Below are 137,895 nucleotides of genomic sequence, written 5' to 3'. Positions count from 1 at the left end.
GAGCTCTCTGACAGCGCCTTGTACCTCTGTGCTGTGAGTGACACCCTGGTGCAGGGAGCTGCCCTGGCTGAGCAACAACCCCGGATGGGGAGGGGATGTGTCTGTGCAAGGAAGAGCTCTGGGATGGGGCCCTCAGCTCTCCCCTGGCTGCACTGCTTCCCCTGTTCACTCCAAGATCTGACAGCCAGATCCTCTTTCCCAAAGGGGCTGGTGTCTGTGGCTGTGCAGAGAGGGCTGACCCCAACTGACTGACCTGGACCACAGGGCTCTACTTTCCTCCCTTCGCGGGCTGTCAGAATAGGGCAGAGCCTGCTGGGAAATAAGACTCCCCTGGGGGATTGCTCTCAGCCCCTCAGCCCCAGCGTGAGTAAATTCCTGCCAGCCCATGATAAAGCAGCTTGCTTTGAGCCCTGGTCAGCCCAGCGCAGAGACCCCTAGAAGTAGTCCTGACAGAGATTTGCAGGGTTCTTCTCTCTCTTCAATGAGTCAGTCAATAAACTGGATTTGTATCCCAGCCACCAGGTTTTCTCCAGACCTTCAGCCAGTTCATGTCCAAAGCCTGTGCCTAAGGGACAGAACAAATAGAGCAGCCCTTAGTGCCAAAGGCCCAAGAGCTCTCCATGTTCATCACCGTAAGCAATCAGAGCAAGAGATAAATGAAGACCTACAGCCCACTGAGTTCGTTGACGTCTCCTCAGGGGAGCTGGAGGCATGTGTGATCATCCTCAGCCCCTGCACAGGGAGCAGTGTCATAATGACCAGCTCCTGCGGCAGTGGGGCATTGCATGTCTGGGACAAGCTGGGTGTCCTGCAGGCTGCAAATGCCAAGACCTCGCAGGAGAAACGAGACTGTGCTGATGAAGCTTCCTCCATCTCACAAAGCATGCTCAATGTGGTGTTTTGATGTCCTCAGACTTGAGGAAACTCTTTTGTCTGCTTGCAAGAGCAAGAAGCAAAGCAACCCGGAGAAAGAAAAGCTTGGCCCAGGCAGCTCCCAGCAGGGGGCAGCCATGGGCCCTCTTTCCTCTGTGCTCTCGGGGAAGGCAGCACCAGGCTCAGCCTTGTCTCAGCAGGGGTCTGATCTACCCCCGGGATCATTGCCCCAAGGATTCTCTGGACACATTGAACACCTCTGCAGGAACAATGCCTTCCCTCCTGTTCTTGCCTGGGAACATGGCTGGAGCTGATCTAACAGCTGTTAAATTCCAGGTTGAGAATCGGAATGATGCAATTAATATTGGAATAAAAATGTTCCATCAAGGAAAACATTTAAAACTTCTTTCTCATCATCTCCTTCTGAGCTTTCCGTGAACCTGTTCAGAAAAAGCTGAACTGGGAAATGTAGAGAATAAAAATACTTCTTAAATTTCATTTATTTTTTGTTTCTTTTGCAACATTCTGAAGCTTAATTTCTCTTCACTTTGATTGAAAAACAATCACTGGGTTGATACTGATGATAGTGTATAGCAGTGTTTCTGTTGTCTGGCTGGAATTTTTATGGGTTGGGAGCTTCTTTTACGCAGAAAATTATTTTCCGTAATACAGCACTGTGGGAAACAAAGAAATCTTTCACTAGCAATGAAAAAAAATAATATTTCTTTTCAAAGATGAAATAAAAAATAAAAATAAAACGCTAATATTTCTAATGAAAGACCGTAATTTGTAGCTCACTTCCAGGAGGGTCATGAAGTGAAGAGTGGGTGGATGGATGCCTGGAGAAGGATGGACAGCTGTTTGTATGGCTGTCTCTATGGAAGTAGAGTGTGAGAGAGAGAGGGCAGATGGAGGGAAAATGAGAGATCGAGAGAGGCCATGAGAGGCAAGGATGAGGCTTTTTGTTGACGTTTACTGCTGCTCTTATTGCAACATGAAACCTCAGTCTGACATCATCCCCTTCTGAAACCTTAGAGCCATGGCAAAGGAGAACAGGACCTTTGGGACTGAATTCATTCTTCTGAGCTTAACAGACCATCCCGGCTGGCACATCATCCTCTTTGTCATTACCTTCTCCTCATCTCTCTGAAGGCTATGGGGAATGGCCCCCCTTTGTCACTGTGGGGAGCGACCAGCCCCCGAGTAGCCCAATGCACTTTTTCCTCAGCCCGCTCACCTTCTTGGAGAACTTGTACTCCACCACCATTGCTCCCCAAACACTGGAGACTTTCCATGTCATCAGGTGAACCATTTGTGTTTCCAGCTGCCTGGCATAGACATTTTTTCCCCTTCTCCAGGGTATCACTGAGTTTCTCATCTTCACAATGTTGCTCTCCGATTGCCACGCACGAGGCATTGCATTACACCTCAGTCATGAGAAAGAAACTCTGCTTCCTGCTCTCCTTCGGAGCACGGGGGTACCAGGAACACCATTGTCCGTTTCTGCTCTGGTGCTGGGCCTCTTCTGAGCTTGGACTGTGGGGCTATAATGCTGAGCAAGATCCTTGACTGTATCCAAACACTTTCCCTGTTCCTTTGTCTTTCACTCACCTGGATATCTGCACCCACAGAATGTCTTTTCTGGAGCATGGTGGGGCTGTGCCACCTACGGGGCCTCTGAGTTCCAGGGCCTGATGAAAGCTGATCCATGCTTGGGGAAAAGAAAGCAAGACCGAGCAGCCATGAGTGTCTAGGCATCAGTCCCTGTCCTGGGCCTGCCTTCATAAAAAAGGAGTTAGGTTCACAGGGACTGGGGGCTCCAGTGTGTGGCCTGATGTGACTGGTAGCAGTACGAACTTGGGGATCCCCTCAGCCCTACGCATCTTGGCAACAGCTGGGCCATGCCAGATGCTGTACTAAAGGGTGATAGGGATGCACAGGGAAGCTCTACCTGCTCTCCATGCCCAGACATGATGCCCATGTTCAGATGGTGGAAGAAAGGTGAAAGTGGAGTAGAGACAATTAACCATTCTCAGTTTCTGCAATCCTTTGGGATCATCTTTGTCTGAGCCTCCATCCCCAGCACAGCTCCACCCAAAGAAAGAGGAACACTCTTCCCCAAGAGCTGGGCCTCCAATGTCAACAGCACTTGTCTAGGCAGAGACGTCACAAGTCAAGGACTGGTATCCATTGGCTGTGGAAGAACTAGGCATGTCTTCCTCAGCTTCAACAGATAGTGCCTGAAAGATGAATTGCTGCAGTATGTACCACCCTCCAGTGCCTAGGGGAATGGAGCAGTGCCCCCAGCCTGTTCCCACTAAGGAATGGTTTTCTCTCTTGGCCATCTGTATGCAGAGGAAAAGACCACACAGGGACACACTCAGGGTTGCTGCAAATGTTTATCAAGTGTCAGGAGGGAAATGAGGTGACTCCAAGAGGAGGCCCCGAGATCGTAGCACAGCAGGCATAGACAAAAAAAAATCTGTTCAGCTTTTCCAATGGCAGACTTGCAACAGGGCATCAATTGACCTGGCCCACAGGTGGAGAGGGGTAGCAGGTCACTCCAGGCTGGTTTCTGGGGGCCTCACGGAAAGCAGAGGGCAACAAAGAAAAGAAAGAAAAAGAGTGTGTGGAAAACAGGATAGGTATACATCGGCCATGTAGTCATAGAATCCAGGCTGGCCCCTTCCTGCCTGTCTTTACAGGACAAGCCAGAGATGGTCAGGTCCTCTTAAAACAACAGCACGAGGTCTGTTCTTCTGTCCATTTTTGTCCAGCAGCATGTTCTGAGTTCCTGGGGTCCTGGTCTGGGGCACTGTCTGGCATCTTTAGCAGGGGCGGCACCTGCTGCCACAGTAGCGGCTGGTAATACAGGAGAGGTCACAGCACCCGGAGTTGATGGGGACTCCGTCACAGCTGAGGATGCTGCCAACGGCGGCGGAGGTGGAGGATCCCACAACGGTGTTCTGCGGGAAGGAGCTGAGGATGGGGCCGGGCAGGGTCACCACCACGGGAGAGGGCTCAATGACAATGGTGGAGTTCTGGCACTGCCTGACGCAGGGCTCATTGCAGCTGCTGGCCAGCGGGGTCGGGCCGCAGGGCTGGCATGGAAGGCATGGCCGGCACTGGTCGTAGCAGGACATGTCTGGGGGCAGGACGTGCACCTGGGAGAGAGGGCAGGGAGGAAGCAGAACATGGGCATGCATGAGGAACAGCCTGTCACCACACCCCGAGGGAACCAAGGCACAGGCAGTGCTGTGAGCTGGAGGCTGTGCAGGGATGTGCCAGGGCTTCTTGGCCTCTTCCTGCCAGAGCTCAAAAAGAACCACCAGAGCCTGGCTACACTCTAGGCTCCAGCCCAGGAGCCATCATACTAAAGGCCCAGCCTTCCTCCATGACAAACCTACCCCTTGACTCTCCCACAACCAGCAGCCCCAAGATTTGGCACGGAACACAGCTGATAGCAGCTGAAAGGTCCATGGAACTGAGTCCCGCTTTTGGAGAATGAGGGGGACAAGGAGGGGCTTCACACTCACCTTGTTCCCAAGGAGAAGAAGGCCAGAGAAGTGGATGAGAGAGCACGGAGCTCGGCTGGCTTTTATAGTGGGACTTAGCTGCCCCATGTCCAGAGGCATCCCTTGAAGCAGGGACTACTTTCTGACAAGCTACTCGTGCATGCAAAACATCCCACCTAATGATATGGGATGTGTGTTGCCTTCCTGTGATGCTGCTTTTCATTTCCTGCTTTATGCCCTTTCCCCAAAGAAGGCAACTTCTGAGTGGCAGGTAGGGAGGCCCAAGTATTTCCAGGCAACACCAGTCATTTTGGGCAGAAGACTCAGCTCACGTGCTGGAAGAGTCCAGGAAAGGCAAATGAGGTCAGCTTGGGTGACTCCCTAGGGGCTCTCTGGGGCCCTTTTGGCTACAGGTGACCCAGCTCCTGCCTGTGACCCTACCCCTCCTGACACTGCCCTCAGGGAAAATCTGCTGGCCTGTTTTGCCTCCTCCTGCTCTGACCCAGGGATGTCTGTATTGGGGGAGAGGTTGTGCAGGGCCCTTTCTGGATCACAAAAGAAAGGCCCAACAGGACGTTGTCTGTTTTAGTTAGAAGGAATAAGAAGATGAATGCAGACAGAAAGTAAACCTTTCATGGGCAGGTGACCCTGCCTTCTACCAGCATCGGACAGAGCCGGGTGGGTTTTCCCAAGACACACAGTGCAGATCCTGTCCATGGAGAATTCCTTCTTCACTCCCATAACTTCATGCCTTTCAGTTATTGTTTTAAAAAATAAATAAAATCGTACACCTCCCCCTTACATGATGCAAGCTTCTTTCTGTCATGACACCCACCAGTGATCAGTAGGGGCACTCCAGCACTTTCCCTTACCACTGCTACTCAGGCTAACAAATGGGATTCTCAAGCCTCAAGTGCAAGGCCCAAGAAAGCTGACGTCGTCTTGTCAAGAGCCCTGGCTCCAGTGCCTTCTGCAAGGCTCCCAGTCCACCTCCCCTCTCTACCACGTCAAACCATGTACTTTGACCAAATGCTGTCCAGAATCTTTGCTGCACACTGTGTCACCTTCATGCACATGTTCCTCTCTTGTGGGCACTTGCCTGTACTGGGGCTGCCTGGGACACAGTTAACATTCCCCACAGCGGCCCCTAGATTGATGTGCTCTGCGCTTGGAGCTAGAACAGCATTGCCATCACACCAACGTTGGGGCTATAGTGGAGCAGTGCTGGCACAGCATCAGGACTCTCTCCAAGCCCCCCAAAGCCAGGAGGTAGGGGGTGGGCAAGAGGTGGGGAGGGGACATCACCAGGGCAGCTGACCTAAACCAACCAAAGGGATATTCCGTACTCGAACACTCAGCAGTAAAGATGTGAAAGGGGAAGGAAAACCAGGGGTGGGCATATTGAGTCTGTGCTTCCAAACACATGGACAAACATTACTTGCTGATGGGAAGTGGAGAATAACTATTTCTCAATTTGTTTCCAAAAGGCCTTTCCTCATTGTTTTTTTTTTTCTTCTTTATTTTTTATTTTTTTTTTCCTTTAATTATGTTATCCCTATGTCAACTTTTAAGCCCTTTAGCTTAAATCACATTCTCTCCCCACAGCTTCCTTTCAGCAGGGGGTGTGAGAGAGCTGTGTGGTGGACTTTAGTTGGCCATCAGTGTGAAACTACGACAGCCTGTGTGTTGCACTGGTGCAAGTGTCTGTGGGTGCAGTCTTGCATGATTCCACACAGGTGTGCATGAGCAGGTGTGTGTCTGTGAGAACTGTGTGGCCCCCCTCACAAGAAAATGGGCTGGTCACCACAGGGCATTCTCCACTGCTCTGTCCATGAGCTCCAGAGAGCAGCCAGGGCAAGAAGGAACCTGAGAACAGCTGAACAATCACAGAACAAACCCAGCCCAGAAGTGCCCACAGCACACATGCTGAAATGCGGCCTTCTGTATCTGTAGCCCACTGCCTCCCGACCCTAGGAAGTTCACTGCCAATTTCAGTCCCCAACAAGGATGGGCCCACAACAGTTTGGATCCTTACTTCAATTCTGTAACACAAGATTCAGAGTGTAAGAGCATGGTGGCGGTCACCCCTCCCCGCCTGTCCAGACCAGCACACAGCTGTACTCCCCATGGCTAGAGAGTTCAAAAGGATGGTGTTAGCTTTATGTACAGGGAGACAGGCTGAGAAATCCTGCCCTCTTCGAGCAGGCCCAGCCCTGCGTAGATCTGCTGCCGGTGCGCTCTCAGTGGTGTCTGGGGTGGGACAGAGGTCCCCATGGGAAAACCAATGCCACGCATACTTCTGTGACTCATGGGCCTGGAGCTGAGTCATGCAGGGGCTGAAACCTTGGGCAGAAGTGGCATTGAACCAGAGGAACATGGGTCCTATTTACCCTGAAGGCGGTCAAGTCCTGGAGCAGATTGCCAAAGAGATGCTATGGGAGCTCCATCCTTGGAATACTTTGCCTGGACTTGATCCTGAGCAACCTGATCTGATGAGACCTGCTCTGGAAACAGGGTTGGACTATGTGCGTGCTGGAGGTGCAGCCTGTGATCCTCTGGAGGGTTTCTCAGATGACCTCTCATTCGGACTGCTCAGGAAGCATGGGGCAACATGCACAGTCACCACATCTCAGCCTTGGAGGGATGCTGTTGACAGATCACTGTTTCTGTTAATTCCCACTGTGACCCTTGATCACATACCGATATCATTCATGACATCAAAAGCTGATGGAGGGAACAGCACTCATGCACACTGCTGCTCATGTAGAAAGATGCATGAACTCATGGGTGCACTCACAGACACTCCTGGATGCATACTGAAGTATATTTGGGCACACACGGACAGGTACGTGTGCACACAGCAAACAAACAAATACTGCTCTCCTGAACTCCAGGGTTCTGATCTGACTTTCTCCTGTCTCTGAAGGAACATCCTGGCTTGCTGAGGCCCTGCTGTGTTTTTCCTCCAGAAGATATCGAGTGGTGGAAGACCATGAATCCTGAGCAGCAACTCCATCTCCTCCTTCCTCCTGCCCCTGGTATCTTCCCACAGGGGTGAGGGGAAGGTCTGCAGAGTGGTTTCTTTTGTTGCTGCTGGGTTTGTCTGAGAGCTGAGAGCTACTGCTCTTCATTCTGGACTCAGCCATCTACCTCTTGATCCGGACTGGGAATACACTTGTGATGGTGGAGCCCAACCAGCCCTTGCATCCTTCCGCGTAGTTTATCTTTGGAAACCTCCCATTCACTGACATGTGCCACGTCTTGGTCAGGATGCCTCTTATGCTTTTAGATGCCTTCTCTGCAGATAGGACAATTTACTTTTCCAGCTGTGTGCTCTGGCTCCTCTTCCTCCACTAGTGGGCCTAAACTGGGATGTCTTCCTCGCACTCATGGCCTATGACCAAGCTGTGTGCATCTACCACCCACTGCAGTACTCCAGTCTGGTGGGAGGCCTGTGGGCTGAGCTCCTGCTCCCCTCCTTGGCACAAGTGGCGCTCACCCTTCGTTTGCCCTGCTCTGGCCCTACACAATCACAGCTTCTTCTGGGATTCGCTATCTGTCATGCAGCTGGCTTCTGCAGAGAGCTTCTGGATTGGTGTGCTCCTTGACTCCAACAGCACCACCAGTTTTCCTGTCCTCCTTGAGCTCCTGCAGGGTGCTCCTGGTCTCCCTCTGAATGTAGACATGTGAGGAGACACAAGACACTGTCTGCTAACTCTCACTTGGCTGCACTTGTATCATGCCAGGGGCTATGTTCCCTCCTCTAAACAAAACCCATTCCCAATGTCTCCCTCAACAAAGTGGTGTCCATCTTCTCCAGGGCTGTGATGCCCCTGCTCCATGCACCAATCGACAGCCTAAGGACCGAAAAGGTAAAGGAAGCCATGGGAAACCTGAGAAACAGAGGGAGGTTGGTTGTTTGTTTCCTCTGCTGTGTTCTCTGCCTCTCTCTGTCTGTGTTCTCTCTGTTTCTCACAGCTGGAAAATGGAGGTCTTGGGGAAGCTGACATCACTGCTTCCACACCAGCCCTTATTTTCTTTCTTACCTTTCAACTACTCCCTCCTTGTTTCCTACCCTAGAAGCAGCCCTTCAGCACTTGCGAGGGGGGCAGAGAGAAAGAACAGCAGGAAGCTGGAAACAACACACAGGGATACAAACCTGACTGACAGATGACGAGGGAGGCAGTGAGGAGACCAAATGTGGGCAGTCACACCACTTGGGGGGCGTACACGGGGCTGTGGATATGTTTATGCCACTGAGGTTCTAAGATCGGGGACCTTGTCAATTGGGATGCTAAGAAAAGAGGAGGCATTCAACAAGCATACAGAGACCGAGACCAGAGAAGAAACACAGAGGCAATGACAAGAGACAAACCTCACCATTCACACCAGTTGTTGGCCTATCAAGAAGCCACAGGTGCCACTGCCAGGAAGATCAGCCTGGGCCTTGCACCTCCTACAGCTGTGGGCCAGGACACAGGCTGGGATGGGTGCAGGACAGACCTATACAACCCCATGAGGGGACGTGCAGGGAAACAGGAGCCAGGAGGAGCACACGAGGGCAGACAGAGCAGGCTGTAAAAGGGGCTGCTCCATGCACTTGTGTGGCTGGGCCCTGCATCTGAGCACTGTTGTCTGTCCTGTCCTCTTCTGGAATCTTTCCTTACCTCTGCGTAATCTCGCTCTGTCCCATGTGCATGTGTGCTGCAAGGAGAAAGTGCCAGCTGCTGGTGGAGCAGCAGGAGTGGATGTGGCACCAGGTGCTGGAGTCAGACTGGGGGTGAGGTCGCCCCTGGCCTGTGCTGTCAGCTGCTGGAGCCAGGGGGTCTCTGTGCAGCTCCTGGAGCAGGGAAAGGGGGTCTCTGCCTCCAGGCAACTGCGGCAGGAGTGGTTTGGGTCTCCAAAAGCAGCTACTGGGCGTACTGGCCTAGTCCTCAAACGGGGTGTGCAGGACCTTGTCTGTGTGTCTCCCAGATATGTGCTCAGCTTCGATACCATTCGAGCTGCTGGCAGTGCCAGCCACAGCTGGGGAACCAGTGCTTCTCATCAACACACGACCAGGCCTAGTCCACCCAGGCCTGCTGCCCTTCACCTGCCCCTCTTGCTGGGGACGCTGCAGACGGGCAGCTGCTTTCTCCACTCCCTCTCCCTCTCCCACTCCTTTCCCCTCCCCTCTCCTTGTCCGTGCCAAAGGAGCTGCCTCAGCCTTTCCCCACACGCCTCCCCGTCCCGGGCTGGGCTGCAGGACGGGCAGAGCCCCGCTGGCAGCAGCCCAAGCCCTGCCCGCCCACAGGCGCCCAGCACTCGCAGCCCGGGCCAGCCCCCGAGCGGCCCCGGGGCGGAGCTGGCGGCGCCGGGCGGCGGCGGCGGGGAGGAGGCGGCGCGGGCGGAGCAGAGCCGGGGCTGGCGGGGGCAGCGCGGCGCGGGCGGCGGAGCGGCGGGATGCGGCAGGGCCGGGCCGCAGGGCTGGCGGGGCTGGCCGCGGTGCTCCTGGGTGCGCGGGGCTGCCGGCGGCGGGGACGGGACGTGGGCTGCGGGGGGCAGGGGCCGGGGCCGCCCTCGCTGCTGGCCCGCCGGCTTCTTACGGACCTCGCTCCCCTCTGTCCTCCCTCTGCAGCCATCCCGTCTGCCTCCAGCGAGCTCAGCCGGCCATTCCCTCCCACCTTGCCTTGCTCCCTGCCTTCCTCCTCTCCTTTCGGCACACCCCCACTCATTCCTGCCTGCTTCCCTTCTCCTCCTGGCTCGGCTCGGACCCTCCTTCCAAACAGCCCTGCTCCGACCTGGTCCCCAAATAACCATTCCCAGAGAAATGCCTTTGTGTGCTTTCGTCTGAGAAAATGCTCCCATCAGCTGTCAACCGTTTTCGACTCCCCTCTCCCCCCCTCATGACATTTTCAGTAGCAGAAAAGCCCTTTTCTGAGTTTTCTCCTTCTTGTCTTCTTGGCAGTGGCTGCAGGGAGAGCCCAGGTGCAGCAGGAGCCGTGGGCAGAGACCAGGGATGGCACCGGCATCAACATCACCTGCTCACACCCCAACATCCAGACTGGTGACTCCATCCACTGATACCGTCAGCTCCCAGGCCGAGGACCCACATTCCTCGTGAGGGCTTATAGTGGGTCCCAAGATGTGACGGACCTAGCAGGGCGGCTATCGGTGGCAGCAGACCGCCGGTCCAGCGCCCTGTGGCTCGCCCAGCCCCGGCTTCGGGACGCGGCGGTGTATTACTGCGCCCTGAGAGCCACGGGGAGAGGAGCCGGGGCTGCGGCCGGGCAGGAACCGTGGCGGGCGGGGCCGGGCGTGTGTGGCGGGGGCGAGGCAGGGGCACAGCACCCAGGGGGCGCTGCCGCTCCGCCCGCCGGGACACCTCGCCCCGCAGCCCCGGGGGGCCCCGCCAGCCCGGCCCCTCCAAGGCACTTCAGTTCTGCTGGAAGGGTCTGGAGCCTGGGTACAGCTGAACGGAGATGGCACCAGCCTGGCAGAGACGTGTCCAGGGAAGAGGCACTGAAACACAGCTCCTTGCTCCTGAGCCCTCCTTTTCCTCACGCTGCAACAATCGCCCTCTGGTACTGCCAACTTCAGGCCCCAACAAGGACCGTATCAGGACAGTTTGGGTCCTTGGTTTAATTCAGGGTAACAGTGTTAGGAGTGCCTCAGCGTGGCTGTCCATTGACCACCTTGGGATGTATAGGAGAAGCAGACTGCTGTGAGGCTCCTGCTAGTGCCTGTCAGTGAGGGATTTCTACCCCTGGACACTGCCAGGTCCTCCTGGGAGTCAGTGCCGGAGCCAGGCCCATCTCCTCACACCTGTCTATAAAGGCCTGCCAGCATTGTCTCAGAAATGCATCGCAGAGGGGACAGATTCCCATCCAGCCCATGTCAGGCTGGTTCTCCTGAAGGCAAAGGGGCAGCTGTCGCTCCTCCACGTGTGGGATTTCACAGCAAAGGGATCACACAGTGCCAAGAGTAAACTGATCCCCCCCCCCTTGCGCCAGAGGAATGCTCAGCATCTGGAGTGCTTCAGCATGGCTGACCATCACACACTACGTTCATAGTTCCTGGGAGCCCTTCCCAGAGGCCCTGACCAACAGCTTTGGCATGGACGGCACGTTCTGCCTGAGTAGCAGCTGGCAATGCCAGAGTCATCCAGTCCTGCTGAATGCTTCATTAAGGCCACGAGCAGTCAGGAAGGAGGGCACCCTTGGCCAGTTTGTGCATGGTCCCCAACCGGGGCACACAGGTGGTGACAGCGTAGGTGACAAGGGGGCTTCGGAGAATGCAGGAAGGCTGGAGAAGGGGGCTGACCAGAGCCTCAGGATGGTGCAAAGGAGCAAAGAAAAGGATTTTCCTCTTGGGCAGGAAGCACCCCCAGAGTAATGCGGGGTGGGGGCTGGCTGCCGAGGAAGCAGAGCCTCAGGAAAGGGTTTTGGGTGCAGGAGGCACCCAGCCACACACGAGCCAGCAGCGCGCCCTTGCAGCAGAGGCAGCCAAGGGCCTGCGGAGCTGGGGGGGTCTGGGGGTGCCCCGCTGTGGGTGGGGCCGGGCTGGTGGGGGGGGGGCGAGGCGGGGGCACAGCCACAGCCGGAGCCACGTGGGGGCGCTGCCGGTGCTTGGAAGTCCCCTTGCAGGGCCTGGAGTTAAACAGCACGGGCCCGAGGGAGCATCGGAACAGCCACGATGGGTTTCCTCCGTTTTCTGCAGAGGTCACGTTTCAGGAGCTTGTTGTACAGGCTTTGTCCCAAGCCCAAATGCAGCACCTCTGGCGCTGAGATGACGTCCTGGCAATGCAACAAATGTCTGTGCTGGACACTGCCTCTAGTGACACCTTTTGGAACCTTGGATCTTGCCCAGGGACTGAGTCGTTGAGGAGTTTGCTGCACTAGTCAGCGCTGTTGAAGGTCTGCCCTTGGAGCAGGATTCACTCCTGTGTGTGTGTGCAGAGGTGCTGACTGCTGAGCAGAGGGCTGTGGTGGGGCGTCCTTCCCTGCCAGAGGGAGAGTGTGGCTCTACTTGGGGGTTGGGTGGAGGGGGGGAGGCAATCCCATCTCCACTGACAGCAGAGCTGGGTGCAGGCCTCTGTGTCTGGCCGGGTTCAGGATGGCAGGGGGAGGCCACTGGGGACACTTGCCCCTTGCTGGGGCTGCCCACCTGCCAGAAGGGGCAAAAAGAGGGAAGCACGCAGTGGCCATGTTGGTGTCCTTTTGCCTTACCGCTGACCAAGTGAAATGTCCCAGCCTTCACAGGCCTGCAGCTGTGAGCTAACGGCACAAGTGTGAAGCTCACGGTGCTGGAAAACCTGTGACTGGCAATGGGGAACCTGGGGCACAGCAAAGATTGGCTGGATTCCTTTCTGACTGCTTTAACCACTGGTCCATCCCTCTCTTGAGAGCCTTGCTGTGGCAGAGGTGTGCCCCAAGGAGCAGCAGGGGGAGAGCTTTGCTCCACCCTCTGTGCTGAGGTTCAGAGACTGCTTTGAGCTGGCAGAGGCAGAAGTGAACTCGCAAGCTTGAGCTCGCTTTTTCCAGGCACTCCGTGGGCACCCTGTGAAGGCGAGAGCGTGACATGGTCCTGCTTTTTCTGGCAGCCTTGATGGCACTGTCAGACTTTGGTGAGATGTGACATTCAGGAGGGCAAGCCAGGGGCAAGATGGCATCCCCTCATTTCTGGAGGGGGGAAACTGGAGTCCTGCCTCCCTGGAAGAACTGCAAGTGCTTTCTGTAGGGAGAGCAGGGGCTGAAGACCAGTACAGGAGACGGTCTGAAAGATGTCAGGGGCAACGAGTGTACAGGGATGAATGGGCATCTGCACGTTTCCTTTGCAGATGCCTAGCATTCTTACATGCATTGTTGATAGGTATGTATGGACTCAAAGCCTGGTGAGGTACTGCTAAGAAGTCGGTAAGCTGACAGACTTGGGTATGGGAATTAAACAGCATCTGCAGAAAGAAGAGTGCATGTGTACTTAGCTCAGCATTTTACAGCCCGTGAAAAGGGAGATGGAGAGAGGAGACAATGAGCAAGTTGGTGAAATGAGAGACACAGGAGAGAGAAGGGGAGAACAGATAGACCTTCAAGCAGTGCTGAAATGCAGTTCTGTCTTTGCAGGTCATGCACAGGACTCTGTGCTGCAGTTTGCACAAGAAACTGCCATCCAGGTGGGACACAACGCTACTCTGCACTGCAATTTCTCCACCAGCAGCTCTGCTTTCCCTACATCTTCTGGTATCAGCAGCGCCTGACCCAATCCCCTCAGTTCTTGCTGCAGGTGAGCAAGTCCAAGCCTCATGTGCATTCCGGGAGGATCTCCTCTGTGCTCTCCATGGAGAACTCCCAGGTGCTTCTCCACGTGCAAGATGCCAAGCTCCAGGACAGCGCTGTCTACCTGTGTGCACTGAGCCCACGCTGGTGCCTGCAGCATGCAGCTTTATACAGGAAGGTGCAGGTGCTGTGAGGAGCAGCTCCCTCTCATCACAGTTTGCATGGAGCTCTGAGCTGAGCCTGCCCAGCAAGGACACATGGGGCTTGTGGTGAGCCAGGTGTGAGTGGCAGCCCCTGCTCCTGATGCCTGGCAGTGTGGTTAGCATAACCAACAGTAAGGCAAATATCCATAATGTGGAAGGGGGCTGTTAATGTGCACCCCTGCCCCCTTGTCTCTCCCTCTCACTGGCCCCAGCATGTGCAGACACCCACCATTGTGGTGAGAAAGGGCATTAGTGTTATCCATCTAGTAATTCAACTAGTAATTTATTTGTAGTAATCTTCAGGATTTTGTAGTAATTTTTAGTATTTCTAGTAATTTCTTATGTAATAATAAATCTCTAGTTATAACCCCAACCTGTGGCCAGTTCTCCTTCTGCCAAGGATCCCTAAAGAACCTGCCAGTGCTCTGTAGTGTTGGGAGACAGACCTGGGTGTAGTCAGCAGGATCCTTCTGTTAGAATAATGAATGGTTCCCTTGATAAATGGGCCACACTGGGGAAGGGTTTTCTTGGAAATGGATGGCAAGATGCAAAGCAGGAATGGCTAAGGCCAATACACCACAATCCAAATGCCTCAGGGAATGAATTTAATAAATGCAAAGATGCGTGTATGGTAAGGAAAGACAAAAGGAAGGAAGGAGTGTGCTGGTTGTTAGCTGCAACGTGGAAAATTGAGAAGGAATGGGCTGGAAGTTTAGAGGAAGAAAACAGAAGGTTGAAAAGGGAATTATCAGCCAAAGATACAGATGTTTTGGCTGTTGCAGAACAGTGCTTAGACGAAGTCGAGGACTTTTCAGCTTCTCACACTACGCTCCACCAAGGAGGCTGGAGGTGCAGGTGAAGGTGGGAGGAGACACAACCGGGTAAAAAGTCCAGATTTGTTACCCGGTGTACTATGAGCCAATCCACACACAAGGTCAAGAGATTGTTTATTTCAGAATAGTGCAAGTCTGGGTACCTGGTGGTTTCCCACAAACCTGGCAGCCCTTAAGACTTTCCGTTCAGCTTTCATAAAACCCCTTCTCGATACATTTGCATGTTTGTACATTCCCCACCCCTCCAAATGGTTACATGATTAGCACAGTGCTGCCATGACAGAATCATTCTGCGCATCCTCAGAGAGGAAGGGTCCCTTGTTGGGCCGGGGTCTCCCAGCACAGGGGCGTGATTTTTCCTCTTGTACTTAGGATAGTACACAGTGAATTCACACTAGAATACTCGTAATCTTTGTTTTTCAGCTGTCTATTCATATTGCGTTGCTAGGTGATATATTCAAGAGCCAAATGGAGCCGAACTCTTCTTGAACAAGTAAAAGAACACAGGGCAATGTACACAGTCTGGAACATGAAAAATTTGAACTAGAAATTGTGACTTTTGTTGCTTTTCTTGAGGGTGGATTGTGAATGTAGATGGATGCCAGCAAGAGTGGCCTTCCAGTACTGATTAAAATACCATTAGTTGGAGGTAACACAAGAAAGAAAAAGGGAATAGCATAGGCAAAGTTTTTTTCTGATGCTGGGAACCCTGAGTTATGGAGCTGTACTGGGACTGCCTGGGACAGAATTAACGTTCCCCACAGCAGCCCCTAGAGTGCTGTGCTCTGCACTTGGAGCTAGAACTCCACTGCCATCACACCAATGTTTGGGCAATTATGGAGCAGTGCTGGCACAGCATCAAGACACTTTCTCCAACCCCTTCAAAGCCAGGAAGTGGAGGGTGGGCAAGAGGAGGGAGGAGACATCGCCAGGGCAGCTGACCTAAACCAACCAAGGGGATATTCCATACCATGTGATGTCACACTCAGCAATTAAAGTTGGGAAAGGGGAAGGAAAGCAGGGAGCTCTCATTATGAAGACATCTGTCCTCCCAAATGACCGCTATGAGTATTGAGGCCCTGCTTCCCAGGAGATGGCCAAACATCACTTTTTGAGGGGAAGTAGAGAATAATTTTCTTTTCTCTCTGTGCTTCCATGCGGCCCTTGCTTATTTTTCTCTCTCAGTGACATTTCTCGTCACTGAATCTCCCCTTGTTCCCCCAGCAGAGTCATTTCCGGCAGCTCTGTTCTTTCGGGGCTGGGAGGTGCTTTTCTGACTCTCTCTCCCGCAGCAAACAGGAGGGTCGGTCTCAGCATGCACCACGGGTATCTCGTCCTCACTGCCTTCCTGGGGCAACTGCTGGGTAAGTGCTGGCTTTTAATCAAGACATAAATCTTCTTTCCCCAGGAAGCCCTCATCAGCCTTACCAGGTTTATGTGGGGACCAACTCTTGAATCACAGGGAAAATGTTGGTAAATGTTGGCTCCCATTTCTGGTTCTTGGACTGGTTCCTTCAAGATGCTGTTATTCTTCAAAATGAGAAGAAAACACAGAGAGGAGAGACCTGAAGCGCGTCTCCTGCTTCTCTCGTCCTTTCATTCCATCTCTTTTCTGCCTCTCTCTTCTGGTCCACCTACTGTCAACAGAGAAGATTTCATTGGTCTCTGCAGTCCCTCATTTCTCCCTTTCCTATAGAAACAGCCAGATTGTGTCCAGGTGGATACAGGGACATTAAAGCTCTCCTCCCATGGACATTACCAGGGTGTCCAGTCTGTCTTCTGCCTGATGTGTTCCTGCCATGGCCTCCAATGTCCTCCTGCTTGTCTGCACAGCCAGGGCTCCCTCCTGCCACCACTCACCTCAGCCTTGTTTATATTGGTGGGACTTAGAGGCCCCTGAGATGACAGGGATGAGGAAGCAGGTTGAACCTTTTCCCAGTAGCTGCATGGGCGCCTCAACCTCCTGGGGGATGCTGGACCCAGCACACAAAGCCAGGCATGACAGGCTGTGCCCTGATCCTCTGGGCAGAAGGAGAGCAGGCAGGAGGAGCAGGCACACAGCACAGCTCTCACAGGGTCAGCTCTGGCCAGGGAGCTCTGAGCTCTGCCCCCAAACCACCTTGCTGTGGCCAGGCCTCAGGACCTTTCAGCCCAGTAAAGGACAGGGAGACTTATCTCCCACAGGTCTGAATTCACTCCTCTTTGGCTGCCTGGAGATTTCCCCACAGAGCTGCTGACCTTCTCTTTCTTCCAGAAACCATGGGACAGGTGTCCGTCACCCAGCAAGAAGGACAAGTCACCGTGGAGCAGGGAAACACCTTCCAGACCAATTGCACATACAAGACCTCCAACTTCTTTAGTGCGTTGTTCTGGTACCAGCAGAAGAAGGGACAAGCCCCTCAGCTGATTTCTTCTCAAGCAGGAAAGGGCACCAAGCAGAAGGACCGTTTCACCACGGAGCTGAACACTGACGAGAAACACAGTGTTCTGCGGCTGAAGGAAGTTGAGCTCTCTGACAGCGCCTTGTACCTCTGTGCTGTGAGTGACACCCTGGTGCAGGGAGCTGCCCTGGCTGAGCAACAACCCCGGATGGGGAGGGGATGTGTCTGTGCAAGGCAGAGCTCTGGGATGGGGCCCTCAGCTCTCCCCTGGCTGCACTGCTTCCCCTGTGCACTCCAAGATCTGACAGCCAGATCCTCTTTCCCAAAGGGGCTGGTGTCTGTGGCTGTGCAGAGAGGGCTGACCCCAACTGACTGACCTGGACCACAGGGCTCTACTTTCCTCCCTTCGCGGGCTGTCAGAATAGGGCAGAGCCTGCTGGGAAATAAGACTCCCCTGGGGGATTGCTCTCAGCCCCTCAGCCCCAGCGTGAGTAAATTCCTGCCAGCCCATGATAAAGCAGCTTGCTTTGAGCCCTGGTCAGCCCAGCGCAGAGACCCCTAGAAGTAGTCCTGACAGAGATTTGCAGGGTTCTTCTCTCTCTTCAATGAGTCAGTCAATAAACTGGATTTGTATCCCAGCCACCAGGTTTTCTCCAGACCTTCAGCCAGTTCATGTCCAAAGCCTGTGCCTAAGGGACAGAACAAATAGAGCAGCCCTTAGTGCCAAAGGCCCAAGAGCTCTCCATGTTCATCACCGTAAGCAATCAGAGCAAGAGATAAATGAAGACCTACAGCCCACTGAGTTCGTTGACGTCTCCTCAGGGGAGCTGGAGGCATGTGTGATCATCCTCAGCCCCTGCACAGGGAGCAGTGTCATAATGACCAGCTCCTGCGGCAGTGGGGCATTGCATGTCTGGGACAAGCTGGGTGTCCTGCAGGCTGCAAATGCCAAGACCTCGCAGGAGAAACGAGACTGTGCTGATGAAGCTTCCTCCATCTCACAAAGCATGCTCAATGTGGTGTTTTGATGTCCTCAGACTTGAGGAAACTCTTTTGTCTGCTTGCAAGAGCAAGAAGCAAAGCAACCCGGAGAAAGAAAAGCTTGGCCCAGGCAGCTCCCAGCAGGGGGCAGCCATGGGCCCTCTTTCCTCTGTGCTCTCGGGGAAGGCAGCACCAGGCTCAGCCTTGTCTCAGCAGGGGTCTGATCTACCCCCGGGATCATTGCCCCAAGGATTCTCTGGACACATTGAACACCTCTGCAGGAACAATGCCTTCCCTCCTGTTCTTGCCTGGGAACATGGCTGGAGCTGATCTAACAGCTGTTAAATTCCAGGTTGAGAATCGGAATGATGCAATTAATATTGGAATAAAAATGTTCCATCAAGGAAAACATTTAAAACTTCTTTCTCATCATCTCCTTCTGAGCTTTCCGTGAACCTGTTCAGAAAAAGCTGAACTGGGAAATGTAGAGAATAAAAATACTTCTAAAATTTCATTTATTTTTTGTTTCTTTTGCAACATTCTGAAGCTTAATTTCTCTTCACTTTGATTGAAAAAACAATCACTGGGTTGATACTGATGATAGTGTATAGCAGTGTTTCTGTTGTCTGGCTGGTATTTTTATGGGTTGGGAGCTTCTTTTACGCAGAAAATTATTTTCCGTAATACAGCACTGTGGGAAACAAAGAAATCTTTCACTAGCAATGAAAAAAAATAATATTTCTTTTCAAAGATGAAATAAAAAATAAAAATAAAACGCTAATATTTCTAATGAAAGACCGTAATTTGTAGCTCACTTCCAGGAGGGTCATGAAGTGAAGAGTGGGTGGATGGATGCCTGGAGAAGGATGGACAGCTGTTTGTATGGCTGTCTCTATGGAAGTAGAGTGTGAGAGAGAGAGGGCAGATGGAGGGAAAATGAGAGATCGAGAGAGGCCATGAGAGGCAAGGATGAGGCTTTTTGTTGACGTTTACTGCTGCTCTTATTGCAACATGAAACCTCAGTCTGACATCATCCCCTTCTGAAACCTTAGAGCCATGGCAAAGGAGAACAGGACCTTTGGGACTGAATTCATTCTTCTGAGCTTAACAGACCATCCCGGCTGGCACATCATCCTCTTTGTCATTACCTTCTCCTCATCTCTCTGAAGGCTATGGGGAATGGCCCCCCTTTGTCACTGTGGGGAGCGACCAGCCCCCGAGTAGCCCAATGCACTTTTTCCTCAGCCCGCTCACCTTCTTGGAGAACTTGTACTCCACCACCATTGCTCCCCAAACACTGGAGACTTTCCATGTCATCAGGTGAACCATTTGTGTTTCCAGCTGCCTGGCATAGACATTTTTTCCCCTTCTCCAGGGTATCACTGAGTTTCTCATCTTCACAATGTTGCTCTCCGATTGCCACGCACGAGGCATTGCATTACACCTCAGTCATGAGAAAGAAACTCTGCTTCCTGCTCTCCTTCGGAGCACGGGGGTACCAGGAACACCATTGTCCGTTTCTGCTCTGGTGCTGGGCCTCTTCTGAGCTTGGACTGTGGGGCTATAATGCTGAGCAAGATCCTTGACTGTATCCAAACACTTTCCCTGTTCCTTTGTCTTTCACTCACCTGGATATCTGCACCCACAGAATGTCTTTTCTGGAGCATGGTGGGGCTGTGCCACCTACGGGGCCTCTGAGTTCCAGGGCCTGATGAAAGCTGATCCATGCTTGGGGAAAAGAAAGCAAGACCGAGCAGCCATGAGTGTCTAGGCATCAGTCCCTGTCCTGGGCCTGCCTTCATAAAAAAGGAGTTAGGTTCACAGGGACTGGGGGCTCCAGTGTGTGGCCTGATGTGACTGGTAGCAGTACGAACTTGGGGATCCCCTCAGCCCTACACATCTTGGCAACAGCTGGGCCATGCCAGATGCTGTACTAAAGGGTGATAGGGATGCACAGGGAAGCTCTACCTGCTCTCCATGCCCAGACATGATGCCCATGTTCAGATGGTGGAAGAAAGGTGAAAGTGGAGTAGAGACAATTAACCATTCTCAGTTTCTGCAATCCTTTGGGATCATCTTTGTCTGAGCCTCCATCCCCAGCACAGCTCCACCCAAAGCAAGAGGAACACTCTTCCCCAAGAGCTGGGCCTCCAATGTCAACAGCACTTGTCTAGGCAGAGACGTCACAAGTCAAGGACTGGTATCCATTGGCTGTGGAAGAACTAGGCATGTCTTCCTCAGCTTCAACAGATAGTGCCTGAAAGATGAATTGCTGCAGTATGTACCACCCTCCAGTGCCTAGGGGAATGGAGCAGTGCCCCCAGCCTGTTCCCACTAAGGAATGGTTTTCTCTCTTGGCCATCTGTATGCAGAGGAAAAGACCACACAGGGACACACTCAGGGTTGCTGCAAATGTTTATCAAGTGTCAGGAGGGAAATGAGTTGACTCCAAGAGGAGGCCCCGAGATCGTAGCACAGCAGGCATAGACAAAAAAAAATCTGTTCAGCTTTTCCAATGGCAGACTTGCAACAGGGCATCAATTGACCTGGCCCACAGGTGGAGAGGGGTAGCAGGTCACTCCAGGCTGGTTTCTGGGGGCCTCACGGAAAGCAGAGGGCAACAAAGAAAAGAAAGAAAAAGAGTGTGTGGAAAACAGGATAGGTATACATCGGCCATGTAGTCATAGAATCCAGGCTGGCCCCTTCCTGCCTGTCTTTACAGGACAAGCCAGAGATGGTCAGGTCCTCTTAAAACAACAGCACGAGGTCTGTTCTTCTGTCCATTTTTGTCCAGCAGCATGTTCTGAGTTCCTGGGGTCCTGGTCTGGGGCACTGTCTGGCATCTTTAGCAGGGGCGGCACCTGCTGCCACAGTAGCGGCTGGTAATACAGGAGAGGTCACAGCACCCGGAGTTGATGGGGACTCCGTCACAGCTGAGGATGCTGCCAACGGCGGCGGAGGTGGAGGATCCCACAACGGTGTTCTGCGGGAAGGAGCTGAGGATGGGGCCGGGCAGGGTCACCACCACGGGAGAGGGCTCAATGACAATGGTGGAGTTCTGGCACTGCCTGACGCAGGGCTCATTGCAGCTGCTGGCCAGCGGGGTCGGGCCGCAGGGCTGGCATGGAAGGCATGGCCGGCACTGGTCGTAGCAGGACATGTCTGGGGGCAGGACGTGCACCTGGGAGAGAGGGCAGGGAGGAAGCAGAACATGGGCATGCATGAGGAACAGCCTGTCACCACACCCCGAGGGAACCAAGGCACAGGCAGTGCTGTGAGCTGGAGGCTGTGCAGGGATGTGCCAGGGCTTCTTGGCCTCTTCCTGCCAGAGCTCAAAAAGAACCACCAGAGCCTGGCTACACTCTAGGCTCCAGCCCAGGAGCCATCATACTAAAGGCCCAGCCTTCCTCCATGACAAACCTACCCCTTGACTCTCCCACAACCAGCAGCCCCAAGATTTGGCACGGAACACAGCTGATAGCAGCTGAAAGGTCCATGGAACTGAGTCCTGCTTTTGGAGAATGAGGGGGACAAGGAGGGGCTTCACACTCACCTTGTTCCCAAGGAGAAGAAGGCCAGAGAAGTGGATGAGAGAGCACGGAGCTCGGCTGGCTTTTATAGTGGGACTTAGCTGCCCCATGTCCAGAGGCATCCCTTGAAGCAGGGACTACTTTCTGACAAGCTACTCGTGCATGCAAAACATCCCACCTAATGATATGGGATGTGCGTTGCCTTCCTGTGATGCTGCTTTTCATTTCCTGCTTTATGCCCTTTCCCCAAAGAAGGCAACTTCTGAGTGGCAGGTAGGGAGGCCCAAGTATTTCCAGGCAACACCAGTCATTTTGGGCAGAAGACTCAGCTCACGTGCTGGAAGAGTCCAGGAAAGGCAAATGAGGTCAGCTTGGGTGACTCCCTAGGGGCTCTCTGGGGCCCTTTTGGCTACAGGTGACCCAGCTCCTGCCTGTGACCCTACCCCTCCTGACACTGCCCTCAGGGAAAATCTGCTGGCCTGTTTTGCCTCCTCCTGCTCTGACCCAGGGATGTCTGTATTGGGGGAGAGGTTGTGCAGGGCCCTTTCTGGATCACAAAAGAAAGGCCCAACAGGACGTTGTCTGTTTTAGTTAGAAGGAATAAGAAGATGAATGTAGACAGAAAGTAAACCTTTCATGGGCAGGTGACCCTGCCTTCTACCAGCATCGGACAGAGCCGGGTGGGTTTTCCCAAGACACACAGTGCAGATCCTGTCCATGGAGAATTCCTTCTTCACTCCCATAACTTCATGCCTTTCAGTTATTGTTTTAAAAAATAAATAAAATCGTACACCTCCCCCTTACATGATGCAAGCTTCTTTCTGTCATGACACCCACCAGTGATCAGTAGGGGCACTCCAGCACTTTCCCTTACCACTGCTACTCAGGCTAACAAATGGGATTCTCAGGCCTCAAGTGCAAGGCCCAAGAAAGCTGACGTCGTCTTGTCAAGAGCCCTGGCTCCAGTGCCTTCTGCAAGGCTCCCAGTCCACCTCCCCTCTCTACCACGTCAAACCATGTACTTTGACCAAATGCTGTCCAGAATCTTTGCTGCACACTGTGTCACGTTCATGCACATGTTCCTCTCTTGTGGGCACTTGCCTGTACTGGGGCTGCCTGGGACACAGTTAACATTCCCCACAGCGGCCCCTAGATTGATGTGCTCTGCGCTTGGAGCTAGAACAGCATTGCCATCACACCAACGTTGGGGCTATAGTGGAGCAGTGCTGGCACAGCATCAGGACTCTCTCCAAGCCCCCCAAAGCCAGGAGGTAGGGGGTGGGCAAGAGGTGGGGAGGGGACATCACCAGGGCAGCTGACCTAAACCAACCAAAGGGATATTCCGTACTCGAACACTCAGCAGTAAAGATGTGAAAGGGGAAGGAAAACCAGGGGTGGGCATATTGAGTCTGTGCTTCCAAACACATGGACAAACATTACTTGCTGATGGGAAGTGGAGAATAAATTTTTCTCAATTTGTTTCAAAATGGCCTTCACTCATTGTTTTTTTTTCTTCTTCTTCTTTTATCTTCTTCTTCATTTTTCCTTTAATTATGTTATCCCTATGTCAACTTTTAAGCCCTTTAGCTTAAATCACATTCTCTCCCCACAGCTTCCTTTCAGCAGGGGGTGTGAGAGAGCTGTGTGGTGGACTTTAGTTGGCCATCAGTGTGAAACTACGACAGCCTGTGTGCTGGATTTGTGCAAGTGTCTGTGGGTGCAGTCTTGCATGATTCCACACAGGTGTGCATGAGCAGGTGTGTGTCTGTGAGAACTGTGTGGCCCCCCTCACAAGAAAATGGGCTGGTCACCACAGGGCATTCTCCACTGCTCTGTCCATGAGCTCCAGAGAGCAGCCAGGGCAAGAAGGAACCTGAGAACAGCTGAACAATCACAGAACAAACCCAGCCCAGAAGTGCCCACAGCACACATGCTGAAATGCGGCCTTCTGTATCTGTAGCCCACTGCCTCCCGACCCTAGGAAGTTCACTGCCAATTTCAGTCCCCAACAAGGATGGGCCCACAACAGTTTGGATCCTTACTTCAATTCTGTAACACAAGATTCAGAGTGTAAGAGCATGGTGGCGGTCACCCCTCCCCGCCTGTCCAGACCAGCACACAGCTGTACTCCCCATGGCTAGAGAGTTCAAAAGGATGGTGTTAGCTTTATGTACAGGGAGACAGGCTGAGAAATCCTGCCCTCTTCGAGCAGGCCCAGCCCTGCGTAGATCTGCTGCCGGTGCGCTCTCAGTGGTGTCTGGGGTGGGACAGAGGTCCCCATGGGAAAACCAATGCCACGCATACTTCTGTGACTCATGGGCCTGGAGCTGAGTCATGCAGGGGCTGAAACCTTGGGCAGAAGTGGCATTGAACCAGAGGAACATGGGTCCTATTTACCCTGAAGGCGGTCAAGTCCTGGAGCAGATTGCCAAAGAGATGCTATGGGAGCTCCATCCTTGGAATACTTTGCCTGGACTTGATCCTGAGCAACCTGATCTGATGAGACCTGCTCTGGAAACAGCGTTGGACTACGTGCGTGCTGGAGGTGCAGCCTGTGATCCTCTGGAGGGTTTCTCAGATGACCTCTCATTAGGACTGCTCAGGAAGCATGGGGCAACATGCACAGTCACCACATCTCAGCCTTGGAGGGATGCTGTTGACAGATCACTGTTTCTGTTAATTCCCACTGTGACCCTTGATCACATACCGATATCATTCATGACATCAAAAGCTGATGGAGGGAACAGCACTCATGCACACTGCTGCTCATGTAGAAAGATGCATGAACTCATGGGTGCACTCACAGACACTCCTGGATGCATACTGAAGTATATTTGGGCACACACGGACAGGTACGTGTGCACACAGCAAACAAACAAATACTGCTCTCCTGAACTCCAGGGTTCTGATCTGACTTTCTCCTGTCTCTGAAGGAACATCCTGGCTTGCTGAGGCCCTGCTGTGTTTTTCCTCCAGAAGATATCGAGTGGTGGAAGACCATGAATCCTGAGCAGCAACTCCATCTCCTCCTTCCTCCTGCCCCTGGTATCTTCCCACAGGGGTGAGGGGAAGGTCTGCAGAGTGGTTTCTTTTGTTGCTGCTGGGTTTGTCTGAGAGCTGAGAGCTACTGCTCTTCATTCTGGACTCAGCCATCTACCTCTTGATCCGGACTGGGAATACACTTGTGATGGTGGAGCCCAACCAGCCCTTGCATCCTTCCGCGTAGTTTATCTTTGGAAACCTCCCATTCACTGACATGTGCCACATCTTGGTCAGGATGCCTCTTATGCTTTTAGATGCCTTCTCTGCAGATAGGACAATTTACTTTTCCAGCTGTGTGCTCTGGCTCCTCTTCCTCCACTAGTGGGCCTAAACTGGGATGTCTTCCTCGCACTCATGGCCTATGACCAAGCTGTGTGCATCTACCACCCACTGCAGTACTCCAGTCTGGTGGGAGGCCTGTGGGCTGAGCTCCTGCTCCCCTCCTTGGCACAAGTGGCGCTCACCCTTCGTTTGCCCTGCTCTGGCCCTACACAATCACAGCTTCTTCTGGGATTCGCTATCTGTCATGCAGCTGGCTTCTGCAGAGAGCTTCTGGATTGGTGTGCTCCTTGACTCCAACAGCACCACCAGTTTTCCTGTCCTCCTTGAGCTCCTGCAGGGTGCTCCTGGTCTCCCTCTGAATGTAGACATGTGAGGAGACACAAGACACTGTCTGCTAACTCTCACTTGGCTGCACTTGTATCATGCCAGGGGCTATGTTCCCTCCTCTAAACAAAACCCATTCCCAATGTCTCCCTCAACAAAGTGGTGTCCATCTTCTCCAGGGCTGTGATGCCCCTGCTCCATGCACCAATCGACAGCCTAAGGACCGAAAAGGTAAAGGAAGCCATGGGAAACCTGAGAAACAGAGGGAGGTTGGTTGTTTGTTTCCTTTGCTGTGTTCTCTGCCTCTCTCTGTCTCTGTGTTCTCTCTGTTTCTCACAGCTGGAAAATGGAGGTCTTGGGGAAGCTGACATCACTGCTTCCACACCAGCCCTTATTTTCTTTCTTACCTTTCAGCTACTCCCTCCTTGTTTCCTACCCTAGAAGCAGCCCTTCAGCACTTGTGAGGGCGGCAGAGAGAAAGAACAGCAGGAAGCTGGAAACAACACACAGGGATACAAACCTGACTGACAGATGACGAGGGAGGCAGTGAGGAGACCAAATGTGGGCAGTCACACCACTTGGGGGGCGTACACGGGGCTGTGGATATGTTTATGCCACTGAGGTTCTAAGATCGGGGACCTTGTCAATCAGGATGCTAAGAAAAGAGGAGGCATTCAACAAGCATACAGAGACTGAGACCAGAGAAGAAACACAGAGGCAATGACAAGAGACAAACCTCACCATTCACACCAGTTGTTGGCCTATCAAGAAGCCACAGGTGCCACTGCCAGGAAGATCAGCCTGGGCCTTGCACCTCCTACAGCTGTGGGCCAGGACACAGGCTGGGATGGGTGCAGGACAGACCTATACAACCCCATGAGGGGACGTGCAGGGAAACAGGAGCCAGGAGGAGCACACGAGGGCAGACAGAGCAGGCTGTAAAAGGGGCTGCTCCATGCACTTGTGTGGCTGGGCCCTGCATCTGAGCACTGTTGTCTGTCCTGTCCTCTTCTGGAATCTTTCCTTACCTCTGCGTAATCTCGCTCTGTCCCATGTGCATGTGTGCTGCAAGGAGAAAGTGCCAGCTGCTGGTGGAGCAGCAGGAGTGGATGTGGCACCAGGTGCTGGAGTCAGACTCGGGGTGAGGTCACCCCTGGCCTGTGCTGTCAGCTGCTGGAGCCAGGGGGTCTCTGTGCAGCTCCTGGAGCAGGGAAAGGGGGTCTCTGCCTCCAGGCAACTGCGGCAGGAGTGGTTTGGGTCTCCAAAAGCAGCTACTGGGCGTACTGGCCTGGGTGTATAGTCCTCAAACGGGGTGTGCAGGACCTTGTCTGTGTGTCTCCCAGATATGTGCTCAGCTTCGATACCATTCGAGCTGCAGGCAGTGCCAGCCACAGCTGGGGAACCAGTGCTTCTCATCAACACACGACCAGACCTAGTCCACCCAGGCCTGCTGCCCTTCACCTGCCCCTCTTGCTGGGGACGCTGCAGACGGGCAGCTGCTTTCTCCACTCCCTCTCCCCCTCCCACTCCTTTCCCCTCCCCTCTCCTTGTCCGTGCCAAAGGAGCTGCCTCAGCCTTTCCCCACACGCCTCCCCGTCCCGGGCTGGGCTGCAGGACGGGCAGAGCCCCGCTGGCAGCAGCCCAAGCCCTGCCCGCCCACAGGCGCCCAGCACTCGCAGCCCGGGCCAGCCCCCGAGCGGCCCCGGGGCGGAGCTGGCGGCGCCGGGCGGCGGCGGCGGGGAGGAGGCGGCGCGGGCGGAGCAGAGCCGGGGCTGGCGGGGGCAGCGCGGCGCGGGCGGCGGAGCGGCGGGATGCGGCAGGGCCGGGCCGCAGGGCTGGCGGGGCTGGCCGCGGTGCTCCTGGGTGCGCGGGGCTGCCGGCGGCGGGGACGGGACGTGGGCTGCGGGGGGCAGGGGCCGGGGCCGCCCTCGCTGCTGGCCCGCCGGCTTCTTACGGACCTCGCTCCCCTCTGTCCTCCCTCTGCAGCCATCCCGTCTGCCTCCCGCGAGCTCAGCCGGCCGTTCCCTCCCACCTTGCCTTGCTCCCTGCCTTCCTCCTCTCCTTTCGGCACACCCCCACTCATTCCTGCCTGCTTCCCTTCTCCTCCTGGCTCGGCTCGGACCCTCCTTCCAAACAGCCCTGCTCCGACCTGGTCCCCAAATAACCATTCCCAGAGAAATGCCTTTGTGTGCTTTCGTCTGAGAAAATGCTCCCATCAGCTGTCAACCGTTTTCGACTCCCCTCTCCCCCCCTCATGACATTTTCAGTAGCAGAAAAGCCCTTTTCTGAGTTTTCTCCTTCTTGTCTTCTTGGCAGTGGCTGCAGGGAGAGCCCAGGTGCAGCAGGAGCCGTGGGCAGAGACCAGGGATGGCACCGGCATCAACATCACCTGCTCACACCCCAACATCCAGACTGGTGACTCCATCCACTGGTACCGTCAGCTCCCAGGCCGAGGACCCACATTCCTCGTGAGGGCTTATAGTGGGTCCCAAGATGTGACGGACCTAGCAGGGCGGCTATCGGTGGCAGCAGACCGCCGGTCCAGCGCCCTGTGGCTCGCCCAGCCCCGGCTTCGGGACGCGGCGGTGTATTACTGCGCCCTGAGAGCCACGGGGAGAGGAGCCGGGACTGCGGCCGGGCAGGAACCGTGGCGGGCGGGGCCGGGCGTGTGTGGCGGGGGCGAGGCAGGGGCACAGCCCCCAGGGGGCGCTGCCGCTCCGCCCGCCGGGACCACGTCGCCCCGCAGCCCCGGGGGGCCCCGCCAGCCCGGCCCCTCCAAGGCACTTCAGTTCTGCTGGAAGGGTCTGGAGCCTGGGTACAGCTGAACGGAGATGGCACCAGCCTGGCAGAGGCGTGTCCAGGGAAGAGGCACTGAAACACAGCTCCTTTCTCCTGAGCCCTCCTTTTCCTCACGCTGCAACAATCGCCCTCTGGTACTGCCAACTTCAGGCCCCAACAAGGACCGTATCAGGACAGTTTGGGTCCTTGGTTTAATTCAGGGTAACAGTGTTAGGAGTGCCTCAGCGTGGCTGTCCATTGACCACCTTGGGATGTATAGGAGAAGCAGACTGCTGTGAGGCTCCTGCTAGTGCCTGTCAGTGAGGGATTTCCACCCCTGGACACTGCCAGGTCCTCCTGGGAGTCAGTGCTGGAGCCAGGCCCATCTCCTCACACCTGTCTATAAAGGCCTGCCAGCATTGTCTCAGAAATGCATCGCAGAGGGGACAGATTCCCATCCAGCCCACGTCAGGCTGGTTCTCCTGAAGGCAAAGGGGCGGCTGTCGCTCCTCCACGTGTGGGATTTCACAGCAAAGGGGTTTGCTCAGCTTAGTGGGTGTCTCATCCAAGCTAAGCTGCCTTGTGCAAACACAGAAGCAGAATCCACCCACAGTTATAGCCCTGGCAGTGCCATACCTTCACCTGGGCTAAACTGGTTACATTCTCTTGCAGCTATGGCTGATTCCATTCCTCTGACACTAGGAAAGACAAAGGGTTTACCCCAGCACACCTTTGGCTCTTCTCTCTTGCCTGCATGGTTGATTCCTTCTGGACATGACAAGGCTGTACCAAGCAGGGCCATACGTGGATCTCTAAGGAAACAGCTCTGTAATCGAGCAGGGACAGGGTGCCCTGCTGATGGGAGCTGTTACAGAGGTAACCAGGCTGTAATGAGAAAGCGCAGACATCAGGGGGCTGCAAAGCACTGACAGGAAAAATGTCTGCCAGCAGTCGAACTGGGCCTGGAAACAATGGGCATCCTTGAAGTGCAGCTGGGCACCAGAGAGCTGCAAACATCCTGAAGATAGCCTCTACATAACCAAAGGAAGAAACAGAGAAACAACCTCTTGCCTGAGCAGGAGCAAAACAAACGGTCAGGAAAAGTGGAAATGAGCATGAGGAAGTCCCTGTGAGTGCAGGTCCTGGGCAAAACTGAGGAAAGCTGCTGCCTGCTTGGGGGCAAGTGGGCAGCACAGAGCAGCGTGGGGGCATGCAAACAGCATGCTGTCTTTGCACTGACCCAGCCCATGGGGGTGCAGGGTCCTCAGGGACTGGAGATTGCCATGTATGGTCCATTACGGCTAACACCAATGCTGACTTGTGAAGCGGGTGGGCCCTGCATGTGTGCCACCACCTGGGCCCTGCCAAGTGCTGTGCTGGGGGTGGTTGGGCCTCATGGGACACATGTTCCTGCCACACATGCCCATGTGTGCTGGCCATAGCCCCAAGGTGGGGCAAAAGAGGGGAGATGAAGGTAGAGTAGAAGCAGTGGGGCATCCCAGCACTTACTCCACCCATTCCCCACATGTGCCATCCATCTTCTGTCCCCACCTGCTTACCCAGCACAGCAGTGTCCTGAGGAAGAGGAAGCCCGTTCCTAAGAGCCTGCAGGGTGCCCAGCCTCCACAGCCTCCCACAGACTTGTAGCTTTTCCCGTGAGGACAGCAGAGGTTGTGCTCTCTGTCTGCAGGACAGGGGGAGCTGTGGGCAGAGATGTTGCAAGGCAAGGGTAGATTGCCCCTTGCTCTGTGAAAGCCAGGGATGTCTTCTTCAGCTCCAAGGGGCAGTGCCCAAGAGAGGACCGTCTGCAGCGTGTCACAACCTCCCATTCTTCTGGGAGAGGGGAAGAGACTCCTTAAACACCCATCTTGTACACACGAAGGGCAAAACCATTCTCCCTGGGCAGCTCAGGAGGGCATACGCAGAGGGAAGAAACATCTACAGCCAAAGCTGGGATGCAGAAATCTTTAATGAGTGTACAGAGGAAAAGCAGGTCACTCTGAGCAGAGGCCCTTCAGTGCAGGGATCTCCAGAGCCTACCGAGAGGCAGCGTCCCTAGCCCATGGCGGAGATCATGCAGGGCATGTGTCTGCTGTTACCGCAGCGGGAGGGCTGGATCTGAGGAGCCTGACAACCCAAGGGAGGAGAAGAACACAAAGAAAAAGGAGAGAAGGAGGTAGGTGGAGGGATGGAAGGAGAGACATGGGCCATGTTTTCAGAAATCTCGGGGTAGCCCCTGGTCTGGCTCCTGCCGATCTCTGCCAGAGGAGGTGAGGAAGGTCAGTCATTCTGAAAGCAAGGGCCTGAAGATTCCTCCTTCTATTGTCCAGCACCATGGTTGTGCTGGAACCCCAGGGCCATGGCCAGTGGCTTTAGCAGGGCAGGCACCTTCTGCCACAGTAGCGGCTGGAAATACAGGAGAGGTCACAGCAGCCAGAGGTGATGGGGACTCCGTCACAGCTGAGGATGCTGCCAACGGCGGCGGAGGTGGAGGATCCCACAACGGTGTTCTGCGGGAAGGAGCTGAGGATGGGGCCGGGCAGGGTCACCACCACGGGAGAGGGCTCAATGACAATGGTGGAGTTCTGGCACTGCCTGACGCAGGGCTCATTGCAGCTGCTGGCCAGCGGGGTCGGGCCACAGGGCCGGCATGGCAGGCACTGGTTGTAGCAGGACATGTCTGGGGCTGGAGATGCACCTGGAGGAGAGGGCAGAGAGGAAGCAGAGCGCATGGGTAGATGAGGAGCAGCCCTGTTACCCAAAACAAAGGAGCCAAGATGACTGCCGAGGGTGGATGTGGAGGCTCTACCAGGAGGCTCATGGTCTTCATCGCTTTGTCCTGACAGGGCCCTTCAAAGAGCAGCCTGAACCAATGAGACAATCCTGTAGTGCGTAATCCAAAAAGCTGCCTCAGCACCATGTCCCAGCCTCTCTCTACACAGAACGTCTCCCTCCACCCCTCTCCCATGGCAAGGAACTCCAAGGCCCAGCATAGCACTGAACCACCATCAGATGTGATGTCTATTGATGCAAGATCCCTTCTACTTCAGAAGAGGAGGAGAGAGGGCTTCAGACTCACCTGGTTCCCAAGGAGGATGAGGCGAGAGAATTGGATGAGAGAGCAGGGAGCTGGGCTGCCTTTTATACTGGTACTTCATTGCCGCAGGCCCAGGGGCACCCTTGGCAGAGGTAACAATTTTCTGACAAGCTCATCTTGAATGCAAGCCATCCCAACAAATGATATGGGCTGTGTGTTGGTTTCCTGCACTGCTGCCTTTTCATTTCCAGATCTAGGCCACGGCCATTCCGCAGCGATGGTTTCTTTAGAGTGCTGGGATGAAATGTCCAAGGAGTTCTAGGGCAGGAATGCATCAGTGAGGGCAGAAGACTCACCGGAAGTGCTGGACGGGTCCCCTCTGATCATCTTCATGGCTCTCCTCTGGACCCACTCTAACAGGTCTATATGTTTCTCGTGCTGGGGGCCCCAAAGCTGAACACAGCACTCCAGGTGGGGTCTCAGTGAGGCAGAGCAGAGGAAACAAAGCTTCTTTCCTTGGCTAAATACTGCCTTTGATTTAGCTCTCCTAACTTACTCATCAGACAATGTCTCTGTATTCTTTCCAGGTTACCTGTCCTTGCTCCCACCTTCTATGGCCTTCTCTGTCATGTTTGAGTTTAGCCAGTTGCTCCATGTTCATCCACGCAGGTCTCCTGGCATTTTGCCTGACTCCATCTTTGTTGGGATGCATCGCTCCTGAGCTTTGAGGAGGTGATCCTTGAATATTAACCAGCCTTCCTGGGCCCATCTCCCCTTCAGGGCTTTGTATCATGGTACACTGCCAAGCAGATGCCTGAGCAGGCCAAAGTCTGCTCTCCAGAAGTCCAGGGCATCAAGACTGTTGTGCTTCCTCCTCGCTGTGCTCAGGATCCTCAATTCCACCATTCCACAGTCACTGCAGCCAAGGCTGCCCTTGAGCTTCACATTTCCATCAGCCCAGCTGCTATGAGAACGAGGTCCAGAATATAGCACCTCTCCTCATAGGCTCACCTTGTGCACTCACCTGAGGGCCTGGTTGCTTGTGTTCACACATCTGCTCTTGTCTTGTGACAACCTGTGTGCAGCTGGCTTTGTGTGAACGCACGTGGGTGCACAGATTTGTGCATGACTCCATGCAGGTATAGATGAGCACGTGTGTGTGTCCTTGTTTTCCCTTTATCAAGAGGGAATGTGCACAGTGTCAGCACTCTCCCCTGCTGTGTGCATGAGTCCTGCAGGGGAGCAGGTTCCCAGGGTCAGAAGGAGCCTGAGAGCAGCTGAACGGAGAAGGCACCAGCCTGGCAGAGATGTGTCCAGGGAAGAGGCACCGAAACACAGCTCCTTTCTCCTGAGCCCTCCTTTTCCCCATGCCGCAGCAATCACCCTCTGGTACTGCAGAATTCAGGCCTCAGCAAGGACCGTATCAGGACAGTTTGGGTCCTTGCTTTAATTCAGGGTAACAGTGTTTGGAGTGCCTCAGCGTGGCTGTCCATTGATGACCTTGGGATGTATAGGAGAAACAGACTGCTGTGAGGCTCCTGCTAGTGCCTGTCAGTGAGGGATTTCCACCCCTGGACACTGCCAGGTCCTCCTGGGAGTCAGTGCCGGAGCCAGACCCATCTCCTCACACCTGTCTATAAAGGCCTGCCAGCATTGTCTCAGAAATGCATCGCAGAGGGGACAGATTCCCATCCAGCCCATGTCAGGCTGGTTCTCCTGAAGGCAAAGGGGCGGCTGTCGCTCCTCCACGTGTGGGATTTCACAGCAAAGGGATCACACAGTGCCAAGAGTAAACTGATCCCCCCCTTGCGCCAGAGGAATGCTCAGCATCTGGAGTGCTTCAGCATGGCTGACCATCACACATGATGTTCATAGTTCCTGGGAGCCCTTCCCAGGGCCCTGACCAGCAGCTTTGGCATGGAGGGCACCTTCTGCCTGAGTAGCAGCTGGCAATGCCAGAGTCATCCAGTCCTGCTGAATGCTTTCTTTAAGGCCACGAGCAGTTGTAATGAGAGAAGGAGTTCGGAGAATACAATAATTTACTAGAATTTTCTAGAATTTTAGAAAAGAACTTACTAACTTACTAACTAAAAGGGGGGACTGAGAGAGGGAGTTAGGGGAATCTTATCAAGTAGAGATAGTGCTGACAGCATGAAACTAGGATGCTACTTAGTGCCTTTACTAACTACGGTGCTTGTGAAAATTAATTAAAGCAGGAAGCCTTGGGCCCCTTTACCAAGGTCAGTCTCTTAATAAGAGTGTGAGCCTATCTTAAGAAACTGGTAGAAACTGGTCCTGCGGATGGACAAGATCCAAGAAGCAACTGAGTCCGCGCAGAGACAAGAGGTCAACTAGCGGTGACGAGGAAGAGTCATCACTCTTCATCCCCACGACCCCCAAAGACCACCACCAGAATACACTGCGCAAGCGCAGATGGGAGGAGTTTATGGAAATGACTCCTTGGAACTAATTTTAATATGAAGCAGGGACAGGTTATGAATATGTATAGGTGTGTTGTGAAACTTCATGTATATGTAACTCTTTGCTGCATATAACCATGGCAAGTTAAAAATGAGAGGGTGGTTGCGGTGGAGTTCACCGAAGGAACATAAGACAGACCACTTGTTAGGGCAAGGCACGTGCTGCAGATCCTGCTCCTGCTGAGATTCACTGGCATTCTTATCTTTGGAGATTTTCTGGGATTTTGTGTAATTCTTCTTAGAAATGGACAACTCTATTCATCAAACAACACGTTGCTTCACTCGTACAGACTCGCCACATGCTCGCTGTCATGTGCCAAAGTATGTGGACAGCAGAGCGCTGGGCAGCACAGCAGAGCTCTGTGGCTCCTCAGGTGAGCTGCCATGCGGATCCCAAACTTCCCCACGAAAAATCTCCTTCTGTTTCGGGCCACCACAGGCAGTGAAGTGGATTCACTGCTTCGTGCGGTAAATTTTTTTGGAGAGAGGGAGTGACTTGCGGAAAATGGACTCCACAATCAGCAAGATTGTAAAGTAGGTATGTTTATTCAGCGCTGGGCAGCACGGGGGTTAGTCCCACCAAAGTTGTGCACACCTGACACGGCAACTTGCCTTGGTTATATGCAGTAAAGTGTTACATATACATGTAGGCTCACAAGAGGCTCACACTCTTATTAAGACACTGACCTTGGTAAGGGGCCCAAGGCTTCTTGCTTTAGTTAATTTGCACAATGCACCATAGTTAGCAAAGACACTAAGTACCATCCTAGTTAAATGCTGTCAGCACTCTATCTCTACTTGGTAAGATTCTCATAACTCCCTCTCTCAGGAGAAAGTTCACACTGCCTGGGGGGTTTGAAAGGAACAGTTGGGGTCTGCAGGGCTTGGAGTATCATTCCTTTGGGTGTCTGAGAGCTCCACGTTTGAGGTGTGCTGAGGGAGGTATGGGGGAAGACAACACAACTAGCCAGGTACTGCCAAGCCAGTCAAGGTGTTAGGGGTGGTGATAGAGGGGGCCCAAGCATCAGGGAAGCAGAGATTGCCAGGGATGTGGCCCCGGGAGGGTGCCCCCTGTAGCCCATCGGTGTTAGTGCATGTGACCCACTGAACCCACATCCTTTTCTCTGCTGGCTCTCCACCCTTTACCCTATGGAACAGGTTGTCCTTGTCCCCTCTGGGCTTGTGGCATCCCACACCCCGCTGGAGCCCCGTTCCTCTTGCAAAAGCTATGTTATCCCACCAGAACAGGACACAGCCAGAAACCCTGGGCTGCTGCGTAGCATGGTTCCTCCCTTCTTTCTGGGGATGTGGGAGAGAAATCGAGGTGTCTTCTCCTCACGCAGGAACTAGGAACATCCTCATGGAGCAGAGGACCCCAGGGTAAAAAGAACAAGCTCAGTGGGGAAGACTGCCCTGACATCAGCCATGGCCAAGCAGTGCGTGTGCAGAAGAGAAGGCAGTTGTAGCTGGGGAGGTGAGGACCCCTCTGGGAGAGGAGACGAGAGCAGCCCCTTCCCATGATGTGGCCCCCAGAGTTCCCAGGACCCCTGACTGTGACAATCCTCAATGGTTGCTCCTGCTGGAGGAGGGAGAAACCCCAGGGAGCATTTTGGGCACAGTCAGACCAGAACATTTCTCGTCACTGAATCTCCCCTTGTTCCCCCAGCAGAGTCATTTCCAGCAGCTCTGTTCTTTCGGGGCTGGGAGGTGCTTTTCTGACTCTCTCTCCCGCAGCAAACAGGAGGGTCGGTCTCAGCATGCACCGCGGGTATCTCATCCTCACTGCCTTCCTGGGGCAACTGCTGGGTAAGTGCTGGCTTTTAATCAAGACATAAATCTTCTTTCCCCAGGAAGCCCTCATCAGCCTTACCATGTTTATGTGGGGACCAACTCTTGAATCACAGGGAAAATGTTGGTAAGTGTTGGCTCCCATTTCTGGCTCTTGGACTGGTTCCTTCAAGATGCTGTTATTCTTCAAAATGAGAAGAAAATACAGAGAGGAGAGACCTGAGGCACGTCTCCTGTTTTTCTTGTCCTTTCCGTCCATTTCTCTCTGCCTCTCTCTTCTGGTCCACATACTGTCACCAGAGAAGATTTCATCAGTCTCTGCAGTCCCTCATTTCTCCCTTTCCTGTAGAAACAGCCAGATTGTGTCCAAGTGGATACAGGGACATTAAAGCTCTCCTCCCATGGACATTACCAGGGTGTCCAGTCTGTCTTCTGCCTGATGTGTTCCTGCCGTGGTCTCCAATGTCCTGCTGCTTGTCTGCACAGCCAGGGCTCCCTCCTGCCACCACTCACCTCAGCTTTGTGTGTACTGTTGAGCCTTGGAACCCCCCTGAGATGACAGGGATGAGGAAGCAGGTTGAACCTTTTCCCAGTAGCTGCATGGGCTCCTCAACCTGCTGGAGGATTCTGGACCCAGCACACAAAGCCAGGCATGACAGGCTGTGCCCTGGTCCTCTGGGCAGAAGGAGAGCAGGCAGGAGGAGCAGGCACACAGCACAGCTCTCACAGGGTCAGCTCTGGCCAGGGAGCTCTGAGCTCTGCCCCCAAACCACCTTGCTGTGGCCAGGCCTCAGGACCTTTCAGCCCAGTAAAGGACAGGGAGACTTATCTCCCACAGGTCTGAATTCACTCCTCTTTGGCTGCCTGGAGATTTCCCCACAGAGCTGCTGATATTCTCTTTCTTCCAGAAACCATGGGACAGGTGTCCGTCACCCAGCAAGAAGGACAAGTCACCGTGGAGCAGGGAAACACCTTCCAGACCAATTGCACATACAAGACCTCCAACTTCTTTAGTGCGTTGCTCTGGTACCAGCAGAAGAAGGGACAAGCCCCTCAGCTGATTTCTTATCAAGCAGGAAAGGGCACCAAGCAGAAGGACCGTTTCACCACGGAGCTGAACACTGACGAGAAACACAGTGTTCTGCGGCTGAAGGAAGTTGAGCTCTCTGACAGCGCCTTGTACCTCTGTGCTGTGAGTGACACCCTGGTGCAGTGAGCTGCCCTGGCTGAGCAACAACCCCGGATGGGGAGGGGATGTGTCTGTGCAAGGCAGAGCTCTGGGATGGGGCCCTCAGCTCTCCCCTGGCTGCACTGCTTCCCCTGTGCACTCCAAGATCTGACAGCCAGATCCTCTTTCCCAAAGGGGCTGGTGTCTGTGGCTGTGCAGAGAGGGCTGACCCCAACTGACTGACCTGGACCACAGGGCTCTACTTTCCTCTCTTCCCGGTCTGACAGAATAGGGCAGAGCCTGCTGGGAAATAAGACTCCCCTGGGGGATTGCTCTCAGCCCCTCAGCCCCAGCGTGAGTAAATTCCTGCCAGCCCATGATAAAGCAGCTTGCTTTGAGCCCTGGCCAGCCCAGCCCAGAGACCCCTAGAAGTAGTCCTGACAGAGATTTGCAGGGTTCTTCTCTCTCTTCAATGAGTCAGTCAATAAACTGGAGTTGCATCCCAGCCACCAGGTTTTCTCCAGACCTTCAGCCAGTTCATGTCCAAAGCCTGTGCCTAAGGGACAGAACAAATAGAGCAGCCCTTAGTGCCAAAGGCCCAAGAGCTCTCCATGTTCATCACAGTAAGCAATCAGAGCAAGAGATAAATGAAGACCTACAGCCCACTGAGTTCGTTGACGTCTCCTCAGGGGCGCTGGAGGCATGTGTGATCATTCTCAGCCCCTGCACAGGGAGCAGTGTCATAATGACCAGCTCCTGCGGCAGTGGGGCATTGCATGTCTGGGACAAGCTGGGTGTCCTGCAGGCTGCAAATGCCGAGACCTGGCAGGAGAAACGAGGCTGTGCTGATGAAGCTTCCTCTGTCTCACAAAGCATGCTGAATGTGGTGTTTTGATGTCCTCAGACTTGAGGAAACTCTTTTGTCTGCTTGCAAGAGCAAGAAGCAAAGCAACCCGGAGAAAGAAAAGCTTGGCCCAGGCAGCTCCGTCACAAGTGAAGGACTGGTGTCCATCGACTGTGGAAGAACTAGGCATGTCTTCCTCAGCTTCAACAGACAGTGCCTGAAAGATTAATTGCTGCAGTATGTACCACCATCCAGTGCCTAGGGGAATGGAGCAGTGCCCTCAACCTATTCCCACTAAGGAATGGTTTTCCCTCTTGGCCATCTGTATGCAGAGGAAAAGACCACACAGGGACACACTCAGGGTTGCTGCAAACGTTTATCAAGTGTCAGGAGGGAAATGAGTTGACTCCAAGAGGAGGCCCCGAGATCGTAGCACAGCAGGAGCAGACAAAAAAGAAAAATCTGTTCAGCTTTTCCAGTGGCAGACTTGCAACAGGGCATCAATTGACCTGGCCCACAAGTGGAGATGGCTAGCAGGTCACTCCAGGCTGGTTTCTGGGGGCCTCACGGAAAGCAGAGGGCAACAAAGAAAAGAAAGAAAAAGAGTGTGTGGAAATCAGGATAGGTATACATCGGCCATGTAGTCATAGAATCCAGGCTGGCCCCTTCCTGTCTGTCTTTACATAACAAGCCAGAGATGGTCAGGTCCTCTTAAAACAATGGCAAGAGGTCTGTTCTTCTTTCCATTTTTGTCCAGCAGCATGTTCTGAGTTCCTGGGGTCCTGGTCTGGGGCACTGTCTGGCATCTTTAGCAGGGGCGGCACCTGCTGCCACAGTAGCGGCTGGTAATACAGGAGAGGTCACAGCACCCGGAGTTGATGGGGACTCCGTCACAGCTGAGGATGCTGCCAACGGCGGCGGAGGTGGAGGATCCCACAACGGTGTTCTGCGGGAAGGAGCTGAGGATGGGGCCGGGCAGGGTCACCACCACAGGAGAGGGCTCAATGACGATGGTGGAGTTCTGGCACTGCCTGACGCAGGGCTCATTGCAGCTGCTGGCCAGCGGGGTCGGGCCGCAGGGCTGGCATGGAAGGCATGGCCGGCACTGGTCGTAGCAGGACATGTCTGGGGGCAGGACGTGCACCTGGGAGAGAGGGCAGGGAGGAAGCAGAACATGGGCATGCATGAGGAACAGCCTGTCACCACACCCTGAGGGAACCAAGGCACAGGCAGCGCTGTGAGCTGGAGGCTGTGCAGGGATGTGCCAGGGCTTCTTGGCCTCTTCCTGCCAGAGCTCAAAAAGAACCACCAGAGCCTGGCTACACTCTAGGCTCCAGCCCAGGAGCCATCATACTAAAGGCCCAGACTTCCTCCATGACAAACCTTCTACCCCTTGATTCTCCCACAACCAGCAGCCCCAAGATTTGGCACGGAACACAGCTGATAGCAGCTGAAAGGTCCATGGAGCTGAGTCCTCCCGTGGGAGAGTGAGGGGGACAAGAAGGGGCTTCACACTCACCTTGTTCCCAAGGAGAAGAAGGCCAGAGAAGTGGATGAGAGAGCACGGAGCTCAGCTGGCTTTTATAGTGGGCCTTAGCTGCCCCATGTCCAGAGGCATCCCTTGAAGCAGGGACTACTTTCTGACAAGCTACTCGTGCATGCAAAATATCCCACCTAATGATACGGGATGTGTGTTGCCTTCCTGTGATGCTGTTTTTCATTTCCTGCTTTGTGCCCTTTCCCCAAAGAAGGCAACTTCTGAGTGGCAGGTAGGGAGGCCCAAGTATTTCCAGGCAACACCAGTCAGTGTGGGCAGAAGACTCAGCTCACGTGCTGGAAGAGTCCAGGAAAGGCAAATGATGTCAGCTTGGGTGACTCCCTAGGGGCTCTTTGTGGCCCTTTTGGCTACAGGTGACCCAGCTCCTGCCTGTGACCCTACCCCTCCTGACACTGCCCTCAGGGAAAATCTGCTGGCCTGTTTTGCCGCCTCCTGCTCTGACCCAGGGATATCTGTATGGGGGGAGAGGTTGTGCAGGGCCCTTTCTGGATCACAAAAGAAAGGCCCAACAGGACATTGTCTGTTTTAGTTAGAAGGAATAAGAAGATGAATGTAGACAGAAAGTAAACCTTTCATGGGCAGGTGACCCTGCCTTTTACCAGCGTCGGACAGAGCCGGGTGGGCTTTCCCAAGACACACAGTGCAGATCCTGTCCATAGAGAATTCCTTTTTCACTCCCATAACTTCATGTCTCTCATTTATTTAAAAAAAATAAATAAATAAAATCGTACACCTCCCCCTTACATGATGCAAACTTCTTTCTGTCATGACACCCACCAGTGATCAGTAGGGGCACTCCAGCACTTTCCCTTACCACTGCTACTCAGGCTAACAAATGGGATTCTCAGGCCTCAAGTGCAAGGCCCAAGAAAGCTGACGTTGTCTTGTCAAGAGCCCTGGCTCCAGTGCCTTCTGCAAGGCTCCCAGTCCACCTCCCCTCTCTACCACGTCAAACCATGTACTTTGACCAAATGCTGTCCAGAATCTTTGCTGCACGCTGTGTCACCTTCATGCACATGTTCCTCTCTTGTGGGCACTTGCCTGTACTGGGGCTGCCTGGGACACAGTTAACATTCCCCACAGCAGCCCCTAGAGTGCTGTGCTCTGCGCTTGGAGCTAGAACAGCATTGCCATCACACCAACGTTGGGGCTATAGTGGAGCAGTGCTGGCACAGCATCAGGACTCTCTCCAAGCCCCCCAAAGCCAGGAGGTAGGGGGTGGGCAAGAGGTGAGGAGGGGACATCACCAGGGCAGCTGACCTAAACCAACCAAAGGGATATTCCGTACTCGAACACTCAGCAGTAAAGATGTGAAAGGGGAAGGAAAACCAGGGGTGGGCATATTGAGTCTGTGCTTCCAAACACATGGACAAACATTACTTGCTGATGGGAAGTGGAGAATAAATTTTTCTCAATTTGTTTCAAAATGGCCTTTGCTCTTTTTTTTTTCTTTTTTTTTTCCTTTTTCTTTTTTTTTTTCCTTTAATTATGTTATCCCTATGTCAACTTCTAAGCCCTTTAGCTTAAATCACATTCTCTCCCCACAGCTTCCTTTCAGCAGGGGGTGTGAGAGAGTTGTGTGGTGGACTTTAGTTGGCCATCAGTGTGAAACTACAACAGCCTGTGTGCTGGACTGGTGCAAGTGTCTGTGGGTGCAGTCTTGCATGATTCCACACAGGTGTGCATGAGCAGGTGTGTGTCTGTGAGAACTGTGTGGCCCCCCTCACAAGAAAATGGGCTGGTCACCACAGGGCATTCTCCACTGCTCTGTCCATGAGCTCCAGAGAGCAGCCAGGGCAAGAAGGAACCTGAGAACAGCTGAACAATCACAGAACAAACCCAGCCCAGAAGTGCCCACAGCACACATGCTGAGATGCGGCCTTCTGTATCTGTAGCCCACTGCCTCCTGACCCTAGGAAGTTCACTGCCAATTTCAGTCCCGAACAAGGATGGGCCCACAACAGTTTGGATCCTTACTTCAATTCTGTAACACAAGATTCAGAGTGTAAGAGCATGGTGGCGGTCACCCCTCCCCGCCTGTCCAGACCAGCACACAGCTGTACTCCCCATGGCTAGAGAGTTCAAGAGGATGGTGTTAGCTTTATGTACAGGGAGACAGGCTGAGAAATCCTGCCCTCTTCGAGCAGGCCCAGCCCTGCGTAGATCTGCTGCCGGTGCGCTGTCAGTGGTGTCTGGGGTGGGACAGAGGTCCCCATGGGAAAACCAATGCCACGCATACTTCTGTGACTCATGGGCCTGGAGCTGAGTCATGCAGGGGCTGAAACCTTGGGCAGAAGTGGCATTGAACCAGAGGAACATGGGTCCTATTTACCCTGAAGGCGGTCAAGTCCTGGAGCAGATTGCCAAAGAGATGCTATGGGAGCTCCATCCTTGGAAGAGTTCAGACTTTGCCTGGACTTGATCCTGAGCAACCTGATCTGATGAGACCTGCTCTGAAAACAGGGTTGGACTACGTGCGTGCTGGAGGTGCAGCCTGTGATCCTCTGGAGGGTTTCTCAGATGACCTCTCATTTGGACTGCTCAGGAAGCATGGGGTAACATGCACAGCCACCACATCTCAGCCTTGGAGGGATGCTGTTGACAGGTCACTGTTTCTGTTAATTCCCACTGTGACCCTTGATCACATACCGATATCATTCATGACATCAAAAGCGGGTGGAGGGAACAGCACTCATGTACACTGCTGCTCATGTAAAAAGATACATGAACTCATGGATGCACTCACAGACACTCCTGGATGCATACTGAAGTATATTTGGGCACACACGGACAGGTACGTGTGCACACAGCGAAGAAAGCAAATGCTGCTCTCCTGAACTCCAGGGTTCTGATCTGACTTTCTCCTGTCTCTGAAGGAACATCCTGGCTTGCTGAGGCCCTGCTGTGTTTTTCCTCCAGAAGATATCGAGTGGTGGAAGACCATGAATCCTGAGCAGCAACTCCATCTCCTCCTTCCTCCTGCCCCTGGTATCTTCCCACAGGGGTGAGGGGAAGGTCTACAGAGTGGTTTCTTTTGTTGCTGCTGGGTTTGTCTGAGAGCTGAGAGCTACTGCTCTTCATTCTGGACTCAGCCATCTACCTCTTGATCCAGACTGGGAATACACTCGTGATGGTGGAGCCCAATCAGGGCTTGCATCCTTCCGCGTAGTTTATCTTTGGAAACCTCCCATTCACTGACATGTGCCACGTCTTGGTCAGGATGCCTTTTATGCTTTTAGATGCCTTCTCTGCAGATAGGACAATTTACTTTTCCAGCTGTGTGCTCTGGCTCCTCTTCCTCCACTAGTGGGCCTAAACTGGGATGTCCTCTTCACACTCATGGCCTATGACCAAGCTGTGTGCATCTGCCACACCCACTGCAGTACTCCAGTCTGGTGGGAGGCCTGTGGGCTGAGCTCCTGCTCCCCTCCTTGGCACAAGTGGCGCTCACCCTTCGTTTGCCCTGCTCTGGCCCTACACAATCACAGCTTCTTCTGGGATTCGCTATCTGTCATGCAGCTGGCTTCTGCAGAGAGCTTCTGGATTAGTGTGCTCCTTGACTCCAACAGCACCACCAGTTTTCCTGTCCTCCTTGAGCTCCTGCAGGGTGCTCCTGGTCTCCCTCTGAATGTAGTCATGTGAGGAGACACAAGACACTCTCTGCTAACTCTCACTTGGCTGCACTTGTATCATGCCAGGGGCTATGTTCCCTCCTCTAAACAAAACCCATTCCCAATGTCTCCCTCAACAAAGTGGTGTCCATCTTCTCCAGGGCTGTGATGCCCCTGCTCCATGCAACAATCTACAGCCTAAGGACCGAAAAGGTAAAGGAAGCCATGGGAAACCTGAGAAACAGAGGGAGGTTGTTTGTTTGTTTCCTCTGCTGTGTTCTCTGTCTCTGCTTTCAGGGCCATGCCGTTTTCTCTCCTCTCTTCCGCAATGGAGGTCTTGGGGAAGCTGCCATCACTGCTTCCACACCAGCCCTTATTTTCTTTCTTACCTTTCAACTACTCCCTCCTTGTTTCCTACCCTAGAAGCAGCCCTTCAGCACTTGCGAGGGGGGCAGAGAGAAAGAACAGCAGGAAGCTGGAAACAACACACAGGGATACAAACCTGACTGACAGATGACGAGGGAGGCAGTGAGGAGACCAAATGTGGGCAGTCACACCACTTGGGGGGCGTACACGGGGCTGTGGATATGTTTATGCCACTGAGGTTCTAAGATCGGGGACCTTGTCAATTGGGATGCTAAGAAAAGAGGAGGCATTCAACAAGCATACAGAGACCGAGACCAGAGAAAACAAACACAGAGGCAATGACAAGAGACAAACCTCACCATTCACACCAGTTGTTGGCCTATCAAGAAGCCACAGGTGCCACTGCCAGGAAGATCAGCCTGGGCCTTGCACCTCCTACAGCTGTGGGCCAGGACACAGGCTGGGATGGGTGCAGGACAGACCTATACAACCCCATGAGGGGACGTGCAGGGAAACAGGAGCCAGGAGGAGCACACGAGGGCAGACGGAGCAGGCTGTAAAAGGGGCTGCTCCATGCACTTGTGTGGCTGGGCCCTGCATCTGAGCACTGTTGTCTGTCCTGTCCTCTTCTGGAATCTGTCCTTACCTCTGCATAATCTCGCTTTGTCCTGTGTGCACATGTGCTGCAAGGAGAAAGTGCCAGCTCCTTGTGGAGCAGCAGGAGTGGATTTGGTGCCAGGTGCTGCAGTCAAATGGAGTTAGGCCACGCCTGGCCTGTGCTGTCAGCTGCTAGAGCCAGGAGGTTCCTGGTGCAGCTCCTGGAGCAGGGGAAGGGGGTCTCAGACTCTGCTTGCCCATCTTGCTGGGCATACTGCAGGTAGGCAGCTGCTTTGCCACTCCCTCTCCTTTTCCCTCACCTCCCCTCTGCTTCCCTCCTCTTCTTCCCCTCCCCACGCCTCCGCGTCCCGGGCTGGGCTGCAGGACGGGCAGAGCCCCGCTGGCAGCAGCCCAAGCCCTGCCCGCCCACAGGCGCCCAGCACTCGCAGCCCGGGCCAGCCCCCGAGCGGCCCCGGGGCGGAGCTGGCGGCGCCGGGCGGCGGCGGCGGGGAGGAGGCGGCGCGGGCGGAGCAGAGCCGGGGCTGGCGGGGGCAGCGCGGCGCGGGCGGTGGAGCGGCGGGATGCGGCAGGGCCGGGCCGCAGGGCTGGCGGGGCTGGCCGCGGTGCTCCTGGGTGCGCGGGGCTGCCGGCGGCGGGGACGGGACGTGGGCTGCGGGGGGCAGGGGCCGGGGCCGCCCTCGCTGCTGGCCCGCCGGCTTCTTACGGACCTCGCTCCCCTCTGTCCTCCCTCTGCAGCCATCCCGTCTGCCTCCCGCGAGCTCAGCCGGCCGTTCCCTCCCACCTTGCCTTGCTCCCTGCCTTCCTCCTCTCCTTTCGGCACACCCCCACTCATTCCTGCCTGCTTCCCTTCTCCTCCTGGCTCGGCTCGGACCCTCCTTCCAAACAGCCCTGCTCCGACCTGGTCCCCAAATAACCATTCCCAGAGAAATGCCTTTGTGTGCTTTCTTCTGAGGCAGGGGCACAGCCCCCAGGGGGCGCTGCCGCTCCGCCCTCCGGGACCACCTCGCCCCGCAGCCCCAGGGGGGCCCCCGCCAGCCCGGCCCTGACCGGTCCCCACTGAGCCCCTTCGGTTCTTCTGGGTAGGACGCTGGAGGTCCGGTGTGGGTCGGACCCAGCTGGGTGTGAGGGGTTAGGACGGCACACCCAGCGATGTGGAGGAGTGAGTGGAGGGGCACACCTGACTGCATGAGCTGTGTGTGGCACCAGAGACCTCCACGCAGTCCAGTTCCCACTGCTCCTTTCAAGTTGCGAACACCTTGCAGAGAGAGGCCTGCAAATCAGCAGGTGTTGAAATTTGACACAGAGATGCAAAGCTTCCTTCCCTCCCCATCTGCACCATGTTTGTAGTTCCTGGGAGCCCTTCCCAGGGGCCCTGGCCAGCAGCTTTGGCATGGAGGGCACCTTCTGCCTGAGTAGCAGCTGGCAATGCCAGAGTCATCCAGTCCTGCTGAATGCTTTCTTTAAGGCCACGAGCAGTCGGAATGAGAGAAGGAGTTCGGAGAATACAATAATTTACTAGAATTTTCTAGAATTTTAGAAAAGAACTTGCTAACTTAGTAACTAAAAGGGGGGACTGAGAGAGGGAGTTAGGGGAATCTTATCAAGTAGAGATAGTGCTGACAGCATGAAACTAGGATGCTACTTAGTGCCTTTACTAACTACGGTGCTTGTGAAAATTAATTAAAGCAGGAAGCCTTGGGCCCCTTTACCAAGGTCAGTCTCTTAATAAGAGTGTGAGCCTATCTTAAGAAACTGGTAGAAACTGGTCCTGCGGATGGACAAGATCCAAGAAGCAACTGAGTCCGCGCAGAGACAAGAGGTCAACTAGCGGTGACGAGGAAGAGTCATCACTCTTCATCCCCACGACCCCCAAAGACCACCACCAGAATACACTGCGCAAGCGCAGATGGGAGGAGTTTATGGAAATGACTCCTTGGAACTAATTTTAATATGAAGCGGGGACAGGTTATGAATATGTATAGGTGTGTTGTGAAACTTCATGTATATGTAACTCTTTGCTGCATATAACCATGGATAGTTGCTGCATCAGGTGTGCACAATTTTGGAGGGGCTATGCCCTGGTGCTGCCCACAGCTGAATAAACATACCTACTTTACAATCTTCCTGATTGTGGAGTCTGTTTTCCGCATGTCAGGAAGGAGGGCACCCTTGGCCAGTTTGTGCATGGTCCCCAACCGGGGCACACAGGTGGTGACAGCGTAGGTGACAAGGGGGCTTCGGAGAATGCAGGAAGGCTGGAGAAGGGGGCTGACCAGAGCCTCAGGATGGTGCAAAGGAGCAAAGAAAAGGATTTTCCTCTTGGGCAGGAAGCACCCCCAGAGTAATGTGGGGTGGGGGCTGGCTGCCGAGGAAGTGATTCAAAGATCGATAGTCCAATTTCTTTAAGTGGTATATTCTTTATTGCAGCGCTGGATGCACGGGGGATCTCTCCGCCTATCGTGCATACCTGAAGTGAAAAGCCATCCCAAATTTATACAGCAGAGTGATGAATACTTTATTAATGCCTATACATATTCATTATCTAACCCCGCCTACTCTCGCTTCTCATGCTAATTAGTTTTTTGTGTCCTCCGTCTGTGCAGATCCTCTCATCAATTCTGGGCAGTGGTCGTCGGGCTGTGGGTGGTGGTCTCAGAGAGGAAGGCCATAAGTCTTCCTCACAGTGTACTTTTCACCCTTGGTCAGGATTCCGCTGAGTTTGCTTTCTTCCTAAACGCAAGGACTGGTTTTTGCTAATTATTTCTTTATCTCGGGTTCCAATGTCCAGTTTGAGATATATTGTCCTCCAATGTCCTGTTTGAAATATATTGTCCATACATCTGTTTCCTGTCCTGTACATAATGGTCTGTTTTCATTTTATTCCTCCTTTATCTCAAATTCTCTAATCAGAAGCAGAGCCTCAGGAAAGGGTTTTGGGTGCAGGAGGCACCCAGCCACACACGAGCCAGCAGCGCGCCCTTGCAGCAGAGGCAGCCAAGGGCCTGCGGAGCTGGTGGGGTCAGGGGGTGCCCCGCAGTGCGTGGGGCCGGGCAGGTGGGGTGGGGGCACAGCCACAGCCGGAGGCACGTGGGGGCGCTGCCGGTGCTTGGAAGTCCCCTTGCAGGGCCTGGAGTTAAACGGCACGGGCCCGGGGGCGTTGGGTTTCCTCCATTTTCTGCAGAGGTCACGTTTCAGGAGCTTGTTGTACAGGCTTTGTCCCAAGCCCAAATGCAGCACCTCTGGCACTGAGATGACGTCCTGGCAATGCAACAAATGTCTGTGCTGGACACTGCCTCTAGTGACACCTTTTGGAACCTTGGATCTTGCCCAGGGACTGAGTCGTTGAGGAGTTTGCTGCACTAGTCAGCGCTGTTGAAGGTCTGCCCTTGGAGCAGGATTCACTCCTGTGTGTGTGTGCAGAGGTGCTGACTGCTGAGCAGAGGGCTGTGGTGGGGCGTCCTTCCCTGCCAGAGGGAGAGTGTGGCTCTCCTGAGGGGGTTGGGTGGAGGGGGGGAGGCAATCCCATCTCCATTGACAGCAGAGCTGGGTGCAGGCCTCTGTGTCTGGCCGGGTTCAGGATGGCAGCGGGAGGCCACTGGGGACACTCTCCCCTTGCTGGGGCTGCCCACCTGCCAGAAGGGGCAAAAAGAGGGAAGCACGCAGTGGCCATGTTGGTGTCCTTTTGCCTTACTGCTGACCAAGTGAAATGTCCCAGCCTTCACAGGCCTGCAGCTGTGAGCTAACTGCACAAGTGTGAAGCTCACAGTGCTGGAAAACCTGTGACTGGCAATGGGGAACCTGGGGCACAGCAAAGATTGGCTGGATTCCTTTCTGACTGCTTTAACCACTGGTCCATCCCTCTCTTGAGAGCCTTGCTGTGGCAGAGGTGTGCCCCAAGGAGCAGCACGGGGAGAGCTTTGCTCCACCCTCTGTGCTGAGGTTCAGAGGCTGCTTTGAGCTGGCAGAAGGGGAATTGAACTCGCAAGCTTGAGCTCGCTTTTTCCAGGCACTCCGTGGGCACCCTGTGAAGGCGAGAGCGTGACATGGTCCTGCTTTTTCTGGCAGCCTTGATGGCACTGTCAGACTTTGGTGAGATGTGACATTCAGGAGGGCAAGCTAGGGGCAAGATGGCATCCCGTCATTTCTGGAGGGGGGAAATTGGAGTCCTGCCTCCCTGGAAGAACTGCAAGTGCTTTCTGTAGGGAGAGCAGGGGCTGAAGACCAGTACAGGAGACGGTCTGAAAGATGTCAGGGGCAACGAGTGTACAGGGATGAATGAGCATCTGCACGTTTCCTTTGCAGATGCCTAGCATTCTTACATGCATTGTTGATAGGTATGTATGGACTCAAAGCCTGGTGAGGTACTGCTAAGAAGTCGGTAAGCTGACAGACTTGGGTATGGGAATTAAACAGCATCTGCAGAAAGAAGAGTGCATGTGTACTTAGCTCAGCATTTTACAGCCCGTGAAAAGGGAGATGGAGAGAGGAGACAGTGGGCAAGTTGGTGAAATGGGAGACACAGGAGAGGGAGAAGAGACAGACCTTCAAGCAGTGCTGAAATGCAGTTCTGTCTTTGCAGGTCATGCACAGGACTCTGTGCTGCAGTTTGCACAAGAAACTGCCATCCAGGTGGGACACAACGCTACTCTGCACTGCAATTTCTCCACCAGCAGCTCTGCTTTCTACATCTTCTGGTATCAGCAGCGCCTGACCCAGTCCCCTCAGTTCTTGCTGCAGGTGAGCAGGTCCAAGCCTCATGTGCATTCCGGGAGGATCTCCTCTGTGCTCTCCATGGAGAACTCCCAGGTGCTTCTCCATGTGCAAGATGCCAAGCTCCAGGACAGCGCTGTCTACCTGTGTGCACTGAGCCCACACTGGTGCCTGCAGCATGCAGCTTTATACAGGAAGGTGCGGGTGCTGTGAGGAGCAGCTCCCTCTCATCACAGTTTGCATGGAGCTCTGAGCTGAGCCTGCCCAGCAAGGACACGTGGGGCTTGTGGTGAGCCAGGTGTGAGTGGCAGCCCCTGCTCCTGATGCCTGGCAGTGTGGTTAGCATAACCAACAGTAAGGCAAATATCCATAATGTGGAAGGGGACTGTTAATGTGCACCCCTGCCCCCTTGTCTCTCCCTCTCACTGGCCCCAGCATGTGGAGACACCCACCATTGTCGTGAGAAAGGGCATTAGTGTTATCCATCTAGTAATTCAACTAGTAATTTATTTGTAGTAAGCTTTAGGATTTTGTAGTAATTTTTAGTATTTCTAGTAATTTCTTATGTAATAATAAATCTCTAGTTATAACCACAACCTGTGGCCAGTCCTCCTTCTGCCAAGGATCCCTAAAGAACCTGCCAGTGCTCTGTCGTGTTGGGAGACAGACCTGGGTGTAGTCAGCAGGATCCTTCTTTTAGAATAATGAATGGTTCCCTTGATAAATGGGCCACACTGGGGAAGTGTTTTCTTGGAAATGGATGGCAAGATGCAAAGCAGGAATGGCTAAGGTCAATACACCACAATCCAAATGCCTCAGGGAATGAATTTAATAAATGCAAAGATGCGTGTATGGTAAGGAAAGACAAAAGGAAGGAAGGAGTGTGCTGGTTGTTAGCTGCAACGTGGAAAATTGAGAAGGAATGGGCTGGAAGTTTAGAGGAAGAAAACAGAAGGTTGAAAAGGGAATTATCAGCCAAAGATACAGATGTTTTGGCTGTTGCAGAACAGTGCTTAGACGAAGTCGAGGACTTTTCAGCTTCTCACACTACCCTCCACCAAGGAGGCTGGAGGTGCAGATGAAGGTGGGAGGAGACACAACCAGGTAAAAAGTCCAGATTTGTTACTGTCCTGGTTTCAGTTAGGACAGAGTTAATTTTCCTCCTAGTAGCTGGCAGGGTGCTATGTTTTGGATTAGAATGAGAAGAGCGCTGATAACATGCTGATGTTTTAATTGTTGTAGAGCAGTGCTTACACCAAGCCAAGGACTTTTCAGCCTCTCTCTGTCCTGCTAGCGAGCAGGCTAGGGATGCAGCAGGAGCTGGGAGGGGACAGACCCAGGACAGCTGACCCAAACTGGCCAAAGGGGTGTTCCATACCATCTGACGTCATGCTGAACAATATATAGGGGTGGCTAGCCGGGGTGGAGGAGGGGGCCGGCTGCTCGGGGATAGGCTGGGCATCGGTCAACGGCTGGTGAGCAATTGCATTGTGCATCACTTATTTCGTACACATTATTACTATTAATACTATTATTATTATTATTGTTGTTATTCTTTTCCCTGTCTTAATAAACTGTCTTTATCTCAACTCACAGACTTCACTTTCCCGTTTCTCTCCCCCATCCCGGAGAGGGAGGGGGGAGGGTGAGCGAACGGCTGTGTGGTGTTTGACTGCCAGCCGGGATAAACCACAACAGTCCATTTGGCGCCCAACGTGGGGCTCGAAGGGTTGAGATATCGACAGATTTGACCAGAGTGTGTTAAACTAAAATTGGTATAAGTATTCGACCTGCTTAATAGTTGCTAGTCACAATGTTGATTGCCTTAATCTCAAGTCTGCTGTGCCTGTTTCCCAAATTGAGTTTTATAGCAAGTTACTTTCTGTATGTGCTCCCTGTCGTGCTGTTTATCCTTTCCGGGCCCTGGTTTAAGATTGTTATGGTACTGTGTGGTGTAACGATGGCTTATGAAATGATGAGATATCTGGTCATGACTCTAACCTGGTATTTGTACTCAGCACTGTCGTCGACTCTATACTTCGGAAACCATGTCTCAGAAACTATTAGCAATTACACCTATTGCCTTTTTTCATCAGGGAGTCAATCTGTGGAGGGGACAGGGGAAGATATTTTTTCCTACCTGTTCACTCTCCCTTCCTCCTTCACCACCCTCTTATCCCCCGAGCTAGTTATGGTAGCTCTCCAAGATGTTGAATATCCTTGGGATACTCAGACCAGCATGTTCTTGTTGTTATGTCTCCTGAATGCGCTTCAGGTTTTGTTTAAGGTTAAACAACTACTTAGGAATCTCATCCGGAGATCTGTCTTGAGGCGGGATATTTGCGAGTGGCAGGGAGTGTGGGAGGATATGGGCAGGTTTCTAGGGCAGTGGGCACCTCCAGTGTTTTGGACATTCACCCCCGAACAACTGCAAAATCCTAAAAAACTGGTAGAATGCTTGAAAAAAAGGTGTCATGACTGGCAGTTCCAAAGTGACACAAATCACTGTGGCGTGCTGGGGTCTGGCTTGTGCCTATCGAGCTGCAATTGATGCTACTATCAACCTAGTGACAGACCCTGCGGCCGTTCCAGTCCCGGCTCCTGCAGCCATTCCAGCTCCAGCTCCCGCAGCTGTTCCAGCTCCCACAGCCGTCCCGGCTCCAGCTCCCGCAGCCGTCCCGGCTCCAGCTCCCGCAGCCGTTCCAGCTCCCACAGCTGTTCCAGCTCCCGCAGCCGTCCCGGCTCCAGCTCCCGCAGCCGTTCCAGCTCCCGCAGCCGTTCCCACTCCTGTGGCTGGGTCAGAGAAACGAACTGTAGCAGTGCAAGTTGCCCCTGCAGAGGGTACTCCAACCCCTGTGGCAGACCCTGTGGCTGGGTCGGAGAAACGAACTGTAGCAGTGCAAGTTGCCCCTGTAGAAAAGGTGAAAAAATGGTATAGAGACTCAGATCATTTAGAACGCAGAAAGTCTTCTGCTAAGTCTGGGTGTGGAGAAGACGAGGCTGGGCAATCAAGTGTGCAGGAGGATGAAGATGAGGATGAGGATGTCAGAAAATCAACAGTAACTACCCGAACCCTATACCAGCGTGAGCTATGAGATGTGCGAAAAGATTTTGGTCGCTGTATAGGTGAACAGCTTGTCACCTGGCTGCTCCGGTGCTGGGACACTGGAGCCAATGGTGTGGAATTAGAGGGCAGGGAAGCCAAGCGGTTGGGATCCCTTGCTAGAGATGCAAGCATTGACAAAGCATCGGAGATGGAAAGCTGCTGTATGGAGTCCTACACGACGAGTTGCAGAAGCTGCTGAGGGAGAAGGTGAATCGAGTCAGTTTGCAGAAGTGAAAGCCGTTCAGCTGGCCTTAGATATTGCTGAACGAGAAAAGTGGCCAGTTCTCTATCTCTATAGTGATTCATGGATGGTAGCAAATGCCCTGTGGGGGTGGCTACAGCAATGGAAGCGGAACAACTGGGAACGCCGGGGCAAACCCATCTGGGCTGCTGCATTGTGGCAAGATATTGCTGCCCGGGTAGAGAACCTGGCTGTAAAGGTATGCCATGTAGATGCTCATGTGCCCAAGAATCGGGCTACTGAAGAACATCAAAACAACCAGCAGGTGGATCAGGCTGCTAAGATTGAAGTGGCTCAGGTGGACCTGGACTGGCAACATAAAGGTGAATTATTTATAGCCCGATGGGCCCATGACACCTCAGGCCATCAAGGTAGAGATGCAACATACAGATGGGCTCGTGACCAAGGGGTGGACCTGACCATGGACACTATAGCACAGGTTATTCATGATTGTGAAACATGTGCTGCAATTAAACAAACCAAATGGTCAAAGCCTCTCTGGTATGGAGGACGATGGCTGAAATACAAATATGGAGAGGCCTGGCAGATTGATTACATCACACTCCCCCAAACCCGCAACGGCAAGCGCCACGTACTTACAATGGTGGAAGCAACCACCGGATGGCTGGAAACATATCCTGTGCCCCATGCCACCGCCCGGAACACTATCCTGGGCCTTGAAAAGCAAGTCCTATGGCAACATGGCACCCCAGAAAGAATTGAGTCAGACAATGGGACTCATTTCCGAAACAACCTTATAGACACTTGGGCCAAAGAACATGGTATTGAATGGGTGTATCACATCCCTTATCATGCGCCAGCCTCCGGGAAAGTTGAACGATACAATGGACTGTTAAAGACTACACTGAAAGCAATGGGTGCTGGGACATTCAAAAATTGGGAAACACATTTGGCAAAGGCCACCTGGTTAGTCAATACTAGAGGATCTGCCAACCGAGCTGGACCTGCCCAATCAAACCTGTTACGCACTGTAGAAGGGGATAAAGTTCCTATAGTGCACGTAAGAAACATGCTGGGTAAGACAGTCTGGGCTACTCCTGCCTCAGGAAAAGGCAAGCCCATTCGTGGGACTGCTTTTGCTCAGGGACCTGGATGCACTTGGTGGGTAATGCAAAAGAATGGGGAGGTCCGGTGTGTACCTCAAGGGGACCTAATACTGGGTGAGAATAACCCATGAGTTGAATTATAGTATGTTAATTATCATATAACACTGTATGTCATTGCTACCAAGGTTGCTATATATAATAGATGAAAATGGTGATTAATTAGAAGGTATTGGAAAGAGTGTAACCTGAGCATGACATAAATGGTATGGAATAAGGGGTGGATATCTGTCCTGGTTTCAGTTAGGACAGAGTTAATTTTCCTCCTAGTAGCTGGCAGGGTGCTATGTTTTGGATTAGAATGAGAAGAGCGCTGATAACATGCTGATGTTTTAATTGTTGTAGAGCAGTGCTTACACCAAGCCAAGGACTTTTCAGCCTCTCTCTGTCCTGCTAGCGAGCAGGCTAGGGATGCAGCAGGAGCTGGGAGGGGACAGACCCAGGACAGCTGACCCAAACTGGCCAAAGGGGTATTCCATACCATCTGACGTCATGCTGAACAATATATAGGGGTGGCTAGCCGGGGTGGAGGAGGGGGCCGGCTGCTCGGGGATAGGCTGGGCATCGGTCAACGGCTGGTGAGCAATTGCATTGTGCATCACTTATTTCGTACACATTATTACTATTAATACTATTATTATTATTATTGTTGTTATTCTTTTCCCTGTCTTAATAAACTGTCTTTATCTCAACTCACAGACTTCACTTTCCCGTTTCTCTCCCCCATCCCGGAGAGGGAGGGGGGAGGGTGAGCGAACGGCTGTGTGGTGTTTGACTGCCAGCCGGGATAAACCACAACAGTTACCCGGTGTACTATGAGCCAATCCACACACAAGGTCAAGAGGTTGTTTATTTCAGAATAGTGCAAGTCTGGGTACCTGGTGGTTTCCCACAAACCTGGCAGCCCTTAAGACTTTCCGTTCAGCTTTCATAAAACCCCTTCTCGATACATTTGCATGTTTGTACATTCCCCACCCCTCCAAATGGTTACATGATTAGCACAGTGCTGCCATGACAGAATCATTCTGCGCATCCTCAGAGAGCAAGGGTCCCTTGTTGGGCCGGAGTCTCCCAGCACAGGGGCGTGATTTTTCCTCTTGTACTTAGGATAGTACTCGGTGAGTTCACACTAGAATACTCGTAATCTTTGTTTTTCAGCTGTCTATTCATATTGCGTTGCTAGGTGATATATTCAAGAGCCAAATGGAGCCGAACTCTCCTTGAACAAGTAAAAGAACACAAGGCAATGTACACAGTCTGGAACATGAAAAATTTGAACTAGAAATTGTGACTTTTGTTGCTTTTCTTGAGGGTGGATTGTGAATGTAGATGGATGCCAGCAAGAGTGGCCTTCCAGTACTGATTAAAATACCATTAGTTGGAGGTAACACAAGAAAGAAAAAGGGAATAGCATAGGCAAAGTTTTTTTCTGATGCTGGGAACCCTGAGTTATGGAGCTGTACTGGGACTGCCTGGGACAGAATTAACGTTCCCCACAGCAGCCCCTAGAGTGCTGTGCTCTGCACTTGGAGCTAGAACTCCACTGCCATCACACCAATGTTTGGGCAATTATGGAGCAGTGCTGGCACAGAATCGAGATTCTCTCCAAGCCCCATAGAGTCAGGAAGTGGGGCGATGTGCAAGAGGAGGGAGGAGACATCGCCAGGGCAGCTGACCTAAACCAACCAAGGGGATATTCCATACCATGTGATGTCACACTCAGCAATTAAAGTTGGGAAAGGGGAAGGAAAGGGGGGAGCTCTCATTATGAAGACATCTGTCCTCCCAAACGACCGCTATGAGTATTGAGGCCCTGCTTCCCAGGAGATGGCCAAACATCACTTTTTGAGGGGAAGTAGAGAATAATTTTCTTTTCTCTCTGTGCTTCCGTGCGGCCCTTGCTTATTTTTCTCTCTTACTTTTCCCTTATATCAAATTTCTTTCTTCTCCCCTTCTTCTTCTGAGCAGGGGGATTGAGAGAGAAAGGTTGCGGTGGAGTTCACCAAAGGAACATAAGACAGACCACTTGTCAGGGCAAGGCACACACTGCAGATCCTGCTCCTGCTGAGATTCACTGGCATTCTTATCTTTGGAGATTTTCTGGGATTTTGTGTGATTCTTCTTAGAAATGGACAACTCTGTTCATCAAACAACACGTTGCTTCACTCCTACAGACTCGCCACATGCTCACTGCCATGTGCCAAAGGATGTGGACAGCAGAGCGCTGGGCAGCACAGCAGAGCTCTGTGGCTCCTCAGGTGAGCTCCATGTGGATCCCAAACTTCTCCATGAACAATCTCCTTCTGTATCGGGCCACCACAGGCAGTGAAGTGGATTCACTGCTTCGTGCAGTAAATTTTTTTGGAGAGAGGGAGAAAGTTCACACTGCCTGGGTGGTATGAAAGGAACAGTTGGGGTCTGCAGGGCTTGGAGTATCATTCCTTTGGGTGTCTGAGAGCTCCACGTTTGAGGTGTGCTGAGGGAGGTATGGGGGAAGACAACACAACTAGCCAGGTGCTGTCAAGCCAGTCAAGGTGTTAGGGGTGGTGATAGAGGGGGCCCAAGCATCAGGGAAGCAGAGACTGCCAGGGATGTGGCCGTTGGTGGGTGCCCCCTGTGGCCCATCGGTGTTAGTGCATGTGACCCACTGAACCCACATCCTTTTCCTGCTGACTCCCCACCCTTTACCCTATGGAACAGTTGGTCCTTGTCCCCTCTGGGGTTGTGGCATCCCACACCCCGCTGGAGCCCCATTCCTCTTGCAAAAGCTACGTTATCCCGCCAGAACAGGACACAGCCAGAAACCCTGGGCTGCTGCGTAGCATGGTTCCTCCCTTCTTTCTGGGGATGTGGGAGAGAAATCGAGGTGTCTTCTCCTCACGCAGGAACTAGGAACATCCTCATGGAGCAGAGGACCCCAGGGTAAAAAGAACAAGCTCAGTGGGGAAGACTGCCCTGACATCAGCCATGGCCAAGCAGTGCGTGTGCAGAAGAGAAGGCAGTTGTAGCTGGGGAGGTGAGGACCCCTCTGGGAGAGGAGACGAGAGCAGCCCCTCCCCATGATGTAGCCCCCAGAGTTCCCAGGACCCCTGTGACAATCCTCAATGGTTGCTCCTGCTGGAGGAGGGAGAAACCCCAGGGAGCATTTTGGGCACAGTCAGACCAGAACATTTCTCGTCACTGAATCTCCCCTTGTTCCCCCAGCAGAGTCATTTCCGGCAGCTCTGTTCTTTCGGGGCTGGGAGGTGCTTTTCTGACTCTCTCTCCCGCAGCAAACAGGAGGGTCGGTCTCAGCATGCACCACGGGTATCTCGTCCTCACTGCCTTCCTGGGGCAACTGCTGGGTAAGTGCTGGCTTTTAATCAAGACATAAATCTTCTTTCCCCAGGAAGCCCTCATCAGCCTTACCAGGTTTATATGGGGACCAACTCTTGAATCACAGGGAAAATGTTGGTAAGTGTTGGCTCCCATTTCTGGTTCTTGGACTGGTTCTCTCAAGATGCTGTTATTCTTTGAAATTTGGAAATAGGAGATGCAAAAGAGATCTCTCCTGCTTCTCTTGTCCTTTCATTTCATCTCTTTTCTGCCTCTCTCTTCTGGTCCACCAGAGAAGATTTCGTCAGTCTCTGCAGTCCCTCATTTCTCCCTTTCCTATACAAACAGCCAGATTGTGTCCAGGTGGATACAGGGAGATTAAAGCTCTCCTCCCATGGACATTACCAGGGTGTCCAGTCTGTCTTCTGCCTGATGTGTTCCTGCCATGGTCTCCAATGTCCTCCTGCTTGCCAGCACAGCCCGGGCTCCCTCTTGCCACCGCTCACCTCAGCCTTGTTTATATTGGTGGGACTTAGAGGCCCCTGAGATGACAGGGATGAGGAAGCAGGTTGAACCTTTTCCCAGTAGCTGCATGGGCGCCTCAACCTGCTGGGGGATGCTGGATCCACTCTGGCCAGAGAGCTCTGAGCTCTGTCCCCAAACCACCTTGCTGTGCCCCGGCCTCAGAACCTTTCAGCCCAGTAAAGGACAGGGAGACTTATCTCCCACAGGTCTGAATTCACTCCTCTTTGGCTGCCTGGAGATTTCCCCACAGAGTTACTGACCTTCTTTTTCTTCCAGAAACCATGGGACAGGTGTCTGTCACCCAGCAAGAAGGACAAGTCACCGTGGAGCAGGGAAACACCTTCCAGACCAATTGCACATACCAGAGCTCCGGCTTTAATGGTTTGTTCTGGTACCAGCAGAAGAAGGGACAAGCCCCTCAGCTGATTTCTTCTCAAGCAGGAAAGGGCACCAAGCAGAAGGACCGTTTCACCACGGAGCTGAACACTGACGAGAAACACAGTGTTCTGCGGCTGAAGGAAGTTGAGCTCTCTGACAGCGCCTTGTACCTCTGTGCTGTGAGTGACACCCTGGTGCAGTGAGCTACCCTGGCTGAGCAACAACCCCGGATGGGGAGGGGATGTGTCTCTGCAAGGAAGAGCTCTGGGATGGGGCCCTCAGCTCTCCCCTGGCTGCACTGCTTCCCCTGTTCACTCCAAGATCTGACAGCCAGATCCTCTTTCTCAAACAGGCTGGTGTCTGTGGCTGTGCAGAGATGGCTGACCCTGACTGGCTGACCTGGACCGCAGGGCTCTACTTTCCTCTCTTCCCGGTCTGACAGAATAGGGCAGAGCCTGCTGGGAAATAAGACTCCCCTAGGGGCTGGCTCTCAGCTCCTCAGGCCCAGGGTGAGTAAATTCCTGCCAGCCCATGATAAAACAGCTTGCTTCAAGCCCTGGCCAGCCAAGCCCAGAGACCCCTAGAAGTAGTTCTGACAGAGATTTGCAGGGTTCTTCTCTCTCTTCAGTGAGTCAGTCAATAAACTGGATTTGCATCCCAGCCACCAGGTTTTCTCCAGACCTTCAGCCAGTTCATGTCCAAAGCCTGTGCCTAAGGGACAGAACAAATAGAGCAGCCCTTAGTGCCAAAGGCCCAAGAGCTCTCCATGTTCATCACCGTAAGCAATCAGAGCAAGAGATAAATGAAGACCTACAGCCCACTGAGTTCGTTGACGTCTCCTCAGGGGAGCTGGAGGCATGTGTGATCATCCTCAGCCCCTGCACAGGGAGCAGTGTCATAATGACCAGCTCCTGCGGCAGTGGGGCATTGCATGTCTGGGACAAGCTGGGTGTCCTGCAGGCTGCAAATGCCGAGACCTGGCAGGAGAAACGAGGCTGTGCTGATGAAGCTTCCTCCATCTCACAAAGCATGCTGAATGTGGTGTTTTGATGTCCTCAGACTTGAGGAAACTCTTTTGTCTGCTTGCAAGAGCAAGAAGCAAAGCAACCCGGAGAAAGAAAAGCTTGGCCCAGGCAGCTCCCAGCAGGGGGCAGCCATGGGCCCTCTTTCCTCTGTGCTCTCGGGGAAGGCAGCACCAGGCTCAGCCTTGTCTCAGCAGGGGTCTGATCTACCCCCGGGATCATTGCCCCAAGGATTCTCTGGACACATTGAACACCTCTGCAGGAACAATGCCTTCCCTCCTGTTCTTGTCTGGGAACATGGCTGGAGCTGATCTAACAGCTGTTAAATTCCAGGTTGAGAATCGGAATGATGCAATTAATATTGGAATAAAAATGTTCCATCAAGGAAAACATTTAAAACTTCTTTCTCATCATGTTCTTCTGAGCTTTCCGTGAACCTGTTCAGAAAAAGCTGAACTGGGAAATGTAGAGAATAAAAATACTTCTTAAATTTCATTTATTTTTTGTTTCTTTTGCAACATTCTGAAGCTTAATTTCTCTTCACTTTGATTGAAAAAACAATCACTGGGTTGATACTGATGATAGTGTATAGCAGTGTTTCTGTTGTCTGGCTGGTATTTTTATGGGTTGGGACTTCTTTTACGCAGAAAATTACTGTACATGATACAGCCCCGTGGGACACGAAGAAATCTTTCACTAGCAATGAAAAAAAAAAACAATTTCTTTTCAAAGATGAAATAAAAAATAAAAATAAAACATTAATATTTCTAATGAAAGACAGTAATTTGTAGCTCACTTCCAGGAGGGTCGTGAAGTGAAGAGTGGGTGGATGGATGCCTGGAGAAGGATGGACAGCTGTTTGTATGGCTGTCTCTATGGAAGTAGAGTGTGAGGGAGAGAGGGCAGATGGAGGGAAAATGAGAGATCGAGAGAGGCCATGAGAGGCAAGGATGAGGCTTTTTGTTGATGTTTTCTGCTGCTCTTATTGCAACATGAAACCTCAGTCTGACATCATCCCCTTCTGAAACCTTAGAGCCATGGCAAAGGAGAACAGGACCTTTGGGACTGAATTCATTCTTCTGAGCTTAACAGACCATCCCGGCTGGCACATCATCCTCTTTGTCATTACCTTCTCCTCATCTCTCTGAAGGCTATGGGGAATGGCCCCCCTTTGTCACTGTGGGGAGTGACCAGCCCCCGAGTAGCCCAATGCACTTTTTCCTCAGCCCGCTCACCTTCTTGGAGAACTTGTACTCCACCACCGTTGCTCCCCAAACACTGGAGACTTCCCATGTCATCAGGTGAACCATTTGTGTTTCCAGCTGCCTGGCATAGACATTTTTTTCCCCTTCTCCAGGGTATCACTGAGTTTCTCATCTTCACAATGTTGCTCTCCGATTGCCACGCACGAGACATTGCATTACACCTCAGTCATGAGAAAGAAACTCTGCTTCTTGCTCTCCTTCGGAGCATGGGTGCGGAGGGAGTACCAGGAACACCATTGTCCATTTCTGCTCAGGTGCTGGACCTCTTCTGAGCTTGGACTGTGGGGCTATAATGCTGAGCAAGATCCTTGACTATATCCGAACACTTTCCCTGTTCCCTTGTCTTTCACTCACCTGGATATCTGCACCCACAGAATGTCTTTTCTGGAGCATGGTGGGGTTGTGCCACCTATGGGGCCTCTGAGTTCCAGGGCCTGATGAAAGCTGATCCATGATTGGGGAAAAGAAAGCAAGACCAAGCAGCCATGAGGGCATGTTTGGGCATCAGTCCCTGTCCTGGGCCTGCCTTCATAAAAAAGGAGTTGGGTTCACAGGGACTGGGGGCTCCAGTGTGTGGCCTGATGTGACTGGTAGCAGTACGAACTTGGGGATCCCCTCAGCCCTACGCATCTTGGCAACAGCTGGGCCATGCCAGATGCTGTGCTGAAGGGTGATAGGGAAGCACAGGGAAGCTCTACCTGCTCTCCATGCGCAGACATGATGCCCATGTTCAGATGGTGGAAGAAAGGTGAAAGTGGAGTAGAGACAGAGGGCCATCCCCAAGACAATTAACCATTCCCAGTTTCTGCAATCCTTTGGGATCATCTTTGGCTGAGCCTCCATCCCCAGCACAGCTCCACCCAAAGCAAGAGGAACACTCTTCCCCAAGAGCTGGGGCCTCCAATGTCAACAGCACTTGTCTAGGTGGAGACGTCACAAGTCAAGGACTGGTATCCATTGGCTGTGGAAGAACTAGGCATGTCTTCCTCAGCTTCAACAGACAGTGCCTGAAAGATGAATTGCTGCAGTATGTACCACCCTCCGGTGCCTAGGGGAATGGGGCAGTGCCCTCAACCTATTCCCACTAAGGAATGGTTTTCTCTCTTGGCCATCTGTATGCAGAGGAAAAGACCACACAGGGACACACTCAGGGTTGCTGCAAATGTTTATCAAGTGTCAGGAGGGAAATGAGTTGACTCCAAGAGGAGGCCCCGAGATCGTAGCACAGCAGGAGCAGACAAAAAAAATCTGTTCAGCTTTTCCAATGGCAGACTTGCAACAGGGCATCAATCGACCTGGCCCACAAGTGGAGAGGGCTAGCAGGTCACTCCAGGCTGGTTTCTGGGGGCCTCACGGAAAGCAGAGGGCAACAAAGAAAAGAAAGAAAAAGAGTGTGTGGAAATCAGGATAGGTATACATCGGCCATGTAGTCATAGAATCCAGGCTGGCCCCTTCCTGCCTGTCTTTACAGGACAAGCCAGAGATGGTCAGGTCCTCTTAAAACAACAGCACGAGGTCTGTTCTTCTGTCCATTTTTGTCCAGCAGCATGTTCTGAGTTCCTGGGGTCCTGGTCTGGGGCACTGTCTGGCATCTTTAGCAGGGGCGGCACCTGCTGCCACAGTAGCGGCTGGTAATACAGGAGAGGTCACAGCACCCGGAGTTGATGGGGACTCCGTCACAGCTGAGGATGCTGCCAACGGCGGCGGAGGTGGAGGATCCCACAACGGTGTTCTGCGGGAAGGAGCTGAGGATGGGGCCGGGCAGGGTCACCACCACGGGAGAGGGCTCAATGACGATGGTGGAGTTCTGGCACTGCCTGACGCAGGGCTCATTGCAGCTGCTGGCCAGCGGGGTCGGGCCGCAGGGCTGGCATGGAAGGCACGGCCGGCACTGGTCGTAGCAGGACATGTCTGGGGGCAGGACGTGCACCTGGGAGAGAGGGCAGGGAGGAAGCAGAACATGGGCATGCATGAGGAACAGCCTGTCACCACACCCTGAGGGAACCAAGGCACAGGCAGTGCTGTGAGCTGGAGGCTGTGCAGGGATGTGCCAGGGCTTCTTGGCCTCATCCTGCCAGAGCCCAAAAAGAGCCACCAGAGCCTGGCTACACTCTAGGATCCAGCCCAGGAGCCATCATACTAAAGGCCCAGACTTCCTCCATGACAAACCTTCTACCCCTTGACTCTCCCACAACCAGCAGCCCCAAGATTTGGCATGGAACACAGCTGATAGCAGCTGAAAGGTCCATGGAACTGAGTCCTCCCGTGGGAGAGTGAGGGGGACAAGAAGGGGCTTCACACTCACCTTGTTCCCAAGGAGAAGAAGGCCAGAGAAGTGGATGAGAGAGCACGGAGCTCAGCTGGCTTTTATAGTGGGCCTTAGCTGCCCCATGTCCAGAGGCATCCCTTGAAGCAGGGACTACTTTCTGACAAGCTACTCGTGCATGCAAAACATCCCACCTAATGATACGGGATGTGTGTTGCCTTCCTGTGATGCTGTTTTTCATTTCCTGCTTTGTGCCCTTTCCCCAAAGAAGGCAACTTCTGAGTGGCAGGTAGGGAGGCCCAAGTATTTCCAGGCAACACCAGTCAGTGTGGGCAGAAGACTCAGCTCACGTGCTGGAAGAGTCCAGGAAAGGCAAATGAGGTCAGCTTGGGTGACTCCCTAGGGGCTCTTTGGGGCCCTTTTGGCTACAGGTGACCCAGCTCCTGCCTGTGACCCTACCCCTCCTGACACTGCCCTCAGGGAAAATCTGCTGGCCTGTTTTGCCTTCCTCCTGCTCTGACCCAGGGATATCTGTATGGGGGGAGAGGTTGTGCAGGGCCCTTTCTGGATCACAAAAGAAAGGCCCAACAGGACGTTGTCTGTTTTAGTTAGAAGGAATAAGAAGATGAATGTAGACAGAAAGTAAACCTTTCATGTGCAGGTGACCCTGCCTTCTACCAGCATCGGACAGAGCCGGGTGGGTTTTCCCAAGACACACAGTGCAGATCCTGTCCATAGAGAATTCCTTCTTCACTCCCATAACTTCATGCCTTTCAGTTATTGTTTTAAAAAATAAATAAAATCGTACACCTCCCCCTTACATGATGCAAACTTCTTTCTGTCATGACACCCACCAGTGATCAGTAGGGGCACTCCAGCACTTTCCCTTACCACTGCTACTCAGGCTAACAAATGGGATTCTCAGGCCTCAAGTGCAAGGCCCAAGAAAGCTGACGTCGTCTTGTCAAGAGCCCTGGCTCCAGTGCCTTCTGCAAGGCTCCCAGTCCACCTCCCCTCTCTACCACGTCAAACCATGTACTTTGACCAAATGCTGTCCAGAATCTTTGCTGCACGCTGTGTCACCTTCATGCACATGTTCCTCTCTTGTGGGCACTTGCCTGTACTGGGGCTGCCTGGGACACAGTTAACATTCCCCACAGCAGCCCCTAGAGTGCTGTGCTCTGCGCTTGGAGCTAGAACAGCATTGCCATCACACCAACGTTGGGGCTATAGTGGAGCAGTGCTGGCACAGCATCAGGACTCTCTCCAAGCCCCCCAAAGCCAGGAGGTAGGGGGTGGGCAAGAGGTGAGGAGGGGACATCACCAGGGCAGCTGACCTAAACCAACCAAAGGGATATTCCGTACTCGAACACTCAGCAGTAAAGATGTGAAAGGGGAAGGAAAACCAGGTGTGGGCATATTGAGTCTGTGCTTCCAAACACATGGACAAACATTACTTGCTGATGGGAAGTGGAGAAAAAATTTTTCTCAATTTGTTTCCAAATGGCCTTTGCTCTTTTTTTTTTTCTTTTTTTTTCCTTTTTCTCTTTTTTTTTTTCCTTTAATTATGTTATCCCTATGTCAACTTTTAAGCCCTTTAGCTTAAATCACATTCTCTCCCCACAGCTTCCTTTCAGCAGGGGGTGTGAGAGAGCTGTGTGGTGGACTTTAGTTGGCCATCAGTGTGAAACTACGACAGCCTGTGTGTTGGACTGGTGCAAGTGTCTGTGGGTGCAGTTTTGCATGATTCCACGCAGGTGTGCATGAGCAGGTGTGTGTCTGTGAGAACTGTGTGGCCCCCCTCACAAGAAAATGGGCTGGTCACCACAGGGCATTCTCCACTGCTCTGTCCATGAGCTCCAGAGAGCAGCCAGGGCAAGAAGGAACCTGAGAACAGCTGAACAATCACAGAACAAACCCAGCCCAGAAGTGCCCACAGCACACATGCTGAGATGCCGCCTTCTGTATCTGTAGCCTACTGCCTCCCAACCCTAGGAAGTTCACTGCCAATTTCAGTCCCCAACAAGGATGGGCCCACAACAGTTTGGATCCTTACTTCAATTCTGTAACACAAGATTCAGAGAGTAAGAGCATGGTGGCGGTCACCCCTCCCTGCCTGTCCAGACCAGGACACAGCTGCACTCCCCATGGCTGGAGAGTTCAAAAGGATGGTGTTAGCTTTATGTACAGGGAGACAGCCTGAGAAATCCTGCCCTCTTTGAGCAGGCCCAGCCCTACGTAGATCTGCTGCCGGTGCGGTGTCAGTGGTGTCTGGGGTGGGACAGAGGTCCCCCATGGGGAAACCAATGCCACACATACTTCTGTGACTCATGGGCCTGGAGCTGAGTCATGCAGGGGCTGAAACCTTGGGCAGAAGTGGCATTGAACCAGAGGAACATGGGTCCTATTTACCCTGAAGGCGGTCAAGTCCTGGAGCAGATTGCCAAAGAGACGCTATGGGAGCTCCATCCTTGGAAGAGTTCAGACTTTGCCTGGACTTGATCCTGAGCAACCTGATCTGATGAGACCTGCTCTGAAAACAGGGTTGGACTATGTGCGTGCTGGAGGTGCAGCCTGTGATCCTCTGGAGGGTTTCTCAGATGACCTCTCATTCGGACTGCTCAGGAAGCATGGGGCAACATGCACAGTCACCACATCTCAGCCTTGGAGGGATGCTGTTGACAGATCACTGTTTCTGTTAATTCCCACTGTGACCCTTGATCACATACCGATATCATTCATGACATCAAAAGCGGGTGGAGGGAACAGCACTCATGCACACTGCTGCTCATGTAGAAAGATGCATGAACTCATGGATGCACTCACAGACACTCCTGGATGCATACTGAAGTATATTTGGGCACACACGGACAGGTATGTGTGCACACAGCGAAGAAAGCAAATGCTGCTCTCCTGAACTCCAGGGTTCTGATCTGACTTTCTCCTGTCTCTGAAGGAACATCCTGGCTTGCTGAGGCCCTGCTGTGTTTTTCCTCCAGAAGATATCGAGTGGTGGAAGACCATGAATCCTGAGCAGCAAGTCCATCTCCTCCTTCCTCCTGCCCCTGGTATCTTCCCACAGGGGTGAGGGGAAGGTCTACAGAGCGGTTTCTTTTGTTGCTGCTGGGTTTGTCTGAGAGCTGAGAGCTACTGCTCTTCATTCTGGACTCAGCCATCTACCTCTTGATCCAGACTGGGAATACACTCGTAATACCAGAAACCACAGGTGCCACTGCCAGGAAGATCAGCCTGGGCCTTGCATCTCCTACAGCTGTGGGCCAGGACACAGGCTGGGATGGGTGCGGGACAGACCTATACAACCCCATGAGGGGACGTGCAGGGAAACGGGAGCCAGGAGGAACACATGAGGGCAGACAGAGCAGGGTGTAAAAGGGGCTGCTCCATGCACTTGTGTGGCTGGGCCCTGTGCCTGAGCACCGCCGTCTGTCCTGTCCTCTTCTGGAATCTTTCCTTACCTCTGCGTAATCTCGCTCTGTCCCATGTGCATGTGTGCTGCAAGGAGAAAGTGCCAGCTGCTGGTGCAGTGGCAGGAGTGGATTTGGTGCCAGGTGCTGGAGTCAGACTGGGGGTGAGGCCACCCCTGGCCTGTGCTGTCAGCTGCTGGAGCCAGGGGGTCCCTGTGCAGCTCCTGGAGCAGGGAAGGGGGGTCTTGGCATCCAGGCAAATGCGGCAGGAGCGTTTGGGGTCTCCAAAAGCAGCTAATGGGAGTACCAGCCTGGATTTATCTTCCCCAAATGAGGCGTGCATGTCCCTGTCTGTGTGTCTCATGGGTACGTGCTCAACTTCAATAGCAGTGGAGCCTGTAAAGGGGAAATGGGCAGCCGGGCCCATCAGTCTGGGCAGAGGCCTACGACCGGCGATGACAGCTCAATGGGCAGCGCTACACAGCAGGGCCCCGGGCGGTCTGGGGTGCTGTCGGGGCGCTGTGTCCCCGGACCCGTTCCTGCTGCTGGCTTTCCGCAGCTGCGACAGTGCCGGCCACAGCCGGGAAACCAGCGCACCACAGTGCCAAGCTCCCAGGCCCAGCCGGACCTAACCCGTTGCCCTCCACCTGCCCTCTTACTGGGGACGCTTCAGGCAGGCAGCTGCTTTCTCCTCTCCCTCTTCTCTCCTCTCTCCCTCCTCATCTCCTACCCCGTTCACTCCCCTACTCTGCCCTTCCCCCGCCCAAAGGAGATGCCTTAGCAGACGGGCAGCTGCTGTCTCCACTCCCTAACCCTCTCACTCCCTCTCCCACTGCCTCTCCTATCCCCTCTCCTCTCCCGTGCCGAAGGAGCTGCCTCAGCCTTTCCCCACACGCCTCCGCGTCCCGGGCTGGGCTGCAGGACGGGCAGAGCCCCGCTGGCAGCAGCCCAAGCCCTGCCCGCCCACAGGCGCCCAGCACTCGCAGCCCGGGCCAGCCCCCGAGCGGCCCCGGGGCGGAGCTGGCGGCGCCGGGCGGCGGCGGCGGGGAGGAGGCGGCGCGGGCGGAGCAGAGCCGGGCAGACAGAGCCGCTGAGCATCACACACTATGTTCATAGTTCCTGGGAGCCCTTCCCAGGGCCCTGACCAGCAGCTTTGGCATGGAGGGCACCTTCTGCCTGAGTAGCAGCTGGCAATGCCAGAGTCATCCAGTCCTGCTGAATGCTTTCTTTAAGGCCACGAGCAGTCGGCATGACAGAAGGAGTTTGGAGAATACAATAATTTACTAGAATTTTCTAGAATTTTAGAAAAGAACTTACTAACTTAGTAACTAAAAGGGGGGACTGAGAGAGGGAGTTAGGAGAATCTCATCAAGTAGAGGTAGAGTGCTGACAGCATTAAACTAGGATGCTACTTAGTGTCTTTACTAACTATGGTGCTTGTGCATTAATTAAAGCAAGAAGCCTTGGGCCCCTTTACCAAGGTCAGTCTCTTAATAAGAGTGTGAGCCTATCTTAAGAAACTGGTAGAAACTGGTCCTGCGGATGGACAAGATCCAAGAAGCAACTGAGTCTGCACAGAGACAAGAGGTCAACTAGCGGTGACGAGGAAGAGTCATCAATCTTCATCCCCACGACCCCCAAAGACCGCCACCAGAATACACTGCGCAAGCGCAGATGGGAGAAGTTTATGGAAATGACTCCTTGGAACTAATTTTAATATGAAGCAGGGACAGGTTATGAATATGTATAGGTGTATTGTGAAACTTCATGTATATGTAACTCTTTGCTGCATATAACCATGGCAAGTTGCCATGTCAGGTGTGCACAATTTTGGAGGGGCTATGCCCTGGTGCTGCCCACAGCTGAATAAACATACCTACTTTACAATCTTCCTGATTGTGGAATCTGTTTTCCGCATGTCAGGAAGGAGGGCACCCTTGGCCAGTTTGTGCATGGTCCCCAACTGGGGCACACAGGTGGTGACAGCGTAGGTCACAAGGGGGCTTCGGAGAATGCAGGAAGGCTGGAGAAGGGGGCTGACCAGAGCCTCAGGATGGTGCAAAGGAGCAAAGAAAAGGATTTTCCTCTTGGGCAGGAAGCACCCCCAGAGTAATGCGGGGTGGGGGCTGGCTGCCGAGGAAGCAGAGCCTCAGGAAAGGGTTTTGGGTGCAGGAGGCACCCAGCCACACACGAGCCAGCAGCGCGCCCTTGCAGCAGAGGCAGCCAAGGGCCTGCGGAGCTGGGGGGGTCAGGGGGTGCCCCGCAGTGCGTGGGGCCGGGCAGGTGGGGCGGGGGCGAGGCGGGGGCACAGCCACAGCCGGAGCCACGTGGGGGCGCTGCCGGTGCATGGAAGTCCCCTTGCAGGGCCTGGAGTTAAACGGCACGGGCCCGAGGGAGCATCGGAACAGCCACGTTGGGTTTCCTCCGTTTTCTGCAGAGGTCACGTTTCAGGAGCTTGTTGTACAGGCTTTGTCCCAAGCCCAAATGCAGCACCTCTGGCGCTGAGATGACGTCCTGGCAATGCAACAAATGTCTGTGCTGGACACTGTGAGAAACACTCCGTAGCCAATAACTTAGGCTCAGGCAAGGATCTCAGTGAAGTAGTAATTTATTCGCGATTGCAATGGCGGGTGCCCCACAAGCAGGAGAGCGCACCTACTAGTTCCAAAACACAGTTTATATACTTTTTGATGACAGGACCCTCCCCTGTTTCCCCACTGGAGTGGGTAATCCAGGTTCACAATCTATCTGATGCTTCACAGACAATGCCTGGCCTTCAGTTGCCGGCCTGTTTTTGAGGTGGTAATGTTCTCTCCCCTTATCTGGCTTGACTTAACATAGTGATTTTCACCTGATTGCTCTAAGGAGTCTGGTTGTCTGCATTTACGAGGTCACCTGCTGAGCTTTCTTATCACTGTAAGCATATCTCAATATCACATTCCTTCCTTCTAAACAATGTAACACTGAAAAAACAACATTTCTATTCCCACAATTCCCCCCTTTTCTCTTTTTATAATTTGTTGATTTTTGCAAAATTTTTCTCTAAGGTGTAATTTGGTAGATGTCTTCCTCTTCTTCACTTTCTTTGCTTTCCATTTCCTCTAATATCATCATCTTATCTGAGTAGGGTGGTGGATCCATGGTCATTTGTTTCAAAAGTGCAGTTTCAATTAACTGCTGGACAAGTCCCCTTACACAGGGGATAATGCAACAACCAATGGCTGTCAAAACTCCTGCTACTACAATCAAGGATGTAAATATGGACACTACCATCCCTTTCCATTTACCAAACCAAGATTCCAACCATCCTGTGATGGAAGTGTCTGCTCCTGAGTTTTCTGCCAATTCATTGGCAAGGGTGGTAAGCCCTTGCCATGCTCTAGTTACTGTGCAATCCGGGGCAGTATTGTGAGGGATAAAAGTACAACAACGGTTGCCCAGCATCACACACACACCACCTTTCTCCGCAAGAATCATATCTAATGCTATTCTGTTTTCCCAAGCCATTTTGCCGGTGGCATCTAGTTGTTCAGCGATTCCTCTTATTGCATCTCTTGTATAGTTTATGAATCTCTGCTGATTATAATAGATATAATTAATCCAATCCACATTTTTATTAATTGTTACCCACCAGAACAGTGACTCAAACCCTGCAGCAATTTGATTCCTGGCTTTATGTTCATCAGGAACTCCTCTAGCCACCCCTATAGAATCTATGTATACTCTATCATCAAATGATATTCCTAAGCCTCTTTTACTTCTTCTGGGTATTTGTGATGTTTCTCTTTCAAATGCCAGGGTGAAGGGTATAGCTAATTGAACAAGTGCACAAGTGCCTCCCCAGTTAGATGGTAGGGTGGACCATAAGATCTTCCTTCCACAGTACCACCAGAGATCTGCCCTGGGGATCTCAAGTCTTGAGCAGTTTCCCATCAAGTCCTTGGTAGCATTCAAGGTCCTCGTGCACAAAGCAAATTCTCCCAGATGACGGGTAGCACTCACACCCTGCCATGAGAGGCAAGCTGTATGGTTACCTATAGCTGTAGAGAATGCAGGGGGAACCCTGATATTGCTATCACGCAAGGAAGGGAACAGCAAAGAGAGAGACTTACAGGCCTCATTTCCCCAGACAGTCTTTTCTTGGTACAATGCAATCATACATCGCATCCCCTGGGAATGCCTAAGATCTTTTATTTCTTTAACTGTTTTCTCCTTGAGTTTCTCTCTTTCTCTGATGGCAAGAGAATATCGTTCCCTTACAACTATTCTCAATCTGGCTGTTGGGTCTCGCCCAGTTACATCTGCTCCGAGACCATAAGTATGGTTTGTGAGGTAATCAGCCTGACTAATTGTTATAGTTATTGGATTACATTGTAGATGCTGACAATTGGGCTGAACAGTTCCTTTAAATATGTTAACGTGTTTCTTTAACCTCATGAAGTAAACACTTGAGGTGGGTGTATGTGACCACCCTTTACGATTGGTCGTCCACCATACATCAGTCCATGCTGGGCAAGGGGGTCCTTCAAACATACTGCTAGTCTTAGGTTCAGGACAGAGATATTTGTGCTCTTTGCTCAATTGTCGTTGAGCATTTAAATCTCCGCAAGTTAACACTTCACAAGCATCAAACATGACAGATTGTGGTACATAACCCTCTGTCACATTCACCCATATTTTTATGGGGTATCCCGTCTTACTATTATCTGGTCATGCCTTTTCCGAGTTGCCAATTGACCAAGGCTTTCTCTGAGGCCTACAATCACTAAAAACAAAATTAATAATTGATTTTTCCCTGTCATTATTTTTAAACCTTAGGTTTCCAAATAATTATCAATACAAAGAATAAGATGTACACTACTACTATAACAAACCCCCCTTGGGAGCACTTCAGTTCACTATAGGTCTGTCCTTTCTCTCAATCACAAGTCACACTCATTAGCTACCTGTGAAAATAAAAGGTTAGTTTACAATTGTAAGCTTTTATCCAGCTCAGAGTCCAGTATGAGATTTTTTTCTCTTCGATTTCAGCTTCCAACAAGTCTTCTGTAGGAACAGCTTCCCAGGTACTAGGGTCGACGGATGCCTTCACTTGAGTATAGTGAGTCCAACCTTTTTCCGCAGTTCCTATGGCTGTTTCAGTGGTTAGTAGTACTTGGAAGTGTCCTTCCCATTCAGGCCAGAGTTGATCTTTTCCAGGTCTGAATCAGGACCCAATTTCCCACGGGTCCTGAGAGATGACAAAGAAGAGGACAACCCCAGAATACAGTTCTTAAGAAAACTCTCTTGTTTCGAATTGTGGTATCTCATCCCTTCTGCCCAGATAGGGTAATCTGAACAGCATCTCATACGGTGAAATTCCTATATCGTTTCTTGGTGCTGTTTGAACCTGTAGGAGTGCTAAAGGTAAGCATTTTACCCAAGGAAGTTGGGTTTCTAACACTAATTTAGTTAATTGCTTCTTTAATGTCTGGTTCATTCGCTTTACCTTCCCAGAAGAGGAGGGGTGCCAGGGGGTGTAAAAATCCCACTCAATCTCTAAGGCCTGCATTAACCCTTGCAGTACTTGTGAAGTGAAATGACTTCCTTGATCTGAATCAATGTTTTCAGCTATCCCGTATCTAGGAACTATTTGCTCCAGTGATACCTTAGTCACCGTGTTTGCAGTGGCAGATACGGAGGGGAAAGCTTACACCCATCCAGTCACATGGTCAATTAGGACAAACAAGTACTTAAGTCCTCCTGCTTTAGGTAACTCAGTAAAGTCTACCTGTATACTTTGGAAAGGTCGAATCCCTGGCTCCCATCCCCCTCTAGGTGAGTTACGGATGACCTTTTTTATTTGCCTTTTGACATATGGTACATCCTCTGCATATTTGCTTCACTAAAGTGTATATTCCTACACAGACATACTTAGCACAACATCACACATTGCTTGCACCTCCCAATGACTGTCTTGATGTAAACAGTTAATATTTGCCTCATTGGTGCTTTATTCAGCATTTCTCTCCCATCAGGGGGTATCCATTTTCCCTCAGACTTCGTGGCTCCTGATTCCTTAAAAAAATCTTTCTCTTAAAACTTTTTAGTTTTTTTTCTTAGTTTTCAACAATTCCCTGAATCCTCTCTGGATTTATTCTCTGTTTTCCCTCAGACATTATATGCCTTAAATACCTGACTTCTCTTTCTACATATTGTAATTTATTTTTCAATACTCCCAAGCCCTGCTTTCCCAGAAAGTTGAATAGCTTGTTAGTAGCTTCCTTCACAACTGTTTTCTCCTGTCCTGACAATAAAAGATCATCCACATATTTGTAACAGTAATTCCTCCTTTGGAGGTTATAATTGCTCCAAAATCTGTTCTAGAACTTTGCCCAAATAAATCAGTGGCCCTGTAAACCCCTGAGGTAAAACTGTCCATATGTATTGTTGCTTCCGCCCCCATTTCAGGGTCTTTCCAGTCAGAGGTGAATATATCTTTGCTCTCAGGGCCTGAGAGCACTCCATTAATAACACTGTTATTCCAGTCTAACAATTTACTATTTGAATGCCCAATTTCATCATCAAATCCCTTCCCAACAAGTTAGTCCCTGCCTTGGGTACATACAATAATTGCCCAGAGATCATTTTATCCCCTAGTCTCAGCTTGGTATCCCCCAAAGGTGGCACTGTTATCCCAGTCCCTTCTACCCCCATCACTTTTAGGGTTTCATTAGTTAATTTAATCCCTGATACTTTCTTTACAGGCCAGTAATGACCTAGCTGCCCCAGTGTATTGGGTTTGATGGCAAGGTTCTGGGGGGGCTGCAGTGGCAGCCCCCACGAGGAGAATCCAGAAACCGCCCCGTGGCAGATAAGGGACAATTTTGTCCGGCACCAAAGGGGCCCACCGCTGCCCAGAGACAAGCCATGAGCAGCACAGTCCGCGCCTCTGTGAGAGCACATCCACGAAAACAAACAAACGAACAAACAAAAAGCTGCTGCTCAACAGCAGCTGGGAGAGCGAGGCGAGAGAAACCTCCCCGCAGACACCAAAGTCAGCGCAGAAGGAGGGGGAGGAGGCGCTCCAGGCGCCGGAGCTGAAGCCCCCTGCGGCCTGTGGAGAGGCCCCTGGTGGAGCAGGCTGCCCCCCCTCCCCCCGTCCCCCCCCTTCTCGATACTTGGAAAACTGACCTAACACCACAGCAAATATACCAAAACTTCTAGACTGTTATTTAGATAATGCCTACATCCTCTTTCCCTGCTCATTCAACTTTCCCAACTCATTCAAAAAACAGCTCTGTCAAACATTACATACCACACCTTTAACACCTTCAATAACCCTTTTTAACACCTCTTTTTATCTTTCTCCAGCCTGTACTTTCACCAAAGTCTCAGTCATTAGCCAACTTAATTCCATACCTTTCTCCCTCCAGGATGCTGAAACAACATATCAGTATAACATATTTCATCCCATTTTCCTTCTCTCCTCCTTCTTCCACTCTGGATATTCCTACCTGAAGTGGCCAGCCTGGCCACACTTAAAACATCCCATCAAAGCCTGTCCCTGCTAAGATTCAGGCCGCAACACGGGTAGCTTTCCTTGCCTGCCATTCCTTCATCTCTCTTCCTCTCTTTTCCATCCTGGCCCTGACTCCCCCTGAAGATTTTCTTCCTCTTTCTCCAACCCTCTGCCTGACTACCTGCTACACTGTCAATACCATTAGTTTCACTCTCTGCTTTTCCTTCTCATCTCCCCTCCTGACACACACCTTCAGGGCCTCCCGCAGGAGGGCCCCCCAGTGACTGTTCACTACATTCCCCCACCTTCTGGAGCATTTTCTGTGTATCTTGCCAGGCTTTAATCACAAAATGAACTTTCAAGAGGACCCTTGGGATACCGGGTCCTCAGGATTCATCCACGAGTACTTTCTCATTCTGACCCCAAGTCTCTCATATGATTTCTGTGTTGCACACTATTATTATTCCAGCCAGGATCGGCAAGTGGTTATTTCTGCCCTGCCGGTATTACCCCTGGTCCTGGAGGATGAGCTCTTTCCCATTTTTGTATAGCAGCTCTCCTCCTGATCATTCCCATTTCTTTCCCTGTAAACAACATATTTATATACATACTTCCCCCCCCCCCCCCCCCCCCAAGAGTATAAGTTAGGTCCTAGGAACTGGTCTAATAGTTCAGCTAGCCTGTTGGGGTCCTCAATTAAAGACTTCATCTCCTTAAAACTCCTAACCTCTCTGCTGGTAAGGAGGGGGGAAGTTCACTTAAGAGGATACACAGTGTTAGTACTGTTAGTATCAGGGAAGGCAAAATTCTCAGTACCTCGTCTACCTTGTTCTAATTCTTGCCAGAGCCTAGAGTACGCTCTTCTCTAGGGACAGTGTTAATTGCAGTCCCTGTCTCCCTTCCTGGAGCGACTGCTGCTGCCACCGGTACAATATTAGGATTATAGGGAGCATAATTTGGCTCCTCCTCTGAGAAAAAGGAATTTTATTGTTTACACAAAAATTTAAAGCCTGAATTTTCATCAGGCCCGTATTTTGGCCAAAATACTGCTGTTTCCTTAATTGGTTCTTTTGTCCAGACTAATACAAAATATTTAACCTTTTTTTTTTTTTTTTTTTCTTTTATCATCTCCTCTAATTTTGAGATTATTTTTCCAATTTCTTATAATTCTTCAGGAAGAACTTTTGGTAGGCACTCCCCCAGGGATATCTCCCTGTCCCCTGGAACTCATATTTCCCATTTTTCCTATTCTGGAAAATGGGGGTGTATTACCAAGCACTTCCCCGTGCAAGGGGTACCGCACACCTATGAGTTTACCAGATTCCCTGGTGTACTTCCAAGCACTTCCCCGTGCAAGGATTACTGTACACCAAATTTCCCTGGTGTGCTGCCAAGCACTTCCCCGTGCAAGGACTACCGCACACCAAATTTCCCTGGTGTACTGCCAAGCACTTCCCTGTGCAAGGGCTTACCATACACCAAATTTCCCGAGACTCTTCCTTTCTCTCCCTTATCTCACGCTTCGTCCGTCTCCGGCCGCACCCCTCGCGGAGTTACGGAACCGCGGATCAGGACTCCACACTCGCTTCGTACAAAAGTACGTCTCAATCACACATCACACAGTCTCACCCGACCCCCAAGGCAATAATATTTCTTACCTTGGTCTGTGCACAGAGTTACCGGATCAATTCTTAAAACCCGTAGTGCCTACCTGCTTCCTTTCCCCAATACTTCACGGATCCTGCCTCTTTAATCAGTCTCGGGCCCTCTGTCAGCTCTCCGCAGAACCGCCACCGTCGATGCACAGGACCACTGAAATCAGTGGGGCATGCCTTCCTGCTGCTGCGGCGGTGGGGCTCCCCGGTAGGTGACTGGATCCCGGACGAGCCCCCAAATTGTGAGAAACACTCCGTAGCCAATAACTTAGGCTCAGGCGAGGATCTCAGTGAAGTAGTAATTTATTCGCGATTGCAATGGCGGGTGCCCCACAAGCAGGAGAGCGCACCTACTAGTTCCAAAACACAGTTTATATACTTTTTGATGACAGGACCCTCCCCTGTTTCCCCACTGGAGTGGGTAATCCAGGTTCACAATCTATCTGATGCTTCACAGACAATGCCTGGCCTTCAGTTGCCGGCCTGTTTTTGAGGTGGTAATGTTCTCTCCCCTTATCTGGCTTGACTTAACATAGTGATTTTCACCTGATTGCTCTAAGGAGTCTGGTTGTCTGCATTTACGAGGTCACCTGCTGAGCTTTCTTATCACTGTAAGCATATCTCAATATCACATTCCTTCCTTCTAAACAATGTAACACTGAAAAAACAACATTTCTATTCCCACAACACTGCCTCTAGTGACACCTTTTGGAACCTTGGATCTTGCCAAGGGACTGAGTCGTTGAGGAGTTTGCTGCACTAGTCAGCGCTGTTGAAGGTCTGCCCTTGGAGCAGGATTCACTCCTGTGTGTGTGTGTGCAGAGGTGCTGACTGCTGAGCAGAGGGCTGTGGTGGGGCGTCCTTCCCTGCCAGAGGGAGAGTGTGGCTCTCCTGAGGGGGTTGGGTGGAGGGGGGGAGGCAATCCCATCTCCATTGACAGCAGAGCTGGGTGCAGGCCTCTGTGTCTGGCCGGGTTCAGGATGGCAGCGGGAGGCCACTGGGGACACTCGCCCCTTGCTGGGGCTGCCCACCTGCCAGAAGGGGCAAAAAGAGGGAAGCGCGCAGTGGCCATGTTGGTGTCCTTTTGCCTTACCGCTGACCAAGTGAAATGTCCCAGCCTTCACAGGCCTGCAGCTGTGAGCTAACTGCACAAGTGTGAAGCTCACAGTGCTGGAAAACCTGTGACTGGCAATGGGGAACCTGGGGCACAGCAAAGATTGGCTGGATTCCTTTCTGACTGCTTTAACCACTGGTCCATCCCCCTCTTGAGAGCCTTGCTGTGGCAGAGGTGTGCCCCAAGGAGCAGCACGGGGAGAGCTTTGCTCCACCCTCTGTGCTGAGGTTCAGAGGCTGCTTTGAGCTGGCAGAAGGGGAAGTGAACTCGCAAGCTTGAGCTCGCTTTTTCCAGGCACTCCGTGGGCACTCTGTGAAGGCGAGAGCGTGACATGGTCCTGCTTTTTCTGGCAGCCTTGATGGCACTGTCAGACTTTGGTGAGATGTGACATTCAGGAGGGCAAGCCAGGGACAAGATGGCATCCCCTCATTTCTGGAGGGGGGAAATTGGAGTCCTGCCTCCCTGGAAGAACTGCAAGTGCTTTCTGTAGGGAGAGCAGGGGCTGAAGACCAGTACAGGAGACGGTCTGAAAGATGTCAGGGGCAACGAGTGTACAGGGATGAATGGGCATCTGCACGTTTCCTTTGCAGATGCCTAGCATTCTTACATGCATTGTTGATAGGTATGTATGGACTCAAAGCCTGGTGAGGTACTGCTAAGAAGTCGGTAAGCTGACAGACTTGGGTATGGGAATTAAACAGCATCTGCAGAAAGAAGAGTGCATGTGTACTTAGCTCAGCATTTTACAGCCCGTGAAAAGGGAGATGGAGAGAGGAGACAGTGAGCAAGTTGGTGAAATGAGAGACACAGGAGAGGGAGAAGAGACAGACCTTCAAGCAGTGCTGAAATGCTGTTCTGTCTTTGCAGGTCATGCACAGGACTCTGTGCTGCAGTTTGCACAAGAAACTGCCATCCAGGTGGGACACAACGCTACTCTGCACTGCAATTTCTCCACCAGCAGCTCTGCTCCCTACATCTTCTGGTATCAGCAGCGCCTGACCCAGTCCCCTCAGTTCTTGCTGCAGGTGAGCAAGTCCAAGCCTCATGTGCATTCCGGGAGGATCTCCTCTGTGCTCTCCGTGGAGAACTCCCAGGTGCTTCTCCACGTGCAAGATGCCAGGCTCCAGGACAGCGCTGTCTACCTGTGTGCACTGAACCCACACTGGTGCCTGCAGCATGCAGCTTTATACAGGAAGGTGCGGGTGCTGTGAGGAGCAGCTCCCTCTCATCACAGTTTGCATGGAGCTCTGAGCTGAGCCTGCCCAGCAAGGACACGTGGGGCTTGTGGTGAGCCAGGTGTGAGTGGCAGCCCCTGCTCCTGATGCCTGGCAGTGTGGTTAGCATAACCAACAGTAAGGCAAATGTCCATAATGTGGAAGGGGGCTGTTAATGTGCACCCCTGCCCCCTAGTCTCTCCCTCTCACTGGCCCCAGCATGTGGAGACACCCACCATTGTGGTGAGAAAGGGCATTAGTGTTATCCATCTAGTAATTCAACTAGTAATTTATTTGTAGTAATCTTCAGGATTTTGTAGTAATTTTTAGTATTTCTAGTAATTTCTTATGTAATAATAAATCTCTAGTTATAACCACAACCTGTGGCCAGTCCTCCTTCTGCCAAGGATCCCTAAAGAACCTGCCAGTGTTCTGTAGTGTTGGGAGACAGACCTGGGTGTAGTCAGCAGGATCCTTCTGTTAGAATAATGAATGGTTCCCTTGATAAATGGGCCACACTGGGGAAGGGTTTTCTTGGAAATGGATGGCAAGATGCAAAGCAGGAATGGCTAAGGCCAATACACCACAATCCAAATGCATCAGGGAATGAATTTAATAAATGCAAAGATGCGTGTATGGTAAGGAAAGACAAAAGGAAGGAAGGAGTGTGCTGGTTGTTAGCTGCAACGTGGAAAATTGAGAAGGAATGGGCTGGAAGTTTAGAGGAAGAAAACAGAAGGTTGAAAAGGGAATATTCAGCCAAAGATACAGATGTTTTGGCTGTTGCAGAACAGTGCTTAGACGAAGTCGAGGACTTTTCAGCTTCTCACACTACCCTCCACCAAGGAGGCTGGAGGTGCAGATGAAGGTGGGAGGAGACACAACCAGGTACAAAGTCCAGATTTGTTACCCAGTGTACTATGAGCCAATCCACACACAACGTCAAGAGATTGTTTATTTCAGAATAGTGCAAGTCTGGGTACCTGGTGGTTTCCCACAAACCTGGCAGCCCTTAAGACTTTCCGTTCAGCTTTCATAAAACCCCTTCTCGATACATTTGCATGTTTGTACAATCCCCACCCCTCCAAATGGTTACATGATTAGCACAGTGCTGCCATGACAGAATCATTCTGCGCATCCTCAGAGAGCAAGGGTCCCTTGTTGGGCCGGGGTCTCCCAGCACACGGGAGTGATTTTTCCTCTTGTACTTAGGATAGTACTCGGTGAGTTCACACTAGAATACTCGTAATCTTTGTTTTTCAGCTGTCTATTCATATTGCGTTGCTAGGTGACATATTCAAGAGCCAAATGGAGCCAAACTCTTCTTGAACAAGTAAAAGAACACAGGGCAATGTACACAGTCTGGAACATGAAAAATTTGAACTAGAAATTGTGACTTTTGTTGCTTTTCTTGAGGGTGGATTGTGAATGTAGATGGATGCCAGCAAGAGTGGCCTTCCAGTACTGATTAAAATACCATTAGTTGGAGGTAACACAAGAAAGAAAAAGGGAATAGCATAGGCAAAGTTTTTTTCTGATGCTGGGAACCCTGAGTTATGGAGCTGTACTGGGACTGCCTGGGACAGAATTAACGTTCCCCACAGCAGCCCCTAGAGTGCTGTGCTCTGCACTTGGAGCTAGAACTCCACTGCCATCACACCAATGTTTGGGCAATTATGGAGCAGTGCTGGCACAGCATCAAGACACTTTCTCCAACCCCTTCAAAGCCAGGAAGTGGAGGGTGGGCAAGAGGAGGGAGGAGACATCGCCAGGGCAGCTGACCTAAACCAACCAAGGGGATATTCCATACCATGTGATGTCACACTCAGCAATTAAAGTTGGGAAAGGGGAAGGAAAGCGGGGAGCTCTCATTATGAAGACATCTGTCCTCCCAAACGACCGCTATGAGTATTGAGGCCCTGCTTCCCAGGAGATGACCAAACATCACTTTTTGAGGGGAAGTAGAGAATAATTTTCTTTTCTCTCTGTGCTTTCTGGCGGCCCTTGCTTACTTTTCTCTCTCAGTGACATTTCTCGTCACTGAATCTCCCCTTGTTCCCCCAGCAGAGTCATTTCCGGCAGTTCTCTTCTCTCAGGGCTGGGAGGTGCTTTTCTGACTCTCTCTCCCACAGCAAACAGGAGGGTCGGTCTCAGCATGCACCACGGGTATCTCGTCCTCACTGCCTTCCTGGGGCAACTGCTGGGTAAGTGCTGGCTTTTAATCAAGACATAAATCTTCTTTCCCCAGGAAGCCCTCATCAGCCTTACCAGGTTTATATGGGGACCAACTCTTGAATCACAGGGAAAATGTTGGTAAGTGTTGGCTCCCATTTCTGGTTCTTGGACTGGTTCCTTCAAGATGCTGTTATTCTTCAAAATAAGAAGAAAACACAGAGAGGAGAGACCTGAAGCACGTTTCCTGTTTTTTTTGTCCTTTCAGTCCATTTCTCTCTGCCTCTCTCTTCTGGTCCACCTACTGTCACCAGAGAAGATTTCATCAGTCTCTGCAATCCCTCATTTCTCCCTTTCCTATACAAACAGCCAGATTGTGTCCAAGTGGATACAGGGACATTAAAGCTCTCCTCCCATGGACATTACCAGGGTGTCCAGTCTGTCTTCTGCCTGATGTGTTCCTGCCATGGTCTCCAATGTCCTCCTGCTTGCCAGCACAGCCAGGGCTCCCTCCTGCCACCACTCACCTCAGCCTTGTTTATATTGGTGGGACTTAGAGGCCCCTGAGATGACGGGGATGAGGAAGCAGGTTGAACCTTTTCCCAGTAGCTGCATGGGCGCCTCAACCTGCTGGAGGATGCTGGACCCAGCACACAAAGCCAGGCATGACAGGCTGTGCCCTGGTCCTCTGGGCAGAAGGAGAGCAGGCAGGAGGAGCAGGCACACAGCACAGCTCTCACAGGGTCCACTCTTCGCCAGAGAGCTCTGAGCTCTGTCCCCAAACCACCTTGCTGTGCCCCGGCCTCAGGACCTTTCAGCCCAGTAAAGGACAGGGAGACTTATCTCCCACAGGTCTGAATTCACTCCTCTTTGGCTGCCTGGAGATTTCCCCACAGAGCTGCTGACCTTCTCTTTCTTCCAGAAACCATGGGACAGGTGTCCGTCACCCAGCAAGAAGGACAAGTCACCGTGGAGCAGGGAAACACCTTCCAGACCAATTGCACATACCAGAGCTCCAACTTTGTAGGCTTGCTCTGGTACCAGCAGAAGAAGGGACAAGCCCCTCAGCTGATTTCTTCTCAAGCAGGAAAGGGCACCAAGCAGAAGGACCGTTTCACCACGGAGCTGAACACTGACGGGAAACACAGTGTTCTGCGGCTGAAGGAAGTTGAGCTCTCTGACAGCGCCTTGTACCTCTGTGCTGTGAGTGACACCCTGGTGCAGGGAGCTGCCCTGGCTGAGCAACAACCCCGGATGGGGAGGGGATGTGTCTGTGCAAGGCAGAGCTCTGGGATGGGGCCCTCAGCTCTCCCCTGGCTGCACTGCTTCCCCTGTTCACTCCAAGATCTGACAGCCAGATCCTCTTTCTCAAACGGGCTGGTGTCTGTGGCTGTGCAGAGAGGGCTGACCCTGACTGGCTGACCTGGACCGCAGGGCTCTACTTTCCTCTCTTCCCGGTCTGACAGAATAGGGCAGAGCCTGCTGGGAAATAAGACTCCCCTAGGGGCTGGCTCTCAGCCCCTCAGCCCCAGGGTGAGTAAATTCCTGCCAGCCCATGATAAAGTAGCTTGCTTCAAGCCCTGGCCAGCCCAGCCCAGAGACCCCTAGAAGTAGTTCTGACAGAGATTTGCAGGCTTCTTCTCTCTCTTCAGTGAGTCAGTCAATAAACTGGAGTTGCATCCCAGCCACCAGGTTTTCTCCAGACCTTCAGCCAGTTCATGTCCAAAGCCTGTGCCTAAGGGACAGAACAAATAGAGCAGCCCTTAGTGCCAAAGGCCCAAGAGCTCTCCATGTTCATCACCGTAAGCAATCAGAGCAAGAGATAAATGAAGACCTACAGCCCACTGAGTTCGTTGACGTCTCCTCAGGGGAGCTGGAGGCATGTGTGATCATCCTCAGCCCCTGCACAGGGAGCAGTGTCATAATGACCAGCTCCTGCGGCAGTGGGGCATTGCATGTCTGGGACAAGCTGGGTGTCCTGCAGGCTGCAAATGCCAAGACCTCGCAGGAGAAACGAGGCTGTGCTGATGAAGCTTCCTCCATCTCACAAAGCATGCTCAATGTGGTGTTTTGATGTCCTCAGACTTGAGGAAACTCTTTTGTCTGCTTGCAAGAGCAAGAAGCAAAGCAACCCGGAGAAAGAAAAGCTTGGCCCAGGCAGCTCCCAGCAGGGGGCAGCCATGGGCCCTCTTTCCTCTGTGCTCTCGGGGAAGGCAGCACCAGGCTCAGCCTTGTCTCAGCAGGGGTCTGATCTACCCCCGGGATCATTGCCCCAAGGATTCTCTGGACACATTGAACACCTCTGCAGGAACAATGCCTTCCCTCCTGTTCTTGTCTGGGAACATGGCTGGAGCTGATCTAACAGCTGTTAAATTCCAGGTTGAGAATCGGAATGATGCAATTAATATTGGAATAAAAATGTTCCATCAAGGAAAACATTTAAAACTTCTTTCTCATCATGTTCTTCTGAGCTTTCCGTGAACCTGTTCAGAAAAAGCTGAACTGGGAAATGTAGAGAGTAAAAATACTTCTAAAATTTCATTTATTTTTTGTTTCTTTTGCAACGTTCTGAAGCTTAATTTCTCTTCACTTTGATTGAAAAAACAATCACTGGGTTGATACTGATGATAGTGTATAGCAGTATTTCTGTTGTCTGGCTGGAATTTTTATGGGTTGGGAGCTTCTTTTACGCAGAAAATTACTGTACATGATACAGCACCGTGGGACACGAAGAAATATTTCACTAGCAATTAAAACAAAAATAATATTTCTTTTCAAAGATGAAATAAATAAAAATAAAACATTAATATTTCTAATGAAAGACTGTAATTTGTAGCTCACTTCCAGGAGGGTCGTGAAGTGAAGAGTGGGTGGATGGATGCCTGGAGAAGGATGGACAGCTGTTTGTATGGCTGTCTCTATGGAAGTAGAGTGTGAGGGAGAGAGGGCAGATGGAGGGAAAATGAGAGATCAAGAGAGGCCATGAGAGGCAAGGATGAGGCTTTTTGTTGATGTTTTCTGCTGCTCTTATTGCAACATGAAACCTCAGTCTGACATCATCCCCTTCTGAAACCTTAGAGCCATGGCAAAGGAGAACAGGACCTTTGGGACTGAATTCATTCTTCTGAGCTTATCAGACCATCCCGGCTGGCACATCATCCTCTTTGTCATTACCTTCTCCTCATCTCTCTGAAGGCTATGGGGAATGGCCCCCCTTTGTCACTGTGGGGAGTGACCAGCCCCCGAGTAGCCCAATGCACTTTTTCCTCAGCCCGCTCACCTTCTTGGAGAACTTGTACTCCACCACCATTGCTCCCCAAACACTGGAGACTTTCCATGTCATCAGGTGAACCATTTGTGTTTCCAGCTGCCTGGCATAGACATTTTTTCCCCTTCTCCAGGGTATCACTGAGTTTCTCATCTTCACAATGTTGCTCTCCGATTGCCACGCATGAGGCATTGCATTACACCTCAGTCATGAGAAAGAAACTCTGCTTCCTGCTCTCCTTCGGAGCATGGGGGTACCAGGAACACCATTGTCCATTTCTGCTCTGGTGCTGGGCCTCTTCTGAGCCTGGCCTGTGGGGCTATAATGCTGAGCAAGATCCTTGACTGTATCTGAACACTTTCCCTGTTCCCTTGTCTTTCACTCACCTGGATATCTGCACCCACAGAATGTCTTTTCTGGAGCACGGTGGGGTTGTGCCACCTATGGGGCCTCTGAGTTCCAGGGCCTGATGAAAGCTGATCCATGCTTGGGGAAAAGAAAGCAAGACCGAGCAGCCATGAGTGTCTGGGCATCAGTCCCTGTCCTGGGCCTGCCTTCATAAAAAAGGAGTTGCGTTCACAGGGACTGGGGGCTCCAGTGTGTGGCCTGATGTGACTGGTAGCAGTATGAACTTGTGGATCCCCTCAGCCCTACGCGTCTTGGCAACAGCTGGGCCATGCCAGATGCTGTGCTGAAGGGTGATAGGGATGCACAGGGAAGCTCTACCTGCTCTCCATGCCCAGACATGATGCCCATGATCAGGTGGTGGAGGAAAGGTGAAAGTGGAGTAGAGACAGAGGGCCATCCCCAAGACAATTAACCATTCCCAGTTTCTGCAGTCCTTTGGGATCATCTTTGTCTGAGCCTCCATCCCCAGCACAGCTCCACCCAAAGCAAGAGGAACACTCTTCCCCAAGAGCTGGGGCCTCCAATGTCAACAGCACTTGTCTAGGCGGAGACGTCACAAGTCAAGGACTGGTATCCATTGGCTGTGGAAGAACTAGGCATGTCTTCCTCAGCTTCAACAGACAGTGCCTGAAAGATGAATTGCTGTAGTATGTACCACCCTCCGGTGCCTAGGGGAATGGAGCAGTGCCCTCAACCTATTCCCACTAAGGAATGGTTTTCCCTCTTGGCCATCTGTATGCAGAGGAAAAGACCACACAGGGACACACTCAGGGTTGCTGCAAATGTTTATCAAGTGTCAGGAGGGAAATGAGGTGACTCCAAGAGGAGGCCCCGAGATCGTAGCACAGCAGGAGCAGACAAAAAAAATCTGTTCAGCTTTTCCAATGGCAGACTTGCAACAGGGCATCAATCGACCTGGCCCACAAGGGGATGGGGGCTAGCAGGTCACTCCAGGCTGGTTTCTGGGGGCCTCACGGAAAGCAGAGGGCAACAAAGAAAAGAAAGAAAGAAAAAGAGTGTGTGGAAATCAGGATAGGTATACATCGGCCATGTAGTCATAGAATCCAGGCTGGCCCCTTCCTGTCTGTCTTTACAGGACAAGCCAGAGATGGTCAGGTCCTCTTAAAACAAGGGCAAGAGGTCTGTTCTTCTGTCCATTTTTGTCCAGCAGCGTGATCTGAGTTCCTGGGGTCCTGGTCTGGGGCACTGTCTGGCATCTTTAGCAGGGGCGGCACCTGCTGCCACAGTAGCGGCTGGTAATACAGGAGAGGTCACAGCACCCGGAGTTGATGGGGACTCCGTCACAGCTGAGGATGCTGCCAACGGCGGCGGAGGTGGAGGATCCCACAACGGTGTTCTGCGGGAAGGAGCTGAGGATGGGGCCGGGCAGGGTCACCACCACGGGAGAGGGCTCAATGACGATGGTGGAGTTCTGGCACTGCCTGACGCAGGGCTCATTGCAGCTGCTGGCCAGCGGGGTCGGGCCGCAGGGCTGGCATGGCCGGCACTGGTCGTAGCAGGACATGTCTGGGGGCAGGAGGTGCACCTGGGAGAGAGGGCAGGGAGGAAGCAGAACATGGGCATGCATGAGGTACAGCCTGTCACCACACCCTGAGGGAACCAAGGCACAGGCAGTGCTGTGAGCTGGAGGCTGTGCAGGGATGTGCCAGGGCTTCTTGGCCTCTTCCTGCCAGAGCCCAAGAAGAACCACCAGGGCTTGGCTACACTCTAGGATCCAGCCCAGGAGCCATCATACTGAAGGCCCAGTCTTCCTCCATGACAAACCTTCTACCCCTTGACTCTCCCACAACCAGCAGCCCCAAGATTTGGCATGGAACACAGCTGATAGCAGCTGAAAGGTCCATGGAACTGAGTCCTCCCGTGGGAGAGTGAGGGGGACAAGAAGGGGCTTCACACTCACCTTGTTCCCAAGGAGAAGAAGGCCAGAGAAGTGGATGAGAGAGCACGGAGCTCAGCTGGCTTTTATAGTGGGCCTTAGCTGCCCCATGCCCAGAGGCATCCCTTGAAGCAGGGACTACTTTCTGACAAGCTACTCGTGCATGCAAAACATCCCACCTAATGATACGGGATGTGTGTTGCCTTCCTGTGATGCTGCTTTTCATTTCCTGCTTTATGCCCTTTCCCCAGAGAAGGCAACTTCTGAGTGGCAGGTAGGGAGGCCCAAGTATTTCCAGGCAACACCAGTCAGTGTGGGCAGAAGACTCAGCTCACGTGCTGGAAGAGTCCAGGAAAGGCAAATGAGGTCAGTCTGGGTGACTCCCTAGGGGCTCTCTGGGAACCTTTTGGCTACAGGTGACCCAGCTCCTGCCTGTGACCCTACCCCTCCTGACACTGCCCTCAGGGAAAACCTGCTGGCCTGTTTTGCCTTCCTCCTGCTCTGACCCAGGGATGTCTATATCGGGAGAGAGGTTGTGCAGGGCCCTTTCTGGATCACAAAAGAAAGGCCCAACAGGACGTTGTCTGTTTTAGTTAGAAGGAATAAGAAGATGAATGTAGACAGAAAGTAAACCTTTCATGGGCAGGTGACCCTGCCTTCTACCAGCATCGGATAGAGCCGGGTGGGTTTTCCCAAGACACACAGTGCAGATCCTGTCCATAGAGAATTCCTTCTTCACTCCCATAACTTCATGCCTTTCAGTTATTGTTTTAAAACATAAATAAAATCATACACCTCCCCCTTACATGATGCAAGCTTCTTTCTGTCATGACACCCACCAGTGATCAGTAGGGGCACTCCAGCACTTTCCCTTACCACTGCTACTCAGGCTAACAAATGGGATTCTCAGGCCTCAAGTGCAAGGCCCAAGAAAGCTGACGTCGTCTTGTCAAGAGCCCTGGCTCCAGTGCCTTCTGCAAGGCTCCCAGTCCACCTCCCCTCTCTACCACGTCAAACCATGTACTTTGACCAAATGCTGTCCAGAATCTTTGCTGCACACTGTGTCATGTTCATGCACATGTTCCTCTCTTGTGGGCACTTGCCTGTACTGGGGCTGCCTGGGACACAGTTAACATTCCCCACAGCAGCCCCTAGATTGCTGTGCTCTGCGCTTGGAGCTAGAACAGCATTGCCATCACACCAACGTTGGGGCTATAGTGGAGCAGTGCTGGCACAGCATCAGGACTCTCTCCAAGCCCCCCAAAGCCAGGAGGTAGGGGGTGGGCAAGAGGTGGGGAGGGGACATCACCAGGGCAGCTGACCTAAACCAACCAAAGGGATATTCCGTACTCGAACACTCAGCAGTAAAGATGTGAAAGGGGAAGGAAAACCAGGGGTGGGCATATTGAGTCTGTGCTTCCAAACACATGGACAAACATTACTTGCTGATGGGAAGTGGAGAATAAATTTTTCTCAATTTGTTTCAAAATGGCCTTCGCTCATTGTTTTTTTTTCTTCTTCTTCTTCTATCTTCTTCTTTTTTTTTTTTCCTTTAATTATGTTATCCCTATGTCAACTTTTAAGCCCTTTAGCTTAAATCACATTCTCTCCCCACAGCTTCCTTTCAGCAGGGGGTGTGAGAGAGCTGTGTGGTGGACTTTAGTTGGCCATCAGTGTGAAACTACGACAGCCTGTGTGTTGCACTGGTGCAAGTGTCTGTGGGTGCAGTCTCGCATGATTCCACGCAGGTGTGCATGAGCAGGTGTGTGTCTGTGAGAACTGTGTGGCCCCCCTCACAAGAAAATGGGCTGGTCACCACAGGGCATTCTCCACTGCTCTGTCCATGAGCTCCAGAGAGCAGCCAGGGCAAGAAGGAACTTGAGAACAGCTGAACAATCACAGAACAAACCCAGCCCAGAAGTGCCCACAGCACACATGCTGAAATGCAGCCTTCTGTATCTGTAGCCCACTGCCTCCCGACCCTAGGAAGTTCACTGCCAATTTCAGTCCCCAACAAGGATGGGCCCACAACAGTTTGGATCCTTACTTCAATTCTGTAACACAAGATTCAGAGTGTAAGAGCATGGTGGCGGTCACCCCTCCCTGACTCTCCAGGCCAGGACACAGCTGCACTCCCCATGGCTGGAGAGTTCAAAAGGGTGGTGTTAGCTTTATGTACAGGGAGACAGGCTGAGAAATCCTGCCCTCTTCGAGCAGGCCCAGCCCTACGTAGATCTGCTGCCGGTGCGCTGTCAGTGGTGTCTGGGGTGGGACAGAGGTCCCCATGGGGAAACCAATGCCACACATACTTCTGTGACTCATGGGCCTGGAGCTGAGTCATGCAGGGGCTGAAACCTTGGGCAGAAGTGGCATTGAACCAGAGGAACATGGGTCCTATTTACCCTGAAGGCGGTCATTCGGACTGCTCAGGAAGCATGGGGCAACATGCACAGTCACCACATCTCAGCCTTGGAGGGATGCTGTTGACAGATCACTGTTTCTGTTAATTCCCACTGTGACCCTTGATCACATACCGATATCATTCATGACATCAAAAGCTGATGGAGGGAACAGCACTCATGCACACTGCTGCTCATGTAGAAAGATGCATGAACTCATGGGTGCACTCACAGACACTCCTGGATGCATACTGAAGTATATTTGGGCACACACAGACAGGTATGTGTGCACACAGGGAAGAAAGCAAATGCTGCTCTCCTGAACTCCAGGGTTCTGATCTGACTTTCTCCTGTCTCTGAAGGAACATCCTGGCTTGCTGAGGCCCTGCTGTGTTTTTCCTCCAGAAGATATCGAGTGGTGGAAGACCATGAATCCTGAGCAGCAACTCCACCTCCTCCTTCCTCCTGCCCCTGGTAGCTTCCCACAGGGGTGAGGGGAAGGTCTACAGAGCGGTTTCTTTTGTTGCTGCTGGGTTTGTCTGAGAGCTGAGAGCTACTGCTCTTCATTCTGGACTCAGCCATCTACCTCTTGATCCAGACTGGGAATACACTCGTGATGGTGGAGCCCAACCAGCGCTTGCATCCTTCCGTGTAGTTTATCTTTGGAAACCTCCCATTCACTGACATGTGCCACGTCTTGGTCGGGATGCCTCTTATGCTTTTAGATGCCTTCTCTGCAGATAGGACAATTTACTTTTCCAGCTGTGTGCTCTGGCTCCTCTTCCTCCACTAGTGGGCCTACACTGGGATGTCCTCTTCACACTCATGACCTATGACCAAGCTGTGTGCATCTACCACCCACTGCAGTACTCCAGTCTGGTGGGAGGCCTGTGGGCTGAGCTCCTGCTCCCCTCCTTGGCACAAGTGGCACTCACCCTTCGTTTGCCCTGCTCTGGCCCTACACAATCACAGCTTCTTCTGGGACTTGCTATCTGTCATGCAGCTGGCTTCTGCAGAGAGCTTCTGGATTGGTGTGCTCCTTGACTCCAACAGCACCACCAGTTTTCCTGTCCTCCTTGAGCTCCTGCAGGGTGCTCCTGGTCTCCCTCTGAATGTAGTCATGTGAGGAGACACAAGACACTGTCTGCTTACTCTCACTCGGCTGCACTTGTGTCATGCCAGGGGCTACATTCCCTCCTCTAAACAAAACCCATTCCCAATGTCTCCCTCAACAAAGTGGTGTCCATCTTCTCCAGGGCTGTGATGCCCCTGCTCCATGCAACAATCTACAGCCTAAGGACCGAAAAGGTAAAGGAAGCCATGGGAAACCTGAGAAACAGAGGGAGGTTGTTTGTTTGTTTCCTCTGCTGTGTTCTCTGTCTCTGCTTTCAGGGCCATGCCGTTTTCTCTACTCTCTTCCGCAATGGAGGTCTTGGGGAAGCTGCCATCACTGCTTCCACACCAGCCCTTATTTTCTTTCTTACCTTTCAGCTACTCCCTCCTTGTTTCCTACCCTAGAAGCAGCCCTTCAGCACTTGCGAGGGGGGCAGAGAGAAAGAACAGCAGGAAGCTGGAAACAACACACAGGGATACAAACCTGACTGACAGATGACGAGGGAGGCAGTGAGGAGACCAAATGTGGGCAGTCACACCACTTGGGGGGCGTACATGGGGCTGTGGATATGTTTATGCCACTGAGGTTCTAAGATCGGGGACCTTGTCAATTGGGATGCTAAGAAAAGAGGAGGCATTCAACAAGCATACAGAGACCGAGACCAGAGAAAACAAACACAGAGGCAATGACAAGAGACAAACCTCACCATTCACACCAGTTGTTGGCCTATCAAGAAACTACAGGTGCCACTGCCAGGAAGATCAGCCTGGGTCTTGCATCTCCTACAGCTGTGGGCCAGGACACAGGCTGGGATGGGTGCAGGACAGACCTATACAACCCCATGAGGGGATGTGCAGGGCAAGGGGAGCCAGGAGGAGCACACGAGGGCAGACAGAGCAGGGTGTAAAAGGGGCTGCTCCATGCACTTGTGTGGCTGGGCCCTGCATCTGAGCACTGTTGTCTGTCCTGTCCTCTTCTGGAATCTGTCCTTACCTCTGCATAATCTCGCTTTGTCCTGTGTGCACATGTGCTGCAAGGAGAAAGTGCCAGCTCCTTGTGGAGCAGCAGGAGTGGATTTGGTGCCAGGTGCTGCAGTCAAATGGAGTTAGGCCACGCCTGGCCTGTGCTCTCAGCTGCTGGAGCCAGGAGGTTCCTGGTGCAGCTCCTGGAGCAGGGGAAGGGTGTCTCAGACTCTGCTTGCCCATCTTGCTGGGCATACTGCAGGTAGGCAGCTGCTTTGCCACTCCCTCTCCTTTTCCCTCACCTCCCCTCTGCTTCCCTCCTCTTCTTCCCCTCCCCACGCCTCCGCGTCCCGGGCTGGGCTGCAGGACGGGCAGAGCCCCGCTGGCAGCAGCCCAAGCCCTGCCCGCCCACAGGCGCCCAGCACTCGCAGCCCGGGCCAGCCCCCGAGCGGCCCCGGGGCGGAGCTGGCGGCGCCGGGCGGCGGCGGCGGGGAGGAGGTGCCGCGGGCGGAGCAGAGCCGGGGCTGGCGGGGGCAGCGCGGCGCGGGCGGCGGAGCGGCGGGATGCGGCAGGGCCGGGCCGCAGGGCTGGCGGGGCTGGCCGCGGTGCTCCTGGGTGCGCGGGGCTGCCGGCGGCGGGGACGGGACGGGGGCTGCGGGGGGCCGGGGCCGCCCTCGCTGCTGGCCCGCCGGCTTCTTACGGACCTCGCTCCCCTCTGTCCTCCCTCTGCAGCCATCCCGTCTGCCTCCAGCGAGCTCAGCCGGCCGTTCCCTCCCACCTTGCCTTGCTCCCTGCCTTCCTCCTCTCCTTTCGGCACACCCCCACTCATTCCTGCCTGCTTCCCTTCTCCTCCTGGCTCGGCTCGGACCCTCCTTCCAAACAGCCCTGCTCCGACCTGGTCCCCAAATAACCATTCCCAGAGAAATGCCTTTGTGTGCTTTCTTCTGAGAAAATGCTCCCATCAGCTGTCAACCGTTTCCTTCTCCCCTCTCCCCTTGTGTGATATTTTGGTGGCAGTAAAGCCCTTTTCTGAGTTTTCTCCTCCTTTTCTTCTTGGCAGTGGCTGCAGGCAGAGCCCAGGTGCAGCAGGAGCCACGGGCAGAGACCAGGGAGGGCACCGGCATCAACATCACCTGCTCACACCCCAACATCCAGTCAAACGACTACATCTATTGGTATCGTCAGCTCCCGGACCGAGGACCCGCATTCCTCGTGTGGGCTTCTAGTGGCTCCAAAGCACTGACGGACCTGGCAGGGCGGCTATCGGTGGCAGCAGACCGCCGGTCCAGCACCCTGTGGCTCGCCCGGCCCCGGCTTCAGGACGCGGCGGTGTATTACTGCGCCCTGAGAGCCACGGGGAGAGGAGCCGGGGCTGCGGCCGGGCAGGAACCGTGGCGGGCGGGGCCGGGCGTGTGTGGCGGGGGCGAGGCAGGGGCACAGCCCCCAGGGGGCGCTGCCGCTCCGCCCGCCGGGACCACGTCGCCCCGCAGCCCCGGGGGGCCCCCGCCAGCCCGGCCCTGGCCCGTCCCCACTGAGCCCCTTCGGTTCTTCTGGGTAGGACGCTGGAGGTCCGGTGTGGGTCGGACCCAGCTGGGTGTGAGGGGTTAGGACGGCACACCCAGCGATGTGGAGGAGTGAGTGGAGGGGCACATCTGACTGCATGAGCTGTGTGTGGCACCAGAGACCTCCACACAGTCCAGTTCCCACTGCTCCTTTCAAGTTGCTAACACCTTGCAGAGAGAGGCCTGCAAATCAGCAGGTGTTGAAATTTGACACAGAGATGCAAAGCTTCCTTCCCTCCCCATCTGCACCATGTTTGTAGTTCCTGGGAGCCCTTCCCAGGGGCCCTGGCCAGCAGCTTTGGCATGGAGGGCACCTTCTGCCTGAGTAGCAGCTGGCAATGCCAGAGACATCCAGTCCTGCTGAATGCTTTCATTAAGGCCACGAGCAGTCGGAAGGAGGGCACCCTTGGCCAGTTTGTGCATGGTCCCCGACCAGGGCACACAGGTGGTGACAGCATAGGTGACAAGGGGGCTTCGGAGAATGCAGGAAGGCTGGAGAAGGGGGCTGACCAGAGCCTCAGGATGGTGCAAAGGAGCAAAGAAAAGCATTTTCCTCTTGGGCAGGAAGCACCCCCAGAGTAATGCGGGGTGGGGGCTGGCTGCCGAGGAAGCAGAGCCTCAGGAAAGGGTTTTGGTGCAGGAGGCACCCAGCCACACACGAGGCAGCAGCGCGCCCTTGCAGCAGAGGCAGCCAAGGGCCTGCGGAGCTGGGGGGGTCAGGGGGTGGTCCGGGGTGGATGGGGGCGAGGTGGGTCACAGCCGCAGCCAGGCCCGCTGGGGGGCACTGCTGCTGCTTGGAAGTCCCCTTGCAGGGCCTGGAGTTCAACGGGACTGGCCTGAGAGGGCATCGGGGCAGTTATATTGGGTTTCCTCAGTTTTCTGTAGTGGTCACATTTTAAGATCTTGTTGTACAGGATTTGTCCCAAGCCCAAATCCAGCACATTACTTCAAGCACAGCCTTGCTAGCTGGTCGAAGGAAGTGATTGTCCCACTGTACTCTGCGCTGGTGTGACCTCACCTCGAGTACTGTGTGCAGTTTTGGGCACCAAAGTACAAAAAAGACATGAAACTATTGGAGAGTGTCCAGAGAAGGACTACAAAGATGGTGAAGGTTCCAGAGGGGAAGACATTTGAGGAGCGGCTGAGGTCACCTGGCCTGTTCAACCTGGAAAAGACGAGGCTGAGAATTCATCGTGGTCTACAGCTTCCTTACAAGGGGGAGTAGAGTGGCAGGCGCTAATCTATTCTCTCTGGTAACCAGCAATGGGACCCAAGGGAATGGAGTCAAGTTGCGGGAAAGTTCAGTTTGGATATCAGGAAGTGGTTCTTCACTGAGAGGGTGGTCACACACTGGAACAGGCTCTGCAGGGATGTAGTCACGGCACCAAGCCTGTCGGAGTTTAAGAAGCGGTTGGACTATGCTCTTAGTCATACGATCTTGGGTAGACCTGTGTGGTGCCAAGAGTTGGACTCGATGATCCTTATGGGTCCCTTCAAACTTGGGATATTCTGTGATTCTATGATTCTACCTTTGGTGCTGAGATAACGTCCTGGCAATACAAGAAATGTCAGTGCTGGACACTCGCTCTAATGACACCTTTTGGAACCTTGAACGATACAGTGACTACACCATACCTCATCCCACCCCATCAGGACACAGCCAGACTGCTGGGTTGCTGCACCACAGGGTTCCTCACCAATTTCTGGGGACTTGCTTAGAAGGTAATGTTCCCAGGTTGTGGAGGAAGGAAAGAGAAGAGGGGTCAGAAACAGGGTGCAAGTTGTTCCCAGAAGAAAAAGAACCGTCCCCAGAGAAATGAGGACCCCAGGAGGTGATGTAAAACCCCAGCGGGGCAAAAGCCCTGAAGACTCTACATGGGCCATCAGGAGTTTGCAGAAGAGCAGGCGTTTCTCACTGAAGAAGGAAGGATGCCACTGAAGGATCAGTGCAGGAACAGACCCTTTCTACCACAGGGACCAAAAAGCCACCATGTTCCCCAGCTGTGCAGATGTTGGCTGCAGAAGCAATACTGTCACTGGTGGAGAAGGACCCCAGCCAGGTATTTCAAACACTCCAGGAACAAGCATTTTCTCCTCCCCCTTTCATTCTTTGTTCCCCTTGCCAAGTCATTTCCTGCAGCTCTGCTCTCCTGGGGCGCTTGGTGGGGACGTGTGCTCTTCTGAGGTTCCTTCACACATGCAGGAGGATTGGTCTCAGAATGCACCTTGTTTATCTCATCCTCGCTGCCTTCCTGAGGCAACCACTGGGTAAGCATTGCCGGTGGCTGGCGGCATGATTCTCCTTCTCAGGAGACCATCACCCCCATCAACAGCTCTCTGCAGGGAGCTGCTCTTGAATTACTGGGAAAATGATCAGGTATCAGATCATGACTGTTTTGCACCTCTCTTCTGAAGATGCTCTTACTGCTGGAAAGTAAGGTGTGGGGTTTTTGTTTGTTTGGTTTTGTTTGGTTTTGTTTGTTTGTTGGTTGGTTGGTTTTTGTTACTTTGGAAGCCAAACACACAGGATGCTTGAAAGTGGATGCAACGAGATGGAAGGACCTCATCCCACTAGGGTGTCCCCCAAGGCTCTCTCCTGGCTGGCACAGGTCCTGCCCAATGCCCTGTTTCCCCTTTGTCTCCTGCCTGTCAGCACTGCCAGGGCTTCCTTTTCCTGCCATTCCTTGATCTCAGAGCCACATCTGAGCAGACAGGGAATGGGAACAGGATGAAACGTTTGCAGGCAATCCTGAGGTCCCTCACCCTTCCGGGAGTGTCTTGGTCCCAGCCCAGGAGGACCAAGCACTACAACCTGCTCCCAGGAGACTCTGGGCAGTAGGACAGAAGGAACTAAAGACAGCTCTACCCTGGGGGTGTTCCTGTGAGAGGTAATGAACATTACCTTGCTCTGGGATCCATGCTAACCTCTGGTCATAGACCTCCTGCCAAGAGATACCAATATTGATGGGGATCCTGCTGCAGTTTAAGGCACAGGGAGCCTTCCCATCCAGAAGCTTGCTTCTCCTCTAGGTTTCTGTGATCAGTTGCTGACATTTGGTTTCTTTCAGATGTCATGGGGCAGACCTCCGTCACCCAGCAAGAAGGACAAGTCACCGTGGAACAGAGAAACACATTCCAGACCACTTGCACGTATCAAATCCCCAGCTTGTATGCCTTGTTCTGGTACCAGCAGAAGAAGGGACAAGCCCCTCAACTGGTCACATATCACAACGCAGCAGGCACCAAGCAGAACGGCCGTTTCACCACGGAGCTGAACACTGTGGGGAAATCCAGCATTCTGCGGCTGAAGGAAGTTGAGCTCTCTGACAGCGCCTTGTACCTCTGTGCTGTGAGTGACACCCTGCTGCACAGAGCTGCCCTGGCTGAGCAACAACCCCGGATGGGGTGGGGATGTGTCTGTGCAAGGCAGAGCTCTGGGATGGGGCCCTCAGCTCTCCCCTGGCAGCGCCGCTTCCCCTGTGCACTCCGAGATCTGCCAGCCAGATCCTCTTTCCCAGTGGGACTGGTGTCAGTGGCTTGAAAGGAAGGAGAAGGTGGTGAAAGAGCCCCTGCCCTCAAACTGTTCTCCCTGTGCACCCATGGACAAAGCAGCTTTTGCCATTTGCTTTGCAAAAAGCTCATGGCCCGTTCTGATCTATGCGCTCTGCTCTGCACCAAGGGCTGGAAGCAAGAGGTCAGAGACTCACCTGAGCATGGCAGTCCCATGCAAAAAGCTTCTTTGTCCTCTGACTTTCCCCATAGGTCTGGTAGGATGGACCGTCCCTGGGTGGGCATTCCTACAGAACATAATGTTGTTAGCACACAGCATCAGCAAGAACAGGATCTCCCAAGCTGCCCAGCGAAGTGGAAATCCCTAGGCAGGGAGGAACACAGGAGATCGGACATGGTTTCTTGTGCGTTAGACATATCCCTATGACTGTGTCCACCACCACAGAGGTTGGCCATGCCAGGAAGAGGGCTGGACTGACCGAGAACTGCTTCATGGCGGGGGAAAGGCGGGCCCTGCAGAGCAGCCAGGGTGGGGTTGGGCATCAGATGCTGTCCTTGGATGGCCCTGTCTGATGGGAGCTGGGGGTGTGCCAGGGCAGTGAGGGGCCTTGTGTGCGGCCTGGCCAGGCTGATTTCACCCTCAGTCTGCGAGTCACCTCTACCCTGCAAAGCTGTGCAGCTCCTGGGCTGTGCAGGGAACGCTTTGGGATGAGGAAGGAGTATAGGTCACCTTCCTTGCCACTCTTGCTCTTGTGTGCAGACCATGCTCCCACATTGTGCAGACTGATGGGAGGATGAGGAGAAGAATGCTCAGGGCTGTTCCAAAAGCTGTTTCTCACAACAATCCACTCCTGAATCCTTTGGGCCCTCTTCTGATGGAGCCTCTTTCACCAGCACGATGTAGCCAGAGCAGGAGAAAGTCCCTTCTGTGCAAGCTTGGGAGATGCTGACCTCTCAGAGCTTCCAGCAGCACCAGGCTCCTCATCCAAGGACAGCGGTTGCCAGGCTCCCCATCTGCAGGACATACTGTTAGGCCAAAGGGGTGCATTAGGGCAGAGATGCCAGAAGACAGGGCCTGGTCACAACTGGCTCTGGAGGAGCTGCAGAGGTCTTCCTCAGCTCCAAGGGACAGTGCCTGAAGGGTCCCCACTGCCCCGTGTCCCACCGTCAAATTCCTGTGCAAATGATGAAAGGCCCCCTCCTGTGCTCACCATTCCCCTGCCAAACAAGGCAATGCCTTTCTTCCGTGGCAACTTGAGACCACCAAGAAAAGTTTCACGTGGAGGAAGAGGGTGGGATGCAGAAAACTTTAATGACTCTCAGGAGGTAAATTAGGTGACTTCTAGAAGAGGCTGTCAGTGCAGGCAGCACCAGGAGGTACCAGAAGTCCGCACCTCACAGAATCACAGAATCATCTAGGTTGGAAGAGACCTCCAAGATCACCTAGTCCAACCTCTGACCTAATACTGACAAGTCCTCCACTAAACCATATCACTTAGCTCTAAATCTAAATGTCTTTTAACCTCACAGCTGAGGATGCTGCAATCAGCAGCAGACATGGAGGATTCCACAGTGGTGTTCTGTGGGTAAGAGCTGAGGATGGGATCTGGCAGAGCAATGATCACAGGAGAGGGCTGGATGATGACAGTGGAGTTCCAGCAATGCCTGATGCAGGGCTCGTAGCAGCTGCTGACCAGCGGGGCTGGGCCAAAGGGCCAGCACAGCATGCACTGTTCATAGCAGGACATGTCTTGGGGCTGCAGGTGAACCTGGGAGACAGCGTAGGGAGGAAGAGGAGCACAGGGAAATGTGAGGAGCAAAATGTCTTCATACATACAAGATCCAAAAAGAGTGATTGAGACAAATAAGGCTCCTGCCTCTCTCCGAGATGAAAATCCAACTCAGCCAGGTCCTACACAGTCTCTGAGTCACACCTTTCCTCATCCCTCTCTCGTGACCACCATCGCGAAGACCCAGTGCAACTGGTATTGTCATTACTAGAAAAAGACATACAGAAAGGGTTTCAGACATACTGAGTTCCCATACAGAAGAAGATGAGGGGGTAGAGGAGTTGGGCTGCCTTTTCTGGTGGCCCTGCACTGCCCCAGGCCCAGAAGAAGCCTCCACGGAAGTGATAATTTTCTAGTGTGCTCATGATGAAAGGAAAAGCTCCCAGCTACTGACATGGGCTGTGGGGCTGCTTTCTCTTCTATGCTGGCTTTTCATTTCCTGGCTAATGCCACACCCATTTCCACTTGGAGGCTTCTTCTGAGCACTGGGATGGAGAGGCCCCAAGATTTCTGGGCCAGGACTGTCAGTGGTTGCACAGCACTCAGCTCAAGCATATGATGGTTTCAGCACAGGCTGGAATCAGTGATGCTGTCCTGGTTTCCAGGTTTCCAGGCTGGTGGGCTACACTGTGGGGTTTCTCGTCTCTTCCTCCTAAAGCTGCCCTCTGGAGAAATGGGCTGACCTCCTTGGACTCCTCTCTATGGGTAGTCTCTGCACATCCCCACACTGCGCTGTCCTCTCCTTTGGAGCCTTGTCCTGCTCAGAGCGCCACAGCTCTGCCCTGCCAGAAAGGTCCCCAGCATCTCTTCTATCAGATGCCCTTGGCCTCTGCCCTTGCCCTGACAGGGTAGTCGTTTGTGGGGCAGAGCCCTTGTGAACTCACCAGAGGCACTGAGTGCACACATGTACCTGATGTCTGCATGTGCAGATGTGTGGCCTCATGTTTCTGTGCACGCAGTCTTTGCACCTGCATTTGTCAGGGCATCTATGGAACTGTGTGTGCATGCATGCACATGCATGTTTGCGTGTGTCCATGGATCTGTTTGTGCAATGTGCATGCACTCTTGGTATGTGCTAGTGCACGTGTGCACATAATTCACCTGACCTTAGGCATGTGTCCAGCTGATCCCAGGGCCTGTAGTGTCATCTCTGTGTGGTGGTGCCAGGTACTGGTGCAGCCTCAGGAAAGGCCCAGGAAGTGGTCATGGCACCAAGCCTGCTGGGATTCAACAAGCATTAGGACAACACTCTCAGACCTATGCTGTAATTTGTAAGTAGTCCAGTGTGGAGCTAGAACAGAGACGCTCATTTATCCTTGTGGGTCAGTTCTAACTCAAGATATCATATTGTTCTGTTATTCTATGGTTTTCAGAGACAATGAGATGCTATGTGGACAATGTCTTTTTAAAATGTTGGTCTCGGTCTCCTCAATTAACATCAGCTACAGGCAGGTGTGGAGTAATTGCCTGAGGAAACTTGGAAATTAAACTGATATTCACATTTTAAAGAAAAAGTACAGCACTGAAGAAGCTTCCAGGGTGGAGTGTAGCTGCACAACATTAAAGTTCCCAAGGCCTCCAACCTTAAATGTTCATCACACTGGGACAACCTGGTGTGATGATTCTAAGAGGAACAGTACGGAGTGTGGAGCAGAGTTGAGACTGCGCCTAGGCTTAGTGATTCTCCTTTAATGAAATTATCCCTATCTCAACTCGTAAACCCATTAGATTAAATCATATTTTCTCCCCACAGCTTCCATTGAGGAGGGGAAGTGAAAGAGCTGTGTGGTGCTGTTTAGTTGACCATTGGTGTGAAACCACCACAGCCTGTGTGCTAGATTTGTGCAAGTGTCTGTGGGTGCAGATTTTTGCATGATTCCACACAGGTGTGCAAGAGGAGGTGTGTGTTTGTGTGACCCCCTCACAAGAAAATATGCTGGCCACCTCAGAGCATTCTCCACTGCTCTGCCCATGAGCTCCAGAGAGCAGCCAGGGCAAGAAGGAACCTGAGAACAGCTGAACAATCACAGAACAAACCCAGCCCAGAAGTGCCCACAGCACACGCACTGATATGCAACCTTCTGTGTCTGCAGACCCCCTTCTCCTGACCCTAGGAAATCCACCCTGAGCTACTGGCAATTTTAGTCCCCAACGAGGACAGGTCCACACTAGTTTGGATCCTTAAACTGGGATCTCCTCTTCACACTCATGGCCTAGGACCAATCTGTGGCCATCTGCCACCCACTGCAGTACTCCAGTGCCATGGGGGGGAACGTCTGGGCCTATCTGGTGGGAGGCCTGTGGGCTGAGGCCACACTCCCCCTCCTTGGCACAAGTGGCACTCCCCCTTCGTTGGCCCTGTGCTAGCCCTATACAATCACAGTTTCTTCTGGGACTCGCTATCTGTCATGCAGCTGGCCTCTGCTGAGAGCTTCTGGACTGGTGTGCTCCTTGACTACAACAGCACCACCAGTTTTCCTGTCCTCCCTGAGCTCCTGCAGGGTGCTCCTGGTGTGCCTCTCAACGTAGACATGTGAGGACACTCAAGACTGTCAGCTCACTCTCACTTTTTCGTGCCTGGGGCCACGTTCCCTCCTCTATACCCACGCCACTGCCAATGTCTCCCTCAACAAAGTGGTGTCCATCTTCTCCAGGGCTGTGATGCCCCTGCTCCATGCAACAATCTACAGCCTGGGGACCCAGAAGGTGAAAGAAGCCATGGGAAAACTGATAAACTGAGGGGGGTTGTTTGTTTGTTTTCTTTGCTGTGTTGCTTGTCTGTGCTTTCAGGAACATGCTGTTTTCTCTACTCTCATCGGCAATGGAGATGGGGCAGCAGCCATCACTGCTTCCACACCAGCCCTTATTTTCTTTCTTACCTTTCAGCTTCTCCCTCCTTTTTTCCTTCCCTAGAGGCAGCCCTTCAGCACTAGGGAGAGGGGCAGAGAGAAAGAACAGCAGGAAGCTGGAAACAACACACAGGGATACAAACCTGACTGACAGATGACGAGGGAGGCAGTGAGGAGACCAAATGTGGGCAGTCACACCACTTGGGGGGATACACAGGCCTGTGGCTGTGTTTATGCCACTGAGGTTCTAAGATCGGGGACCTTGTCAATTGGGATGCTAAGAAAAGAGGAGGCATTCAACAAGCATACAGAGACCGAGACCAGAGAAAACAAACACAGAGGCAATGACAAGAGACAAACCTCACCATTCACACCAGTTGTTGGCCTATCAAGAAGCCACAGGTGCCACTGCCAGGAAGATCAGCCTGGGCCTTGCACCTCCTACAGCTGTGGGCCAGGACACAGGCTGGGATGGGTGCAGGACAGACCTATACAACCCCATGAGGGGACATGCAGGGCAAGGGGAGCCGAGACGAGCACACAAGGGCAGACAGAGCAGGGTGTAAAAGGGGCTGCCTTGTGTGCTTCTTGGGTCTTGCAGCTGAGCACCACCATCTGTCCTGTCCTCTTCTGGAATCTTTCCTTACCTCTGCGTAATTTTGCTCTGTCCCATGTGCATTTGTGCTCCAAGGAGAAAGTGCCAGCTCCTGGTGGAGCAGCAGGAGTGGATTTGGTGCCAGGTGCTGGAGTCAGACTGGGGGCAGGGACATCCCTGGCCTGTGCTGTCAGCTGCTGGAGCCAGGGGGTCCCCGTGAAGCTCCTGGAGCAGGGAAAAGTGGGTCTCAGCCTCCAGGCAAATGCGGCAGGAGCGTTTTGGGTCTCCAAAAGCAGCTACTGGGGGTACCAGCCCGGCTGTATCTTCCCCAAATGGAGTGCGCATGATCCCGTCTGTGTGTCTCCCGGATATGTGCTCAGTTTCCATACCAGTGGAGCTGTCAGCAGTGCCGGCCACAGCCAGGGGACCAGCGCTTGGCAGCACAGCGCTACCAGGCCCAGTCTAGCCCGGCCCGCTGCCCTCCGCCAGCCCCTCCTGCTGGGGACGCTGCAGACGGGCAGCTGCTTTCTCCACTCCCTCTCCCCCTCCCACTCCCTTCCCCTCCCCTCTCCTCGTCCGTGCCGAAGGAGCTGCCTCAGCCTTTCCCCGCACTCGCCTCCGCGTCCCGGGCTGGGCTGCAGGACGGGCAGAGCCCCGCTGGCAGCAGCCCAAGCCCTGCCCGCCCACAGGCGCCCAGCACTCGCAGCCCGGGCCAGCCCCCGAGCGGCCCCGGGGCGGAGCTGGCGGCGCCGGGCGGCGGCGGCGGGGAGGAGGCGGCGCGGGCGGAGCAGAGCCGGGGCTGGCGGGGGCAGCGCGGCGCGGGCGGCGGAGCGGCGGGATGCGGCAGGGCCGGGCCGCAGGGCTGGCGGGGCTGGCCGCGGTGCTCCTGGGTGCGCGGGGCTGCCGGCGGCGGGGACGGGACGGGGGCTGCGGGGGGCCGGGGCCGCCCTCGCTGCTGGCCCGCCGGCTTCTTACGGACCTCGCTCCCCTCTGTCCTCCCTCTGCAGCCATCCCGTCTGCCTCCAGCGAGCTCAGCCGGCCGTTCCCTCCCACCTTGCCTTGCTCCCTGCCTTCCTCCTCTCCTTTCGGCACACCCCCGCTCATTCCTGCCTGCTTCCCTTCTCCTCCTGGCTCGGCTCGGACCCTCCTTCCAAACAGCCCTGCTCCGACCTGGTCCCCAAATAACCATTCCCAGAGAAATGTCTTTGTGTGCTTTCTTCTAAGAAAATGCTCCCATCAGCTGTCAACCGTTTTCTTCTCTCCTCTCCCCTTGTGTGATATTTTGGTGGCAGCAAAGCCCTTTTCTGAGTTTTCTCCTCCTTTTCTTCTTGGCAGTGGCTGCAGGCAGAGCCCAGGTGCAGCAGGAGCCACGGGCAGAGACCAGGGAGGGCACCGGCATCAACATCACCTGCTCACACCCCAACATCCAGTCAAACGACTACATCTATTGGTATCGTCAGCTCCCGGACCGAGGACCCGCATTCCTCGTGTGGGCTTCTAGTGGCTCCAAAGCACTGACGGACCTGGCAGGGCGGCTATCGGTGGCAGCAGACCGCCGGTCCAGCACCCTGTGGCTCGCCCAGCCCCGGCTTCGGGACGCGGCGGTGTATTACTGCGCCCTGAGAGCCACGGGGAGAGGAGCCGGGGCTGCGGCCGGGCAGGAACCGTGGCGGGCGGGGCCGGGCGTGTGTGGCGGGGGCGAGGCAGGGGCACAGCCCCCAGGGGGCGCTGCCGCTCCGCCCGCCGGGACCACGTCGCCCCGCAGCCCCGGGGGGGCACCCGCCAGCCCGGCCCTGACCCGTCCCCACTGAGCCCCTTCGGTTCTTCTGGGTGGGACGCTGGAGGTCCGGTGTGGGTCGGACCCAGCTGGGTGTGAGGGGTCAGGACGGCACACTCAGCGATGCGGAGGAGTGAGTGGAGGGGCACATCTGACTGCATGAGCTGTGTGTGGCACCAGAGACCTCCACACAGTCCAGTTCCCACTGCTCCTTTCAAGTTGCTAACACCTTGCAGAGAGAGGCCTGCAAATCAGCAGGTGTTGAAATTTGACACAGAGATGCAAAGCTTCCTTCCCTCCCCATCTGCACCATGTTTGTAGTTCCTGGGAGCCCTTCCCAGGGGCCCTGGCCAGCAGCTTTGGCATGGAGGGCACCTTCTGCCTGAGTAGCAGCTGGCAATGCCAGAGACATCCAGTCCTGCTGAATGCTTTCATTAAGGCCACGAGCAGTCGGAAGGAGGGCACCCTTGGCCAGTTTGTGCATGGTCCCCGACCAGGGCACACAGGTGGTGACAGCATAGGTGACAAGGGGGCTTCGGAGAATGCAGGAAGGCTGGAGAAGGGGGCTGACCAGAGCCTCAGGATGGTGCAAAGGAGCAAAGAAAAGCATTTTCCTCTTGGGCAGGAAGCACCCCCAGAGTAATGCGGGGTGGGGGCTGGCTGCCGAGGAAGCAGAGCCTCAGGAAGGGGTTTTGGGTGCAGGAGGCACCCAGCCACACACAAGCCAACAGCGTGCCTTTGCAGCAAAGGCAGCCAAGGGCCTGTAGAGCTGGGGAGGTCAAAGCGGTGCCCTGGGGTGGGTGGGGCCGGGCAGGTGAGGCAGGGGCAGGGATAGGGGTACAGACACAGCCAGGCTCGCCAGGAGACTCTTCCGGTGCTTGGAAGTCCCCTTGCAGGGCCTGGATTTAAACAGCACGGGCCCAAGGGAGCATCGGAACAGCTACGCTGGCTTTCCTCCATTTTCTGTTGTGGTCACTTCTTAAGAACTTGTACAGGATTTGTCCCAAGCCCTTTGTTAGCGCTGCTATGTCATCCTGGCTATAAGAAATGTCTCTGCTGGACACTCACTCTAATGAGACCTTCTGAAACCTTGAATGATACAGTGACTACACCATACCTCATCCCACCCCATCAGGACACAGCCAGACTTCTGGGATGCTGCACCAAAGGATTCCTCACTTATTTCTGCGGACTTGATTAAAAGGCAATGTTCCCAGGTGGTAGAGGAAGGAAACAGGAAAGGGGTTAGAAACAGGGTGCTAGTTGTACCCAGAATAAAAAAACCATCCCTAGAGAAATGAGGACCCCAGGAGGTGTTTTGTCCCATGCCTTGTTTACCCACTCTGTTTGCCACACTCCTGGTCCCTCACGCTCCCCAGGGGCTGCCTTTGTACAACAGAGTGGGGTTGCTCCTGGCTCCACCCAAGTCTCATCAGCCACCATCTTGAGTGTTTCCAGCTCCTGGCAGCTGCCTTGGTGTAGGAAAACCCCTGCAGGCCATGATCCCCCTGCTCCACTGCAGGATGCATTCTGCTTCAGAGCGGATCACCTTGGCAGTGTTCCCAGCTGGTAGAGGAAGGATCGTAGAATCGTAGAATGAATCATAGAATCATAGAATGGCTTTGGTTGGAAGGGACCTCAAAGATCATCTAGTTCCAACCCCCCCTGCCATAGGCAGGGATGCCACCCAATAGATCAGGTTGATCAGGGCCTCACCTAACCTGGTCTTGAACACCTCCAGGGATGGAGCATCCACAACCTCTCTGGGCAACATCTTCCAGTGCCTCACCACCCTCTGAGTGAAGAATTTCCTCCTATCCTCTCATCTAAATCTCCCCTCATTTAGTTTAAAACCATTCCCCCTCATCCTGTCAACATCCAACCGAGCAGAGTTGCTCTCCACCCCTTCTACAAGTCCCCTTCAAGTACTGAAAGTTCGCAGTGAGGTCACCCCGGAGCGTTCTCTTCTGAAGGCTAAACAGCCTCAGCTCTCCCAGCCTTTCTTCGTAGGAGAGGTGCTCCAGCCCCTTGATCATCTTTGTGGCCCCCCTCTGGACTCGTTCTAATAGATTGACATTCTTCTTGTGCTGGGGACTCCAAACCTAGATGCAGTACTCCAAGTGGGGCATCACAAGGGCATGTTAGAGGGGGAAAATCCCCTCCCTTGACCTGCTGGCCTCTCCTCCTTTGATGCAGCCCAGGATGCAGTTGGCCTTCTGGGCTGCAAACACGCACTGCCAGTGCAGCGTGAAAGGAAACGGGAGAGGTGGTAGAAACAGAGTGCTAGTTGTTCCCAGAGGAAAAAGAACCATCCCCAGAGAAATGAGGACCCCAGGAGGTAGTGTAAAACCCCAGTGGGGCAAGAGCCCTGAAGCCTCCTTCAGGGGAGGTTTAGGTAGGATATTAGGAAAAATTTATTTACTGAAAGGGTTGTTAGGCATTGGAATGGGCTGCCTAGGGAAGTGGTTGAGTCACCATCCCTGGAGGTCTTTAAAAGAAGTTTAGATGTAGAGTTCAGTGATATGGTTTAGTGGAGGACTTGTTAGTGTTAGGTCAGAGGTTGGACTAGGTGATCTTGGAGGTCTCTTCCAAACTAAATGATTCTGTGATTTGGTGACTCTAAATCAGGAGTGTGCAGAAGAGCAGGCGTTTCTCACTGAAGAAGGAAGGATGCCATTGAAGGATCAGTGCAGGAACAGACTCTTTCTACCACAGGGACCAAAAAGCCACCATGTTCCCCAGCTGTGCAGATGTTGGCTGCAGAAGCAATACTGTCACTGGTGGAGGAGGACCCCAGCCAGGTATTTCAAACACTCCAGGAACAAGCATTTTCTCCTCCCCCTTTCATTCTTTGTTCCCCTTGCCGAGTCATTTCCTGCAGCTCTGCTCTCCTGGGGCGCTTGGTGGGGACATGTGCTCTTCTGAGGTTTCCTCACACATGCAGGAGGATTGGTCTCAGAATGCACCTTGTTTATCTCATCCTCGCTGCCTTCCTGAGGCAACCACTGGGTAAGCATTGCCGGTGGCTGGCGGCATGATTCTCCTTCTCAGGAGACCATCACCCCCATCAACAGCTCTCTGCAGGGAGCTGCTCTTGAATTACTGGGAAAATGATCAGGTATCAGATCATGACTGTTTTGCACCTCTCTTCTGAAGATGCTCTTACTGCTGGAAAGAAAGATGAGACACAAGAAACACCTCCTCTCCTGATCATCTCAGATCTTCTTCCCTTCCTTTCCTATTGCCAACCATCCATGCCACTCTGCCCCTCTCTTCTGACACTCTGGGCAGTAGGAGAGAAGGAACTAAAGACAGCTCTACCGTGAGGGTATGGTAATGGCCTTACCTGTGGGAGGTAATGAATATTACCTTGCTCTGGGATCCATGCTAACCTCTGGTCATAGACCTCCTTCCCAAAGACGCCAACATCCATGGGATTCTTGCTGCAGTCGAAGGCACAGGGAGCCTTCCCATCCAGAAGCTTGCTTCTCCTCTAGGTTTCTGTGATCAGTTGCTGACATTTGGTTTCTTTCAGATGTCATGGGGCAGACCTCCGTCACCCAGCAAGAAGGACAAGTCACCGTGGAACAGAAAAAAACGTTCCAGACCACTTGCACGTACCAGAGCTCCTATTTTTATGCCTTGATCTGGTACCAGCAGAAGAAGGGACAAGCCCCTCAACTGGTCACATATCACAACGCAGCAGGCACCAAGCAGAACGGCCGTTTCACCACGGAGCTGAACACTGCGGGGAAATCCAGCATTCTGCAGCTGAAGGAAGTTGAGCTCTCTGACAGCGCCTTGTACCTCTGCGCTGTGCATGACACCTTGGTGCAGGGAGCTGCCCTGGCTGAGCAACAACCCCGGATGGGGAGGGGATGTGTCTGTGCAAGGCAGAGCTCTGGAATGGGGCCCTCAGCTCTCCCCTGGCAGCGCCGCTTCCCCTGTGCACTCCGAGATCTGCCAGCCAGATCCTCTTTCCCAGTGGGACTGGTGTCAGTGGCTTGAAAGGAAGGAGAAGGTGGTGAAAGAGCCCCTGCCCTCAAACTGTTCTCCCTGTGCACCCATGGACAAAGCAGCTTTTGCCATTTGCTTTGCAAAAAGCTCATGGCCCGTTCTGATCTATGCGCTCTGCTCTGCACCGAGGGCTGGAAGCAAGAGGTCAGAGACTCACCTGAGCATGGCAGTCCCATGCAAAAAGCTTCTTTGTCCTCTGACTTTCCCCATAGGTCTGGTAGGATGGACCGTCCCTGGGTGGGCATTCCTACAGAACATAATGTTGTTAGCACACAGCATCAGCAAGAACAGGATCTCCCAAGCTGCCCAGCGAAGTGGAAATCCCTAGGCAGGGAGGAACACAGGAGATCGGACATGGTTTCTTGTGCGTTAGACATATCCCTATGACTGTGTCCACCACCACAGAGGTTGGCCATGCCAGGAAGAGGGCTGGACTGACCGAGAACTGCTTCATGGCGGGGGAAAGGCGGGCCCTGCAGAGCAGCCAGGGTGGGGTTGGGCATCAGATGCTGTCCTTGGATGGCCCTGTCTGATGGGAGCTGGGGGTGTGCCAGGGCAGTGAGGGGCCTTGTGTGCGGCCTGGCCAGGCTGATTTCACCCTCAGTCTGCGAGTCACCTCTACCCTGCAAAGCTGTGCAGCTCCTGGGCTGTGCAGGGAACACTTTGGGATGAGGAGGGAGTATAGGTCACCTTCCTTGCCACTCTTGCTCTTGTGTGCAGACCATGCTCCCACATTGTGCAGACTGATGGGAGGATGAGGAGAAGAATGCTTGGGGCTGTTGCAAAGGCTGTTTCTTACACTGTTCCACTTCTGAATCTTTTGAGACCACATGATGCCCTGTCATCATATCCCACAAGACACCTCACATGACAGACGTCCCAGAAGCAGCCCTTCCTCACTCCTCAACTCCCTATCTTAATTTAATGTAATTATCCCTATCTGAAGTCGTAAGCCCTTTAGGGCTTATATTTTCTCCCCACAGCTTCCATTGAGGAGGGGAAGTGAAAGAGCCATGTGGTGCTGTTTAGTTGACCATTGGTGTGAAACCACCACAGCCTGTGTGCTAGATTTGTGCAAGTGTCTGTGGGTGCAGATTTTTGCGTGATTCCACACAGGTGTGCAAGAGGAGGTGTGTGTTTGTGTGACCCCCCTCACAAGAAAATATGCTGGCCACCTCAGAGCATTCTCCACTGCTCTGCCCGTGAGCTCCAGAGAGCAGCCAGGGCAAGAAGGAACCTGAGAGCAACTGAACAACCACAGAACAATCCTGGCCCAGAAGTGCCCACAGCACACGCACTGATATGCAACCTTCTGTGTCTGCAGACCCCCTTCTCCTGACCCTAGGAAATCCACCCTGTGCTACTGCCAATTTTAGTGCCCAACAAGCATGGGTCCACTCTAGTTTGGTTCTTTTCTTTTATTCCATAGAGCGGGATTCAGAGTGTAAGAGCATGGTGGCAGTCACCCCTCCTTGCCTCTACAGGCCAGGACGCAGCTGCTGTCCCCACAGCTAGAGAGTTCAAAAGAATGGCATTAGCTTTATGTACACGGAGACAGGCTGAGAAATCCTGAGCAACATGATCTGATGAGGCCTGTTCTGAATACAGGATTGGACTATGTGGGTGCTGGAAACAGCAAGGAGATTAGGAGCAGCCAAACTGTACAGAGGGCCAATCATGCCTGCCCAGCTTCATTGTCTCCTATGCAAGGTGGTTGGCACTGTGGAAATGTGAGGGCTGTGAATGTTCTCTACACAGATTTTAGCAAATTCAGAAATGGGTAATTCTGATTAGATGCATGGAAGAAATAATTACCCTGAAGGTGTTCAAGGCCTGGAGCAGATTGCCAAAGAGATGCTATGGGAGCTCCATCCTTGGAAGACTTTGCCTGGACTTGATCCTGAGCAACCTGATCTGATGAGACCTGCTTTGAACACAGGGTTGGACTACATGCGTGCTGGCGGTGCAGCCTGTGATCCGCTGGAGGTTTTCTCAGATGACCACTGGCTAGGACTGCTCAGGAGTCTTGGAGCAACCTGCATAATCACCACATCTCAGCCTTGGTGGGATGTTGTTGTCAGATCACTGTTTCTGTTAATTCCCAGTGTGCCCCTTGTTCTCATACTGATATCGCTCATGACATCAAAAGCTGATGGAGGGAACAGCACTCACGCACATTGCTGCTCATGTAAAAAGATGCATGAACTCATCGGTCCACACACAGGCACTCCTGGATGCATACTGAAGTACAGTCAGGCACACACACACACACACACACATAGGCGTGCACACACAGTGAAGAGAGGAGAGTCTGCTCACGTGAAGCCCAGGGTTGGGATCTTACTTTCTACTGTCTCTGCAGGAACATCCTGGCTTGCTGAGGCCCTGCTGTTTTGTCTGTCCAGAAGATATCGAGGGGTGGAGGAGAATGAATCCTGAGCAGCAACTCCATCTCCTCCTTCCTCCTTCCCCTGGTAGCTTCCCTCAGGGGTGAGGGGAAGGTCTACAGAGTGGTTTCTTTTGTTGCTGCTGGGTTTGTCTGAGAGCTGAAAGATGCTGCTCTTCATCCTGGACTCAGTCATTGACCACTTCACCCAGACTGGGAATCCAGACTGGTGCCCAACCAGCCCTTGCATCCTTCCATGCAGTTTGTCTTCGGCAACCTCCCCTTCAATGACATTTGCCAAGTCTTGGTCGGGATGCCTCATGCTTTTAGATGCCTTCTCTGCAGAGAGGACCTTTCTTTCTTACCTTTCAGCTTCCCACTCCTTCTTTCCTTCCCTAGAGGCAGCCTTTCAGCACTTGCGAGGGGGGCAGAGAGAAAGAACAGCAGGAAGCTGGAAACAACACACAGGGATACAAACCTGACTGACAGATGACGAGGGAGGCAGTGAGGAGACCAAATGTGGGCAGTCACACCACTTGAGGGGGTACACGGGGCTGTGGATATGTTTATGCCACTGAGGTTCTAAGATCGGGGACCTTGTCAATTGGGATGCTAAGAAAAGAGGAGGCATTCAACAAGCATACAGAGACCGAGACCAGAGAAAACAAACACAGAGGCAATGACAAGAGACAAACCTCACCATTCACACCAGTTGTTGGCCTATCAAGAAACTACAGGTGCCACTGCCAGGAAGATCAGCCTGGGCCTTGCATCTCCTACAGCTGTGGGCCAGGACACAGGCTGGGATGGGTGCAGGACAGACCTATACAACCCCATGAGGGGACATGCAGGGCAAGGGGAGCCAGGAGGAGCACACGAGGGCAGACAGAGCAGGGTGTAAAAGGGGCTGCTCCATGCACTTGTGTGGCTGGGCCCTGCATCTGAGCACTGTTGTCTGTCCTGTCCTCTTCTGGAATCTTTCCTTACCTCTGCGTAATCTCGCTCTGTCCCATGTGCATGTATGCTGCAAGGAGAAAGTGCCAGCTGCTGGTGGAGCAGCAGGAGTGGATTTGGTGCCAGGTGCTGGAGTCAGACTGAGGGTGAGGTCGCCCCTGGTCTGTTCTGTCAGCTGCTGGAGCCAGGGTGTCCCTGTGAAGCTCCTGGAGCAGGGGAAGGGGGTCTCAGACTCCAGGCAACTGCGGCAGGAGCGTTTTGGGTCTCCAAAAGCAGCTACTGGGGGTACTGGCCTGGGTGTATAGTCCTCAAATGGGGTGTGCACGACCTTGTCTGTGTGTCTCCCGGATATGTGCTCAGCTTCCATACCATTCGAGCTGCAGGCAGTGCCAGCCACAGCTGGGGAACCAGTGCTTCTCATCAACACACGACCAGGCCTAGTCCACCCAGGCCTGCTGCCCTTCACCTGCCCCTCTTGCTGGGGACGCTGCAGACGGGCAGCTGCTTTCTCCACTCCCTCTCCCCCTCCCACTCCCTTCCCCTCCCCTCTCCTCGTCCGTGCCGAAGGAGCTGCCTCAGCCTTTCCCCGCACTCGCCTCCGCGTCCCGGGCTGGGCTGCAGGACGGGCAGAGCCCCGCTGGCAGCAGCCCAAGCCCTGCCCGCCCACAGGCGCCCAGCACTCGCAGCCCGGGCCAGCCCCCGAGCGGCCCCGGGGCGGAGCTGGCGGCGCCGGGCGGCGGCGGCGGGGAGGAGGCGGCGCGGGCGGAGCAGAGCCGGGGCTGGCGGGGGCAGCGCGGCGCGGGCGGCGGAGCGGCGGGATGCGGCAGGGCCGGGCCGCAGGGCTGGCGGGGCTGGCCGCGGTGCTCCTGGGTGCGCGGGGCTGCCGGCGGCGGGGACGGGACGGGGGCTGCGGGGGGCCGGGGCCGCCCTCGCTGCTGGCCCGCCGGCTTCTGACGGACCTCGCTCCCCTCTGTCCTCCCTCTGCAGCCATCCCGTCTGCCTCCCGCGAGCTCAGCCGGCCGTTCCCTCCCACCTTGCCTTGCTCCCTGCCTTCCTCCTCTCCTTTCGGCACACCCCCACTCATTCCTGCCTGCTTCCCTTCTCCTCCTGGCTCGGCTCGGACCCTCCTTCCAAACAGCCCTGCTCCGACCTGGTCCCCAAATAACCATTCCCAGAGAAATGCCTTTGTGTGCTTTCTTCTGAGAAAATGCTCCCATCAGCTGTCAATCGTTTTCTTCTCCCCTCTCCCCTTGTGTGATATTTTGGTGGCAGCAAAGCCCTTTTCTGAGTTTTCTCCTCCTTTTCTTCTTGGCAGTGGCTGCAGGCAGAGCCCAGGTGCAGCAGGAGCCACGGGCAGAGACCAGGGAGGGCACCGGCATCAACATCACCTGCTCACACCCCAACATCCAGTCAAACGACTACATCTATTGGTATCGTCAGCTCCCGGACCGAGGACCCGCATTCCTCGTGAGGGCTTATAGTGGGTCCCAAGATGTGACGGACCTGGCAGGGCGGCTATCGGTGGCAGCAGACCGCCGGTCCAGCGCCCTGTGGCTCGCCCAGCCCCGGCTTCGGGACGCGGCGGTGTATTACTGCGCCCTGAGAGCCACGGGGAGAGGAGCCGGGGCTGCGGCCGGGCAGGAACCGTGGCGGGCGGGGCCGGGCGTGTGTGGCGGGGGCGAGGCAGGGGCACAGCCCCCAGGGGGCGCTGCCGCTCCGCCCGCCGGGACCACGTCGCCCCGCAGCCCCGGGGGGCCCCCGCCAGCCCGGCCCTGACCCGTCCCCACTGAGCCCCTTCGGTTCTTCTGGGTAGGACGCTGGAGGTCCGGTGTGGGTCGGACCCAGCTGGGTGTGAGGGGTCAGGACGGCACACCCAGCGATGTGGAGGAGTGAGTGGAGGGGCACATCTGACTGCATGAGCTGTGTGTGGCACCAGAGACCTCCACACAGTCCTGCTCCCACTGCTCCTTTCAAGTTGCTAACAGCTTGCAGAGAGAGGCCTGCAAATCAACAGGTGTTGAAATTTGACACAGAGATGCAAAGCTTCCTTCCCTCCCCATCTGCACCATGTTTGTAGTTCCTGGGAGCCCTTCCCAGGGGCCCTGACCAGCACCTTTGGCATGGAGGGCACCTTCTGCCTGAGTAGCAGCTGGCAATGCCAGAGTCATCCAGTCCTGCTGAATGCTTTCATTAAGGCCACGAGCAGTCGGAAGGAGGGCACCCTTGGCCAGTTTGTGCATGGCCCCCAACCGGGGCACACAGGTGGTGACAGCGTAGGTGACAAGGGGGCTTCGGAGAATGCAGGAAGGCTGGAGAAGGGGGCTGACCAGAGCCTCAGGATGGTGCAAAGGAGCAAAGAAAAGCATTTTCCTCTTGGGCAGGAAGCACCCCCAGAGTAATGCGGGGTGGGGGCTGGCTGCTGAGGAAGCAGAGCCTCAGGAAAGGGTTTTGGGTGCAGGAGGCACCCAGCCACACACGAGGCAGCAGCGCGCCCTTGCAGCAAAGGCAGCCAAGGGCCTGCGGAGCTGGGGGGGCCAGGGGGTGCCCCGCAGTGCGTGGGGCCGGGCAGGTGGGGGGGGGGCGAGGCGGGGGCACAGCCACAGCCGGAGCCACGTGGGGGCGCTGCCGGTGCTTGGAAGTCCCCTTGCAGGGCCTGGAGTTAAACGGCACGGGCCCGAGGGAGCATCGGAACAGCCACGTTGGGTTTCCTCCGTTTTCTGCAGTGGTCACGTTTCAGGAGCTTGTTGTACAGGCTTTGTCCCAAGCCCAAATGCAGCACCTCTGGCGCTGAGATGACGTCCTGGCAATGCAACAAATGTCTGTGCTGGACACTGCCTCTAGTGACACCTTTTGGAACCTTGGATCTTGCCCAGGGACTGAGTCGTTGAGGAGTTTGCTGCACTAGTCAGCGCTGTTGAAGGTCTGCCCTTGGAGCAGGATTCACTCCTGTGTGTGTGTGCAGAGGTGCTGACTGCTGAGCAGAGGGCTGTGGTGGGGCGTCCTTCCCTGCCAGAGGGAGAACGTGGCTCTACCTGGGGGGGGCTTTCTGCAGCAGGCACTGTCAATGGAGATATTTCCTTGCAGAGCCTTCCGCCTTGCTCAGGGAAGAGGTGAAGTATAACCAGACTGGCAGAGAAAGTTGGGTACCTGGGTCTAGGTGCCTTTGTCTGTGCCTGGTCCTACCTCCATCCAGACAGCCCCTAGGGAAGAAGAGGACAAGGGCAGCAGAAGGCATCCCTTCTCCATTGACAGCAGAGGTGGGTGCAGGCCTCTGTGTCTGGCCGGGTTCAGGATGGCAGGGGGAGGCCACTGGGGACACTTGCCCCTTGCTGGGGCTGCCCACCTGCCAGAAGGGGCAAAAAGAGGGAAGCACGCAGTGACCATGTTGGTGTCCTTTTGCCTTACCGCTGACCAAGTGAAATGTCCCAGCCTTCACAGGCCTGCAGCTGTGAGCTAACTGCACAAGTGTGAAGCTCACAGTGCTGGAAAACCTGTGACTGGCAATGGGGAACCTGGGGCACAGCAAAGATTGGCTGGATTCCTTTCTGACTGCTTTAACCACTGGTCCATCCCCCTCTTGAGAGCCTTGCTGTGGCAGAGGTGTGCCCCAAGGAGCAGCAGGGGGAGAGCTTTGCTCCACCCTCTGTGCTGAGGTTCAGAGGCTGCTTTGAGCTGGCAGAAGGGGAAGTGAACTCGCAAGCTTGAGCTCCCTCTTTCCAGGCACTCCGTGGGCACCCTGTGAAGGCGAGAGCGTGACATGGTCCTGCTTTTTCTGGCAGCCTTGATGGCACTGTCAGACTTTGGTGAGATGTGACATTCAGGAGGGCAAGCCAGGGACAAGATGGCATCCCGTCATTTCTGGAGGGGGGAAATTGGAGTCCTGCCTCCCTGGAAGAACTGCAAGTGCTTTCTGTATGGAGAGCAGGGGTTGCAGATGAGAACAGGAATCAGTCTGGGAGATGTCAAGAGCAACGAGTGTACAGGGATGAATAAGCTTCTGCACTTTCCTTTGCAGATGCCTAGCATTCTTACATGCATTGTTCATAGGTATGGATGGTGAAAGAGAGGTTGCTGCTAGGGAACAGATCAGAGTGGTAGATAGGAGCTTGTGCCCTCCTAAGATGTCCTTGACAAAATGTTGTCAGCATATCTGGAGATGGACATAATCCTCGGTAGACTTGGAAGGAAGGCTAAGACCATGCAAGAACTGAGATGCTGCATGAGGACAAAGCAAGGACATATCAGGTCAGGTGAAGTTATGGAGTAAACATTGCCGTAAGTAATGATGAAGTGAGGAAGGGCTGGAATGGCTCTCTTGTGCTGCAGGAAGAGAGACAAACTGTTAATAGAGCTGAGGGACAGAGAGAACAGATCTCAAAGCCTGGTGAGATACTGCTAAAAGGTGGGTAAGCTGACAGACTTAGGTATGGGAATTGAATAACATCTGCAGAAAGAAGAGTGCATGTGTACTTAGCTCAGCATTTTACAGCCTGTGAAAAGGGAGATGGAGAGAGGAGACAGTGAGCAAGTTGGTGAAATGAGAGACACAGGAGAGAGAAGGGGAGAACAGATAGACCTTCAAGCAGTGCTGAAATGCTGTTCTGTCTTTGCAGGTCATGCACAGGACTCTGTGCTGCAGTTTGCACAAGAAACTGCCATCCAGGTGGGACACAACGCTACTCTGCACTGCAATTTCTCCACCAGCAGCTCTGCTTTCTACATCTTCTGGTACCAGCAGTGCCCGAATCAGTCCCCTCAGTTTTTGCTGCAGGTGAGCACGTACAAGTTTCATGGGGATTCTGGGAGGTTCTCCTCTGTGCTCTCCATGGAGAACTCCCAGGTGCTTCTCCACGTGCAAGATGCCAGGCTCCAGGACAGCGCTGTCTACCTGTGTGCACTGAGCCCACACTGGTGCCTGCAGCATGCAGCTTTATACAGGAAGGTGCGGGTGCTGTGAGGAGCAGCTCCCTCTCACCAGTGTTTGCATGGAGCTCTGAGCTGAGCCTGCCCAGCAAGGACACCTGGGGCTTGTCATGGGGCTGGCTCTCTCCCTACCTGGCCTGTGTAACAGGGACAAGTACTATTAAGAACATGCTGTGGTATCTTTTACAGCTGTGTCTATGTCCAGGGTCATGGGGAAGGAATCAATAAGGCCAGCAAAGAGCTATTGAGAGCTGCTGCATGAACTCGTGAAATTACCTGGGGCTGGGAGTCAGCATTAAGAAGATGCATCTACTAACCTGCTTCCCGCCGCCTACACGGACGACCACTGTTGGGGAATGGGGCTCTTCTTGAGAGATACGATCACTCTTGTGGTTTTACCAGCTAGGCAAAACAGCCTGGGGAGGGAAACTCCCTTCTCAACCCTACATCTGGGCATCAGCTAAACCCTCAGCAAGTGAAAAACCTCCATCAGCTGGAGACTGGGGAAGACTCTCTGTTCACCACAGAGAGGTGTCTCCTTCCTTTTGATACCATCCTTCTGCTCTGGAGCATAACCAGTGAATGTCTAGAGATGTTCCTGTGTCCCTGCGTCTGTGCTGGTTTCTCTGCCCATCACAAAACCGCTGGTCATCCCAAACCTCAAGACTCGTTTGTCCATCTGCACACAGTACTCTTTTCGTGCTGTTTGGTGGCACAGTGAACTGTCGCTGGAGAGCAGCTCTGGTGGAAGCCAACATAACCAGCCATGGTGGCTTAAATGTGACCTTAGCTGGATTTTGCTCACAATGGGAGGAAATGTTTAAGTGTTTGAAGTGAGGCCTTCAAAGGTGACACACAAAGCTCCATCTTCATGCCAATGGGAATGGGGGAAGGATGTGTCTCAAGGAGGGACAAGATGGAGCAAATAGGAAGGAGGCAAGCAGGAGGCACTTGAAAGAGATAGCCATTGCCTGTGGTAACAGGAAGGTATGTGGCTAGCTCCAGTCCCACTGTTGGATGGATCAAGGAAGTTGTGGTTTGGATGTCAGCAAAAAGATGTATTTGATACTGTTCTCATGCTTGAGAATTACCCATGTGAGAGAGGGTTCTGCATTTTGTGAGAAAAGGACAACAGGAAGACCAGATAATAAATGTGCTTGAAGATGGGGGCAATACTAACTCATTCCAAAATTATATTATAAATGTTGTTGTTTTTTTTTTTTTTCTCCTCCCCATCATCCATCAGATACGGATTGCACATTAGGCTAATCCTTCTCCCTTCCTTCACAGTGGTACCTCCCTGGATGTGCTGAAAAGTGAACGTCAGGACTTAGCATTGGTGAAGATTCACTGTAAAGAATTTCTTCCTAATATCTGGTTTGAACATCCACTGGTGCAGCTTTATACCATTACTGCACATTCATTGGTTGCCAGGGAGAAGAGACGTTCCTCTCCATTTTCCCTCCCCAGGAAGCTGTAAGAAAGCAATGAGGTTGCCTCTTAGCCTCCTTTCCTCCATACTAGATTACCCAAGTGTCCTCAGCCTCTCCCCATTGGACATGCCTTCCAGCCCATTTATCAGCTTTGTTGCTCTCCTCTGGACACCTTCAAGTATCTTAATATCATTTTTATGTTGTGGTGCCCAGAACTGCACACACGATTACAGGTGAGACTACACCAATGATAAATATAGTGGGAGAGTCACCTCTTTTGACTGGCTGGCTAAGCTGTATTCGATGCACCCAAAAAATAATGGTTTACCTTCTTGGATGCCAGGGCATACTGCTGACTCTCAACTGCTGACTCTCTTAAGCCTGCTCTCAACCAGCACTCCCAGACCCCTTTCTGCAGGGCTACTCTCAAGACTGTCATCTGTCAGTCTGTACTTGCGTCTGGAATTACTCCATGTCATGTGCAGAACCCAGCATTTGCTCTTGTCAAATTTCGTGCTGCTGCTGATGGCTCAGTGCTCAAATCAATGTAGATCTCCCTGCAAGGCCTCCCTCCAGAGAGGGTGACCCAGTGTTAATATCATCAATGAACTTGCTAAGCATGCGTTCCACTCCTGCCTCCAGATCACATACTAAAATATTGAACAAAACTGCCCCTAGAATTGAGTCCTTAAGAATAGGGGCCCTGGAAAACTAGTTAATATTCAAGGATCACCTCCTCCCAGTTCAAGAGCGATGCATCCCAACAAAGATGATGTCAGGCAAAAATGCCAGGAGGCCAGCATGGATGAAGCAGGAGCTCCTGGCCAAACTCAAACAGAAAAAAAAGGAGGCCTACAGAGCGTTGAAGCAACGACAGGTAACCTGGGAGGAATACACAGAAATTATCTGAGCAGCCAGGCTAGGAAAACTGAAGTCCTATTAGAATTAAAATTGGCCAGGGACATCGAGGACACGAAGAAAGGTTTCTGTGACTACATCTGTGATAAAAGGAAGACTAGGGGCCAGACTTCCAATGAAGTTCCCACTGACTGAAAAAGGCGAAACATAATCCCCATTTTCCCCATTTTTAAAAAGGGAAAAAAGGAAGACCTGGGGAACTACAGGCCAGTCAGCCTCACCTCTGTGCCCAGCAAAATCATGAGCACGTCCTCCTGGAAACTGTGCTAAGGCACATGGAAAATAAGGAGGTGATTGGTGACAGCCAACATGGCTTTACTAAGGGCATATCGTGCCTGAGAAATCTGGTGGCCTTCTACAATAGGGTTACAGCATTGGTGAATAGGCAAAAAGCAATTGACATCATATACCTGGACTTGTGCAAAGCATTTGACACTGTCCCACATGACATCCTTGTCTCCAAACTGGGGAGACATGGATTTGACAGATGGACCACTCGGTGGGTAAGGAATTGGCTGAATGGTCACACTCAAAGAGTTGCGGTTCATGTCTCAGTGTCCAGGGGGAGATCAGTAATGAGTGGTGTTCCTCAGGGGTCAGTATTGGGATTGGGGCTGTTTAACATCTTTGTCGGTGACGTGGACAATGAGATCAAGTGTACCCTCAGCAAGTTTGCTGATGGCTCCAAGCTGTGTGGTGTGGTCAACATACTGGAGGGAAGGGATGCCATCCAGAGGGACCTGGACAGGCTTGATAGTTAGGCTCCTGTGAACGTCATGAAGTTCAACTAGGCCAAGTGCAGGGTCCTGCACATGGGCCAGGGCAATCCCAAACACAAACATGGGCTGAGTGGAGAATGGATTGAGAGCGGCCCTGTGGAGAAGTACCTGAGGGTGTGTTGGTTGACAAGAAGCTCAACATGAGCCAGCAATGTGTGCTTCCAGCCCAGAAAGCCAACTGTATCCTGGGCTGCATCAAAAGAAGCGTGGCCAGCAGGTAGATGGAGGTGATTCTCCCCTTCTACTCTGCTCTCATGAGATCCCACCTGGAGCACCGTGTCAGCTCTGGGGTCCCCAGCACAAGAAGGCTATGGACCTATTACAGTGAGTCCAGATGAGGGCCACAAAGATGATCAGAGGGCTGGAGCACCTCTCCTACGAAGACAGGCTGAGGGAGTTGGGGTTGTTCAGCCTGGAAAAGAGAAGGCTTAGGGTAGACCTTCTAGCAGCCTTCCAGTACCTAAAGGGTGCCTACAGGAAAGCTGGGGAAGGACCCTTTGTCAGGGAGTGTAGTGATAGGACACTGAAAGAGGGTAGATTTTGATTAGACATTAGGAAGAAATTTTGTAATCTGAGGGTGCTGAGACACTGGAACAAGTTACCCAGAGAAGCTGTGGATGCCCCATCCCTGGAAGTGTTTAAAGCCAGGCTGGATGGGGCTTTGAGCAAACTGGTCTAGTGGAGGTTGGTGCTAGATGATATTTAAGGTCTCTTCCAACCCCAGTCATTCTATGATTCTGTGTTTGTAACACTGCTAGTGACTGGCTACCAGCCAGATCTAGCCCCATTCACTATGACCCTTTCAGCCCTACCATTGAGCCAGTTCTTAACACAGCATTGCATGAACCTGTTCATTTCACAGCTGGACAATCTATCCAGAAGGATATTGTGAGGGATGGTATCAAAAGCCTTACTGAAATATGAAAATATAACTCCCATTGCCTTCCCTTCATTCACTAAGTGGATGGTCTTATTGTAGAAGGATATCAGATTACTAAGGCATGACTTTGCCTTCATGAACCCTTGTTGACTATGTCTGATAATAGCTTTGTTCTTGAAATGTCTTTCCATAGCCCTTGGGATAATCTTCTCAGTAATTTTTCCAGGTAGTGAGGTTAGACTAGTAGATCTGTAGTTTTCTGGGTCTTCTCTCCTGCACTTCTCATAGATTGGTATAACTTTGGCTAGCTTCCAGTTATAAGGGACCTCCCCAGATTCCCAAAACCTTTGCTAAACTGTTGAGAGGGTTCCAACTATAGTTAACTGCTAACTCCTTCAGTACTCTGGGGTGAATCCCATCAGGCCCCCTGGAATAATGAACGTTCAACTGATACAACTGGTCCCTTATAATTTCAGTGACCACAAATGGAAAGTCACTGCTCCCCCAGTCATCATCCTCCAACTCAGAGGACTGCCCAAGCTCTACCATTAATATTAAAAACTGAGGCAAACAAAGAAAAGGTATTAAATGTCTCCACCTTTTCCTCATCCTTACTTGTAAGGTGACAATCTTCAAGTATCCATTCAATGTTTTATTTTGACCTTCCTTGCTGTTGACATATTTTAAAAAAGCCTTTTTGTTGTCTGACACCACAATGACCAGTGTCAACTCAAGATGAGCTTTGGCTTTTCTTGTTTTCTCCCTTATTGTCTTGGTTTCTCTCCTGTTACCACCTTGCAGAAATCTGCAAATCAACAGAGGCTGGAAATTATACACTGGGTCAGATTTCATTTTCAGGACACTCCCAAACACTGCAGAGCTGTTTTCCCTTTCCTTCCTTCCTTCTTTCCTTTCTCCCCTCTGTTCTCACATTAATGGAGGAAGTCCTCACCCTGACAGCCAGCCTTGCTGACCCATGTGCCTCAGCCATATGCTTGCGAGTCTCTTTCCTCAATGCCTGCATCTCCTCTACCACCTCCCCTGTTCCTTGCCTGCCCTGCCTGCACCTGGCTGCTGCACTGTGTCTGGCTCCAAAGACCTCTTGGGACACCTGAAGGCTCCGGCTCTCAGGGACACCTGAAGGAACAGCCCTGCAGACTGAAGGAACAACCCCGCAGGTCCTGCAGACTGCCACTGTCCGTGCCAAGCCTTCCAGGCTGTGTCAGGTTCCTGTCAACAGATGACCAAATAGACCTCGAGGAGCCACTGACTGGAATGTTTTGCTTCTTTGCCTCACAATCCCTGAGGGCTCCTCTTCCATACTGGAAGCCGGTTTTGCAAAGCTCTTCTGTGAATACAAACAACGCATTAACACCATCTCCACCAAACTGCTCTCCTTCCTTAAGACCCAATCTCAGCTGCTTCATGGCCACTTTGATCTGCCTTTGTCCTTTCTTCACATTTAGCTTTGGGAAATCTCGTTTCACTCTGTGGGTACCCCTCTCCTTCCCTGGCCTTTCTGGACACCACTGCTACAGGGTGTCTCCGAAGTCCTGTGCCTCTTCCTCTCAGCCTCTGTGCTCCTCTTGATGAGGATGTTGAGTTCTTTTGCCTTCTGTGAACATTCAACCATATCATATTAATGGTATGTTCAATGTTAACTCTGCCATGGCTGACAGATGTGCCTGAAGGGAGGACACAGTGGAAACCTCATGGACCTTTTAAGACTGTCAGAGATCTCTTCCAGTCCCCAAGCATGTCTCCTCTGTCTTGTGCCTTGGGATGTATAGGAGAAGCAGACTGCTGCAATGCTCCTGATAGTGCCTGTCAGTGAGGGATTTCCACCCCTGGACACTGCCAGGTCCTCCTGGGAGTCAATGCCGGAGCCAGGCACATCTTCTGACACCTGTCTATAAAGGCCTGCCAGCATTGTCTCAGAAATGCATCGCAGAGGAGACAGATTCCCATCCAGCCCATGTCAGGTTGGTTCTCCTGAAGACAAAGAGGCAGCTGTCGCTCCTTCCTGTGAGGGATTTCACAGCATAGGGATCACAGGGTGACAAGAGTAAAATGATCTCCCTGTGCACCAGAGGGATGCTGAGCTTAATGGGTGTCTCGTCCAAGCTCAGCTCCCTTGTTCAAACACATCCTACCCACTGTTGTTTTTTTTTTCCATGCCAATGACACTCATCAAGATCTTCACCGCAGGTTTATATTACCACTAACAGACTCCTTGTGCATTCAAAGTAATTATGAATAGGGCAATTAAGACACCAGTGTTCATTGGAATTACCAGGCATATGACTTTGGTTAGTCACTCCAGGGCAATGGTCCATATATTCTTCACAAAAAAATGTTCATCTGCGAACTGTCTTCTTCTCCCCTTTCCTGCTGAGTGACCAAGTAGTTTTCTGAGTTTTATTCTTCTTTTCTTTTCAGCTGAGGCTGAAGGCAGAGCCCATGTGCAGCAGGGTACATTCCTCCATACATTCTGGCCTGGCTCTGTCTCACCAACAATGTTCCTCAATTTTTTTTTTTCTGGGAAAAGAGTCATCAGAGCTCAAAGATCACTAGTGATCTTTGGCTTGTCCTCCTCCTTTCTCAGCAGTGGCTGCAGGCAGAGCCCAAGTGTAGCAGGAGCCATCAACAGAGACTACTAGCACATCACCTCACACATCAACATCACCTGTTCACACCCCAGCATACAGTCAAACAAGTATGACAGTATTCTGGCAGAGGTCCTGATCCAGCTTTGGTCAGAACCAGAGTCTCTGTGGCTCTGCTTTGTTCCCAGCTTTTGCCACAGCTATCTAATGGTCCACAGACCCTCATTCTCCACCTCTTTGCAGAGCTGCCAAAGAGCAGGCAAACATCCTAATGCCTAATCACTGAGCTGAGTATCCTTCTCTGTTCTACAGATGATCAAATGATGATCCTCTCACCACCCAGTCAGCATAAAGTCAGCTTTTTGTAAAGTAAAAAAAACAGAGAAAATCTTAGGAAAGCACAGTAAAACTAAGAAATGCTCAATCAAACAATAGAAACAATTGGTTTTGTTTGTTTGTTTGTTTTTGGTGTGTGCATACAAAACGAGAGGATCTATATGTTAATAAAAGGTGTCCCCACTCCTGAGATCCAGGAGACAGCAATAGATGAGATGAAGACGAACATGGAGATGGAGATAAAGATGAAAATGAACATGAAGATGGGTAGGTTCTGCTTGGTGTCTGGTAGCACTGGGGGCCCAAAGGCAATTTGGTTTGGCCAGCCCTGAACTCAGGCAGGACTCAGCATTACCCATGGCAACAAGAAGCTGCTCTTGCCCCATCTCTCCTGCTGTGCTTGGGAAGAAAACGCTCCCAGCTTCTTTCATGTGATTGGAGCAGCCATAAAAGTGACCTATCCCTGATGGGAAAAATACTGTCAGAAAATGTTTGCTAAAATACTGACAGAAGAAAATGCACGTCAGCCTGAGAACTGCCAGGTCGGTGAACCAGCAGCATCCTTGAGAAGCACAGCTGGCCTCTTTGTAGTGCAGCTGCATACCTGTAAACTAGAGACATCCTGAAGATACCATCAATAAGGGCAAAACCAAGGAACTGTAAAAACAGCTTATCATCTGAAAAAATGAAAATTGTCTGGAAAAAGGAGAAGACATCCTGAGATGTTAGGAACTGGCAACTGCTATTGTGTATTTCACCTGAAAGGAAATAAAAAAGTCTGAGAAAGTAATTTGTCATCTTCTGAGAAAGTAATCATCATCTGTTGGTTGTCTCAGAGGAAAAATAGAAATTAGAAGCACCTATTGGCTGCTCTAAGAGGTGGTGTCCTACACTCTTTTATATCTCTGTGATGTAAGGATGACTCATTTTCTATATAAAATGGAGCTTCTCTGTCTAACAACTTCCCATGCTGCACAAACTTTTCTTTCTCCTACAAGATTTCCTAAAGAAATCAAACCCTCACTGGGGATACTTGACTGACTCCAAACTCCATGACACGGACCTTCAAAGTGAGATTGTTATTTATTTAGCCCCACTCCTGGGCAAGTTTCTGGGTGTCAATATTTTCTGAGATTGATTTTCTGTATTGACCTATTTCTATACACTCGCAGCTCAAGTAACCCTTTAGATCATGACATCAGGGAAGAGGGTGTCCCCTGTGCCCACCCCCTCCCCCTTTTCCCCTTTCCTCCCATGAGGTAGTATGGGCCTGGGCTGGGGCCCTTCTACTCCCCGCAGGCACTCCATGAGGGGTAGGACTTAGCCTGGAGCTCAAGCATGAGGCAGACCATATTGTGGCACTGGGAGAATGTGACTTCCCATGTTGACACACAACAAACCAGGTCCAAGCCCCCTGTGGCACCATGATTTATAATTATAAACCAAGCAAAACTCTCTTTTATCTTCACCCTTGTGGCAACCCCCATGGATAAGAACAGCCACATGCCAACTACCCTGGAAGGGTGTATGTACATGTGGCTGTCAGACCATAAAGGGGTGATTTGGTGCTCCCCTCTCTTTCCCCTACCATGTTCACAACATAAGGGGGCATAAGACACCCCTTCCTAGATAGAGCAACCAATGGCCGTTGCAGACAGTGGCCAGTGCTGATTTCTACTGATACTTGCTCACTCTTAAATTACTACTCTTTGCTCAGAACCTGTGTCAGTCACTCCCTCACAGGGCTGCCCACGCCCCGCCCCGCGGCCGCCTCCTCCTCCGCCGAAGGGGCCGCGGCCCCGCGGGGGGCGGGCTGGGCCGGGCCTGGGCGGGCGGAGCGGTGGGCGCTGCCCCGGCGAGGGCCCGACTTGTGGTGCGGGCAGGAGCGGCCCGAGCGCGGCCCCGCTCTGCTCGTGTCCGCCTCCCGCCGGGCGCGGCAGGGCCCGATGGCGGCCGGGCTGGGGCCGCGGCTGCTGGCCTTGGCCTTGGCCTTGGGGCCGGCCGGTGAGCGGCGGGCGGGGAGGGCAGCGGGGCCGGGGCCGGGTCCGGTGTGTGCGGGAGAGGGAGGCTGTCGGGGTCGGGGACGCTTTGGGAGCAGCCCCGCCTGAGCCCCGAGGAGGGCAGTCGGGCAGTGCCCCTGGCCAGGGGCTTTGTGGGGTGCAAGGGGGTTGGCGTTTCTGGCTTTGCTGTGCTGGGGTTGCTGGGTCTTCTGGAGAGTATCCTCCCTCCGTGGGCACATGCATCCCCACTCCCTCTGCTCTCCTGCAGGCGTTTGGGCTGAAATGAGTCTGGTGGAGTCTGGTGGAGGTCTGCAAGCACCTGGGGACTCTGTGCACCTCTCCTGCCAGGGATCTGGATTCAACTTCGGTTCATTTGCTGTACGGTGGTACCGTCTGGCACCCGCTGGCAGTCTTGAGTGGCTGTCCTACATCAGCACTAGCTCCTCATATATTAGATTTGGCCCAGATGTGGAGGGCCGAGCCAATGTCTCCCGGGACAACTCCCAAGCAAAAGCATCTCTATACCTGCATGCCCTGCGCCCCCGGGACTCAGCCTGCTACTTTTGTGCTGTTCCCACGGGGACAGGAAATCCAGTAGATCATTAACACAAACATCTTGTTCAGGTCCCAGCCCAGGCTGTGTTAACTGAAGGAAATGAGCTTGCCAGGCACCTTGGGAGCACTGTCAGAGAGCCCAACCTTCTCTTAACACCCCAGACTTTCTGCTGTCCAAGATGCACAGAAGTCCTTTCACACCTCACTTCTTTCCTCATCAAACAGACCCAAGGACAGGCATCACCTCTTCACATTGTCTCTCATCAATCCCTCTTTCTTTCAACCCCCACAATGGGTTGCTGCACAAAATTCAGAAAAGTTGTTGCTGCAAGCCTGCTCTGGCTTTTGTAGTGTTTATGGGATTCTTCCAATTCCTGCCCATATCCTCCCCCCTGCCATGTTCACAACTGTCAGAGCTCAGGATAACATCACAACCTGTAAGCTTGTGTGTGTCTGAAGATCACAACAGTGGGATAGACAGATTCTATAATGCGCAAGGTCACAGATTGTTGGTTTTTTAAGATGATTATTTGCAAGTAATCACAAATTCCTACTGTAAAGCAGGTGTATACTTATGATCTTATGGATCTTGGGGTGTTGGTTGATGCTCACCTGAACATGAGCTGGCAGTGTGTCCAGGTGGCTAAGAAGGCCAAAAGCATCCTGGCTTGTATCCAGAATAGTGTAGCCAGCAGGACCAGGGAGGTGATCATCCCCCTGTACTCTGCTCTGGTGAGGCCACACTGTGAGTATTGTGTTCAGTTTTGGGCCACTCACTACAAGAAAGAGGCCCTGGAGCATGTCCAGAGAAGGGCTACGAAGCTGGTGAAGGGCCTGGAACACAACTCTTATAAGGAGCAGCTGAGGGAACTGAGGTTATTTAGTCTGGAGAAGAGGAGGCTCAGGGGAGACCTTCTTGCTCTCTACAACTCATGAAAGGAAATTGTGGGGAGCTGGGGGTTGGCCTCTTCTCACAAGTAACTAGCGATAGGACAAGAGGGAATGGCCTCAAGTTGTGCCAGGGGAGGTTTAGGTTAGAAATTAAGAGAAATTTCTTCTCAGAAAGAGTAGTCAGGCATTGGAACGGGTTGCCCAGGGAGGTGGTGGTGTCACCGTCCCAGGGGGTGTTTTAGGAAATGTTGGACGTGGTGCTTATGGACATGGTTTAGTGGCTGATGGTGGTAGGGGGCTGGTTGGACCAGATGATCTTGGAAATCTTTTCCAACCTTAATGGTTCTATGATTACTTACTTAAATGCATGTCTATTACATATATTTGGAGTGTTTCTGATACAATACTCACCATACTGCTGCCAGGATTGGGGCTAATTGAGGTGGGAAAGTCTCTCTTCATGGATGATCCATGGTCTGGAGTCTGGAGGCTACCAGGCATGCCCAGCTAGGGTCCAGTCCATCTGGTACTTCTTGGAGGGGAGCTCGTGGAAGAAGCTCCAGTTTCGGGTAGACTGTGACTTATTTTTATATCATTAGAGACATAAGGGGGCATAAGACACCACTTCTCAGAGCAACCAATGGCCGTTGCTGACTTCTGCTTTCCCACTGGAGCAGCCAGTAGCCAATGATAATTTCTGCTTTCTCAGACTGATATTTACTTACCCAGACTGATTTTTACTTTGCCAGATGGTTAGTTGTCACAGTTGGTTTTGTTCTGTGCTTGTCAAGGGTATCTCGGTCTCCCAGCTGCGCTTGTCAAGGATGCAATCCCAGGTGCACTCATCAAGGATGGTCCTCTGGGTTCCTAGGCTAGCACCTGCATGGTAGCAGACATCCTTTGTGCCTGTATTTTTCCACAGGTCGCTATTATGGCTGCTCCATCTGGCAGTCCCAAGAGAGACGGCCCCAGTCGCATGGGCACTGCAGTATGAACATCCTGTAAGGACAAGGATAAGGACATGAAGCAGGATGGCAGCATGTGGACAGAGCAGCCTAAGACGTACTTTTGTTTCCTGTGGGAGTGTGGGCCTATGCTACGGACAGAAGTGTGGATCTCATGCTCTCTGCTTGGCAGGGACAGAGGGAATTTTCCCCACCATTTGGGAGCTACCTGCCTCCAATGGGAAAAGCTCATGGTCTTTGGGGGGTGGGGGGGGTAAGGTGTTGTGGAGAGACAGGAATGTCATTTCTACCTCCTCTCAAACACTCGTTGTCAGGACTGGTCCTCTGCCCATCTTCATGGAAGGCACTGAACCCATGGTTGGGTTGGGTTGGGTCTGCCCACGAGCTCCCATGCCATGAAGACACTGGTGGGAGAAGAGAGAAGCACAGTGTGAAGCCTTATAGCTCTTTGAAGTGTTGAAGTGCGCTGACCAGAATCAAATATGAGGAGAGATGTCCTGTCAGCAGGCCCTGTTCTTACACTGTCATTACGGCTTTTCTAGCATGGGGGTAATAACAGCCTCAGGCCTGAGAGGCAGATGGAGCTTCTGAGAAACATCTCTGAGGCCTGGAAAAGTTCGAAAGTGACTTCCAGGTCCTTACACATCTGTTGGTAGGACAGACATGGAGCCTTCACTCCCTCTCTCATGTACAGCCTGAGCGCAGCAATGCACATCTCTTAACACATCTGGGTTATTCCCCATACAGCTGCATTAGTCTACAAGCACTTTGGGAAGGCACCCCAGCATTTTGGCTTTTTAGAAAGTTTCTCTGGGATTTCTCCATGATGGTGCCTTGTGGGCACTTCTGGGCTACATGCAAGTGCTGAAAGTGGATCTGCTTAAGCCCCCTGTTGTTGATGTTGTGAAGCCGCCCTGTCACATCACCCCATGCCCTTTGCTCAGCACCTGTGTCAGTCACTCCCTCCCTCCCAGGGCTGCTGGCTCGTGTCTCCCTCCACGGTAGTTCCTGCTCGACAGCCCTCCATTGGAGGTCCACCTATCGGCCACAAACGCTTTGCTCTGCTTCATGCCCTGGCTGTCTCCTTCTTTTCCCTTCCCTGACAGTAAGGTCAGTGCTCACGCTGCAACGGGAGCAAGAGCTCCTGAGCACGGGTGTTTGCAGCTGCAGGATGGCAGAGGTGAGGCTGTCACTGCCGGCTCTCGTGGGCACAGCAGGCAGCGAGCGGCCGAGCACCTTTTCGGTGTGGCCCCGGCGCGGCACTGCCGGGTCCCTCCTGCCGGGCTGCGCGGGGCTCAAGGCCGGGGCAGCGCCGGGAGGCCAGGGCCAGGAGCCTCCCTCCCTCCGGCTGCCGGGGCGCCGCGCTCCTCCGCTGCCCCCGAGCTGCCCCGCGCCCCGCCCCGCGGCCGCCTCCTCCTCCGCCGAAGGGGCCGCGGCCCCGCGGGGGGCGGGCTGGGCCGGGCCTGGGCGGGCGGAGCGGTGGGCGCTGCCCCGGCGAGGGCCCGACTTGTGGTGCGGGCAGGAGCGGCCCGAGCGCGGCCCCGCTCTGCTCGTGTCCGCCTCCCGCCGGGCGCGGCAGGGCCCGATGGCGGCCGGGCTGGGGCCGCGGCTGCTGGCCTTGGCCTTGGCCTTGGGGCCGGCCGGTGAGCGGCGGGCGGGGAGGGCAGCGGGGCCGGGGCCGCGGATGGGGCCGACCCTTGCGGCGGGCGGTCCTGAGCGACCTGGAGCGTCTCCTGGTGCTGCCCCGCCTGGCGCACTGGAGCCTAGCGCTCGCCGTCGTTGTCGGGGAGGGTCCGGTGTGTGCGGGAGGGGGAGGCTGTCGGGGTAGGGGACGCTTTGGGAGCAGCCCCGGCTGACCCCGAGGGTAGTCAGGGCAGTGCCCCTGACCAGGGGCTTTGTGGGGTGCAAGGGGGTTGGCGTTTCTGGGTGTGCTGGGCTGGGGTCACCGGGGCTTCTGGAGAACATCCTTCTTCTGTCAGTACACACTGCCCCACTCCCTGTGCTCTCCTTCTGCAGGCGTGTGTGCTGAATTGATGCTGGTGGAGTCTGGCGGAGGTCTGCGAGCACCTGGAGACTCCGTGCACCTCTCCTGCCAGGGATCCGGACTCAGCTTCGAAGATTATTATGTCTTGTGGTACCGTCAGGCACCTGGTGGAAGTCTTGAGTGGGTGTCCTACATTGACAGAATTAGTCGTACTAAATACTATGGCAAAGCGGTTGAGGGCCGAGCCGAAGCTTCCAGGGACAATTCCCAGTCCAAGTCTTCTCTGTCCCTGCGTGCCCTGGTACCCCAGGACTCAGCCCACTACTTCTGTGCAGTTCGCACAGGGGCAGGAAATCCAGCTGAGCTTTAACACAAACCTGATCCCAGGGCCCCTTGCCTTCTCTAGGTGTGTCACTGAGATAGAGAACAGGGAGGAGCAGCAGAACCACACTGAGCTCCTGAAGAGGGCAGAGAATTGCCTTCAGCTCAGCCCTTTCCCACATTGCCTGCAGGGGCCCATGGGATCAACAGCAGTGTCAGGGGCAAATGGCCAGGTCAGCTGGAGTGCAGCAAGAAGAGATGCACAGGCTTCCTCATGAAAGGAAGTGCTGAGTGCTGCTCTTGGGTCCTAACAACCCCATTCTTTGGGACTGATGGACACAACAATCCCATTCAGAATTGTGGAAGAGTGGATGGAAAGTGTCCTGGCAGAAAAGGACCTGAGGTTTTTGTTTGACAGCCAGCTGAACATGAGCCAGCAGTGTGCCCCTGTGGCCAAGAAGGCCAATGGCATCCTGATCTGCATCAGAAACAGTGTGGCCATGAGGCCTAGGGAAGTGATTGTCCTGCTTAAGCCCCATTTTGATGATTTTGTGAATCCTCCCTATCACATCGCGCCATGCTCTTTGCTCAGCAGCTGCATCAGTCACTTCCTCACAGGGCTTCTGGTTCCTCTCTCCTTCCCCTCCTTCCTTCTAGTTTAAAGCCCTCCTCATGAGGTCTGCCATCCCCTCAGCAGGAACGTCTTTGCCGCGCTGTGTGAGACTGGGGCAGTGCGAGGAGGCCATGGGCAGAAGCCTTCTGGCTGCTGGGGTGACACACTCCTCCCCACCCTGCTCTCTGCCCCGTGCCCACTTCCTCCTCCACCAGAGGCCGCAGTCCTGCGGGAGGTGGGATGGACACTAAGTGGTATGTTATTTTTTATCCTATCCATGACAGGATTTGTTAGGTGAGGTTGATGGTTGGACTTGATGATCTTACGGGTCTTTTCCAGCCTTAATGATTCTACAGTTCTGTGATTTCCATGCACGTCACCATCTGGGGATGCAGGCTGATTGTCAATGACTGTAGCATCTCATGATAGCAGCATGCACACAGGTCCAAATTCCTGTGTGATGTACCAGTAGAGAGGTGTTCAGGGTTCCTTTCAAATTGTGGGACTTCTCAAGTAATCCCTCATTACAAGTGAGCCAGTACCTTGGTTTTGGCTAGGATAGAGTTAATTTTTCTCCAAGTGTCTGGTAGGGTGCTGTGTTTTGGACTCAGGTGAGAATAATGTTGATAACAGACTTATGTTTTAATTGTTGCAGAGCAGTGCTTACACTAAGCCAAGGACTTTTCATCTTCTCACACTCTCCTGCCAGTGGGCAGGCTTGGGGTGCAGCAGGAGCTGGGAGGGGACAGAACCTGGACAGCTGACCCAGACTGGCCAAAGGGGCATTCCATACCATAGGACATCCTGCTGAACAATTAATATGGGGTGGCTGGCAGGGGTGGGTGCACTGGCTGCTCAGGGATAGGCAGGGCATCGGTCAGCGTGTGGTGAGCAATTGCATTGTGCAACACTTGTTTGTACACATTAGTAGTAGTAGTAGTAGTAGTAGTATTACTATTATTCCCTTTCCTTTTCTATTCTAATAAACTGTGTCTATCTCAAGCCACAAGCTTTCATTTTAATTCTTTTTCAATTGTCTCTCCTGTTCCAGAGAGGGAGGGGGGAGTGTGATTGAACGGCTGGTGGTGCTTACCTGCCAGCGGGGTTAAACCACTACAGACAGGGAGGAAATAAATATATAACAGTTGAATAGAAAGCAGGAAAGAATGCCAGAAACAAAAAAAAAAAAAAAAAAAAGAGGGAGAGAGAGGTTTTTGTTTGTTTGTTTGTTTGTTTGTTTACATCTGTACTGCTTCTAGAGAGATATTTACAACTTACTGATTCTTTAAGGCCTTAATCTAAATAACACGTGCATGAGTCACCCCTCCAGTATGAATATCCACTGGAACATGCTCAAAATGCTCAAGATGCACCAGGTTGAGTTGTGACTTTTCTGCTAGTTAGCCTCAGGGGCATCCCTTCTGATGTGTGGGTTGTTGGTCCAGCGGCCAGCTGACGGTGAGGCCAGGGCCAGGAGCCTCCCTCCCTCCGGCTGCCGGGGCGCCGCGCTCCTCCGCTGCCCCCGAGCTGCCCCGCGCCCCGCCCCGCGGCCGCCTCCTCCTCCGCCGAAGGGGCCGCGGCCCCGCGGGGGGCGGGCTGGGCCGGGCCTGGGCGGGCGGAGCGGTGGGCGCTGCCCCGGCGAGGGCCCGACTTGTGGTGCGGGCAGGAGCGGCCCGAGCGCGGCCCCGCTCTGCTCGTGTCCGCCTCCCGCCGGGCGCGGCAGGGCCCGATGGCGGCCGGGCTGGGGCCGCGGCTGCTGGCCTTGGCCTTGGCCTTGGGGCCGGCCGGTGAGCGGCGGGCGGGGAGGGCAGCGGGGCCGGGGCCGGGTCCGGTGTGTGCGGGAGAGGGAGGCTGTCGGGGTCGGGGACGCTTTGGGAGCAGCCCCGTCTGAGCCCCGAGGAGGGCAGTCGGGGCAGTGCCCCTGGCCAGGGGCTTTGTGGGGAGCAAGGCGGTTGACAGCTGAGGCTGTGCTGGGCTGGAGTCGCTGGAGCTTCTAGAGAGCATCCTCCTCCGTCCGTGGGCACACACTGCCCCACTCCATGTGCTCTCCTGCAGGTGTGTGGGCACAGTGGAGGCTGGTGGAGTCTGGCGGAGGTCTGCGAGCACCTGGAGACTCCGTGAAGCTCTCCTGCCAGGGATCCGGATTCAAATTTGAAGATTATTATGTCTTGTGGTACCGTCAGGCACCTGGTGGCAGTCTCGAGTGGGTGTCTTACATCAGCCAGCCATCTGGTACTACAAAGCAATACGGGGCTGCAGTAAAAGGTCGAGCCACAGCCTCCCGGGACAATTCACGGGCCGAGTCATCTCTTTCCCTCCACCGCCTGCATGTGGGCGACTCAGCCCACTATTTTTGTGCTGTTCGCACAGGGACACGAAATACTGCAGGGCTTTAACAAAAACCCCTTTCCAGGGCATGGCGAAAGCTGTGTGAGCTGCAGGGCTGGTTTTGGCTGTGTCAACTGTACGCTTCTCCCAGGGAGCAAAGGTGCATCACTGTACACCACAGATGGCCCTGTCCTTTCTGCAAGAGTTCCTTTCTCTTAATCACCCCTTTCTCTGAAGTCCCCAAAGCAGTATTGTAGTCTGGGGAGGATGTTCAACATATTTCTGGTCACTAAACCAGCTTGTCTGCTTTACCTGCCTGCAGCCCCTCTCTGCCTGCCTTTGGTCTCCTTCTTCACTTGGGCTTTAGAAGAAATGTTGCCGGTTTCCATTGTTACTCCCCTCAGTGACCCATCCCTAGGCCATTTCCATGGGCTGGAAAAAGAAAAGCAGTTGTGTGAAGAGCCGTGCTGTGACTTCAGTTGCGTTTCAGGGCAGTGAGATCCAAGCAATGAAGTCTGCATTGCGGGGCTGAGCACAGTACACGGAGACCCTGCGATGCACTTACAGGTCCAACGCTTCTTATGTTTACATGGCCTGTCACCAGCAGCATCCCAGTTGGCAGTACTTGCTCCAGACAAGGGCCAAGGAAGCTACTACAGCCCTAAGCCTGTACAGTCTCTGCAGACAATGGGATTGCTGAATCTCCTGCAGTGTGCCCAAGGTCTTTCTCTAGGAGATATTCCATAGAAGATAGTACAGGAGGAGTTGGGAGACTCCCTTGTTGCTCAAAAATCTTCTCTGCCACCCTAGCCTCAGGCTATGGCTCATGCTAATTGCACTGCAAGTACCCAGGAGGCAGCAAGCAGCTGCAGTGAACCTGTCCAGAGCAATAGGCTAAGCTCTGGGGAAATTACAGGCAAACTCACTTTGGCAGTAGGCTATGAAGAAGAACAGATATGCCTGTGCATGCCAGCTCTCAAGAAAAATCCACACACCTTGTCCTGTAGGCAAATGCTGTTGTTGATAGAATAGAAAGAAGGGATGCCACCCAAAGGGACCTGGACAAGCTTGAGAAATGGGCCCACGTAAACCTAATGAGGTTCAACAAGTCTGAGTGCAAGGTGCTGCACCTGGGCCAGAGCAATCCCAGATGTGAGTACAGACTGGATGAAGAACTCACAGAGAGCAGCCCTGCCGAGAAGGACTTGGAGGTTCTGCTGGATGAAAAGCTCGACACGAGGTGTCAGTGCACGCTTGCAGTCCAGAAGGTCAAGTGCATCCTGGGCTGCATTAAAAGAGGAGTGGCCATCAGGTCGAGGGAGGTGATTGTCTCCCTGTAATCTGCCCTTATGAGGCTCCACTGGATCGGCACTGGTTCAAATACCATCTTCTTTCCTGGCAATTAGCATCTGGGGCACCCCTGCTGATGGGTGTGTTGTCAGTCCACAGGCAGTTGATGGTGAGTCTGAGTCCACACCAAGAGCACATGGCTCCTTCTTTTGTACTATTTCTTATGCCCCCTGCTCAGTCCTTTCAAGCCAATTAAATGAGAATCTGGTGCTCATGATGAGCTTGTGCTTAGCTTTGTGTCCTCTGTGTCCAACCTTTGTGAGGTTGTCTCCCTCTTTCTCCCTCTCTGACAGTAAGGTCAGTGCTCAGGCTGCAACAGGAGCAAGAGCTCCTGAGCACGGGTGTTTGCAGCTGCAGGATGGCAGAGGTGAGGCTGTCACTGCCGGCTCTCGTGGGCACAGCAGGCAGCGAGCGGCCGAGCACCTTTTCGGTGTGGCCCCGGCGCGGCACTGCCGGGTCCCTCCTGCCGGGCTGCGCGGGGCTCAAGGCCGGGGCAGCGCCGGGAGGCCAGGGCCAGGAGCCTCCCTCCCTCCGGCTGCCGGGGCGCCGCGCTCCTCCGCTGCCCCCGAGCTGCCCCGCGCCCCGCCCCGCGGCCGCCTCCTCCTCCGCCGAAGGGGCCGCGGCCCCGCGGGGGGCGGGCTGGGCCGGGCCTGGGCGGGCGGAGCGGTGGGCGCTGCCCCGGCGAGGGCCCGACTTGTGGTGCGGGCAGGAGCGGCCCGAGCGCGGCCCCGCTCTGCTCGTGTCCGCCTCCCGCCGGGCGCGGCAGGGCCCGATGGCGGCCGGGCTGGGGCCGCGGCTGCTGGCCTTGGCCTTGGCCTTGGGGCCGGCCGGTGAGCGGCGGGCGGGGAGGGCAGCGGGGCCGGGTCCGGGTCCGGTGTGTGCGGGAGAGGGAGGCTGTCGGGGTCGGGGACGCTTTGGGAGCAGCCCCGTCTGAGCCCCGAGGAGGGCAGTCGGGGCAGTGCCCCTGGCCATAGGATTTGTGAGGAGCAAGGTGGTTGGCAGCTGAGGCTGTGCTGTGCTGGAGTCGCTGGGGCTTCTGGAGAGCATCCTCCTCCTTCCGTGGGCACACACTGCCCCACTCCCTGTGCTCTCCTTCTGCAGGCGTGTGTGCCGAATTGAGTCTGGTGGAGTCTGGTGGAGGTCTGCGAGCACCTGGAGATTCCGTGCATCTCTCCTGCCAGGGATCCGGATTCAGATTTGCAGATTATTCTGTCTTGTGGTACCGTCAGGCACCCGGTGGAAGTCTCGAGTGGGTGTCCTACATCCACTATGATGGTAGCACAATACAGTACGGCAAAGCGGTGGAGGGCCGAGCCACAGCTTCCCGGGACAATTCCCAGTCCAAGTCTTCTCTGTCCCTGCGTGCCCTGGTACCCCAGGACTCTGCCCACTACTTCTGTGCTGTTCGCACAGGGACAGGAAATCCAGCTGAGCTCTAACACAAACCTACTCCCAGGGCCCCTTGCCTTCTCTAGGTGTGCCACTCCCACAGAGAGCAGGGAGGAGCAGCAGAACTGTATGGAGCTGCTGAAGAGGGCAGAGAATTGCCTTCAGCTCAGCCCTTTCCCACATTGCCTGTAGGGGCCCATGGGATCAACAGCAGTGTCAGGGGCAAATGGCCAGTTCAAGCTGGAGTGCAGCAAGAAGAGATGCACAGGCTTCCTCATGAAAGGAAGTGCCGAGTGCTGCTCTTGGGTCCTAACAACCCGATTCCGTGGGATTTACGGTCATAACAATCCCATTCAGGCTTGGGGAATAGCGAATAGAAAGTGTCCTGGCAGAAAAGGACCTGAGGGTTTTGTTTGACAGCCAGCTGAACATGAGCCAGCAGTGTGCCCCTGTGGCCAAGAAGGCCAATGGCATCCTGATCTGCATCAGAAACAGTGTGGCCATGAGGCCTAGGGAAGTGATTGTCCTGCTTAAGCCCCATTTTGATGATTTTGTGAATCCTCCCTATCACATCGCGCCATGCTCTTTGCTCAGCAGCTGCATCAGTCACTTCCTCACAGGGCTTCTGGTTCCTCTCTCCTTCCCCCCCTTCCTTCTAGTTTAAAGCCCTCCTCATGAGGTCTGCCATCCCCTCAGCAGGAACGTCTTTGCCACGCTGTGTGAGACTGGGGCAGTGCGAGGAGGCCATGGGCAGAAGCCTTCTGGCTGCTGGGGTGACACACTCCTCCCCACCCTGCTCTCTGCCCCGTGCCCACCTCCTCCTCCACCAGAGGCCGCAGTCCTGCGGGAGGCGGGATGGACACTAAGTGGTATGTTATTTTTTATCCTATCCATGATAGGATTTGTTAGGTGAGGTTGATGGTTGGACTTGATGATCTTACGGGTCTTTTCCAGCCTTAATGATTCTACAGTTCTGTGATTTCCATGCACGTCACCATCTGGGGATGCAGGCTGATTGTCAATGACTATAGCATCTCATGATAGCAGCATGCACACAGGTCCAAATTCCTGTGTGATGTACCAGTAGAGAGGTGTTCAGGGTTCCTTTCAAATTGTGGGACTTCTCAAGTAATCCCTCATTACAAGTGAGCCAGTACCTTGGTTTTGGCTAGGATAGAGTTAATTTTTCTCCAAGTGTCTGGTGGGGTGCTGTGTTTTGGACTCAGGTGAGAATAATGTTGATAACAGACTTATGTTTTAATTGTTGCAGAGCAGTGCTTACACTAAGCCAAGGACTTTTCATCTTCTCACACTCTCCTGCCAGTGGGCAGGCTTGGGGTGCAGCAGGAGCTGGGAGGGGACAGAACCTGGACAGCTGACCCAGACTGGCCAAAGGGGCATTCCAGACCATAGGACATCCTGCTGAACAATTAATATGAGGTGGCTGGCAGGGGTGAGTGCACTGGCTGCTCAGGGATAGGCAGGGCATCGGTCAGCGTGTGGTGAGCAATTGCATTGTGCAACACTTGTTTGTACACATTAGTAGTAGTAGTAGTAGTAGTAGTACTATTATTCCCTTTCCTTTTCTATTCTAATAAACTGTGTCTATCTCAAGCCACAAGCTTTCATTTTAATTCTTTTTCAATTGTCTCTCCTGTTCCAGAGAGGGAGGGGGGAGTGTGATTGAACGGCTGGTGGTGCTTACCTGCCAGCGGGGTTAAACCACTACAGACAGGGAGGAAATAAATATATAACAGTTGAATAGAAAGCAGGAAAGAATGCCAGACACAAAAAAAAAAAAAAAAAAAAAAAGAGGGAGAGAGAGGTTTTTGTTTGTTTGTTTGTTTGTTTACATCTGTACTGCTTCTAGAGAGATATTTACAACTTACTGATTCTTTAAGGCCTTAATCTAAATAACACGTGCATGAGTCACCCCTCCAGTATGAATATCCACTGGAACATGCTCAAAATGTTTGAGACGCACCAGGTTGAATTGTGACTTTTCTGCTAGTTAGCCTCAGGGGCATCCCTTCTAATGTGTGGGTTGTTGGTCCAGCGGCCAGCTGACGGTGAGGCCAGGGCCAGGAGCCTCCCTCCCTCCGGCTGCCGGGGCGCCGCGCTCCTCCGCTGCCCCCGAGCTGCCCCGCGCCCCGCCCCGCGGCCGCCTCCTCCTCCGCCGAAGGGGCCGCGGCCCCGCGGGGGGCGGGCTGGGCCGGGCCTGGGCGGGCGGAGCGGTGGGCGCTGCCCCGGCGAGGGCCCGACTTGTGGTGCGGGCAGGAGCGGCCCGAGCGCGGCCCCGCTCTGCTCGTGTCCGCCTCCCGCCGGGCGCGGCAGGGCCCGATGGCGGCCGGGCTGGGGCCGCGGCTGCTGGCCTTGGCCTTGGCCTTGGGGCCGGCCGGTGAGCGGCGGGCGGGGAGGGCAGCGGGGCCGGGGCCGGGTCCGGTGTGTGCGGGAGAGGGAGGCTGTCGGGGTCGGGGACGCTTTGGGAGCAGCCCCGTCTGAGCCCCGAGGAGGGCAGTCGGGGCAGTGCCCCTGGCCAGGGGCTTTGTGGGGAGCAAGGCGGTTGACAGCTGAGGCTGTGCTGGGCTGGAGTCGCTGGAGCTTCTAGAGAGCATCCTCCTCCGTCCGTGGGCACACACTGCCCCACTCCATGTGCTCTCCTGCAGGTGTGTGGGCACAGTGGAGGCTGGTGGAGTCTGGCGGAGGTCTGCGAGCACCTGGAGACTCTGTGAAGCTCTCCTGCCAGGGATCCGGATTCAAATTTGAAGATTATTATGTCTTGTGGAACCGTCAGGCACCTGGTGGCAGTCTCGAGTGGGTGTCTTACATCAGCCAGCCATCTGGTACTACAAAGCAATACGGGGCTGCAGTAAAAGGTCGAGCCACAGCCTCCCGGGACAATTCACGGGCCGAGTCATCTCTTTCCCTCCACCGCCTGCATGTGGGCGACTCAGCCCACTATTTTTGTGCTGTTCGCACAGGGACACGAAATACTGCAGGGCTTTAACAAAAACCCCTTTCCAGGGCATGGCGAAAGCTGTGTGAGCTGCAGGGCTGGTTTTGGCTGTGTCAACTGTACGCTTCTCCCAGGGAGCAAAGGTGCTTCACTGTACACCACAGATGGCCCTGTCCTTTCTGCAAGAGTTCCTTTCTCTTAATCACCCCTTTCTCTGAAGTCCCCAAAGCAGTATTGTAGTCTGGGGAGGATGTTCAACATATTTCTGGTCACTAAACCAGCTTGTCTGCTTTACCTGCCTGCAGCCCCTCTCTGCCTGCCTTTGGTCTCCTTCTTCACTTGGGCTTTAGAAGAAATGTTGCCGGTTTCCATTGTTACTCCCCTCAGTGACCCATCCCTAGGCCATTTCCATGGGCTGGAAAAAGAAAAGCAGTTGTGTGAAGAGCCGTGCTGTGACTTCAGTTGCGTTTCAGGGCAGTGAGATCCAAGCAATGAAGTCTGCATTGCGGGGCTGAGCACAGTACACGGAGACCCTGCGATGCACTTACAGGTCCAACGCTTCTTATGTTTACATGGCCTGTCACCAGCAGCATCCCAGTTGGCAGTACTTGCTCCAGACAAGGGCCAAGGAAGCTACTACAGCCCTAAGCCTGTACAGTCTCTGCAGACAATGGGATTGCTGAATCTCCTGCAGTGTGCCCAAGGTCTTTCTCTAGGAGATATTCCATAGAAGATAGTACAGGAGGAGTTGGGAGACTCCCTTGCTGCTCAAAAATCTTCTCTGCCACCCTAGCCTCAGGCTATGGCTCATGCTAATTGCACTGCAAGTACCCAGGAGGCAGCAAGCAGCTGCAGTGAACCTGTCCAGAGCAATAGGCTAAGCTCTGGGGAAATTACAGGCAAACTCACTTTGGCAGTAGGCTATGAAGAAGAACAGATATGCCTGTGCATGCCAGCTCTCAAGAAAAATCCACACACCTTGTCCTGTAGGCAAATGCTGTTGTTGATAGAATAGAAAGAAGGGATGCCACCCAAAGGGACCTGGACAAGCTTGAGAAATGGGCCCACGTAAACCTAATGAGGTTCAACAAGTCTGAGTGCAAGGTGCTGCACCTGGGCCAGAGCAATCCCAGATGTGAGTACAGACTGGATGAAGAACTCACAGAGAGCAGCCCTGCCGAGAAGGACTTGGAGGTTCTGCTGGATGAAAAGCTCGACACGAGGTGTCAGTGCACGCTTGCAGTCCAGAAGGTCAAGTGCATCCTGGGCTGCATTAAAAGAGGAGTGGCCATCAGGTCGAGGGAGGTGATTGTCTCCCTGTAATCTGCCCTTATGAGGCTCCACTGGATCGGCACTGGTTCAAATACCATCTTCTTTCCTGGCAATTAGCATCTGGGGCACCCCTGCTGATGGGTGTGTTGTCAGTCCACAGGCAGTTGATGGTGAGTCTGAGTCCACACCAAGAGCACATGGCTCCTTCTTTTGTACTATTTCTTATGCCCCCTGCTCAGTCCTTTCAAGCCAATTAAATGAGAATCTGGTGCTCATGATGAGCTTGTGCTTAGCTTTGTGTCCTCTGTGTCCAACCTTTGTGAGGTTGTCTCCCTCTTTCTCCCTCTCTGACAGTAAGGTCAGTGCTCAGGCTGCAACAGGAGCAAGAGCTCCTGAGCACGGGTGTTTGCAGCTGCAGGATGGCAGAGGTGAGGCTGTCACTGCCGGCTCTCGTGGGCACAGCAGGCAGCGAGCGGCCGAGCACCTTTTCGGTGTGGCCCCGGCGCGGCACTGCCGGGTCCCTCCTGCCGGGCTGCGCGGGGCTCAAGGCCGGGGCAGCGCCGGGAGGCCAGGGCCAGGAGCCTCCCTCCCTCCGGCTGCCGGGGCGCCGCGCTCCTCCGCTGCCCCCGAGCTGCCCCGCGCCCCGCCCCGCGGCCGCCTCCTCCTCCGCCGAAGGGGCCGCGGCCCCGCGGGGGGCGGGCTGGGCCGGGCCTGGGCGGGCGGAGCGGTGGGCGCTGCCCCGGCGAGGGCCCGACTTGTGGTGCGGGCAGGAGCGGCCCGAGCGCGGCCCCGCTCTGCTCGTGTCCGCCTCCCGCCGGGCGCGGCAGGGCCCGATGGCGGCCGGGCTGGGGCCGCGGCTGCTGGCCTTGGCCTTGGCCTTGGGGCCGGCCGGTGAGCGGCGGGCGGGGAGGGCAGCGGGGCCGGGTCCGGGTCCGGTGTGTGCGGGAGAGGGAGGCTGTCGGGGTCGGGGACGCTTTGGGAGCAGCCCCGTCTGAGCCCCGAGGAGGGCAGTCGGGGCAGTGCCCCTGGCCATCGGATTTGTGAGGAGCAAGGTGGTTGGCAGCTGAGGCTGTGCTGGGCTGGAGTCGCTGGGGCTTCTGGAGAGCATCCTCCTCCTTCCGTGGGCACACACTGCCCCACTCCCTGTGCTCTCCTTCTGCAGGCGTGTGTGCCGAATTGAGTCTGGTGGAGTCTGGTGGAGGTCTGCGAGCACCTGGAGATTCCGTGCATCTCTCCTGCCAGGGATCCGGATTCAGATTTGCAGATTATTCTGTCTTGTGGTACCGTCAGGCACCCGGTGGAAGTCTCGAGGTGGTGTCCTACATCGACTATGATGGTAGCACAATACAGTACGGCAAAGCGGTGGAGGGCCGAGCCACAGCTTCCCGGGACAATTCCCAGTCCAAGTC

The 137,895-nt window shown here is 53.4% G+C and overlaps 4 protein-coding genes, 4 pseudogenes and 17 gene segments (V, D, J or C); 20 read left to right on the top strand and 5 right to left on the bottom strand.

Annotated features, from left to right (window-relative positions):
• LOC121059500 overlaps positions 1 to 1,604 on the top strand; it is a 2,907-nt gene extending 1,303 nt beyond the window's left edge. Inside the window, 1 exon segment of the V gene segment in view lies at positions 1 to 1,604. This exon segment is cut by the window's left edge and continues 251 nt beyond it. Coding sequence covers positions 1 to 252 — 252 coding nt within the window.
• Positions 1,605 to 12,909: 11,305 nt separating this feature from the next.
• On the top strand, positions 12,910 to 13,835 carry LOC121059460 (annotated as a pseudogene).
• Positions 13,836 to 15,893: 2,058 nt separating this feature from the next.
• LOC121059502 lies at positions 15,894 to 18,832 on the top strand. The segment is given in 2 exon segments: positions 15,894 to 16,042; positions 16,933 to 18,832. Coding segments are annotated over 2 exon segments (552 nt in total).
• A 1,741-nt stretch (positions 18,833 to 20,573) lies between these two features.
• Positions 20,574 to 21,730, bottom strand: LOC121059519 (feather keratin Cos1-1/Cos1-3/Cos2-1-like). Its single transcript, XM_040536406.1, has 2 exons — positions 21,594 to 21,730; positions 20,574 to 21,221 (listed from the first exon to the last, which is right to left on the bottom strand). Exons 1-2 carry the CDS (start codon positions 21,690 to 21,692, stop codon positions 20,886 to 20,888), a joined length of 435 nt encoding a protein of 144 aa, XP_040392340.1. The 5' UTR covers positions 21,693 to 21,730; the 3' UTR covers positions 20,574 to 20,885.
• Positions 21,731 to 27,029: 5,299 nt separating this feature from the next.
• Positions 27,030 to 28,161, top strand: LOC121059499. The segment is given in 2 exon segments: positions 27,030 to 27,081; positions 27,535 to 28,161. Coding segments are annotated over 2 exon segments (561 nt in total).
• A 1,786-nt stretch (positions 28,162 to 29,947) lies between these two features.
• LOC121059520 (feather keratin Cos2-3-like) lies at positions 29,948 to 31,255 on the bottom strand. The gene is made up of 2 exons (XM_040536407.1): positions 31,076 to 31,255; positions 29,948 to 30,694 (listed from the first exon to the last, which is right to left on the bottom strand). Exons 1-2 carry the CDS (start codon positions 31,152 to 31,154, stop codon positions 30,369 to 30,371), a joined length of 405 nt encoding a protein of 134 aa, XP_040392341.1. The 5' UTR covers positions 31,155 to 31,255; the 3' UTR covers positions 29,948 to 30,368.
• A 3,389-nt stretch (positions 31,256 to 34,644) lies between these two features.
• Positions 34,645 to 37,447, top strand: LOC121059542. The segment is given in 2 exon segments: positions 34,645 to 35,319; positions 36,210 to 37,447. Coding segments are annotated over 2 exon segments (357 nt in total).
• Positions 37,448 to 37,939: 492 nt separating this feature from the next.
• LOC121059548 lies at positions 37,940 to 38,931 on the bottom strand (annotated as a pseudogene).
• An 8,471-nt stretch (positions 38,932 to 47,402) lies between these two features.
• Positions 47,403 to 49,294, top strand: LOC121059536. The segment is given in 2 exon segments: positions 47,403 to 47,555; positions 48,046 to 49,294. Coding segments are annotated over 2 exon segments (390 nt in total).
• Positions 49,295 to 53,976: 4,682 nt separating this feature from the next.
• LOC121059459 lies at positions 53,977 to 60,531 on the top strand. The gene is made up of 4 exons (XM_040536332.1): positions 53,977 to 54,031; positions 54,665 to 54,905; positions 56,036 to 56,100; positions 56,764 to 60,531. The coding sequence occupies exons 1-4, from the start codon at positions 53,977 to 53,979 to the stop codon at positions 57,066 to 57,068; spliced, it is 666 nt and encodes a 221-aa protein (XP_040392266.1). The 3' UTR covers positions 57,069 to 60,531.
• On the bottom strand, positions 59,114 to 61,660 carry LOC121059547 (annotated as a pseudogene).
• Positions 61,661 to 75,364: 13,704 nt separating this feature from the next.
• LOC121059535 lies at positions 75,365 to 78,114 on the top strand. The segment is given in 2 exon segments: positions 75,365 to 75,490; positions 75,981 to 78,114. Coding segments are annotated over 2 exon segments (390 nt in total).
• Positions 78,115 to 79,426: 1,312 nt separating this feature from the next.
• LOC121059458 (immunoglobulin kappa light chain-like) lies at positions 79,427 to 80,573 on the top strand. Its single transcript, XM_040536330.1, has 2 exons — positions 79,427 to 79,702; positions 80,307 to 80,573. The coding sequence occupies exons 1-2, from the start codon at positions 79,427 to 79,429 to the stop codon at positions 80,571 to 80,573; spliced, it is 543 nt and encodes a 180-aa protein (XP_040392264.1).
• A 1,709-nt stretch (positions 80,574 to 82,282) lies between these two features.
• LOC121059517 lies at positions 82,283 to 84,350 on the bottom strand (annotated as a pseudogene).
• A 4,697-nt stretch (positions 84,351 to 89,047) lies between these two features.
• On the top strand, positions 89,048 to 90,155 carry LOC121059457. The segment is given in 2 exon segments: positions 89,048 to 89,162; positions 89,608 to 90,155. Coding segments are annotated over 2 exon segments (600 nt in total).
• Positions 90,156 to 92,383: 2,228 nt separating this feature from the next.
• On the top strand, positions 92,384 to 104,638 carry LOC121059456. The segment is given in 3 exon segments: positions 92,384 to 92,543; positions 93,178 to 93,292; positions 104,281 to 104,638. Coding segments are annotated over 3 exon segments (492 nt in total).
• On the top strand, positions 99,680 to 100,679 carry LOC121059507. The segment is given in 2 exon segments: positions 99,680 to 99,743; positions 100,189 to 100,679. Coding segments are annotated over 2 exon segments (528 nt in total).
• Positions 104,639 to 108,793: 4,155 nt separating the features above from the next.
• Positions 108,794 to 110,566, top strand: LOC121059508. The segment is given in 2 exon segments: positions 108,794 to 108,857; positions 109,303 to 110,566. Coding segments are annotated over 2 exon segments (513 nt in total).
• An 819-nt stretch (positions 110,567 to 111,385) lies between these two features.
• LOC121059530 lies at positions 111,386 to 112,950 on the top strand. The segment is given in 2 exon segments: positions 111,386 to 111,790; positions 112,601 to 112,950. Coding segments are annotated over 2 exon segments (390 nt in total).
• An 8,755-nt stretch (positions 112,951 to 121,705) lies between these two features.
• On the top strand, positions 121,706 to 122,468 carry LOC121059455. The segment is given in 2 exon segments: positions 121,706 to 121,866; positions 122,131 to 122,468. Coding segments are annotated over 2 exon segments (396 nt in total).
• A 3,287-nt stretch (positions 122,469 to 125,755) lies between these two features.
• Positions 125,756 to 126,678, top strand: LOC121059529. The segment is given in 2 exon segments: positions 125,756 to 125,916; positions 126,290 to 126,678. Coding segments are annotated over 2 exon segments (396 nt in total).
• Positions 126,679 to 128,817: 2,139 nt separating this feature from the next.
• On the top strand, positions 128,818 to 130,577 carry LOC121059523. The segment is given in 2 exon segments: positions 128,818 to 128,978; positions 129,247 to 130,577. Coding segments are annotated over 2 exon segments (399 nt in total).
• Positions 130,578 to 131,539: 962 nt separating this feature from the next.
• Positions 131,540 to 132,493, top strand: LOC121059525. The segment is given in 2 exon segments: positions 131,540 to 131,699; positions 131,971 to 132,493. Coding segments are annotated over 2 exon segments (396 nt in total).
• A 2,002-nt stretch (positions 132,494 to 134,495) lies between these two features.
• LOC121059524 lies at positions 134,496 to 135,965 on the top strand. The segment is given in 2 exon segments: positions 134,496 to 134,656; positions 134,925 to 135,965. Coding segments are annotated over 2 exon segments (399 nt in total).
• A 1,251-nt stretch (positions 135,966 to 137,216) lies between these two features.
• Positions 137,217 to 137,895, top strand: part of LOC121059526 — a 1,470-nt gene continuing 791 nt past the window's right edge. Inside the window, 2 exon segments of the V gene segment in view lie at positions 137,217 to 137,377; positions 137,649 to 137,895. The exon segment at positions 137,649 to 137,895 is cut by the window's right edge and continues 791 nt beyond it. Coding sequence covers positions 137,320 to 137,377; positions 137,649 to 137,895 — 305 coding nt within the window.

The sequence above is a fragment of the Cygnus olor genome, chromosome 25 (genome assembly GCF_009769625.2).
Source record: "Cygnus olor isolate bCygOlo1 chromosome 25, bCygOlo1.pri.v2, whole genome shotgun sequence".
NCBI lineage: Eukaryota > Metazoa > Chordata > Aves > Anseriformes > Anatidae > Cygnus > Cygnus olor.
This window is presented reverse-complemented; position numbering and strand designations above follow the sequence as displayed.

Bases quoted from the DNA above. Each gene is read 5' to 3' on its own strand.
- LOC121059519 (XM_040536406.1), bottom strand. From the start codon at position 21,692: ATGCCTCTGGACATGGGGCAGCTAAGTCCCACTATAAAAGCCAGCCGA. The intron at 21,222-21,593 runs GTGAGTGTGAAG...CCTCTCTCCCAG, and splicing joins TTCTTCTCCTTGGGAACAAG to GTGCACGTCCTGCCCCCAGA.
- LOC121059520 (XM_040536407.1), bottom strand. From the start codon at position 31,154: ATGAAGTACCAGTATAAAAGGCAGCCCAGCTCCCTGCTCTCTCATCCA. The intron at 30,695-31,075 runs GTGAGTCTGAAG...CCTCTCCTCCAG, and splicing joins TCATCCTCCTTGGGAACCAG to GTGCATCTCCAGCCCCAGAC.
- LOC121059459 (XM_040536332.1), top strand. From the start codon at position 53,977: ATGGATGCCAGCAAGAGTGGCCTTCCAGTACTGATTAAAATACCATTA. The intron at 54,906-56,035 runs GTGAGCTCCATG...TTCTTTCCCCAG, and splicing joins AGAGCTCTGTGGCTCCTCAG to GAAGCCCTCATCAGCCTTAC. The intron at 56,101-56,763 runs GTAAGTGTTGGC...TTTTTCTTCCAG, and splicing joins GAATCACAGGGAAAATGTTG to AAACCATGGGACAGGTGTCT.
- LOC121059458 (XM_040536330.1), top strand. From the start codon at position 79,427: ATGGGACAGGTGTCCGTCACCCAGCAAGAAGGACAAGTCACCGTGGAG. The intron at 79,703-80,306 runs GTGAGTGACACC...CATCACCGTAAG, and splicing joins GCGCCTTGTACCTCTGTGCT to CAATCAGAGCAAGAGATAAA.